The 144,179-nt window shown below is 43.2% G+C and overlaps 2 protein-coding genes and 1 long non-coding RNA gene across 3 annotated transcripts; 2 read left to right on the forward strand and 1 right to left on the reverse strand.

The window, feature by feature from the left end:
• Positions 1–24,855: 24,855 nt before the first annotated feature.
• LOC132829632 (cortexin-3) lies at positions 24,856–26,392 on the forward strand. Its single transcript, XM_060846953.1, has 2 exons — positions 24,856–25,080; positions 25,499–26,392. The coding sequence occupies exon 2, from the start codon at positions 25,539–25,541 to the stop codon at positions 25,824–25,826; it is 288 nt and encodes a 95-aa protein (XP_060702936.1). The 5' UTR covers positions 24,856–25,080; positions 25,499–25,538; the 3' UTR covers positions 25,827–26,392.
• Positions 26,393–29,364: 2,972 nt separating this feature from the next.
• Positions 29,365–80,216, reverse strand: LOC132829641 (uncharacterized). Its single transcript, XR_009646248.1, has 3 exons — positions 80,126–80,216; positions 36,408–36,522; positions 29,365–30,245 (listed from the first exon to the last, which is right to left on the reverse strand). It is a non-coding gene; the product is annotated as an uncharacterized LOC132829641 (long non-coding RNA).
• Positions 80,217–100,562: 20,346 nt separating this feature from the next.
• On the forward strand, positions 100,563–134,487 carry LOC132829644 (coiled-coil domain-containing protein 192-like). The gene is made up of 4 exons (XM_060846981.1): positions 100,563–100,671; positions 115,855–115,911; positions 119,508–119,640; positions 133,681–134,487. The coding sequence occupies exons 1-4, from the start codon at positions 100,585–100,587 to the stop codon at positions 134,061–134,063; spliced, it is 660 nt and encodes a 219-aa protein (XP_060702964.1). The 5' UTR covers positions 100,563–100,584; the 3' UTR covers positions 134,064–134,487.
• The last annotated feature ends 9,692 nt before the right edge of the window (positions 134,488–144,179 follow it).

The following is a 144,179-nucleotide window of genomic DNA, read 5'->3' on the forward strand; positions in this document are numbered from 1 at the left end:
TGGCAAATGGATTAACTTTAAAGAAAACTGCAAAGGAATAGGAGGAGGCCATTCAACCCCTTGAGCCTGTCCCACCATTCAATGGGACCATGGCTGATCTGTGACCTAAGTCTATTCACTTGCCTTTGGCCATATCCCTAATACCTTTTGCTTAACAAAGATTTACCTTTCTCAGATTTACAATTAACTACTTATCCAGCAGCCACTGCCACTTGTGGAAGAGAGTAAGGTACCACCATAGGGAATACCAGATAATTTCCCATGATGGTATTCCACCATTTGGAGAGAGTTGCAAACCTCTATCTTTGTGTAGAAGTGCTTTTTAACAGCTCTGAGAATTAAAGTCTGGCCCTAATTCTCCAGTTAAAGAATCCCCTACCATTGAGCATAGTTTACCTTTCTCTGCCCTGTCTATTCCTGCCTTGCTCCGTTATGCCACAGTGGGTGGCCTGAACAAGCTGTAAGTGGGATGTCCACCCTTTAGGGAAGGAAAGTGCACCTTCAGGAGTCGTACTCTCAGCAGCTCCAAAGCTGAGTTGTGGAAACCACTGGCAGTTTTTTGTTCTTTGAGGAGGACAACCAAGATTCCACTGTGAGGTGATTCTGAGTGTTGTTTTGATTGGAGATGTATTGGGTACCCTTGGAGGAGAGCTGTGTGAGGGGACTGTGTTTTTGAGGCTTGGGTTGAGGCAATTGGGGGCGGAGGTGGGTGGGACGTGGGTTGGTGGGGGTGGGGTGGTGGGGGAGAGGGGGGGTGGAAGTACAATACCATCGTGAGGGATCTCCCTGATGTTGACAGAGCACTCCACAAAGTTGTTGTGGTTCTGCTCGCCGAGCTGGAAGTTTTTGCTGCAAACGTTTCGTTCCCTGGCTAGGGAACATCATCAGTGCTGTTGGAGCCTCGTGTGAAGCGCTGCGTTGATGTTTCTTCCGGTATTTATATTGGTTTGTTCTTGCCGCTTCCGGGTGTCAGTTTCAGCTGCAGTGATTTGTATGTGGGGTCCAGGTCGATGTGTCTGTTGATGGATGTTCTTGCCGCTTCCGGGTGTCAGTTTCAGCTGTAGTGGTTTGTATATGGTGTCCAGGTCAATGTGTCTGTTGATGGAGTTTGGAGATGAATGCCATGCTTCTAGGAATTCTCTGGCTGTTCTCTGTCTGGCTTGTCCTATGATAGTGGTGTTTTCCCAGTCAAATTCGTGTTGCTGGTTGTCTGAGTGTATGGCTACTAGAGATAGCTGGTCGTGTCGTTTTGTGGCTAGCTGATGTTCATGGATGCGGATTGTTAGCTGTCTTCCTGTTTGTCCTATATAGTGTTTTGTGCAGTCCTTGCATGGTATTTTGTAAACTACATTAGTTTGGCTCATGCTGGGTATTGGGTCCTTTGTTCTAGTGAGTTGTTGTCTGAGCGTGGATGTTGGCTTGTGTGCTGTTATGAGTCCTAAGGGTCGCAGTAGTCTGGCTGTCAGTTCTGAGACGCTCCTGACGTATGGTAGAATGGCTAGTCCTTTTGGTTGTGGCATGTCCTCGTTCCTCGGTCTATCTCTACCATACGTCAGGAGCGTCTCAGAACTGACAGCCAGACTACTGCGACCCTTAGGACTCATAACAGCACACAAGCCAACATCCACGCTCAGACAACAACTCACTAGAACAAAGGACCCAATACCCAGCATGAGCCAAACTAACATAGTTTACAAAATACCATGCAAGGACTGCACAAAACACTATATAGGACAAACAGGAAGACAGCTAACAATCCGCATCCATGAACATCAGCTAGCCACAAAACGACACGACCAACTATCTCTAGTAGCCATACACTCAGACAACCGGCAACACGAATTTGACTGGGAAAACACCACCATCATAGGACAAGCCAGACAGAGAACAGCCAGAGAATTCCTAGAAGCATGGCATTCATCTCCAAACTCCATCAACAGACACATTGACCTGGACACCATATACAAACCACTACAGCTGAAACTGACACCCGGAAGCGGCAAGAACATCCATCAACAGACACATCGACCTGGACCCCACATACAAATCACTGCAGCTGAAACTGACACCCGGAAGCGGCAAGAACAAACCAATATAAATACCGGAAGAAACATCAAAGCAGCGCTTCACACGAGGCTCCAACAGCACTGATGATGTTCCCTAGCCAGGGAACGAAACGTTTGCAGCAAAAACTTCCAGCTCGGCGAGCAGAACCACAACAACGGATACCCGAGCTACAAATCTTCAATCAGATTTTAAACTCCACAAAGTGGTACCCTACTTAATCCCAGTGTTATCATCACAGAGGGTGATAAGGTGAGATGCCCATTCTCATTCACCCCCCTTGTTCTGTGTTTCATGTCAGTGAAGGCAGAGTGAGTCCCTTAATTGCTTCTTAACTGGGGCAGTTAATTGGTCTTGGCACATCTGGCCTGGGAGTGCCCTCCCCACTCACCATACATTACATCAAAACATAAGAACATAAAAACTAGGAGCAGGAAAAGGCCGTCTGGCCCTTCGAGCCTGCTCCCCCCTCAATAAGATCATGGCTAATCGCTTCATGGCCTCATCGCCACTTACCTGCCCTCTCATGCTGTCCCTTAATTCCTTCATTGTTCGAAGACAATCTACCTGAGCTTTAAAAACATTTACTGAAGTAGCATCAACTTTACTGGGCAGGGAATTCCACACATTCCCAACTTTCTGGATGAAGAAATTCCTTCTCAATTTAGTCCTAAATCTGCTCCTAATCTTGAGTCTATGCCCTCTTGTCCAACTGTCAGTGGAAACATCCTCCCTACTTCTATCTGAACTATTCCCTTCATAATTTTATCTGTTTCTATAAGATCCTCCCTCATTCTTCTGAATTCCAATGAACATAATCCCAGTCTACTCAGTCTCTCCTCATAAGCCAACTCCCTCAACTCCGATATCAACGTACTGAATCTCCTCTGCACTCCCTCTAGTGCCAGTACAACCATATGATGAGCATAGGGCTGAGAGGGGAGGTGGTGAACCAGCCATCTGGTATGTTTCAGTGCCCCCTGCTGAGTACATGCCTGACAGATGCTGTAAAATTCAACCCATTGACTGCCCATCAGTCTCCTGGCTCATTTCCCTCTTCTATGGAACTGTTAAATATATACAAATTATTGCATCTCCTATCTCCTCTTCTTACGACCATCCAGATTAGCTCATTTTTCTTTTAAATTTGCTGATTTGTCAATTATTTCTCAATTTCCCATCCCAAATATACGAATATTCTTTTTAAATTCCGTCTTGAGAGAATTGTCCATTACATTATCTTTACTAAAAGCCAATGTATATTAATTAGTCCATACTTCTACTGTTTCTTTTTTATTTTCTCTAGATTTACCTTGTTTCTACGTTAGTGGCTTCATTCCTACTTTAATTTTCTTGGTGATGATCTTGGCAAACACTGACTCCTCCAGTCTCTCTCGAAGGATATGCACTGTCTCAGGAAATTATGATAGAACCATGCATGCTACCCACTGCTGCTCTAGTTATGTCCTCTTTGTAGATGATTCCTGACCCTCGGTATTTGCATCCAGATGAACAGTGTTCAAACTGTCCTTTACTGGAACTCCCCATTGCTATTTCCAATTCTAAAACTCACTCCTGCTCCCACCTGACACAAACCTCACTGTGTGACAACCTACATATCTCTTTTGGAGTCAGTGCTAAAGCCTGTTTTGCCACAGGTCTTGCAGAACGTTGTCAATGCTTTAGCAGAGCATGCACCCATTTTTGAGAAATCTTTATCCTCTTTTCTCTCCAGATCCTGACCCGCCTTTGAAGAATTTGAGGGAAGCAAAAGAGGCACATTAGGACTAAAATTGTGAAAGGATTCAAAGTCTCCATTGCTCAGTATGGTGGGAAGGCAATGTGAAATTGCCGTTGGGCTAATAGCTCACTGATCATGGCTGATGTTCTAGGAACTAAGATTCAAATCTCATCACAGTAGATGGTTGTATTTAAAGTCAATAAAATCTGGAATTGATGACAATAAAACCGCAATTAATTGTCAATGAGCAAAAAAACATGTGGTTCACGAATGCCCTTTAGAGGAGCAAAGCTGCCTTTCTTAGCTGCTCGGGCCTATGTCTGACTGTCCACTCATGGGAATGTGGTGGACTCTTAACCTGCCCTCTGAAACTGCTGAGGAAGCCACTCAGTAGTAACTGCTGAAAAACTTCAAAGCAGAATTAAACCAGATCGGCCTCCTGGCATCAACCTTGGACTGGAGATGCCAACTCTGCCCTGTTGGCTTTGCAAGGTCCTCCTTACCAACATTGTGGGGTTACAGGTAACAAGAATGAGAAAACATACCACCTGCCACAGGTGCCTCTGTCAATGACTGTATGTGTAAAAGTGACCACCACACAGTCCCTATGGAGACAAAGTCCCACCTTCACAGTGAGAAGACCTTCCGTGATGTAGGCTAATTATAACAGATCTAGCAATTTAAACCAGGCATCCATGAGGTACTGTGGACCATCAGCAGCCAGCAGAATTGTACTCAAACACAATCTGAAACATCATAAACTGACATTTCCCCACTCTACCATTACCATAACTCTGCCTCAGTGAGAGTGCAGGAGAACATGCCAGGAGCGGGAACAGGCATACACAAAAATGAGGTGTCCACCAACCTGGACTACTTGTACACCAAGCAGCACCCTCAGCAAGTGATAGAGAGGGAAAAGTGGATTCAGAACCAATAGGACACAACCAGGTCCTGTAGTCCTGACACACCCAATCGTGAATGGTGGTGGACAATGAAACAACTCGCTGGAGAAGGAGTCACCACAGATCTGCCCATCCTCAATAATGGAGGAGCCCAGTACGTCAGGTCTAAAGATAAGACTGTGCAACAACCTTCAGCCAAATGGATGTTCCAACATGGCCTCCTCTCGTGGTCCCCAGCATCACAGATACCAGTCTTCAGCCAATTCAGTTCACACCACGTGATATCAGGAAACAGCTGGAGACACTGGATACTGCAAAGGCTATGGGCTCTGACAACACTCCAGCAACAGTACTGAATGATCCAGAACTTGCCACTCCCCTCGCCAAGCTCTTCCAGTACAGTTATAAGACTGGTATCTACTCAACAATGTGGAAAATTGCCCAGGTTTGTCCTGTACATAAAATATAGAATAAATTCAATATAGCCAATTACCTCTCCATCAGTCTGCTCTCAAATATCCATAAAGCAGTAGAAGGAGTCATCAACAGAGCTATCAAGCAGAACTTGTAAAACTTGGGCTCTGCCAGGGCCACTCAGCTCCTGACCTCATTACAGCCTTGGCTCAAACATGGACAAAAGAGCTGAATTCCAGAGGAGAGGAGAGAGGGACAGCCCTTGACATCAAGGCTGTATTCGATCGGGTGTGGCACCAAGGAGCCTGAATAAGACTGGAATCGATGGAACTTGGGGATGGAGGTTGGGGGGGGTGGGGTTGATGGGTGCACTTTCTCGTGGTTACCTGGCACAAAGGAAGATGGTCATGGTTGTTGGAGGTCAGTCATTGAGCTTCAGGATATCTTTGTAGGAGTTCCTCATGGTCATGTCCTAGGCTCAACCATCTTCAACTACTTCATTTCTTAATTGCTACAAATAAATTTTAAAATAAATTACTTTAGAGGTTGCATTTGGTTGTCCTTTGTTCTCAGTGGAATGTAACAAACAAAATAAAGTTTTTTTTTGGCAGAATACATATCAGTAACTTGATTTAAAAGGTTCCATAATTCCTTGTCCTTTCACCTCGTGACTATTGAATGTGCCTGACTAATTTAATTACTGCTGCATTTAGGTCATTTTGCACTTCACAGACTCTGTTTCCAACCAAATGTCATATCCAATATTATATTTAATGTAGTTTGTTGCAACTTATAACTGATAGTCTTATAAATAATGATCTAAGCTGTGACTCAGATAATTGCTTTTAATTAGTTTGCACTGAGAAGGGAAATTTACAGTAATAAATAACTCTAAATTCTATCATATTTTATTTGCAAAATATGTAAAACACAATTTATGGAAATACCAAATTAACAAATGATGCTTGCTCAAATTGCAAAGACACCGAGTTAGTTAGGGTCACTTTCAGTACTCCAAAAACAGTGGCTGATTTCAGTTAGGGTCAGTTTCAGTACTCCAAAAACAGGGACTGATTTCAGTTGAATGAATTGTCAGCTGTTTTCTGATGTCTGATGTGTCCCAATTATTTGCAAATAGATATTAATATTTCCAGAAATAGAACAGGTCTTGGGGAGACACTTACTCTGTCTTCTGTGTATTTATATAGAAAGCATCTATTTTGTTTCATGTAACACTCTTCACCCCCATTTTTCCCTTAGTTTCTGTGAACACAACCGATGAACTGACTGTGACTCACTCCCTTGAGTGACCGAACTGGACCGAACCCTAGATCTCTGACTGATGTCTGTACATCTCCCTGATCTATGCTAACCCTACCCCCAAAGTGAGGTGCTATGAAGCCCGAGGACTGACTGCAAGGCACTCCCCAGACTGCAAAGGCACAGACTCCCGGAGTGAGAACACCGTGAGTGAAATCCTGACTATCAATCCCCTGGACTGGAGTTACTTTTGACTCACTGCGCTGTGAACCTCTGACTGATGGATTTCAATGAAGACTGCTCCCCGAGACTTTGAGACATGGTTACCTGCTTGCTGCATATGTGATGTGTTTGATCTGTAAGCTGCTGGCACATTGTACAGGTGTGAGATTGACGTAGCAAAATACCATAAAATAAGATGCAGGTCCCCTTGACTGAGATCAGCTACCAGCCAGGCATGTTGCCCAGTAATGAGATTAATGAGTTTTGAGAAGATTTGCAGCTCAGGTTGAGGTTCCGGATGTAGGTTTACTCGATGAGCTGGAAGGTTCATTTTCAAATGTTTCATCACCATACTAGGTAACATCTTCAGTGAGCTTCCGGATGAAGCACTGTTGATGTTTTCAGCTTTCTATTTATATGTTTGGGTTTCTTTGGGTTGGTGTTGCCATTTCTTGTGGTGATGTCATTTCCTGTTCTTTTTCTCAGGGTGGTGTTAAATGGGGTCCAAGTCAATGTGTTTATTGATAGAGTTCCAGTTGGAATGTCATGCTTCTAGGAATTCTCGTGCGCATTTCTGTTTGGCTTGTCGTAGGATGGATGTGTAGTCCCAGTCGATATGATGTCCTTCCTCATCCGCATGTGAGGATACTAGTGAGAGAGGGTCATGTAGTTTTGTGGCTAGTTGGTGTTCATGTATCCCAGTGGCTAGTTTTCTGCCTGTTTGTCCAATGTAGTGTTTGTTACAGTCTTTGCACAGTATTTTGTAAATGATGTTAGTTTTGCTTGTTGTCTGTATAGGGTCTTTAAAGTTCATTAGCTGCTGTTTTAGTGTTGGTGGGTTTATGGGCTACCATGATGGTAAGGGGTCTGAGTAGTCTGGCAGTCATTTCCGAGATGTCTTTGATGAAAGGAAGAGTGGCTAGGGTTTCTCGATGTGTTTTATCTGCTTGTTTGGGTTTGTTGCTGAGAAATCGGCAGACTATGTTCATTGGGTACCCATTAGTTTTGAATATATGGTGTAGATGATTTTCCTCTGCTCTGCATAGTTCCTCTGTGCTGCAGTGTGTGGTGACTTGTTGAGATAATGTTCTGATGCAGCTCTGTTTGTGGGTGTTGGGATGATTGCTTCTATAGTTCAATATTTGGTCTGAATGCGTTGTTTCCCTGTAGATATGGGTCTGAAGTTCCCCATTGGTTGTTTGCTCTATTGTGACATCTGGGAATGAGATTATACTAACTGGTACAGCAGGACAGTGCAGGATGCTGTGAGCACACAGGTGCACGGGGTGAGTGAGAACAAGGCAAGTAAGCACTCGGGGAGTAAGCATGAGGAGAGTGAGAACAAGGGGAGTGTGCACTGAGGGAGTGAGCATGAGGGGAGTGAGCACTAGGGGAGTGAGCACGAGGGGAGTGAGCACGAGGGGTGAGCACAAGGGAGTGAGCATGAGCGGTGAGCATGAGGGGAGTGAGAACAAGGGGAGTGAGCACTAGGGGAGTGAGCATGAGGAGAGTGAGCATGAAGACAGTGAGCAATAGATAGTGAGCACGAGGGGAGTGAGCACGAGGGGTGAGCACAAGGGAGTGAGCATGAGCGGTGAGCATGAGGGGAGTGAGAACAAGGGGAGTGAGCACTAGGGGAGTGAGCATGAGGAGAGTGAGCATGAAGACAGTGAGCAATAGATAGTGAGCACGAGGGGAGTGAGCACTAGGGGAGTGAGCACTAGGGGAGTGAGCACGAGGGGAGTGAGCACTAGGGGAGTGAGCACGAGGGGAGTGAGCACGAGGGGAGTGAGCACTAGGGGAGTCAGCATGAGGGGAGTGAGCACGAGGGGAGTGAGCACTAGGAGAATAAGTTAACAATTCTGAGCTATAATCGAGTTCAGTCCGTGCACACACAATCCCTGCTGCAGCATCTCGATGCTCATTGAGGATGTGCCCTGCAATGTGATTATATTTCCTGAGCAGCCTGCCAGTGGGTGCAGGGGAGTATCATGATGGTAATGAGAGACTGGCAAATGTCAGATGCCAATGTCCTTGGACAGGGGGTGTGTGTAGCTGGTACTGAGGGTTTGTGCTCTGGGATGCTGGGTTGTGATGAACGTGCAGTGGTCCTTTAGAGTCATTTGCAGACTGAAGCCATTATCTACCCACTCTAAACTCCATGTTGAGTTTCTCAAAGCCAGCTTTTTTGGCGTGTTTGGAAAGATAGGAAACTGAATATTAATGAGCAGATTTGAGCCTTTAAAAAAAAATTTAACAAGCTATAATCCCTTTAAATTGGCAACTCTGCTGTCAGCGAGAAACTCTGCTCGCTGCTTGTCAAAAGAATAAAAGATGGTGCAATATGTTCCCGATGTTGAGCTGGCTTTGCCAATCTTCTCATCTGATTCTGCCACCAATTTCACTCTAGCCCACGGCTCTCAGCCCCCTCACTCAGAAGCAGACACTTCTATCCTACAGCATGCATTGATGTTTTATCATAGTTAGCTCAGAAGCAGAGAATAATGCTTTTTTTAATTCTTTATTTTTCTACAGTCTCTCTGGGAATTTAGAATAGTGGGAATGGAGGCGAGAGCAGTTGAATGTTCCTCCTGCAGGATGTGGGAGGTAAGGGTCACCACTAGTGTCCCTGCTGACTACATCTGCGGGAAGTGCACCCAACTCCAGCTCCTCGAAAACTGCATTAGGGAACTGGAGCTAGAGCTGGATGAACTTTGGACCTTTTAGGAAGTGGAGGGGGTTATACAGAGGATTTACAGGGACGCAGTCACACCTCAGGTACAGGAAAAAAGGTAAATGGGTTACTGTCAGGGGATGGAAAGGGAACCAGCAGACAGTGCAGGGAACCCGTGGCCTTTCCCCTCAATAACAAGTAAACTGTTTTGGATCGTGTTGGAGGGAACGACTTGCCACAGTTAAGGCATGGGATACAGGGCTCCGGCACAGAGTCTTTCCCTGTTGCTCAGAAGGGAAGGGGGGAGAGCAGCAGAGCATTCATCACTGGGAACTCCATGGTTAGGGGGACAGATAGGAGGTTCTGTGGGAACGAGAGAGACTCACGGTTGGTGTGTTGCCTCCCAGGTGCCAGGGTTCATGATATCTTGGATTGTGATTTTTGGATCCTTGAGGGGAAGGGAGGGCAGCCCCAAGTTGTGGTCCACATAGGCACCAATGACAAAGGTAGTAAGAGAGATGGGGATTTAAGGCAGAAATTCAGGGAACTAGGGTGGCAGCTTAGAACTAGAACAAACAGAGTTGTTGTCTCTGGTTTGTTGCCCATGCCACATTCTAGCGAGGTGAGGAATAGGGAGAGAGAGAGGAGCTCAACAAGTGGCTACAGGAATGGTGCAGGAGGGACGGTTTCTTATACCTGGATAATTGGGGCTTGTTCTGGGGAAGGTGAGACCTCTACAAGCGGGATGGTCGTCAGAACCAGAGGGGTACCAGTATCCTGGGGGGGAATTTGCTAAAGTTATTTGGGAGGGGTTAAACTAATTCAGCAGGGGGCTGGGAAACTAAATTGCAGTTCCAATATTCAGGAGATTGAGAGTAGTAAGGTCAGAAATATGGTTTCATGGTCACAAGAGTTCACCGGCAAGCAGGAACGTAGTTTAAAGTGCATTTACTTCAATGCCAGGAGCATCTGGAATAAGGTAGGCGAACTTGCAGCATGGGTTAGCAACTGGGACTTTGATTTAGATGTTTCAGTAAGAACAGAGAAAATGGTAAAAGAGGGGGAAGTGTGGCACTGTTAGTCAGTGTTATGGCTGCAGAAAGGATATTTGAGGACTTGTCTACTTGGGTAGTATAGGCTGAGGTTAGAAACAGGACCAGAGAGGTTATCCTTTTGGGAGTTTTGTATAGGCTTCCGAATAGTTCCAGATATGTAGAGGAAAGGATAGCAAAGATGATCCTCGATAGGAGCGAGAGTGACAGGGTAGTTGTAATGGGGGGCTTTAGCTTTCCAAATATTGACTGGGAATATTATAGTTCGAGTACTTTAGATGGGTCAGTTTTTGTCCAGTGTGTGCAGAAGAGCTTCCTGACACAGTACGTAGACAGGCCAACAAGGGGCAAGGCCACATTGGATTTGGTACTGGGTAATGAACCTGGCCAGGTGTCGTATGTATCCCCGGGTTATATATTTTTTTTTGAAGGGATAGATATGTACCGCAGAACAAGAGTTATTGTGGAGGAAAGGCAATTATGATGCAATCAGGCAAATTTAGGCTGCACTGGATGGGGAAGGAAACTGCAGGGAATGAGCACAATTGAAATGTGGAGTTTATTCAAGGAACAGCTACTGCTTGTCCTTGATAAGTGTGTACCGGTCATGCAGGGAGGAAGTAGTCGAGCAAGGGAGCTGTAGTGTACTAAAGTTGAATCTCTTGTTAAGAGGAAGAAGAAGGTTTATGTTAGGATGAGACGTAAAGGCTCAGTTAGGGGGCTTGAGAATTACAAGTTAGCCAGGAAAGACCTAAAGAGAGAGCTAAGAAGAACCAGGAAGGGACATGAGAAGTCATTGGTGAATAGGCTCAAGGAAAACCCTAAAGCTTTCTATAGATATATCAGGAATAAAAGAATGACTAGAGAAAAATTAAGGCCAATCAAGGACAGTAGTGGGAGGTCCAAGGAAATAGGAGAAACATTAAATGAATATTTTTCGTCATTAATCACACAAGAAAAAGACAATGTTATCAAGGAGAATTCTGAGAAGCAGACTACTAGACTATACGGGATTGATGTTTGCAAGGAGGGGATGTTAGCAATTCTGGAAAGTTTGACAATAGATAAGTCCCCTGAGTCAGATGGGATTTATCCTAGGATTCTCTGTGAAGCCAGGGAGGAGATTGCGCAGCCTTTGTCTTTGATCTTTATGTCATCATTGTCTCCAGGAATTGTGGCAGTAGACTGGAGGATAGCAAATGTTGTCCCCTTGTTCAAGAAGGGGAGTAGAGACAACCCTAGTAATTATAGACCAGTGAGCCTTACTTCAGTTGTAGGTAAAGTGTTGGAAAAAGTTATAAGAGATAGGACTTATAATCATCTAGAGAGGAATAAACTGATTAGGGATAGTCAACATGGTTTTATGAAGGGTAGGTCATGCCTCACAAACCTTATTGCGTTATTTGAGATGGTGACCAAACAGGTGAATGAGGGTAAAGCGGTTGATGTGGTGTATATAGATTTCAGTAAGGTGTTTGATAAGGTTCCCCACAGTAGGCTATTGCACAAAATACAGAGGCATGGGATTGAGGGTGATTTAGTGGTTTGGATCAGAAATTGGCCAACTGAAAGAAGACAGAGGGTGGTGGTTGATGGGAAATATTCATCCTGGAGTCCAGCTACTAATGGTGTACTGCAAGCCCCCATTTTGGGACCACTGCTGTTTGGCATTTTTATAAATGACTTGGATGAGAGCATAGAAGGAGGGGTTAGTAAATTTGTGGATGACACTGAGGTCGTTGGAGTTGTGAATAGTGCTGAAGGATGTTGCAGGTTCCAGAGAGACATAGATAAGCTGCAGAGCTGGGCTGAGAGGTGGCAAATGGAGTTTAATCTGGAAAAGTGTGAGGTAATTCACTTTGAAAGGAGTACCAGGAATGCAGAGTACTGGGCTAACAGTAAGACTCTTGGCAATGTAGATGAGCAGAGAGATCTTAGTGTCCAAGTACATAGATCCCTGAAAGTTGCCACCCAGGTTGATTGGCTTGTTAAGAAGGCATACAGTGTGTTGCTTTTATTGATAGAGGGATTGAGTTTTGGAGCCACGAGGTCATGCTGCAGCTGTACAAAACTGTGGTGCGGCTGCACTTGGAGTATTGCGTACAGCTCTGGTCACCACATTATAGGAAGGATGTGGAAGCTTTGGAAAGGGTGCAGAGGAGATTTACTAGGATGTTGCCTGATACGAAGAGAAGGTATTACAAGGAAAGGCTGAGGGACTTGAAGCTGTTTTCATTAGAGAGAAAAAGGTGGGGAGGTGACTTAATTGAGACATTAAAGATAATCAAAAGGTTAGACAGGGTGGACAGTCTGAACCTTTTTCCTCATATGGTGATGGTTAGCATGAGTGGGCATAGCTTCAAATTGAGGGGGTGATAGTTATAGGACAGATGTCAGAGGTAGTTTCTTTACTTGGAGAGTAGTAGGGAGATGCTATGCACTCCCTTCAATAGTAGTCAACTCATCAAATTTAAGGACATTTAAATGGTCATTGGAAGGCATCAGGTTGGTTCCACAGGTCAGACAACACCAAGGGTTGAAGGGCCTGTACTGCGTTGTAATGGTCTATGTTCAAATGTATTATAAAGAAAAACATGTGTGCAAATTTTGTTTGAAAAGTAAGGTTTATTCTGCCAACAAAAGGTTTCTACTACCTAAAGGAGTGCATTCCTGAGAAATATCTGGGCCTTTGTGCAAACTGACTCAGAAGTACTATTTTGTTGTTAGCTTTTTTATGTGATGTTAGCGAGTAATTTATCAGTGTAAGATCAATACTAAAAGAAAGCTTAGGATTTTCTAAATGATTGCTATAGAGTCGTTCATTGTGTTAGCAGCTTTGGTCACTTTACTGAAAGGAAATGTTGACTTTGGGGGCAAGTTGATCATTCTGTTGGGAGTAAGTTTCATCACAATGCTTTACCATTTGCTTTGATGTCACAAAATAAATAAATGATATAATTTTTATAAGAATGAGAATTAAGAAAAATATTTTGTATCATCATTTTGTTTCATCGTGCATATAAAAGTTTAGCTGAATGATAACCAGAAATGACAACATAATTTTTTCCACAGAATTTTATTGATACTTTGTGGGTGGCACGTGGCTCAGTGGTTAGCACTGCTGCCTCACAGCTCCAGGGTCCCAGGTTTGATTCCAGCCTTGGGCGACTGTCTGTGTGGAGTTTGCACATTCTCCCTGTGTCTGCGTGGATTTCCTCCAGGTGCTCTGGTTTCTTCCCACAGTCCAAAGATGTGCAGGTTAGGTGAATTGGCCATGCTAAATTGCCTGTAGTGTTAGGTGCATTAGTCAGAGGGAAATGGGTCTGGGTGGGTTACTCTTCAGAGGGTCGGTATGGACTGGTTGGGCCGAAGGGCCTGTTTCCACACTGTAGATAATCTACTCCAATAAAATGGACAATTGTATTTTTGCATTACCTGTCTTAAAGCCTTATATTTTCACTTTGTAGTCACAGAATTGCTTGTGTTAAGGAATTCTATTTATAGTTTAAAGAAATACATAAATACTCTATATATGTGCAAGCATTTTGACAGACTTGTTCTTAAAGCTATTAACATATGTCTATGTAATATGGATTTACTGTGTTTAAAAATATTCTGCATGTGTCGTTTTAGTTTTCAGTGTGTGAAACAACATCTATTACATAATTATTTTTCAGCAGCCTAACAAAATATCAAGTAAATTTATTATGAACTGACTGAAACTAGTTTCTAGTATAAATGTGTCCAAATAAATTCAATTTCTAACAGTTAAAACATCAAGTAGCATCTGTGGGGATACAATAAATTGCTTAGAGCATTGATTTCTATCAGAACAGATTTGACTTACTCAAATGCAGTTTAAGCTCACACACGTACCCACTGGTGATTTTTCCAGGTACAATTCTGTGTTTGGCCTGTCCTGAATGCGCTTATTGGAGAAAAATGGGGAGAAATCCACATTAGGCAGGAACAGTGTCACGGGCTAAGATATGTCTCCATTTGTTGACTGCCCTCGCTGCTGCATCCAAAGCCACTTTGACAGCTACTGAGGAAAGTTAGCTCTGTAAGGGTAACTGAGGTGCTAGGGTGAAATATGGGCATGGCTGGATAGGTGGAGAAGAGGGTTGGATGCCAGGTGTGTAAGATGGTAAGGGGTTCAGTGTAAGGGGTGGGAGTTGGTTTGAGATGGGGCTTGGGTCCAGCAGGTAATGGGGGTGTTGGGGTGATGGGGGGAAGGGGGGGGGGTGGAAGGGGTTGGTTGGTTGGTGTCAGAGCCCAGGAAGGATTAGTCAGACTGTGGGAGGTGGTCTTGCATTTGGCATGGTCAGGCTGTGTTGGATTGGTTTCATGGTTTATCAGGGAAGTCCACTGGGCTAGGGTCTGGTGCAAATGGATTGGGATGGAGCTAGTGTCAGATCCATGATGGACAGGCCATGGTGGGACATGGCCAAGCCTGACATAGTGTGGTGCGTTGTAGTCAGAGAGTGTGTATTGGATTGGATGTTCTAGTTGGAGGACTCAATGGTGAGTCATGAGGTTTAGTTTAATCATTTTCCAGTGATTTGAGTCACATTTTAATCCTTTGACATTTCCTGGATAATTGTTAAGTTCAAGAGATTTGGTATCTGATGTTTTTGACTTAAAGAGATTTTCTTGAGGGTGCCAAATTCATGGAAACTGTCCATAGGAACTTTTAATTGCCTATGAAACTTCCTTGGAGTCAGCTGCAATGGGAACCAGAACACAGCTGTAGTCTACACTGTAGAAACAACTCTCTGTCCATTCGAATCTCCAAGCCAATCTTTCAGCTCAATGACGTTTCATCAGAACTTGGAAAAAATTGAGATGTAAAAGGTTTTGATCAAAGGGGTAGTGGGACAAGAACAAAGGAGATAATGTGATAGGGTGGAAGAGCTAGTCTCAGAGAGTCACAGGAAAAGCGATGGGGCAGGAAAACAAAGATATCCTTGGACTGGATTACTGCTGCTGCCGGATACAAACATAAAGAGAAAATCTGGAATATGTGATTGTCTATGTACATTTCTGTTTAATTTTCCACTCCATGACCATCTGCTTCACTTTTGTTTTTTTCTAATTAAGACTGGAAAATCCAAATTTCAAAGAAAAACCGATTTGTGGAGTTTGCATCATAAGTACTTCCTCTGAGCTGTATGGATTACTTACATTTTTCAAAAATATTTGTCTGAAAATGAACCACTGGCTACAATTTCACTGTCAATAACAAAGGAAATATCAAAATCACACAACACCAGGTGATTTTTAACTTTGTCCACCCCAGTCCAACACCGGCTCCTCCAAATCTAAAGGAAACTTTGGCTTATGGGAAAAAGTAAGGAGTGAGAATATCTCAGTTAAGGCAAGCATGTGTTGCTGCTGCTGCTGCAATTTATATTGAGAATATGGTGATAAACCACCTTAGCTGAAAATGTGTTGCTGGTTAAAGCGCAGCAGGTTAGGCAGCATCCAAGGAATAGGAAATTCGACGTTTCGGGCATAAGCCCTTTCAGCTCTGATAAACCACCTTCCCAACAACTAAGAGGCTTTGAATCACTTTACAATGGGCCTGGAGTTACATATTGGTCTGATTGTAAAAAGACTTAGAATGTTCTTTCCTGAAGGTCTTCAATGAACTAAATTTTTTTTTAATCTTTCAATCCTTCATAGCTCAAATAAATGAAGGCTGTGTCAAGTATTACAGAACTAAGTGGTAGCCTAGTGGTTTTTTTGCTAGACTATTAATCCAGAGACTGGATTCTGGATCAGTGGTGCTGGAAGAGCACAACAGTTCAGGCAGCATCCAACGAGTAATCCAGAGACCCAGGTAATATCCTGGATTCAGATTCTGCCATGGCTGATGGTGAATTTGAATTCAGATCAAAACGAAATCTGGAATGAGGAGTCAAATGATGACCATGAATCTATTGTTGATTCATGGGTTCATTTTGACAATCATTGTTGATTGTCAAAAAAAAAATTGTCAGGAATATAGTGGAATAGAGGGATCTTGGCGTTCATATTCACAGTTCTCTGATAATGGAGTCACAGGTAGACAGGACAGTGAAGAAGGCTTTGGGCACATTGGCCTTCATCAGTCAGGGCATTGAGTATAGAAGCTGGGAAGTTATGATGCAGTTATACAGGATGTTGTGAGGCCACACTTGGAGTATTGTCACCTTGGTGTAGGAAGGATGTTATTAAAACGGAAAGAGTGCAGGAACAATTTACAAGGATGTTGCCTGGACTCAATGGTCTGAGTTATAGGAAGAGGTTGGACAAGCTAGGACTTTTTTCTTTAGAGTGTAGGAGACTGAGGGGGAATCTTGCAGAGGTGTATAAGATCATGAGAGGCATGGATAGGGTGAATGCACTTAGTCTTTTTCCCAGGATTGGAGAATTGAGGACTAGGGGGCATCAGGTTAAGGTTAGAGGGGAAAGAATAAAAGAAAACCTGAAGGGCAACTTTTTTATACAGAGAGTGGTAGGCATATGTAACGAGCTGCCAGCGGAAGTGGTTGAGGTGGGTACGTTAAAAAACATTTAGAAGGCATTTGGACAAATACATGGATAGGAAAGGATTAGAAGAATATGGGACATGTGCAGGGACATGGGGTTAGTGTGGATAGACATTTTGGTCGGTGTGGACCAGTTTGGGCTGAAGGGCCTGTCTCCATGCTGTAGCACTCTATGACTCTATAACTCTATTGTGCACTAATGCCCTTTAAGGAAGAAAACTGTCATTCTTACCCTATTTGGCCTACATGTGACTCCAAACACATAGCAACTGCCCTCTGGGCAATTAGGGATGGGCAATAAATGCTGGCCTAGCCAGAGAGGCCAATGAATTTTTTTTTGAAAATGGAAAGCATGGGTGATTTACTGGTGGTGGTTCATATTTGGAAAAAGTATACCTTTGGTGATGAGGAAAAGAAAAGTCAGTAAAAGTACCTCTGGATATAAAACAAAAGCTAAAAATCAGAATTCATTGTGGATCCATGTACATATATAAATTTCCAAGAAAATATTTTATCGAGCCATTGGAATGCTAAAGAAATTTGAATCACATTGGTATATTGCAAGTCTTATACTTTCTTATTACATGAATTCTTAAACTTCAACATTCCTATAAATAAACGGATATGGAATTTAATGTTCCCCAACTAAATCTTACAGAGAGATTAGTTGAAATATAATCCAGGTCAAACCAACATAATGCAAAGCTGTTGAAAGACGTGAACTGCAAGCTGCATTCAAAGGACACCATCGGCATGCAGGTATAGAGTCATAGATTCAAAAAGCATGGAATCAGACCCTTCGGTCCAACTAGTCGATGCCGACCATGTTCTCCAACTAAACTAGTCCCACCTACCTGCAAATCGTTCCTGTTCATGTACTTATTCAAATATCTTTTAAACGTAGTCGCTGTACTTGCATCCTTCACTTTCTCTGGCAGTTCATTCCACACACTGTCTGTGTAAAACATTTGCCCCTCATGCCCTTTTTAAAAATCTTTCTCCCTCACCTTAGAAATATGGCCCCTGGTTTTGAATCCCCCCACCTTAGGGAAAAGACCCTTGTCACTCACCTTATCTACGCCCTTCATGATTTTATAAACCTCAATAAGGTCTCTCCTCAACCTCCTACATTTCAGTGAAAAGAGATCCCAGTCTTTCCAGTCTATTTTTATATTTCAAACCCACCATTCCCAGCAACATCCTGGTAATTTTTTTCTGAACTCTCAACAGTTTAATAATATCCTTCCCTCAACTGGGTGACCAGAGCTGGACACAGTTCTCCAGAAGTGGCCTCACCAATGTTCTGTACAACCTCAACATGATGATCCAACTCCTATACTCAAAGGTCTGAGCAATGAAGGCAAGTGTACTAATTGCCTTCTTGACTACCTTGTCTACCTGTGACACAAATTTCAAAGAAGTATATACCTGAACCCCTAGTTCTCTGTTCTACAAAACTACACACGCCCCTACCATTAACTATCCTTGTTTGTAATTCCGAAATGCAATACTTCACATTTGTCCAAATTAAACTCCATCTGCCACTCCTCAGCCCATTGAGCCAATTTATCAATATCTCTTTGCAATCTTAGATAATCTTCTTCACTGTCCACTATGACATCAACTTTGGTTACATTTGCAAACTTATTAACTATGTCTCCTATATTCTCATCCGAATCATTTATATAAATGACAAACAACAATGCCCCCAAAACTGATATCTGAGAAACACCACTGGTCACGGGCCTCCAGTCCAAAAAACAACCCTCTGTCACCACTTTTGGTGTCCCCCCAAAAGTTAATTTTGTATCCGATTAGCAAGATCTCCCTAAATTCCATGTGATGTCACCTTACCCATTAGTCTACCATGCAGAACCTTGTCAAAGGCTTTACTAAAGTCCACATAAACAATGGTTACCATTCTGCCTTCATCAGGCTTTTGGCTACTTCATGAAGAAAAACTCAATCAGTTTGCAAGACATGATTTTCCACACAAAAGGCCATGCTGACTATCCCTAATTATTCCTTGCCTCTCCAAATACATTAAATTCTATCTTGAAATACCTCTAATAACTTGCCCACCACCAATATCAGATTCACAGGTTGATAGTTCCCAGCCTTCTCCTTACAGCCCTTCTGAAAGAAAGGCACAATATTCGTGGTGGCACAGTGGCTCAGTGGTTAGCACTGTTGCCTTACAACACCAGGTTCTATTCCAGTCTTGGATGACTCTCTGTGTGGGGTTTGCACATTCTCCCTGTGTCTGCGTGGGTTTCCTCTGCATGTTCCAGTTTCCTCCCACAATCCAAGGATGTGCAGGTGAGGTAAATTGTCCATAGTGTTAGGTACATTAGTCAGAGGGGGGTGGGTTACTCTTTGGAGGGTCAGTTTGGGCTGAAGGGTCTGTCTCCACACTGTAGGGAATCTAATCTAATTTGCCACCCTCTGGCACCTCACCTATTGTTATAGATGACACAAATATTTCTGCTAGAGACTCCATAATTTCCTTTTTAACTTCCCACAATGTCCTCAGATATGTTTGTGCAGGTCCTGGTGAGTTAACTGCCTTTATGTTTTCTAAGACATTCAACACTTCTTCTTTTGTAATGTGAACTTTGGCCTGAATAATGTTGTATGTATCCATTGTATTAATAATTAAGATAATTATACTCAATTCTTTTGGTTAGATAAAGGATTCAATCAATATGCTAAATAAAATATCAAAACAACACTTTCTCTTGTATAACTCGATGCCTACAGGCATGAAAATAATGCTTAATTTTTATCTACCTAAGCTATGACTATGTGTACAAAACTTCTTCTCCATTTATATGAAATTAATCAGGCATAGAGTTTGGTTTCATTCGTTCTTGGGATGAGGATGCCCTTGGCTGGTCAGCATTTATTGTCCATCTATAAATGCCCAGAGGACAGTTATGACACAACTACATTGCTATGGGTCTGGAGTCACAGCTGGGCCAAACCGAGTGAAGATGGCAAAGTTAACATTTTGAGTGCAGTTTCTCTCTCCACAGATGCTGCTAGACGTGCTAAATTTCTCCAGCACTTGCTGTATTTGTGTGTCGCTGATTTACTAGTGCAGTGACATTGGGTTATATCACGCCCTCTCACTAAGACATGATTGCCTCACAAATTGTAGGAACATAGGATGGAGTCTTCCTAGCTCTGAACGAAAAGGGCCATGTAGAACAAGGTGGAAGGTTCAGTAAGAAGCTTCTCTGCACCGAGAGCAAGTATGTCCCATTCTCCATTCAATTTCAGAGGATGAGATGACATTCTTGCCAGTGAGTGGCAAGAGGCTTATTTGCATGTATTAGCATCTCATGGTTTGCTAATTTTGTTTCATTTACTCAATGAGTATTTATAGATCATAGATGTTAAAATCATAGATTTATGTACAGTTTCCCATAGAGACCAGATATAAAATACCAACTGAGACAATTCCTGACATGAAAATCAGAGCAGATCTTGCCAACTCTGGATCACCACTAGCCCCTCCTGATCTCTGTTTTGGATACTCTGCATCAAGACCTCAGGGCATACTCCCAGGTATCAACTGCATGCATTCCCTGCCCACAGACTGTGGCATCTGAAATGTACCAGCTTCACCACATCATCATGGTACCATTTATAGTGCAGTTCTGGATGTCAATGCTATAGTTTGGAACACAATGACACCTTTTATTGCAAGGCCAGTGCCAGGACACTTTGTGTACAGGGCCATGGGAGGATTGAATCAGAGTGCATCTCAGGGATCTCCTTAACACTCACTCACTTTACATCCACTTGACTGCTTACAGCATTACCAGGCAGCATCCAAAGAACAGGAAATTCGACATTTCGGGCATAAGCCCTTCATTACGAATGAGGAAAGTGTGTCCAGCAGGCTAAGAAAGTGCTGGACACACTTTCCTCATTCCTGATGAAGGGCTTATGCCCAAAACATCGAATTTCCTGTTTTTTGGATGCTGCCTGACCTGCTGTGCTTTTCCAGCGACACATTTTCAGCTCTGATACTCTAGCATCTGCAGTCCTCACTTTCTCCTCCTTACAGCATTACCGCCTTGCTTTGCCTTATCTTCCTTTTTTGTGTTTTAAACCCTCTGCCAGGATATAAATGTTCACAGTATTTTAATCTTGACTTACCTCTTATGTAGAGACAGAACCAGGCAGCTTGATATGCTGGTTACTTAGCAATGATCTATAAAGATGGTTGGCATGTTTGTGAAATTCACCATGCTACGTCAATCTTAAATCTGCACCATGCACCAGCTACTTTCATGATCACACTGCCTGTGCTTCAACCATGGTCATGTCTCAAAGTTCAAGGGGAGTAGTCCTCAGGCAAGTCAATGATGCTGTTGTCACGCCTGGGGTCCTGTCACAGTAAGTCAGGGTCAGTCTCTGATATCAGTCCTGAGGCTTCAGCATGGTCAGGCTGCCACTTGGGACAGTTAGGATCTGGGAGTCATATCTCTGCAGTCCTTGGGATGAGCCACAGTCAGCTCAGTTTGTCCAATGCACAGACTCTGGAGATTCCCAGGAAGTCAGTAGTGGAGCTAGACAAAGATTGTTCAGGGATCTGGCCAAGTGGGATTAAGGCAGTGGGCTATGGTCATTCCTGAAAGTCAAGGATTGTTTTAACAATGGCTGTTGCTGTGGAGACTGAAGGCAGTATGCTGTGATACGGAAAGAATAACAATAGTGATGGGATCAGTGGTGGGCAATGCAATATTTAAGTGAGGGTAGGTAATGTATCATGGAAGGGAAAGAGTTAATATGGGTATGGTGGTGTCATTACAGTTAGCATCACCTTGTGAACTACTACCTGAGTAGTTTGGTTTAGAAACAAATAGAGAACAAACTAATTCAGAACTAGCATAATGTAGTACTATAGGATGAATGAATAATCTTGGTGTAATCATGTGTCAAAGTGATTTAGTTCAATTTGAAACCAGGGTATAAACAAAACTAATCAGCTTCTTCCAGTAAGAACTTTCCCCGTACTTGACATTCCTTCTATTCCTCTTGATTGATATTCTCCCCAATACTTGTATTCTATATTTTTTTCCACATTATTCTGCTCCTTCATCATGTAACGTCCCTGCAGAGTGCAAGGTCTGGTCTGATCTATAACAAATATGTCCAGTTGCTGACCTGCACTCACAGTTGCTGACTTACAGTCACAATTGCTTACTTACAATCACAGTGTTGATCTACAGACACAGTGCTGAGCTACAGTCACAGTGCTGACCTACACAGTCACAGTGCTGAACTACAGTAACAGTGCTGATGTACAGACACAGTGCTGACCTACAGTCACAGTGCTGACCTACACAGTCACAGTGCTGACTTACACAGTGCTTACCTACAGTCACAGTGCTGACTTACAGTCACAGTGCTGACCTACAGTCACAGTGCTGAACTACAGTAACAGTGCTGACTTACAGACACAGTGCTGACCTACAGTCATAGTGCTGACTTACAGACACAATTGCTGACCTACAGTCACAGTGCTTACCTACAGTCACAGTGCTTACCTACAGTCACAGTGCTGAGCTACAGACACAGTGCTTACCTACAGACACAGTGGTGACCTACAGACACAGTGCTGACCTCCAGTCACAGTGTTTACCTACAGTCACAGTGCTGATCTACAGTCACAGTGCTGAACTACAGTAACAGTGCTGACTTACAGACACAGTGCTGACCTACAGTCACAGTGCTGACCTACACAGTCACAGTGCTGACTTACACAGTGCTGACCTACAGTCACAGTGCTGACTTACAGTCACAGTGCTGACTTACACAGTGCTGACTTACAGACACAGTGCTGACCTACAGTCACAGTACTGACCTACACAGTCACAGTGCTTACCTACAGTCACAGTGCTGACTTACAGACACAGTGCTGACCTACAGTCACAGCGCTGAACTACAGTAACAGTGCTGACTTACAGATACAGTGCTGATCTACAGTCACAGTGCTGAACTACAGACACAGTTGCTGAACTACAGACACAGTGCTGAACTACAGTCACAGTGCTTACCTACATTCACAGTGCTTACGTACAGTCACAGTGCTGAGCTACAGACACAGTGCTTACCTACAGACACAGTGGTGACCTACAGTCACAGTGCTTACCTACAGACACAGTGGTGACCTACAGACACAGTGTTGAACTACAGTCACAGTGCTGAACTACAGTCACAGTGCTGACCTACAGACACAGTGCTTACCTACAGTCACAGTGCTGACCTACAGTCACAGTGCTGAACTACAGTCACAGTGCTTACCTACAGTCACAGTGCTGAACTACAGTCACAGTGCTGACTTCCAGACACAGTGCTGACCTACAGTCATATTGCTGACTTACAGACACAATTGCTGACCTACAGTCACAGTGCTTACCTACAGTCACAGTGCTGAGCTACAGACACAGTGCTTACCTACAGACACAGTGGTGACCTACAGTCACAGTGCTCACCTACAGTCACAGTGCTCACCTACAGACACGGTGCTTACCTACAGACACAGTGCTTACCTACAGACACAGTGGTGACCTACCTTACAATTCAGATCTCACCTAGCACTCTCTGAAAGGGAGGTTCCAATACCTATGGAGTGTCTTTGAAAATGGTTTAAGTGACAGCCCGCAGTCAGATTGTTAGAAATCACCAAAAAAGATCCAATGGTGTTGCACAGAGGTTATAATTTCAGTTTGACATCAGTGGCAGGCGGGAATGTCATTGGATTTGAAAGACTAATTATTTTTGACATTCTGGATTCGACACCTTTAACTGGAAGGGTTATTCCAAGTTGTTCCTTTCCTGCGTTTGGTTACTGGTCAGAAAGCGCCTGAAGAGCACACAGCCGTGCCTCAGCGAGATTCTCACTGCAAACATCGACCAGAAAAGGGGGTTTCCTGTTCGCACCCGTGTTCACTCCACCTTTCAACAGAAACCTACAGTGATTTGTAACCGAGGGCGAGGTGACTGTTGCGTTTTTTAAAAAAAATGATGCAATTTATTGGAGTTGTGCGCTGAGACGGGATAAAGCATCGCGATTCTCTACAATGCATGGAGGTAATATTTATAAATGTACGTGAGGTGTCGTACTGTCCAGGATACCTGCAATCTGTTGAAGAATAGATTTCCCTGTAATAATGGATGAAGTTGGATTGATTTTGTGTGTAAACCGGGGTTAGATATATCCATCCTGACCATCAATCTGTACCGGATAGTAATCGTGACTGGGGCAGGTGGATCTGAACACACATAAGTGTCTCGTTAACGAGAAGGTACCGCATCTGTTCGGTTTTGCATGTTAAAGATGTATTGTTGCACATAGCAGTTTCCACCTCCACCACCTAACCAAATCACCGTGTTTCCCAACTCGCTTATTATCATCTGCTCCTTAATAGCTTATGGATTCAAGACATCGGCAGTCTTCCTGGGAATATTTAGCACACAAACATTTCATGTAGACTTGCAGAAAGTGTTGGCAGTGTGTTTCGGAGGAAATCCAGGATCGCTGCTGAACGCCGATGCTCCAACTCACTTTAATGATTTATGTCATCTCGCAATATCTAAGCTGAGTGAACATATGTTGTTAAATATTCAGTGATCCTTCACAATCAGACGCTAAGCCTGCTCCATGAGACAGACATTTATCAACACGCCTTTCCAGCTTACTAACCCCAGGAAGTCAGGGCAGAATATGGAATTGGAAATGGCGCTCCGCCCTTGGAACTGATTTCACTTTAATGGATATAATTCCTAAATGAACATTTCTGGGACAGAATCTACAACAAGACAGAGACTGGAGAGAGTGCACACCGTAAATCCTAGGTGCGTGGTTTGTGGATCCGCGTATGCTTTTGTTTTCTTGGTGCTGAGACAGACTGAGATGGTTACCAAGGGAGGGAGTGACTGAGCTGACCGAGAGTCGAGCTGTTTTAGCGGCCCTTCCCACCGCGCAGTCTGGCATCTCCTCAAATCTCTTCAGATTAAGAAGGATCAATGAATGAATGACGTCTCCAATCGAAATGACAATAAGACTGGCGGGTATTTAGGTGGAGAGGAGCCTCTCGTCATCCTGAAGCAGACTTGGCGGTGCTGCCAGAGAGAGAGAGAGAGAGCAACAGGAGACTGAGGGGAACTGCACAGTGGGAGACAGCAGCCCGGCGTGTGGGTAAGATGTAGAGCTAGACATGGTTTTGCGAAGTACTGATAGCACTTGATCTCGATGCATCGTACATGCATCCTGATGAAGACCAGGTTCCTGGTATATTTTATGTGCTCATCAGTCATTGGGTTAGATCTCAAACACTGCTGCCAATATGGCCAGAGCTTTTTTTAAAAAATAGATGCAATGTATCACATTTTTGGCCAGCGGAATGGAAAGCAGGATCTCATTCTGACAGGTTGCTGCTTGTCGGCAAACACGACAACGCGGTTATGAAGTGATGATAGAGCCATAGGTTGGCAGGGCAGGGAAAGCGAGCCCCTCTGTCCCGGGAAGGATGGTCCGTGCGCAGACAGCGCCTGCTCTGAGGTAACTGATTCAATTCTGTTTAACTTGCTCAACATTAACGAATTGTTTTCTGTAGTTCAGGGGCTTGGTGCCAGCATGGACTTGAGGAATTGATCATGAGAAGAGAACGTTCTGGGGTTGGTCCCTTCACCTCTCCTGGAGAAATGGACAGTGAATCATTAACTTCCAGTTTCCAACCCACCGGGGGTGCACTCCATGAGGGAATGACTCTGGAACAGAAAACCACTTTCGCCTTTGTTATCTTCCTCTTTATCTTCCTGGGAATCCTCATCGTAAGGTGTTTCAGGATCCTACTGGATCCCTACAGGAGCATGCCCACGTCCACCTGGGCTGATGGGCTGGACGGTTTGGAGAAAGGCCAGTTTGATTATGTGTTAGCCTGAATCTCAATGGGCAGAATGCCTCGGGAAATTCCCCCAAATCCCCATGGCCATGATTATCTGATAAACGCCAGACTATTCAGGTTCGATAGATTTAAACAAAATAGAAGGTTGCATTCCCATTCTCCTATCTTTCAAAATCCGGTTGGTAAAACAGAACGGGTGATTATAGCCGCATAATGAACAGATGTAATATAAGCGCAGGAATTACACTCTGTGACCTCCTTACAATAGACTACTTAGCTGTTATGGATAAACATTTGAAACAAAAAAAATGGTCATTGGACTGGAAAAGTTAACGGTGTCTCTCTCCCGAGATGCTGCCAGACCTGCCAAGTTTCTCCAGTGTTTTCAAACTCGGTTTCAGATCCCCAGCATCTGTCGCTCTTTGATTTTATTATGGATAAGCATTTGCATGGGAGGGTTGCACTAAAACTTTAGCAGCAGAATTTAATGCTATTCAGTGGCCGCTTTCAGAAGGGATGCTGGTCTTGAATTTGACACCGGTATCAGTGGGATCTGCTGTGATTGGAGAGTGGGCGATGCTATGTCAACGCGGCAGCTCTGTATCTTTTTAAGAATCAATAACTACAAAATAAAGGTTAACATCGATCGTGCATACAATTCTGTGTCCTAATTCTGACCTTCAAATCTTGTATTTCAATCCTGAATAGGTCAACTATTTTTGACCCTTGTTAGTAAGACTGCATCTGGCATTGACGAAAACCCAACATCATTTATGGAGTATTTCCAAATCATGTTGAGAATTAGGCACTCATTGCCTTAGCTCAATACGGACGGTTACCTTCAGGCTGACAGAACCATAATCTAGGGACCTTATCAAGTGTTATTGATGGCATTCAGTCCGTCAAAGGAGAGTCTATCAGCATAGCTACACCATTGGGCAAGTCACAAACACCTGGTAAACTCAAATATTCAATTCTCCGTTATCTCGAGCCAAGTGGGAAGAACACTATTCTGGGGGACAGGTTCAATGTGTTTGTAGATGGGCTGGATAAATATCTCCAGGACACCCGCACCAATCAACCCCACCACCCTGTGGCCCAACATTTCAACTCCCCCTCCCACTTGCCGAGGACATGCAGGTCCTGGGCCTCCTCCACCACCACTCCCTCACCGCCTGACGCCTGGAGAAAGAACACCTCATCTTCTGCCTCGGAACACTTCAACCCCAGGGCATCAATGTGGACTTCACCAGTTTCCTCATTTTCCCTTACCCCAGTTCCAACCTGCCAGCTCAGCACCATCCTCATGACCTGTCCTACCTGCCAATCTTCCTTCCCACCTATCCACTCCACCCTCCTCTCCAACCTATCACCTTCATTCGCATCTCCACTCACCTATTGTACTCTTGGCTACCTTCTCCCCAGCCCCGCCCCTCCCATTTTTCTCTCCAACCCAGAGGCTCCCCGCCTCATTCCTGATGAAGGGCTCTGGCCCAAAATGTCGATTTTCCTGCTCCTTGGATGCTGCCTGCACTGCTGTGCTTTTCCAGCACCACTCTGCTCTGATCTTGACTCTAATCTTCAGCATCTGCAGTCCTCACTTCCACCAAGCCCCATACTCAGGACTGAACTAGTTTGGAATTTTCCTCATGACTGTGTTGTCAGGGAGTCACAATGAATCTATATAGAGGCTGCTTCAGCACCTTCACCACCTCGCACCCAGAGAAGGACAATCCCCAGTTGGTTATTAGGTAGCTGACAAAAGCAGGGCACTCAGCTGATCTTGTGAGGTGGGAGATTCTCTCATTCCAGTAGAAACCAGTGGGTGTGGCTTTCTCCCTGCTCCAATCAGGAACATGCATATCCCGCACCAGCAATTCCATCGGATGGAGTTTTTATTGTTGGGGCCAGGAGCTTTCCAGTTTTAGTTTATGGGAAAACTGATCTTCATATGGTAAATGTCACTCATACAAATGGACAAACTCTATTTGGTTTCTGTTAACTGTTGGATGATAAAAGCTTGCTACTGTTTTTCTGTTAATTAGTAAATACACATCAGGACAACCAAAATGATTAAGCTCTCAAATCGTGCACAAATTTGCTTTAGGTTTTGAGAAATTTCAAATGCTATGTAGGTTTCACAGTTCTAGCTATTCAAGTTAAAAATAGTTGATGGAACAAAAGATGATTTTCCTGTCGTTGATTGCTTAAGACCAAGCTATGCATAATGCATAATAAATATTACAAGATAGGAAAACAACCTAGGTGATATAAATGATTACAATGGAGACTTACTTACACAAGCTGAAAATGTGTTGCTGGTCAAAGCACAGCAGGCCAGGCAGCATCTCAGGAATAGAGAATTCGACGTTTCGAGCATAAGCCCTTCATCAGGAACTCGAAACGTCGAATTCTCTATTCCTGAGATGCTGCCTGGCCTGCTGTGCTTTGACCAGCAACACATTTTCAGCTGTGATCTCCAGCATCTGCAGACCTCATTTTTTACTTACTTACACAAGACTGATTCCCCAAGCAGAACACCACAGAGAGGAACAGTGCTGATTGGACAGACCTCTGGCCAGGAAATGGTCTGTCTTTTCATTCAAAAAGAACAGATTGTTTACAATAGAATAAATACTTATCACAATGTTCATGGCAAATCATCTATGGAATGGGTGGGCACATTAAGCAGTTTACTTTTTTTTTGATCCATTCATTCTCAAGTTTTTCAGTTGCTTAATGTATCAAGAATATCTGAAAAGTTAGCACCTAAGATACTCCTCATAACAAATATTAATGTGGAGTCATCAAAGTAAGAGTTGATCATTGATTCAGCTTACTGTGCTGTCGCATATATAATTTGGTGTAATCATTGCAATGGCATTTTGATCTTTTAGATTTTGCTGACATTTCTGGCATAACCACAGAAATTTTATGTGTTTAATACTTCATTTATATATCCAAATGTGTATAAAAAATGGGAGCATGAAGACAGTCTGTAGCCTCTTGAGTTTACTCTCTATTCAATATGGATGATATTCTGCCTCAATTACACTTAACTATCCTCCCCCCACATCCATTGATTCACTGGCAGATCTAAAATCTCTATTACAGCCTAAATATACACAACAATGGAACATCCACAATGTACCAGGGGAAACAGTTCCAAATATTCATAACCTGCCAAAAGAAAAAAAAATCTCCTTGTATCAGTTCTAAATGATGAACCCCTTATTCTCAGAATATGCTTTTAAGTTGTAGATTCTCCAGCCAGGCCAAACAACATCTTAGTGTCCATTAGGTTCTTTAAGAATCTTATATATTTAAGTGAATTTCATTTTTCTAAATTCCAGAGAATAAAAGATCTAATTTCTGGAACCACTTATTAAAGGAAAACCTTTTCATCCCAGAAATTAATCCAGTGAATTATCATTGGGTTGTTTTCAGTCCAAGTGTACCTTTCCTTAGATATGAAGACGGCAATTGTGTGTAGTCCTCCAGGAGTGGTCACATGCTAACTTTTATATCTGGTGATGTGCTTATAACGTACACCTAAAAATATGTAGTGTGGTTTACTTTGATTGTATATTTTCTTAAATGGTTAAAGTATTTTTATATAGTAACATCAGGATTTCAAAGTTGTTTGGAGATTGTGAACCTCAAACATCCGCCCTGTAAGACCAGCAGGATTAGTTTAGGAAAGAACTCTCTTGTGTTTCATCAGAAACATCAATCAGGTTAAATATGCTTGGAGGCTGGAATATGTTTAACATTCAATACAGATTGACGTTGTGATCATTTGTCCAAACCTACACCCTGTCAAAGGGCTCTTGTAGCTGAGTAATAGTGTCTATCTCTGAACCAGGAGACCCAGGTTCAAGTCTCACCTGCTCCACAGGCATATTATGTCCATGAACATGTTGATTAGAAAATATCTACACCGTCGACAAGACACATAGTGCATTCGCTATATTACCACACGACAAATCCGAGGACGTGAGGTTAAATCCCTTTGTGACAGTTGGAAGCTAAAAAATTGTCAAACTCAACTGTTCCATTAATATAGATGGAGGGACAGGTAATGTGGAGGAAAGGGGAAAACTGCAGAAAAAATTGGATAGACTAGGAGCATGCCCATAGATGGAATATAATGTGGGACAGTCTGTCGGTAGGAAGAATAGAGACATAGACTAATTTCTAAACAGGGAAAGGCTTTGAAAATCTGAGGCACAGAGAGACTTTGGAGTTCAAAGTTTGGGAGAAGATTTGTAGCTCGGGTGCTCATTGTTGTGGTTCTGTTCGCCGAGCTGGGAATTTGTGTTGCCGACGTTCCGTCCCCTGTCTAGGTGACATCCTCAGTGCTTGGGAGCCTCCTGTGAAGCGCTTCTGTGATGTTTCCTCTGACATTTATAGTGGTTTGTCTCTGCCGCTTCGGGTTGTCAGTTCCAGCTGTCCGCTGCAGTGAAAAAAAATCAGCGATGATCAAATGTGGACTGTCCTCTATGGGCCAAATGGTCTAATTCTGCTCCTATACCTTATGGTCATTCCCCCCATGGTCCTTAACATTTCTTGGCTTTAAGCACATATTAAATTGCAATTTTAAATTTCCTATTCAATCCACTTTTCTGGGAGTGCATTACAGATCTTATGGATCCTACCCTAACTCCAACCTTCACTCTAACCCTAACTCTAACCTTCACTCTAACCTTCACTGTAACCTTCACTCTAACCCTAACTCTAATCTTCACTCTAACCTTCACTCTAACCCTAACTCTAACCTTCACTCTATCCTGTGTGAAAAGTAACCAAATTTTCTCATTGCTTATTTTACCAATCATTTTAATTCCTTGCATGTCTAATCGCTTGTTAGAAGAATAATGTCTTCCAATTTTCTTAATCTGACTCTTTTATATTATTGAATCACTGTTATTGCTCACCCTTGATCCTTCTCTACTCTCAGGATAACAATCCCAACTTCTCAAATTATTCCAAACAACTGAAGTCTCTTGTCCCTGATGTTGTCAGCAAACCTCCTCTGCAGCTGTACCTTTCCAAAGTCTGATGTATTTACTGAACTGTGGACCAGAATTTACAATATACCAGCTGAGGCCCAGCTAGTAATTTGTAAAAGTTTGCATAATTTCTCACCTTTTGTATTCAATGTACCTGGTGACAAAACCAAATATATCAGACACTTTCTTACATCTTTATCAATGTCTTCCCACCTTCTGAGATTTGAAGTCCCTCTGTTCTTGCACCCCTTCAAAAGAGCATTCCATAAGATTATGTTTAGCCCTTCTTCGTTCTCCCTAAAATGTATCACCTCCCATTTATTTGTACAGCTTTACATTGATCACATGTCTCCCCCTACAAACAGTCTGGCTATGTTGTCCTGAATTCTGCTATTATGTTCCTTATTATTTACTACATTTCCAAGATTTTCATTGTCTGTACATTTAAACATTGCCTTCCTATACCCAAGTCTACATCATTTCTCGACTACAGGTAACATACCTTTTGCATCATCTGAAGAGAAGTCAGATCTGGTGAAATTTTTAGCAAGTATACAGCAAAATAAAGCAGTAAATGTTTTACATCACACTACATCCCAAATACTGTATAAAGACAAATAATGAGGAAGAGAAATTAAGAATAAACAAGGAATTATTTCCAGGATATACATGGAATAAAGTCTGTGCATTACAATGGGATGAGGAAACCTTTGCTTCTACTATCTGCTTCATCTTCTCATCAGCCCTGTACCCTGGTAAGCGTCCTTTGAAGTCTTTGCATTTAGTTCCTGATAACTGACACAGATCCACAGTTTTTCATCTTTCTTTCACAAGAAGATCATGGGTGAAACATTTAGACTTGATGACTCTCAGAGAGCACCTCACTTAAAGCCTTCTGCAGGTAGTCCCAGATCTCCTCCCTGTCCAACGGTAAGGAATCTTTATTTTATGGCCATCTTTAGTCAGAGTCCCGTGGTTTACCAGATCACAATGCCCAGTGTTACATCAGAACATAAGAACTAAGAGCCCCCTCTGCCATTCAATAAGGTCATGGCTGATCTTTTTGTGGACTCAGCTCCAGAATAATGTTGCCAACATTTTTACTGAAAATCATCTTGTACTTGTGATTTGGAGATGACGGTATTGGGCTGGGGTGTTCAAAGTTAAAAATGACACAACACCAGGTTATAGTCCAACAGGTTTAATTGGAAGCACTAGCTTTCAGAGAGCCACTCCTTCATCAGGGAGTTGTGATGCCACCTGATGAAGGAGCAACACTCTGAAAGCTAGTGCTTCCAATTAAACCTGTTGGACTATAACCTGGTGTTGTGTGATTTTTAATCTTGTACTTGGCGGGAGTGTAAGTAAGCCGTCTCCCATGGGTCTCTTCTAACTCACCAATGTTCAACTTTGAAATGAGATATGAGATGTTTCCTCCAGTTGTCCATTTTCAATCATATTAGCAGAGTTAAGGCAACCTATGGGCATTTTTGGTTGGAGGTAGACATTCTTGTTGTCAAAATTGATGATTGAATGGTGCCCTACTTTTTCTCCTACTGTGAGGAGGACATCTCCCAGAGTTACACCAAGTGGGATCTTCACTACATGTGACATGTGACATTGTAGCAAAGTCTGATGTTGAGCAGTAAGAGACATCTGGCATGAGCTTTCAAGAACAGTGATGGTGTGAGCAGGTAAAAGAACAGCCCAGTTTCCTACTACTTGAACAGTTGTAGTGTTCCATACAGAGTAATATATCTTGAGCACACAAAGTAAGGCCAAAGACTCCTGTCCCCTGCCAATGTGCTGCTTACAACAGTCACCATCCAAGCATTTTGAGAACACCCAGATATCTCTTAATATGTCCGACACCAACTCCATGACTGTTCTCAATTTCCTCGCTTCAACTGGAGGATCGATTGGGTCACAAACTATCGGACACCCCAGGCTATAAAAGGTATGACTGAGTACAGATATGATGAGGAGTTGGATGGGGGAGACAAAGTTAAAAATCACACAACACCAGGTTATAGTATAACAGGTTTATTTGGAAGTACAAGCTTTCGGAACACTGCTCCTTCGTCAGGTAGCTAGTGGAGTAGGATCATAGGACACAGAATTTATAGCAAAAGATCATAGTGTCATACACTGATACGATTATATTGAACAAACCTAGAGTGCTGTTAAGTCTTTCATCTTTCAGAATGGGTTGCGGGCTTAGATTCATAAATCGTAGAACTTTTTTCAAGTCACATTCCCAAGATAACTTAAGGTTTTATTAAAAAAGTGACATCTCAGCTCAGACATGCATTAAAGGTGTGAGGTTAGAGTCTCACGCAGCATCCGAGGAGCAGGAGAATCGATGTTTTGGGCATCAGCCCTTTATCAGAAAGAGCACCACACTCTCGACTCTGATCTCCAGCATCTGTAGTCCTCACTTTCTCCTGAGGTTAGAGTCTGTTTGTATCCCAATCTTGAGTCAGACTGGTTCTATTTCCAAAGTAGGAATTTATAAAATGTCATATGGATTATAAAAGATATTGACTGCCTACAGATTGTGTGCTTTTTGAACAAAATAGAATATATCTGCAAATACAATTATGCAAATGCAAATTCACCCCATAGGCTTATATGTCTGTATGCATGCATATGAGGGGGAGAGTGAGTGAGAGAGAGAGAGAGAGAGTATGTGTGTGCGTGCATACATGTGGGGGAGAGAGGGAGAGAGTATATGTGTGTGTGTGTGTGTGTGCGTGTGTGTGTGCATGTGGGGGAGTGTGTATGTAGTGGACACACCTGTCGTGTAACATGAACACAAGGTCTCAGTGAGGTCATCCTCATGGGTACAGAACTTGGCTATCATCCTCTGCTCAGTCACTCTGCGTTGTTGCATATCCCAAAGTCTGCCTTGGAGGACGGTCACCTGAAAATGGCCTCTCAGATAGGGAGAACACAATATAGCTATGATAGAGGATGTTCAACCCCTGAACAATGGAGATGTGGATGAGAGAAGGGACATCAATGAGCTTGCACTCTGTGACAGTTACTTATGGAAAACCTGGTGAGGAACGGTTGATACGTCCACTCTTGTATCAATTAGACTCACTTCTACTTTGTCAAGTTTCATGCACATTGCAGGACAAATCCCTATCACTTTACACAAGACTGAAACTCTTTCTGAAGGAACATAATCCCCACCCCACTGGGCTCTCAGTGGGTGATCTAACTCATTTAACACCTGGGGAGAAGAGGAGGCTACAGCTCTTACCTCTTATTCCATGAGCATGGTCTGGAGTACAAGCTGACTGTTAACAACCTGTCTGCTCCTGGCCTGGGATTTGAACTTGGTATCCTCCTTATCACAGACTGGTACTTCCGGATTGACATCATCACCTATTGCTGGCCCTGCCTCAGTCTATCTGCAGCTAAGGTCACTGCGCAGGCCTTTGTCACATCTCAACTCAGGCATTCCAAATCTCTCCATCGCTATGTTCCAAAAATGTCAGGCTATCTAAAACATGTGCAAAGCCACAAAGCACAGGAAACCAGAGACTGGAGGTGTGTGAGTACTGCACAATATAGTCAAGTGAAGATTCAAGAAATATCTACGGTGGAGCACTGTGGATTGTGATTTTAAGTCTGCTTTCAGGAAGAGAAGAATTTTTGGAGAGAAGTTGATGTATTTACTGTCTGGTGTTTTTCAAGATATGTTACAATAAATGAGATTTCTGTAGGGTTCACTCTCACATCACTAACTTCTCATTTCTAAATGATTGCAGGGCAGCCTGGGGGAGTGGTGAGTGTCCTCTCATCTCAAAAGGGGCTCCCACCCTGCCCCCTGTAAAAACGCCATCCCATATTCCCAATTCCTTCGTCTCCACCGCATCTGTTCCCAGGAGGACCAGTTCCAATACCATACAACCCAGATGGCCTCCTTCTTCAAAGACCGCAATTTACCCCCAGACGTGATCGACGATGCCCTCCACCGCATCTCCTCCACTCCCCACTCCTCTGCCCTTGAGCCCCACCCCTCCAATCGCCACCAGGACAGAACCCCACTGGTCCTCACCTACCACCCCACCAATCTCCATATACATCATATCATCTGTCGTCATTTCCACCACCTCCAAACGGACCCCACCACCAGGAATATATTTCCATCCCCTCCCCTATCAGTGTTCCAAAAAGACCACTCCCTCCGTGACTCCCTCGTCAGGTGCACACCCCCCACCAACCCAACCTCCACTCCCGGCACCTTCCCCTGCAACCGCAGGAAATGTAAATCTTGCGCCCACACATCCTCCCTCACTTCCCTCCAAGGCCACAAGGGATCCTTCCATATCCGCCACAAATTCACCTGCACCTCCACACACATCATTTACTGCATCCACTGCACCCAATGTGGCCTCCTCTATATTGGGGAGACAGGCCACCTACTTGAGGAACGTTTCAGAGAACACCTCTGGGACACCCGGACCAACCAACCCAACCACCCCGTGGCTCAATACTTCAACTCCCTCTCCCACTTCACCAAGGACATGCAGGTCCTTGGACTCCTCCATCGCCAGACCATAGCAACACGACGGCTGGAGGAAGAGCACCTCATCTTCCGCCTAGGAACCCTCCAACCACAAGGGATGAACTCAGATTTCTCCAGTTTCTTCATTTTCCCTCCCCCCACCTTGTCTCAGTCAAATCCCTCGAACTCAGCACCGCCTTCCTAACCTGCAATTTTCTTCCTGACCTCTCCGCCCCCACCCCACTCCGGCCTATCACCCTCACCTTGACCTCCTTCCACCTATCGCATTTCCAACGCCCTTCCCCCAAGTCCCTCCTCCCTATCTTTTATCTTAGCCTGCTGGACACACTTTCCTCATTCCTGAAGAAGGGCTCATGCCCGAAACATCGATTCTCCTGCTCCTTGGATGCTGCCTGACTGCTGCGCTTTTGCAGCAACACATTTTCAGCTCTGATCTCCAGCATCTGCAGTCCTCACTTTCTCCTCGAAGATATTATTCCAGAGACCCAGACAATGTTCTGGGACCCAGGTTCCAGAACCACTATAGCAGATAGTAGAAATTGAATTCAGTAACCTGTTATGCTCACATCCAAACGTTGACAAGCACCGTCAGCAGAATAAAGGTGAATAAGCTCTTAAATTTGCAGACAGTCATGTCCCAGCCATTTCTTTGACAAAAAGGGCACCTAAGAATCACCGGTGAGCTAATAGCTCATTTAAATGTGATCATTTTACATTCAGCCATGCAGCAGGATTCACAGGACCATATGAAAGTTAAAGACAACAAACATGAAACTAATATACAAGATGTTCATTCCAAGATTGTTGGGATGTATGGCATTTGGATGGGTATATGAATAGGAAGGGTTTGGAGGGATATAGGCCGGGTGCTGACAGGTGGGACTAGATTAGATTGGGATATCTGCTTGGCATGGACCAAAGGGTCTGTTTCCATGCTGTACATCTCTGTGACTTTATGACTCTAATAAAAACCTGGAATTAACAATGAACATGAGTGTTGTGAAATGTCAGAAAAACTCATTGCATTCACTAATGTCCTTTAGGGAAGGAAATCGGCCATCCTTACCTGGTCTGGCCGACGTGTGACTCCAGACCCACAGCAAAGGGGTTGACTCTCAACTCTCCTCTGGGCAATTAGGGATGGGCAATAGATGCTGGCCCAGCCAGCGATGCGTAACATGCTGTAAGTAAATGAAAAAGAAACGCCAAACAATTTACAATGTGTATTGGAGTAAAATTTGGAGAGATCAGAAAATAGTGCAAACACACAGTCCAACAATGTCTACCCAACTGCACCAATATCAAATTTGTCCCTAATACTGGAATAGATGGTACATTATAATTTAGGAATATAAGATGGCCCTCATAAACAAACTAATTCTTGGTTATGGTGTATTATTGATAGCATGAATAGAAATAAAATGGCCCTCAGATGGTCTGATTCTACTGGCTGAAGCAGAAAGTGAGCAACAGATGGCAGCAGTGGTGTTCCACTGAGAATATTTATCTTACTGAATAAACTCAATATTCCTGTTGTCTCTTTTGCACTTAAAGTAGAGTATTCTGCCTTCACCTCTCGCAGATTTCACACAATCTCATTCTTTCAATTTCTGGGCTAAATGTATTTTTTGACTCAGTGTGGTTGGTTTCTCTCAGATCTCCTCTCAACCATTTACTCCTCAACTTAAACTGATGTCCTACAGGAAGGAAGTGTGTTGTGATTGTCAGTAAGTCTCAATTAATGTCCAAAGATGTACAGGTTAGATGGAATCACCCAGTGTGTCCAGGGATGTGCAGGCTAGGTAGGTTAGCCATGGGAACATGCAGGGTTACAGGGATAGGGTAGGAAAGTGTATCTGGATGGGATGGTCTTTGGAGGGTCAGTATAGACACAATGGGCTGAATGGCCTGCTTCCACATTGTAAGGGTTCTGTGAAAACTCAGAGGAGACAGGCTGTGTTCAGAGAATGCCAGACAATAAGTTTAGGAAAAGCTTGCAAGATTAACCTAGGGGCTTGGAAATGAACAGTCAATTGGAGACAGAATGGTTTTTCTGGAGGGATTATAGCTGCAAGGCTTGGCAGGATTTCTTGCTGTAACTTATGAAACATGCAGCATTATTGAAGTATCCCACCTAGATAGCATGAGCCACTGCCAATTCTGTCTCGGTCTTACCACATACATACCCAGAACAACTCACCACCCAGTGGATAGCCTGGAATTCATCGACATCTCTTGAATCTGGGCTATCATGCACTCAGCCCATCGCTACCAGCTGGAGTTGTCCAGCAGGTTCCTGGGATTAGCCCTGGACATGGCAGGGTAAGGATATTGGCATCGTGTTTGAGGGCAGGAATCTGGAGGTCCTGCTGGACCAGCTTGTGTACTCATGGGCCTTCCTCATACCTCAGCATCAACAACAAAGGCCATTGCCACCAGATGTTCAGCCTGCTCTGAGGTGGGCTCTGGGTTACAGCAGGTTCAGCCATCTTGAGGAAAGCCCAGTACTGTAGGAGGAAGATCTGTAACTTTCTCCATCCTACCAGTGTAAGTAGCACCACCTTCTCTCTGATATCTCACACTCTCTCTCTGCTATAGCACCCACCTCCCACCACGCTAATGCTCTATCATTCTCAACCTTACTTCACCTGCTTTTCCCCCTTAAACCCTAACGCCAATGATCATTTCGCAGCAGAGAGCGGCGGGAGCTGGGCGGAAGTGAAGTTGGAGCGCAAAGCTGGTCGGGAAGGTAAGTGATTGTTATTTGAGTGGAGAAGGAACCCGAGACACTACACATGTACACATGTAGTGTCTCCCACCCTCCCTCCTCCTCTAACCTGAAAAAAAAGGGAAACTACTTAGTGTTCTTGTTTTGGAGACTAAGTGTAGAGTTATGGCAGCGCAGGCAGTGGAATGTTCCTCCTGCAGGATGTTTGAGGTAGGGGGTGACCACCGATACTCCTGCCGACTTCACCTGCAGGAAGTGCAGCCAGCCCCAGCTCCTCACAGACCGCATTAGGGAACTGGAGCTGGCACTGGATGAACTGAAGATTATTCGAGAGGCTGAGAGGGTGATAGATAGAAGCTACGGGGACATAGTTACACCAGAGAACAGAGGTAGCTGGGTAACAGTTAGAGGTGGGAAGGGGAGGAAGCAGGCAGTGCAGGGATCCCCTGTGGTCGTTCCTCTCAACAATAAGTATACCGCTTTGGATACTGTTGGGGGGGACAGCCTAGCAGGGGTAAGCTGTAGTGACCGGGTCTCTGGCACGAGGTCCGGCTCTGAGGCTCAGAAGGGAAAGGGGGAGAGGAGGAGAGCGCTCGTTATAGGAGACTCTTTATTTAGAGGGACAGACAGGCGGTTCTGTGGACATGGGCAAGACTCTCGGATGGTTTGTTGCCTCCCGGGTGCCAGGGTCCGAGACGTCTCGGACCGTGTCTTTGGAATCCTTATGGGGGAGGGTGTGCAGCCAGAAGTCGTGGTGCACATTGGCATCAACGACATAGGTAGGAAGAGGGGTGGGGAGGTCATTCAGGAGCTCAGGGAGTTAGGCTGGAAGCTAAAAGCTAGGATGGACAGAGTAATCTCTGGGTTGTTGCCGGTGCCACGTGACAGTGAGGCAAGGAATAGGGAGAGAGTGCAGTTGAACACGTGGCTGCAAGGATGTTGTAGGAGGGAGGGCTTCAGGTATTTGGACAATTGGACTGCATTCTGGGAAAGGTGGGACCTGTACAAACAGGACGGGTGGCATCTGAACCAGAAGGGCACCAATATCCTGGGGGGTAGGTTTGCTAGCACTCTTCGGGGAATTTAAACTAATTTGACAGGGGGATGGGATCCAGACTTGTAGTCCAGCAAGTAGGTTAGCTGTTTTTCAGGATGTCCAAGAATGTAGGGAGGCTGCGGAGAAGGTAGCACTGACAGGAAATACTTGCAGACACAGAGATGGGCTCAGGTGTGTATACTTCAACACAAGGAGTATCAGAAATATGGTGGGTGAACTTAAGGCGTGGATCGGTACTTGGGACTACGATGTTGTGGCCATCACGGAAACGTGGATAGAAGAGGGACAGGAATGGTTGTTGGAGGTTTCTGGTTACAGATGTTTCAGTAAGATTAGGGAAGGTGGTAAAAAAGGAGGGGGGGTGGCGTTGCTAATTAGAAATGGTATAATGGCTGCAGAAAGGCAGTTCGAGGGGGATCTGCCTTTGGAGGTAGTATGGGCTGAAGTCAGAAATAGGAAAGGAGCAGTCACCTTGTTGGGTGTTTACTATCAGCCCCCCAATAGCAGCAGAGATGTGGAGAAACAGATTGGGAAACAGATTTTGGAAAGGTGCAGAAGCCACAGGGTAGTAGTCATGGGCGATTTCAACTTCCCAAGTATTGTTTGGAAGCTTTTTAGATGAAGTAGATTGGACAGGGCGGTGTTTGTGCAGTGTGTCCAGGAAGCTTTTCTAACTCAGTATGTAGATTGTCCGACCAGACGGGAGGCCATATTGGATTTGGTACTCGGTAACAAACCGGGACAAGTGATGGGCTTGTTAGTGGGTGAGCATTTTGGTGATGGTGATCACAATTCTGTGACTTTCACCTTGGTTATGGAAAGAGATAGGTGAGTGCAACAGGGTAGGTTTTACAATTGGGGGAAGGGTAAAAACGATGCTGCAAGACAGGATCTGAGGAGCTTAAGTTGGGAGCATAGGCTGTCAGGGAAAGATGTCTTTAAAATGTGGAACTTTTTCGAGGAACAGATACGACACGTCCTTGATATGTATGTACCTGTCAGGCAGGAAAGGGATGGTCATGTGAGGGAACCTTGGTTGACAAGGGAGGTTGAATGTCTAGTAAAGAGGAAGAAGGAGGCTTACATAAGGTTGAGGAAACAATGTTCAAACAGAGCATTGGAGGGATACAGGATAGCCTGGAGGGAGCTGAAGAAAGGGACTAGGAGACCTAAGAGAGGGCATGAAAAATCTTTGGCGGGTACAATCAAGGATAACCCCAAGGCCTTTTATGCATATGTGAGAAACATGAGAATGACGAGAACGAGGGTAGGTCCGATCAAGGACAGTAGTGGGAGACTGTGTATTGAGTCGGAAGAGATAGGAGAGATCTTGAATGAGTACTTTTCTTCAGTATTTACAAATGACAGGGACCGTACTGTTGAAGAGGAGAGTATGAAACAGACTGGTAAGCTAGAAGAGATACTTGTTAGGAAGGAAGATCTGTTGGGCATTTTGAAAAACTTGAGGAAAGACAAGTCCCCTGGGCCTGACGGGATATATCCTAGGATTATGTGGGAAACAAGAGAGGAAATTGCAGAGCCGTTGGCAATGATCTTTTCGTCTTCACTGTCAACGAGGGTGGTACCAGGGGACTGGAGAGTGGCGAATGTTGTGCCCCTGTTCAAAAAAGGGAATAGGGATAACCCTGGGAATTACAGGCCAGTTCGTCTTACTTCAGTGGTAGGCAAAGTAATGGAAAGGGTACTGAGGGATAGGATTTATGAGTATCTAGAAAGACACTGCTTGATTAGGGACAGCCAGCACGGATTTGTGAGGGGTAAGTCTTGCCTTACAAGTCTTACTGAATTCTTTGAGGAGGTGACCAAGCATGTGGATGAGGGTAGAGCAGTGGATGTAGTGTACATGGATTTTAGTAAGGCATTTGATAAGGTTTCCCCATGGTAGGCTTATGCGGAAAGTCAGGAGGCATGGGATAATGGGAAATTTGGCCAGTTGGATAGAGAACTGGCTAACCGGTCATAGAGAGTGGTGGTAGATGGTAAATATTCAGCCTGGAGCCCAGTTACAAGTGGAGTTCCGCAGGGATCAGTTCTGAGTCCTCTGCCGTTTGTAGTTTTTATTAATGACTTGGAAGAGTGAGTCGAAGGGTGGGTCAGTAAATTTGCAGACGAAGCGAAGATTGGTGGAGTTGTGGACAGTGAGGAGGGCTGTTGTCAGCTGCAAAGCTACTTAGATATGATGCAGAGCTGGACTGAGGAGTGGCAGATGGTGTTCAACCCTGTCAAGTGTGAGGTTGTCCATTTTGGAAGGACAAATACGAATGCGGAATACAGGGTTAACAGTAGGGTTCTTAGTAAGGTGGAGGAGCAGAGGGATCTTGGGGTCTATGTTCATAGCTCTTTGAATGTTGCCACTCAGGTGGATAGAGCTTGTAAGAAGGCCTATGGTGTATTAGCGTTCATTAGCAGAGGGATTGAATTGAAGAGTCATGAGGTGATGTTGCAGCTGTACAGGACCTTGGCAAGGCCACATTTGGAGTACTGTGTGCAGTTCTGGTCGCCTCACTTTAGGAAAGATGTGGAAGCTTTGGAGAGGATGCAGAGGAGATTTACCAGGATGTTGCTTGGAATGGAGAATAGGTCGTACAAGGATAGGTTGAGAGTGCTAAGCCTTTTCTCATTGGAACGGCGAAGGATGAGGGGTGACTTGATAGAGGTTTATAAGATGATCAGGGGAATAGACAGAGTAGACAGTCAGGGACTTTTTCCCCGGGTACAACAGAGTGTTACAAGTGGACATAAATTTAAGGTGAAGGGTGGAAGCTATAGGGGGGATGTCAGGGGTAGATTCTTTACCCAGAGAGTGGTGGGGGCATGGGATGCGCTGCCTGTGGAAGTGGCAGAGTCAGGATCATTGGTGACCTTTAAGCGGCAATTGGATAGGTACATGGATAGGTACTTAAGCTAGGACAAATGTTCGGCACAACATCGTGGGCCGAAGGGCCTGGTCGATGCTGTATTGTTCTATGTTCTCTGTGTTATACTAATCCCATATGCTCTCTGCACTGCCTAATCACTCACTTGGGACGCCTCCTTAGCTTCACCACAAGTAACAGCTGTACCTTGTATTTCCATCTCCTGAAATATCAGCCACCCTCTCAGTCCGTACCCACAATAGAGAAGAAGGAGTCAAGATGAGTGATGGTCTGTCTAACATTCAGTTCCTCGCCCTTAAATGGAAGGCATTCTGTCTCCAATTGACTTTTCATTTCCAAGCCCCTAGGTTAATCTTGCAAGCTTTTCCTACAGCTACTGTTCTGGCATTCTCTGAACACAGCCTGTCTCCTCTGAGTTGTCACATAATCCTTACAATGTGGAAGCAGGCCATTCAGCCCATTGTGTCTATACTGACCCTCCAAAGACCATCCCATCCAGATACACTTCCCTACCCTATCCCTGTAACCCTGCATGTTCCCATGGCTAACCTACCTAGCCTGCACATCCCTGGACACTTCGGGTGATTCCATCTAACCTGCACATCTTTGGACATTAATTGAGACTTACTGACAATCACAACACACTTCCTTCCTGTAGGACATAAGTTTAAGTTGAGGAGTAAATGATTGAGAGGAGATCTGAGAAAAAATCTTTTCAGCCAGAAGGTGATAGAATGATTGAAGTACACTCACAATGTTTAACAAGCATCTGGATGAGACTGAGAATGTCCAGGTATGGTGGGCTCTGGATTAAGGGCAGGTAAATGGAATTATGTAGCTTGGTGTTTGTTGGTCAGCATAGACCTGGTGGGCCAAAGGGCCTGTTTCTATGTTGTTTTACTCTGACTCTTTATTGTGAGCAATAAATGGCAAGTCAGTACAGAAATAATACGGTATCTCTGGCTGAAGTGGAAAGTTGCAAAATGTTAAGGCCAGACAACATCCATGGGTTCAGAGTCAGTGAACGTTATGACAATGAGGGGAGAACCCAGCAATACAGCCTGGTCCAGTCCAGGAGCTGGCTGTGTGTCCCTGAATATAAAATGTCCTTGCTGTCGCATCACAATGATGGTTGCTGATGCAGCCTTAGGTGAGGCACTGAAGTGCAGAAGCGTCCTACAAGTAGATTGGAAATGTGCCAAAAAGATTCTTATAAGCTGGCACACACTATATGCCACTGTCTGTGGGCATGTACCCATGGTTCATTCCCCGAGACGTTGGTGCCCCATGTCCCCTATGTCCATGTCCAATAAGCTGAATTTGATAAGCACCTGCTCTAGTTTCTAGGTGTCTAGTTTGTTTGGCCATTTTGGTATGATAGAAAGCTGAATATCAATGGGGCATGATGAGCGGTTAGCAAGGTGTTTAACAAGTAATAATTCCCAACTTTCCGCTGCCTAATGAGAAACTCATCACATCACTTGTCAAAAAGCATAATAGTTGGAGTAAGACCCTCCTGACATCAGAGTCTGTCTTGATGAGGTTCTCACCCAATTCTGCACAAATCTCACTGTAACATATGTCACTTGGACCCCTATATAGTTCCTCCCAATGCTTTCTGCATGATAAGGCTGGTTCCTGACCAAGAGTGCGTCACACTCCAGGGCTTTCATTATTAGGTGCAATATTATCTATTAATGCTGTACTAATTACATAGACAGATGAGATGAGATTCAATTCCCAGTCTAAATTTGTAGATTTTACTTAATTATTGTCTAGGTGTGTACATTCATCAATTGGTGTCTGGTCTAATGAGTACTGTCCCAAATTATTTAATAAAGTTCAGGCAGATGCTGAAAGCCTCCACATGCTTTTAATGATCACAAGAAATAGAGAGACAGCAAGTATTAATAGTAGAACAGTGAAATAGCAATTCCACATACATCTAGCTTGGAGTTTTAATAATTTAATAACTTAAATTCTAACTTAATCTCCCTTCTTTGTAATTAACTGTGGATTTCATAATGCAATATTTGCAGCAACAAAATTTAATTTGGCGTCAATCGTTCTTCTGAGTAGGTTTAAACCACTAACATAGTCAAGCCTAACAAAACATGAATGCTGTACTATCGGAGGTGTCTTTCAGATGAAATGTTTAATTAAGGCTCTGCCTGCTCTTTCAAGTAGATATAAAAGACTCCCGCAGCCATATTCAAAGAATAACAGGATCATTCCTGCCATTGTCTTTGGCAATGTTTATATAATACCTGAAACAGATCAATTGTTTCATTGTTGATGTGGGAGCTTTCGCTGTTTTTATTTAATTTATACGAATGGCTACATGCCATACCTCATGGACGGCAAGTTGTTTAGGGGATTGTGAGGTTGCTCTTTCAATACAATCCTTTGTTGCTGTCTTTAGTTTGTGTTGATGAATTAAAAAAAAAATTTCCTAATATTTGCATTTTAAAAAGCTTTGCTTGTGCAATTTAAAGTAATTATACATAGCAGAATCTTTAATTTTAAAAGAAATAACGATTGACTGAATGACTGGCATCAAATTAATTTTGATAGTTCAGTACGCTGAGTACCTTGATTCAAATTGGCTTTCTTTTCTTAATTCCCTGAAATATGCACATGACTTTATTTATTAAAATTTGTGGGGTATCGTTTTGCTTTTATGTGCGAATATACTTTTCAGTTCTTTGAAATAATTCAGAAGTTAAACACTTAATCTAAATATGACTCTTAACCTAAGTTTATTTTAAATGAAAGAAAGCAAAAAAATGGATTTCAGATTCATACCTCAGTAAAATATTGACTGTTGAAAACTTCTGGCTCATCTGACGTGAAATGCCCTGACTGACTGACAGCACAGATGTAAAATAAGACATAGAACTACAGATGCTGAAGATCTGAAACAAAAACAGAAATTTCTGGAGAAATTCAGCAGGTCTGGCAGCATCTGTAGAGAGAAAGTAGAGAAGATTGGGTGTTCAGTCATCCTTCCTCAGAAGGGTTTCTCCAGCAACTCCTATTATGACAGCACAGATGTGCCATTTCTGTACATGGAACATGTATTGGTAGTGGTCACTGGATGTTATGGTCTGGATTATCCAGCCCCAGAGGAGGCTAGAACAGTGGTGGGTGTGTGAACTTAATTGGGTGTGAAGCAAAATGAGAAAATCTTTTGCAATTAAATTCTCCCCCCACAGGCGGTGAGTCAACCTTCTTCCCAGCTGAGATTGAGGTGTTTACATGGATTAGCATTTCGTTGCTCTGGAAACAAGTTTCTCTTGAAGAGTCACAGAGTGGTAAAGGGGAGGGGTGAGGGTGTGCTGCAATCAGGCTTTGGAAGTGGAGTGGAGGGTGGGGCTCAGGGGTGATGTAGACTTTGTCCAGAGTGTCCTCTGCTGAGGGAAGGCCATGTTTTGTGATCAGCCTGGGGATATTGTGCAGTGAAGGGAATAGTCTCCTTCCAACAGCAGCTGGATGCAGCATTTTGGGATTTGGAAGCTGAGATTGGGGAAAATTCAGCTTTGTACAGGGTTCAAGGAATGTCAAGGTATAGCTAGCCTCAATCAGCAGAGGGTGAGGGGCAATGGTGCTTAGATAGTGAGGAATTCAAGGGCAAAATATGGAAATCAATGGCCAAATGTATAGTATTGGCATTAATAGGGCTGAAGGGGAGACTGTATGTACAAGGATAGTGCGTTGGTGAAGAAGGAATTGAATGAGCAGCTCATTAGTGAGAACCCACATCTTTAACCTGTGAAAGTCCCATCAGGGCCCAAAACTTCTTGCTTGGCTGTCCCATTTGATTTGCCATTTATCATACAACTAGGAAGGGATGGCCCAGTGGTATAATCACTGCACTGTTAATCTAGAGATCCGGGTTAATATTCTGTAGACTTGCATTCAAATCCAGCCACTGCAGGTGGTGCAATTTGAATGCAATAAAAATTTGAAATTAAACACAGTCTAACAATGACCATGATCCCATTGCCAATTGCTGGAAAAATCTATCTGGTCCACTAATGTCCTTTAGGGAAGGAAACTGCCATCCTTACCTCGTCTGGTCCACATGTGGCTCCAGACTCATAGTAATGTGGTTGACTCTTAACTCGCTCTGGGCAATTAGGGATGGGTAATAAATGCTGCCTAGCTAGTCACATCCTCATCCCATGACAGAATATAAAACATTACCTTGCTACAATACACTTAGGTATGAAATGAGTTGAAAGCATTTAATCATGTGAGTGAACATGCCATAGGCTCTGGCAAACTGATGTCCAATGCCACTCTTTAGCTTTGAAGAGATAAATCCAAACATGTTCTATCATTTGGCAGGATCACATTGGCACAGTTAAGACCCTCTCATATTTGCTTGTAGCTGTGTATGCATTCATGGTGAAATGGACACAGGTCCAACAGCCTCCTCTTCCAAATGGATTTATTTAAAGGGCTAACTGCCATTTTCTAAGCAAGCTGCTTTTGGTTTACGTTTTGTTGATGGAGGGTTTGTGGAAGTACTATTGGATATTGAGCAATTACGTGAAGGGGTTTGTGTGTGACTATGATCAAAAATTCTCTAGGTCAATATCTCGGTGACAGCCACAATGATCTTCATTCTGCAGCTACCATATGTACCTTGCATTACTGAACTGTTACACAGAATCAGAAGTTGGTTAGGCAACTGAGGATGCCTTCTACATACTTGGTACATAACTCTTGTCTACCTCCTGATCAGCATACCTATAGTTAGAGCCATGCCAGAACCAGCAAAGTGTCCTGACAATATAATTCTGTTGCCTGGGTCTATAGGGGATTCATGAGTACACACCAGTACATCCATCCATCTTTATCATGGCCTGGTGCCTTTTGCACATACCTGCTATCCTAAGCATGATCTTGCTATCAGGCATTCAAAAGGGGAATGGGATAAAGAAAATTTGAGGTGTGAGGTATTAGGGAGAATCAGTTGTCCGAGTGTTCCTCTAAGATATTATAATAATGCAATAGTTGTCCCATAACTCTCACCTTCCAATTCAATTGGTCTGTTGAATCACAGTAAACACGTGGCAAATGTTTTAAAACAAAAGCTACCAGGTAAATATCATTCCCTGACAACTCTAACTAACAATATTTCCAATAATTGCTAAAATTAAATGCAAGTGGAATGCCATGGGGATCACTGCTAGAACTTTTTTTTCTAAACTCTGGTTTCCAGCATCTGCAGTCCTCACTTTTGCCCAGTTGATTTTAACCTTACTGCGAATCCTCTTGCAAGGATGCCTCTTCTCTTCACCAGAATCTCAGTCAGTCTCTCACTCACTGCCACCCCCAGGTCATCTCCTTTGCCCTGAAGCTCTTCAACCATGAAACAGACTCACTACCACAGCCCCTCATGACCTGTCCTACCTGCCAATCTCCTTTCCCACCTAACTGCTCCACCCTCCCCTCTGACCTATCACCTCCATCCCCACTCCCATTCACCAATTGTAGTCTTCCAGCTCCCCCTTCCCCACCCCCACCCCACATTTATCTCTTCACTCTGCAGGCACTCTGCCTGTATTCCTGTTGAAGGGCTTTTGCCTGAAACGTCGATTTTCCTGCTCCTCGGATGCTGTCTGACCTGCTGTGCTTTTCCAGCACCTCCCTGATCTAAACTCTGGTTTCCAGCATCTGCAGGCCTCACTTTTAGCTAGAACTTTTTTGTTCAGTTGCAAACAAAGAAATATAAATTGTGAAACATTTTGAAAAAGTGAAATCATCATGTTATTCTGCCTGCATTTCCTCTTCCTCGGGAACATAATTAGTATAATTTACAACAACAGCTAGATGTCACAGACTTTCTTTATCTTCAGCTATCAATTTTTGGATTAAAATCAAATGTGGTTTACGACAATGTGGGCGAAAAGGAAGTCATAGAACACTGCCCATTGTCATGAAGATGAAAACAAGCCTGGAACTGTAATACTTTGTGAATTATAAAGAGTTCTCATCAGCTGCTGGTAGTCAGCTGACATTTCAATTGTAATGTAATAAGAATGAAAGTCACAAATGCTACCATCACTACTAGCCTGTTCCAGAGTGCTTCAAATATCGCATATGACACAAGGTAACCACAGGAAATGTAGTGACAATGATTGTTGTTGTCCTGAGAAGAGCATTTATGTGGATACTTAGAGCATCTTAATTGTTGCTAATTGTAGCAGTAGGCGAAGCTTCCTGTTATTTATACTTGTAAACATTAAAGTTTGGAGTTTCCTTCATATTTGCTGCTACATACAGCAACGACTATGGCACAGATCTTCTGATTGAACTTAGCAGTGAACATTCAGATGTTTTATGGTGTTGGTTTAGGGCTATTCTCAAGGCTGCATCCTGATCGGTAAAATGGTGATGGAGTATGGCTTCTGAGACCAGGTCTTAACCGCTCTGTCTGCTTTTGTTTTTGTTTCTTTTTGTTGTTTTCCTGTCTTCTTTATCTCGTCGATTTAATTTTACTTACCTCTTGATGAAGAGTTGAGTTGCAGTGGCAACGTTGGCAGCAAGTAGACCCAGTAGCTAGACTCAAGTAGGCCCAGCAGCATGGGCTCAAGTAGGCCCAGCAGTGTGGACTCAAGTAGGCCCAGCAGCATGGGCTCAAGTAGGCCCAGCAGTGTGGACTCAAGTAGGCCCAGCAGCATGGGCTCAAGTAGGCCCAGTAGTGTGGACTCAAGTAGGCCCAGCAGCATGGGCTCAAGTAGGCCCAGCAGTGTGGACTCAAGTAGGCCCAGCAGCATGGGCTCAAGTAGGCCCAACTGTGCAGACTTGAGTGGGGCCTGCAGCATGGATTCGAGTGGTCCCAGCAGTGTGGCTCAGTGGTTAGCACTGCTGCCTCACAGCACCAGGAACCCGGGTTTGATTCCAGCCTTGGGTGACTGTGTGGAGTTTGTACATTCTACCTATGCCTGTGTGGGTTCCTCTCACAGTCCAAAGATGTGCAGATGAGGTGAATTGGCCATGCTAATTTCGTCGTAGTGTTCAGGGATATGTGGGTTGGGTGCATTAGTCAGTGGTAAATATATGGTTGGGGAAATGGGTCTGTGTGGGTTACTCTTCAGAGGGCCAGCGTGGACTTGTTGGGCCGAAGGGTCTGTTTCCACACTGTGGGGATTCAGTTTCATAGAGCCGGCAGAGTCAAGTTAGGTGGCATCCACATTGGCGAGGGCCAGTGGACTCTGTAGTGAGAGTGTCAATGGAGGTGAGATGGCGCTGAAGAGTGGGCGACTTTCATTCTAGTGATGACGGTGATGGCAGAAGGGTCTCCTGGTCTGGACAGCAGGCCCCTGGCCCACAATAGATCACTTAACAAGAAGGACTGTAAAGATGGACACCTTCTTCCTTCATTCTTCTGCGTTTGTATTCAGTGTTTTGATTTTGTTTCTGTTTTAAGATGTTGCCAGAGAGTAGCAACATGATATAAGATGTTTCACATTATTTTGCAACAAAATACACGTGACAACAAATAAATCAAATCAAAGCAAGTGTTTGGAACACATCTCCTGCATGGAAATGATGACCAACTCCTTACAGTTTGAAGATGGTTAGCAAGAGAAGCTTGACATCACCAAGGCAGGTCATCTACAGCTGTCCCCAGGGAAAGCCAGCAGGATTTATTTGGAGCCAGCAGACAATGCTGAGGAGGATAGGCAAATAAAATCACCCAGAAGTCAAGACATGCACAATGTAAAACAAGTTGGGTAGGGAAATATATATTAAAGACAGTATTAAAAGCTTATTTCATACCTTTAAATATCAAATACTGACAATGTCTTTTTTTGATTTGTGCATTGCTGACTGTGCTAACTCTGGTTACCCCGTGAGAAGGTGGAGGAGAGCTGCTTAGTTGTTTAACTGTAACCGCTGTAGGTAGACCCACAATGCCCTTAAGGAGGCAGATCTAGCAATTTGATGCAGCAGCAGTGAAGGAATGGCAATATTCAGGATGGTGATTGCCTTTGAGGGGAACTTGTAGATGGTGGTGTACCCTTGTATCTGCTTCTTTTTGGAATTTTAACCTTGTATCTGCTGCCCTTGTCCTTCGGGATGGAAGTGGTTGTGGGTTTGGAAGATACTGTTTAAGGATCTTTGGTGAATTTCTGAAGTGCATCTTGCAGATGGTACACACTGCCACTACAGAATATTTGAGGTGGTGGGAGTGAATGTTTCAGGATGTGGTGTCAATCAAGTGAGCTGTTTTAGTCCAGTTGGTGTCAAACTTACTGAGGGTTGTTGCAGTTGCACCCATCCAGGCCAAAGGGGAGTATTCCATCACACCCCTGACCTGAGCCCTGCAGATGGTGGACAGTCTTTGGGGAGTCAGGAGGTGAGTTATTTGCCACAGTGTTCCTGACCTGTTATTGTAGTCACTGTCTTTATACAGCAAGTCCAGTTCTATTTCTGGTTAAAGGTAACCTCCTAAGATGTTGATAGCAGAGGATTCAGATGGTAGTGCCATTGAATGTCAAGGAATGATGGTTTGATTTTCTCTATTTGGTTAGATTCATTTGTCTGACACAAATATTCCTTGTCTACTTTCAGCACAAGCCTGGATATTGTCCAGGTCTTGCTACAGTTGGACATCAGTACCTGAGGAGACAAAAATGGCGCTAAACAATGCGCAATCATCGATGAACATCCCCACTTCTGAGCTAATGATGGAGGGAAGGCAGTTGATGAAGCAGCTGATGATATTTATGTCTGGGACTCTACCCTGAAGAACTCCTGTAGAGATGTTCAAGAGCTGAGATAACTGAACTCCAACCAGAACCACCTTCCTATGTGATTGGCATGACTCCAATGAGCATTTGAGGTTTTCCAAGATTCCCAATGACTCCAGTTTGGCTAGGGCTCCTTAATGCCACACTTAGTCAAATGTGACCGTGATGTCAACACTGTCACTTTCACCTCACCTCTAGAATTCAACTGTTTTGTCCATGTTTGATTCAAAATCAGAATGAGGTCAGGAGCTGAGTTACCATGGAGGACCCCAAACTGGCTTCAGTGAGCATGTTATTGCAAAGCAAATGCTATTTGATATCAAACTACTGATGACACCTTACTCGCAATAGAAAATAGGATGGTAATTGGCCAGGGTTGTATTTGTCCTGTTTTTGTGTACAGGACATACCTGGGCAATTTCAACACTGTCAAGTACATGCTAGGGTTGTGGTTGCACTGGAAGAATTTGCCTGGGCTGTCATATGTTCTTAGTACTACTGCAGGGATATTGTCAGGTCCCATCGTCTTTGCAGTATCCAGTGCCTACAGTCATTTCCTGATATCACATGGAGTGAGTTGAACTGGCTGAAGACCACCATCTGGGATGCTGGTAGTCTTTGGGGAAGTTTGTACTCACTCACTAAACCTGCCTGTATCATTTGCAGATATGTTGTCATCCTCACTATGTGTGGTCCCAACTATAGCAGTTGTACATTCATTTTTCTCATCTAAAAATGTAAATCACATCCAAACAAGGTCAGGTTTTTGTCAGAAAGATTGTCCAACTCACCCGAGATGTTGGCGTCTGATGTTATATCGTTATGTGGCAGGTATCACATTTAGTTTTATAAAGCTCATATGAAGCACCTTCCACATCTGGAGTCACAGAAATGCAAATACAAACCCAGAGGGTTGCTAATCTATGGAATTCCCTGCCCAAGGAAGTCATTGAAGTGAGTTCAGTAATCACCTTGAAAGCTAAGGTATATACTTTTTTGAAAAATAAAGGAACGAAGGGATATGGTGGGAGGGCAGGTCAGTGGAGCTGAGTCCATGAAAAGATTAGCCATGATTATACGGAGTGGTGGAACAGGCTCGAAGGGCCGGACGGCCTCTTCCTGCTCTTGGTGCTTATGTTCATGTTTTGTATCACTATAAGAAATAAAACACTGTGCTCTTATGCACAGTGTCATATTATTGGCAACAAGTAGGTGTTGTTTCCCTAAGAAGGAGGATTTCAAGACTAGAGGTGAGAAAAGACAGATTTAAAAAAGACATGAGGGGCAAATTTTTTTTACAGAGACTAGTTCATGTGTGGAATGAACTTTCTGAGCAAGTGGTGGATATGGGCAAAGTTACAATGTTTAAAAGACACTTAGATAAGTACACTGTAAGTATGGGTGGCACGGTGGCACAGTGGTTAGCACTGTTGCCTCACAGTGTCAGAGACCTTGATTCAATTCCCGCCTCAGGCGACTGTCTGTGTGGAGTTTGCACATTCTCCCCGTGTCTGCGTGGGTTTCCTCCAGGTGCTCCGGTTTCCTCCCAGAGTCCAAAGATGTGCTAAATTGCCTGTAGTGTTGGGTAAGGGGTAAATGTACGGGTATGGATGGGTTGCGCTTCGGCGGGTCGGTGTGGACTTGTTAGGCCAAAGGGCCTGTTTCCACACTGTAATGTAATCTAATCTACATGAATAGAAAAGGTTTGGAGGGATTTGGGCGAAGAGCAGGCAGGTGGGACTAGTTTGGTTTGGGGCTACAGTATGTTTGGCTTGGACTGAAGAGCCTGTTTCCATGCTGTATGACTCTATGTGGGTGTTGCTGGTTTAGCCAGCATTTATTGACCTTGCACAACTGCCTTTGAAAAGGTGACATTGAGCTGCCTTCTTCAATGACTACTGTTCTTGGGATGCAAGGTCACACACACTGTACTAGGAAGGGAGTTACCTGTGAGACTCATTGAGTTGAAAACGTGTTGCTGGAAAAGCGCAGCAGGTTAGGCAGCATCCAAACAGCAGGAGAATCAACGTTTCGGGCATGAGCCCTTCTTCAGGAGTCTTGAGTTCCCATTTGTATTTATTCTATGCCCATGTTGCCTTCTTTAGTCTTCCCCAATGTAGGAATGAGCACAGACAAATATCATTCAGTCAGATTGTATATACCCTTTAAACCTGCAGCAACTCTGCTATTTCAAATCTGAAGAGATCCTGGGAATGATTCAGCCATGACAAAAATATGTCATTCTCCCACAAGATACATGTACAAAGATAAATAACTTCAGCATTGCAGCAGCTCAAAATGTTGTCCGACTGTTTCTTTTAAAGAACATTAGCTCCTATAAATTATGTTTAATTGCGCATTTATGAGGCTCATTGCAATGAAATGCATTGCAAGCAGGTTGGTGGAAGCAGATTTAATAATAACTTCCAAAAGAAGAATTTGACATACATTAAAAACAAAACCCACTGGGCAAGGGGGAAAGATAAGGCAGTGAGACCATATGATGTAGGATTAGAAATAGGCCATTCAGCCCATCAGTCCTGCACCAATATTCAATGAACTCATGGCTGCCCTGATAATCTTCAACTCCACTATCCTGCCTTTTTTTAAAAATTCTTGATTTCCCTACTGATTAAAAATCTATCAGAGCTTTGAATATACTTAATGACGCAGCCTGACCACTCTCTGGGGTATAGAATGCCACAGATTCACTAGCCTCTAAGAGAAGAAGTTTCTCCTCATCTCTGTCTTAAGCGTGTGCCCCTTTATCCTGGGATTGTGACCTCTGGTCCTAGAGTTTCCCACAAGGGGAAACAACCTTTCTACACCAATCCTGTCCAGTCCTCTTCGAATCTTATGTGTTTCAATGATTTGTGAGTAATGGTCATTGCTCATAATTCTAAATTCCAATGAATATAAGGCTAATCTACTCAACTTCTCTTTCATACATGGTAACAGCCTTGTAAACTTTTTCTCAACTGCCTCCATTGTCAATCTATCTCTCCTTGGATAAGGGGCCCAAAAATGTTCACAGCGTTCTGGCTGTGGTGTGACTAATGCCTTTTGTAGTTTTAATGAAACCTCCCCACATTTATACTTCACCCCCTTTAAAGTAAATGTCAACTTTCCCTATTACGTGCTGACATTGGATGCTAGCTTTTATGATCCTGGGACAAGGATTCCCTTGTTCTGCAGCTTCCTCCATTTAAATAATATTCCACTCCTCTCTTCTCCCTGCTGAAGTGCATAATCTCACATTTTCCAACATTATATTCCATCTGCCAACTTTTTGTCCAATCTCCTAATGCATCTCTATCCCCTCTCTGGAGGCTCCTTGTGCTGTCCTCAGCACTTGCCTCTTGATTTAGTTTTGTCAGCTACAAACTTAGCAAAAGTACATTCACCTTCTTCATCCAAATCATTAATATATAATTTTAAATAATTGTGGCATCAGCACTGATCCCTGTTCCAACTATGTCCATCTTCTTTATATCTTCTATGTCTTCCTCTACCCATGCTAATACATTACCTCCAACACCATGGGATTTTTTTCTCCCGTCGCCTAAGTGTATTACATGATTGAACGCATTCTGAAAACCTAACTAAGTTGCATTTCTTCCTTACCTGCTTGTTATCACCTCAAAAACATTCTAGGAACCAAATATTATTTTAGAGACTAAAGCACAGAGAGGCAGTATAAACCTGATTGACTTTAATGAGATTCTCAAAATCCAATCTAAATCCTTGTTCCTGTAGAATCATAGAATCCTTACAAAGTGAAAGCAGGCCATTCAGCCCATTGTGTCCACTCTGTCCCTCCAAAGATCATCCCATTCAGACCATGATCCTGTACCTTGCATTTCCAATGGTCAATCTACCTAACCCACATATCCCTCGACACAATGGGCAATTTAGCACAGCCTAATCTGCACATCTTTGGTCTGTGGGAGGAAACCAGAGCACCTGGAGGAAACCCACAGACGTGGGGAGAATTACAAACTCCACAGAGACAGTTGCTCGAGGCTGGAATCAAGCCTGGGTCCCTGACACTAAAAGGCAGCGATGCTAACCACTGAGCCACCATACTTCACAATGCTGTTATGACTGGAATGAAGTTTCATAATTACCAACAAGTTACAGCCTCTGTGCTATAAGGTTCTGATTTTCTGATAATTCAAGAAGCAAGATGTAATAAATGGTATAAATGTAAAGGGATTGCAGAAACAGGAGAACTGTGTTGTGTATGTGCAGTCTTATGAAGAGATTGAACAGCTTAGACCTATACTGTCTGGTGTTTAAAAGAATGAGAGGAGATCAAACTGAGGTATAAAAGATGTGTAAGAGGATTGACAAAGTGGACGTAAAAAGGATATTTCTTCATTTGAAGAAATCTGGAACCAAAAGTCACAGTTGTAGGATAAAAGAGAGCAGATTTAAACAGATGAGGAGAAATTACTTCTCTCAAAAGGTTGTGAATCTGTGGAACTCAGTACAGACCCTAGAGTGTAGGAGCAAATTACTGCAGATGTTGGAATCTGTACTGAAAACAACAAAAAAATGCTGGCGATCACAGCGGGTCAGGCAGTATTGATGGAGAGAAAGCAAGCGAACGTATCGATTCTAGATAACTCAAAGGATGGTGTGAAACTTGAAAGGGTGCAGGAAAACTAGCAAGGATGTTGCCAGGGTTGGAGGGTTTGTGCTGTAGGGAGAGGCTGAATATGCTGGGGCTGTTTTCCCTGGAGAGTTGGAGGCTGAGGGGTGACTTTATAGAGATTTATAAAATCATGAGGGACATGGATAGGGTAAATAGACAAGGTCATTTTCCCAGGGGTGGGGGAGTCGAGGACTAGAGGGCATAGGTTTAGGGTGAGAGGGAAAAAAATATAAAAGAAACCTAAGGGGCAACTTTTTCATGCAGAGGGTGGTACGTGTATGGAATGAGCTGCCAGAGGATACAATTACAATTACAGCATTTAAGAGGCATCTGGATAGATATAAGAATAGGAAGGATTCAGAGGGATATGGGCCGGGTGCTGGCAAGTGGGACTAGATAAGAATATCTGGTTGGCATGGATAAGTTGGACCAAAGGGCCTGTTTCTGTGCTGTATATTTCTACAACTCTTCATCAGAGCTCTGTTAGCTCGCTTTCTTTTCTCTCTCTCTCTCTCTCTCTCCACTGATGCTGTCTGACCCACTGTGTTTTCCAGCAATTTCACCTCAGAGGGTGATGGGTGTTGAGACATTGAGTAAATTTAAAGAGAAAAGCAGATTTCTAGTCAGTAATGGGTTAAAAGGTAATGGGGAGCGAGCAGGGGGAATGGAGTTGAGGTTAGATGAGATCAGACAGGGTGCTGCTGAGAGAGGCTGGGTGATGTACTGCTCACTTTCTTTAATGTATATTGTTTGAAGTTATGCCAAGGGAATTTGCAACACAAATTCCCAGCTGGGCGAACAGAACCACAACAACAAGGGAACTTCCATCAGGGCTCTGACCGAGCAAGGAAGTGCAGGAGCCACTGGGAAGCTCCTCCTGCCAGAATACTGAGCCAACAGCGGGAAAGGGGGTAATGTTTCTGTGTCCCAGGAGGGCAGCCTCACCGCTCATCGATTGTAGCTTTACAATGTTGTTGCTTAGCAACGCCGCTGTATCAATAAACAAGGGGAGCCCCCCCCCCGGCGCGGGAGAAGCGGCTCTGACCTACAGCAGGGACATCTCTCCCCGGGGTATGGGGCATGCAGCCAGTGCCAATGTTAGAATGATATCAGTGAAACCCGACCTCAACAAACCAGGGCCAGCCACTGCTCAGCTGCGGAAAGCCCCCAGGTACCGCACCCACACCTCACCCTCACCGAGTGGTCTTTTGATGCGTTAACTGGGGGCTGCTCGCCCCCAGTCTCTGTCTACGTTGTGTTTAACGCCGTTCGCAAAGTTGTTCTGCACAATTAAGGCAGAATCGTTGCTAACGCATTTCCTCTCCTATTTGCAGAATAGCGCAAGCCAACAGCTGTACAAAGGCTGCTCCGAATTACATTGACGACTTGGTGAGGATATCAACTTACCGTAAAACTGTCCGGTGGAGAAGCGGAATTAGGCCATTCGGCCCGTCGAGTCCGCTCTCACCCAAAGTAAAACAGAGGTTGCTGGGAAAGCTCAGCAAGTATGCAGAGAAATCAGAGTTAACATTTCGAGTTCGGTGACCCTTCCTCAGAACTGACGGCAGCTTGGAAAATGTTGGTTTATGTGCTGAAGGTAGGGTGGGGGCAGGGGGAGTGTGCTCTGTCACTCCTGTCCCCACCTATCCCGACCTCACCACCCTGCCCCCGCCACCCCCTTACACCCAACCCCCAGTCCTGAAGAAGGGTTACACCAGAAAAGTAGACTTCTCCACCTCCTGCTGCTGCCTGGCTTGCTGTGTTCTTCCAGCCTCCTGCCTGTCTACCATGAATCCCAGCATCTGCAGGGTTTTTTTGTTTCTGTCATTCGAGTGGGACAAAGGTTTCTCAATCCCACTCTCCTGCCTCCTCCTTGTAACCTTTCACCCTCTTACTAATCCTGAACCTGTCTGCCTCGATCTTAATACGCTCAGTGACTTGGCCTCCACAGTCCTCTAAGGCAATGAGTTCCACAGAGTCACCACCCTCCACAACAGTTGGTTCAGGAAGATAGTTTTACCGAACAATTGCACCTATACTGATAGATTCAAGAACAGCTTCTTCCCCGCTGTTATCAGACTATGAACGTAACTCTCATTCACTTGAGTTGTTCTTTCTCTGCACCTTCTCTGTAGCTGTAACACTATATTCTGCACTCTGTTCTAATACCCTGATGTATTTATGTATGGTATGATTTGTCTGGTAGCACATAAGAAAATACTTTTAACTGTATCTTAGCACTTGTGACAGTAATAAATCAAATCAAATATAATAGTTTCAGTCAATTGTGTTATGGTGAGGGAGAATAAACAACATTGTGCATTTATATAGCATCTTAAGGTAGCAAACATCACAAGGTGCTTAAGAATGTCACAATCAAACTTTTGAAAAACAAAGTGACATTGGGTCACAGAAGGAAACTCCAGATCAAAAAGAGATTTTAAGAAATCTGTGGATTTCTGCGAACCACGGTGGCTCAGTGGTTAGCACTGCTGCCTCACAGCACCAGGGTCCCAGGTTCGATTACCAGCCTTGGGCAACTGTCCGTGTGGAGTTTGCACATTCTCCCTGTGTCTGCGCGGGTTTCCTTCGGGTGCTCCGGCTTCCTCCCACAGTCCAAGAATGTGCAGTTTAGGTGAATTGGCCGTGCTAAATTGCCCATAGAGTTAGGTGCATTAGTCAGAGGGAATGGGTCTGGGTGGGTTACTCTTCGGAGGGTCGGTATGGAGTTGTTGGGCTGAAGGGCCTGTTTCCACACTGTAGGGAATCTAATCAAACATCTTAAGGACAGGTAGGAAGGTACACAAGGATATGGAGAGAATTCCAGAGGTTTGCGTCCAGACATCTGAAGGTGCTGTCATCATTGGTGGACCAATTAAGATCAGTGCTGTCCAAATTTTCAAAATTGGAGTGCAATGATCTCAGATGTTTGTAAGGCTGGGGGAAATTACAATGTAAGGGAGGGGTGAAAGCATGGAGGCTCAGTGATTAGCACTGCTGTCTTTCAGTGCCATGGACCCAGGTTCATTTCCAGCCTTGGATAAGTGTGTGGAGTTTGTACATTCTCCCAGTGAGTTTCCTCCGTGTACTATAGTTGCTTCCCACAGCCAAAGCTGTGCAGATTGTGTGGATTGACCATGCTAAATTGCCCATGGTGTCCAAGTTAGGGGGATTAACCATGGGAAATGTGGGGTTATGGAGATAGTGTGGGAGCTGGGTCTGGGTGGGTGTCCGTCGGAGGTTCAGTGCTTAAACTGATGGGCTGAATGGCCTCTTTCTGCACTGTGGGGATCCTATGATTTAAAACGAGAACAGGGATTATGATACTGAGGTGTTGTCAGATTACCAGTCAGTGCAATTTAGCAAGCTCGGGATGACAGTTGTTCGGAGTTAAAGGAAGGATAGGCTTGTGTTGAGCACAAGAGAGGAGAAAGTGAGGTCTGCCGATGCTGGAGATCAGAGCTGAAAATGTGTTGCTGGAAAAGCGCAGCAGGTCAGGCAGCATCCAAGAAACAGGACATTCAACGTTTTGATGAAGGGCTTATGCCCGAAACGTCAAATTTCCTGTTCATTGGATGCTGCCTGACCTGCTGTGCTTTTCCAACAACACATTTTCAGCTTGAGCACAAGAGAACGTGGCATGGACAATGGGAAACTAGCCAGGACAATATTAGAGTGGTCAAACCCAGAAAAGCATGGAAGAGGGCTCCAGCAGCAAATAAATTGAGACTGGGTCAGAGTCAAGTAATGTGATAGAAGGCAGTCTTGACAATGGAACAGATTTGATTTGAACATTATCCCCATGTCAAACACAACACCAAGGTTCCTGATATTCTAGATCACAGGGGGTCAGGCAACATCCATGGAGAGAACGTAAGCTTAACATTTCGAGTCTAGATGACTCTTCATCAGAGCTGATATCATCTACACTGGAAATGTTAGCTTGCTCTCTCTCCATGGATGCTCTTTAACCCACTGTGATCACCAGCATTTGTTGTCTTCAGTACAGACTCCAACATCTGCAGTAATTTGCTGTTACAGATGTTCTGGTTCAGCTTTGGGCAATTGCCAGGAAAAGTGACAGAAATAATGGGAAAGAAAGGAGATTGTGGTGGACAGGAAAGCCAATTCTTCCCAATATTTGTCTGGGTGAAATTGCTGCCTATCAAATATCAGGCGTCAGACAAGTGGTGCATCAAATAGTGAAACAATGGAAATGTCAAGAGGAGCTGTGCAATTAGTCCTGAATGATTCGGTATACAGCATATGTATAGATTCTGTTATTTGATTATGTTGCCACAAGTCAGTGTGTCATTAGAAATAATACAGGGCCAAGGATAGGACTGAACTGGTCCTCACTCTGAACAACTTCTCTTTCCAATCCTCCCACTTCCTCCAAACCAAAGGAGTAGCCATGGGCACCTGCATGGGCCCCAGCTATGCCTGCCTCTTCGTAGGATATGTGGAACAGTCCATCTTCCACAGCTACACTGGCACCACCCCCCACCTTTTCCTCCGCTACATCGATGACTGTATCGGCGCTGCCTCGTACTCCCACGAGGAGGTTGAACAGTTCATCCACTTTACCAACACCTTCCATCCCGACCTCAAATTCACCTGGACTGTCTCAGACTCCTCCCTCCCCTTCCTAGACCTCTCCATTTCTATCTCGGGCGACTGATCAACACAGACATTTACTATAAACCAACCAACTCCCACAGCTACCTGGACTACACCTCCTCCCACCCTGAACCCTGTAAAAGCGCCATCCCATATTCCCAATTCCTTTGTCTCCGCCGCATCTGCTCCCAGGAGGACCAGTTCCAACACCGCACAGCCCAGATGGCCTCCTTCTTCAAAGACCGCAATTTACCCCCAGACGTGGTCGACGATGTTCTCCATCACATCTCCTCCACTTCCCGCTCCTCCGCCCTTGAGCCCTGCCCCTCCAATCGCCACTAGATCAGAACCCCACTGGTCCTCACCTACCACCCCACCAACCTCCATATACATTGTATCATCCGTCGTCATTTCCGCCACCTCCAAACGGACCCCACCACCAAGGATATAATTCCCGAAAGGATCACTCCCTCCGTGACTCTCTCGTCAGGTCCACACCCCCCACCAACCCAACCACCACTCCTGGCACCTTCCCTGCAACCGCAAGAAATGCAAAATGTGCGCCCACACCTCCCCCCTTACTTCCCTCCAAGGCCCCAAGGGATCCTTCCATATCTGCCACAAATTCACCTGCACCTCCACACACATCATTTACTGCATCCGCTGCACCCGATGTGGCCTCCTCTATATTGGGGAGACAGGCCGCCTACTTGCGGAACGTTTCAGAGAACACCTCTGGGACACCCGGACCAACCAACCCAACCACCCCGTGGCTCAACACTTCAACTCCCTCTCCCACTCCACCAAGGACATGCAGGTCCTTGGACTCCTCCATCGTCAGACCATAGCAACACGACAGCTGGAGGAAGAACGACTCATCTTCTGCCTAGGAACCCTCCAACCACAAGGGATGAACTCAGATTTCTCCAGTTTCCTCATTTCCCCCTCCCTCCACCTTGTCCCAGTAAAATCCCTTGAACTCAGCACCACCTTCCTAACCTGCAATCTTCTTCCTGACCTCTCCGCCCCCACCCCACTCCGACCTATCACCCTCACCTTATCACCCTCACCTTAACCTCCTTCCATCTATCGCATTTCCAATGCCCCTCCCCCAAGTCCCTCCTCCCTACCTATTATCTTAGCCAGCTTGGCACACTTTCCTCATTTCTGAAGAAGGGCTAATGCCCGAAACATCGATTTTCCTGCTCCTTGGATGCTGCCTGACCTGCTGCGCTTATCCAGCAACACATTTTCAGCTCTAGTCTCCAGCATCTGCAGACCTCACTTTCTCCTAAGAATAGGAGTAGGCCATTCAGCCCATTGAACCTATACCTCCATTCAGTGCAATCGTGACTGATTACACACTTCAATGCTTTTTACCCACCCCATCTCCATATCAATGTATGCTACTAGTAATCAAAATTCGATTAATCTCCACCTTAAGCATAGTCACAAAGAACAAAGAAAATTTACAGCCCAGGAACAGGCCCTCCGGCCCTCCAAGCCTGAGCCGATCCAAATCTACTGTCTAAACCGTCGCCCAATTCCTAAGCATCTGTATCACTCTGCTTCCCACCTACTCATGTCTCTGTCCAGATGCATCTTAAATGAATCTACCCTGTGCCTCTACCACCTCTGCTGGCAATGTGTTCCAAATGCCCAGCACCCTCTCTGTGAAGTACTTGCCGTGTGTATCCCCCTTAAAATTCCCACCTCTCACCTCGAACAAATAAACGTACTGAGCCTCCACAACCCTTTGTGAGAGAGAATTCCAAAGGTTCACAACTCTCTGAGTGAGAAAACAATTCTCCACATCTCAGACATCCTCCATAGTTTAAAATTATACCCCCTGATTCTGGACTCCCTAACCAGGGGAATGTCTTGACTGCATCTTCCATGTCTATTCCTTCAAGTATTTCATGAATTTCATTGAGATAAACTCACATTCTTTGGCACTCTCAGAGAAGTCCAGCCCCAGTTTGCTCAGTCTCTTTTCATAGAACAGTCCTCCTAGCTCTGGTGAACATTTGTTGCACTCCCTCTGCAGCAATAATATTTTCCTGAAATAAGGAGATCATAAACACTACGTACTATTCCAGAGGTGGTCTCACCAACCTCCTATAAAATTAAAATGGCACTTCATGACTCCTGTACTCAAATTCTCTTGCAATAATGGCTAACCTTCTATTAGCCTGGTTAATCAGTGGCTGCATTTGTATGTTATAGAGTCATAGAGATGTACAGCATGGAAACAGACCCTTCGGTCCAACCCGTCCATGCTGACCAGCTATCCCAACCCAATCTTGTCCACCTGCCAGCACCCGGCCCATATCCCTCCAAACCCTTCCTATTCATATATCCATCCAAATGCCTCTTAAATGTTGCAATTGTACCAGCCTCCACCACTTCCTCTGGCAGCTCATTCCATACAATTACCACCCTCTGTGTGAAAAGGTTGCCCCTTAGGTCTCTTTTATATCTTTCCCCTCTCACCCTAAACCTATGTCCTGTAGTTCTGGACTACCCCACTCCAGGGAAAAGACTTTGTCTATTTACCCTATCCATACCCCTCATAATTTTGTAAACCTCTATAAGGTCACCCCTCAGCCTCCGATGCTCCAGGGAAAACAGCCCAGCCTGTTCAGCCTCTCCCTGTAGCTCAAATCCTCCAACCTTGGCAACATCCTTGTAAATCTTTTCTGAACCCTTTCAAGTTTTACAACATCGTTCCAATAGGAAGGAGACCAGAATTGTGTGCAATATTCCAACAGTGGCCTCACCAATGTCCTGTACAGCTGCAATATGACCTTCTGACTCCTGTACTCAATACTCTGACCAATAAAGAAAATCAGACCAAACGCCTTCTTCACTATCCTATCTACCTGTGACTCCACTTTCAAGGAGCTATGAACCTGCATTCCAAGGTCTCTTTGTTCAGCAACACTCCCTAGGACCTTACCATTAAATGTATAATTCCTGCTAAGATTTGCTTTCCCAAAATACAGCATCTCGTATTTATCTGAATTAAACTCCATCTGCCACTTCTCAGCCCATTAGCCCATCTGGTCCAGATCCTGTTGTAATCTGAGGTAAGCCTCTTTGCTGGCCACTACATCTCCAATTTTGGTGTCATCTGCAAACTTACTAACTGTACTTGTTATGCTTGCATCCAAACCATTTATGTAAATGACAAAAAGTAGAGGGCCCAGCACAGATCCTTGTGGCACTCCACTGGCCTCCAGTCTGAAAAACAACCCTCCACCACCACCCTCTGTCTTCTACCTTTGAGCCATTTCTGTATCCAAATAGCTAGTTTTCCCTGTATTTTGTGAGATCTAACCTTGGCTAACCAGTCTTGACCTTTAATGACTCATTGACAAGGACATCTTAATCCCTTTGTACATCTACACAGTATCCAACCAGCCATTTAAGAAATATTGCTTTAATGTTCCTAACCAGCCTCCTATGGTGGATTTTATTAAAATTTATCTGAAAATCTAAGTATACTGTATCAATTGGTTCTCCTTTAGCAAATTTGTTCATAACATTTTAAAACAAACTCTCAAGTTAATCAAACAGGATTTCCATTCACAAATCCATGCAACTTTGCCCAATCAAGTTATAATACATCTTATTCTTTATAATAGTTTCTAGCCAGTTTCCTATTGCTGATTTAAGGCTAACTGGTCTGTATTTGTCGTTTTCTCTCTCGCTCCCGTCTTAAGTAGTAGGTCACATTTGTTACTTTCTAATCAAGGGGAAACATTCCAGAAACTATAGAGTTTTGGAAGATAAACACCAATATATCTACTATCTCTAGTGGTTTCTTTGATATAGCTCATTAGTTCATGCTGATATATTGTCTTTCAGTATTATTAATTTCTCCAGTTCAGCCATCTTATTGATGCTAATTTCCTTCTGCACCTCATTTGCCCTAGCTATTTGGATCTTTAATTTTGAGAGATTTTTGGTATCCTCCTCAGTGAAAACAGACACAAAGTAATCATTTAACTTCTTTGTCATTTCTTATTTATTACCCATTATGCTGCCACGCAGTGCCAGGGACCCAGGTTCGATTCCACTCTTGGGCGACTGTCTGTTTGGAGTTTGCACATTCTTCCTGTGTCTGCGTGGGTTTCCTCCAGCTGCCCCAGTTTTCTCCCATATTCCAAAGATGCACAGATTAGAATGGTTTCACCATGCTTAATTGTCCATAGTTTCCAGGCATGTACAGGCTAGGTGGGTTAGCCATAGGCAATGCAGGGTTATGGGGGATAAAAAAGGAGCTGGCTTTCCGTGGGATGCTCTTCAGAAGGTCAGTTCAGACTCAGAATGGTCTCTTTCTACACAGTTGGGATTCTATAATTCTATTCCATGATTCTATGATTATAAATTGACCCTGTCAGAGTTTTAGTTAAATGTTAGCATTTTATGCGCCTGTAGAATATTTTACAGTATGTTTTTATAATTTTTTTTAACTAAATTACATTTGTATTCTATTCTATATTCCCTTATCATTTCTTGGTCCATCTTTGCTGTATTCTATTAATCAACAAATCCAAAGGTGCAATCTGCCAGGCTAACTATTGGCATTCCAAGTTCAACGAAGACCAATTTTGAATTGGACTATTAAACCAGTTTTGATACTTAGAAACTGCCACTCATCTGACAGAATCATCAATTGTATTTGTAAACAAAATGAGCTGGAGTGACAGTCCTTGATATTAAGGCAGCATTTAATTGAGTGTGACATCAAGGATCCCTAATAAACTTACCCAGTGGGAATCAGGGGAAAATCTCTCTACTGAGCAAAGTCATTAACTAGCAAAGAGGAAGATACCAACATACAAATTAGGAATAACAGTAGGTTATTCAGCTCCTGAGCCTCCTCCATCATTCAGAAGGTTATGGCTGACCTGATAACTCCACATCATCACTTACCACCCACTCCTGCCAATAACTTCAGTCTTCTTAATATCCAAAAATATCTTAAAAACAATATTTTAATAATCTTAATAACATTATTTCTCAGTATTTTGAGAAAGAGGGTTTCAAAGGCACAGGCCGTTCTGTGATGTAAAACTGTGACCCCAGTTCCAGATTCTCCCACAGGGAGAAGTGTTTATCACACATCCACCCGTAAAGATTCCTGGAGATTGTACATGTTTCAATCAAATTGGTCTTACTCTTTCTAACTCTAGCAGATGCAAGCCTAGCCTATTTAACTTTGCCTCATTACACCTTGTATGTTCTAGGTATGGTCTGGAATGTCTCTATGAACTGCTTCCATCCTTAAATAAGGAGACCAGTTCTGGACACTGTCCTGCAGATGTGGACTCACCAACACCTTGTTTAACTGAAGCAGATAATCTCCATATTTTTGTATTCAATTTCTCTTGTAATAAGCAGTTAATTTCTAGCAGGGATGTTTGTATCACCCTATAGACATGGATGAGGTGCCAGAGGACTGGAGGGTGGCTAATATAATGCCTTTATTTAAGAAAGGCTGTAAGGAGAAGCCTGGGAAGTATAGACCTGTGAGTCTGACATCAGCGTTGGGTAAGTTATTGGAGGGGATTCTGAGAGATAGGATTTACATACATTTGGAGAGGCAAGAACAGATGAAGGATAGTCAGCATGGCTTTCTGCGTGGGAAATTGTGTCTCACAAATTTAATTGAGGTTTTTGAGGAGTAACCAAAAAGATTGAGGGTAAAGCAGTAGATGTTGTCAGGGTGAGCTTGCCTATTTGATACAAAATTGGCTTGAATGTAGGATACAAAGGGCAGTGGTGGAAGTTGATTTTTGGACAGGAGGCCTATGACCAGTGATGTTCTGATTGATTGATTAATTTATTGCTGTCACGTGTACTGAGATGCAATGAAAAGTGTTGTTTTGCGTGTTATACAGGCAGATCATACTATACAAAGTGCATCAGGGTAGCAGAACAGAACAAAGAAGATAGTGCTACAGCTGCAGAGCAGGTGCAGAGAGAGAGATTAGAGCTGGATCCACTATTGTTTGTTATAAACAATTTGGATGAGAATATAGGAAGCACAGTTAGTAAGTTTGTGGATGACATTAAAATTGGAGGTATAGTAGACAGTGAAAAAGATTATCTAAGATACAAAGGGATCTTGATCAATTGGGTTAATTGGCCAATTGGCCAAAGAAAGACAATTGGAGTCCAAATTTAATAAATGCAAGGTGTCGCACTTTGGTATGATGAACAAGGCCAAGGCTTATACAATTAATGGTAGAGCCCTGGACAGTCTTGTAGATCAGAGGCACCTAGAGGTTCTGGTATATAGTTGATTGAAAGTTGTGTCACAGACAGACAAAATGGTGAAGAAGATGTTTGGAATGCTTGCCTTCATTGTTCAGACCACTGAGGTTAGGAGTCAGGATATCAACTCCAAGTCCATTTCACCCAATAAGGTTCTTATTCCTTTACAATTAGACACATTTAGGTTTAGCATTGTTGTTGACCCAAGTTTATCACCAAACTGAATGATAAATGTTACCACATTATGGTTATTGTTTCCAAGGGGACCTTTCTCTTTGAGATAATTTATTAAACCTGCCCCGTTACACAATACCAGCTCCAAAATAACCTGACCCCGATTGGATCCACCATATTTTGTTGGAGGAAACTGCCCTGAATATGCGCGATGAATTCTTCTTCATGGTTACCCCTGCCAATTTGTTTCTTCCAATTGATGCGAAAAATAAATCATCCTTGAATAATATACTGTCTTTTTTACATGCCCTTATTATTTATTCTCTTTCTACAGTATAGCTATTGTCAGGGGCCTATGGACTAATCCCAACAATATTTTCTTCCTCGGTTATTTCTTAGCTCCACCCAAATAGATTTAACATTTTTAAATCCAAAATTATTTCTTGCTGTTGTACTTGTTCCACCTCACACTACCAATGCCACCCCACTACATTTTCCTTCCCGCCTGTTCTCTCAAAATACTACATACCAATCTGTAGTAACCATGTCTATGTAATGGCTACAAGATCATACCCATTGACCTCCTATTTGTGCCCTTCATTCACATGGTTTCTTCTGAATAATTTTACCTTCTTCCCATTTTTACACCTTTGACTCTATTTGCAGCTTAGCTTATTCATTCAATGCCTTGACTTTATTTATGTTATGATAGTTTAACCGTAGCTTAATTAGCAAACTCAAAATTAGTTTCTTGGAGGTTTTGCTTTCTAATTTAATTCTTAACTGTTAAAATTCTTTCAGCAGAATACCTTTTCTAGCCCTATCACTGGTGCCAACGTGGATGACAACAACTGGATCCCTTCCCACTCCCAGATTCCTCTCCAATCCTGAGGGGATTCCCTGACTGGCACAAAACAGGCAACTCAGCCTTTGGGACTCATGCTGATGGCTGCAGCAAACAGAATTGATTCCCATAACTAGATTTGTCCCCTAGTCACTAGCCCCAGCACTGCTCTTCGGAGGGTCAGTGCAGATTTGATGGGCTGAATGGCTTCTTTCTACACTGTAAGGATTCTATGATACTGCCAATACCATTCCTATTTCTCCTCCCACTCAAATACCCCCATACCCCAATTCCATGGACCCTGCAGACCACACAGCTTTCAAGAACCTTGTGACTGTTGGGTGTTTGGATGTTAGCTCCGTTGGCTGGACAGTTTGTTTACAATGCAGAGTTGACCCCAACAGTGTAGGTCCCATTCCTGTACTGGCTAAGGTCACCATGAAGTGTTCTCCTTCTCAATCTTGCCACTCACCTGAGGCATGGTAACCCTCAGGTTAAAGTCATCACCAGTCACCTCTCTGTCTGTTGAGAAAGTGGGACTATGATGACTTTACCTTATATGCTTTCAGTGTAAAATGTCTCTCTGAGCCTAGAGCCTTAGCTGTTTTTTATTCCCTGGAATCTTTGTTGGGGCTGGGTGGAAGCCCAGCTAAAGATTGGCAACTACTAACTTTAAACTGTAGGTTTCAGTTTAACGTCAACTACAAACTAAATTAGACTAAATGCAGTTATGCAAAATAAAGATTTAGATTTTCTTACACAACCGAGACACATTAATAGAGAAATCTTTGTGGTGATAGCATCATCTTGATGAGTGCTGTCGGTTGTGATGTAGAAATGATCATGTGTTTTTTTTTAGATACAAGATGTAAACTTCACACAGATTGGTTCAATTTCAGATTCATCTGAAGTAGAAAGTGAGCTTCAAGAAGCAAAGGAAAAAGTAAGAACACTAGAGAAAGAGGTAAATCACTTCAGATAATGTTAAAGTGAATGATTAATTCTCAATAATTTTCATTATATAAAACATATAACAAAATTTATATCTCTATCAAAGTTAGTAAATGAGTGTGGAAGCATATTTTCAAAAACACTTTGTGTTTGATCTTGCATGCTTATTTCTTGCTTACTTTAAATTCTACTGTACTTAGCATTGAATTGTGAAATAAGCTAAAACTGTGATAAATTTACATTAATGCCTTACCAATACTATAGCTACAAGAGCAAGTCAGAGGCTAGGATCTTTCTGTGGCAGATAACTCAACTCCTGATTCCTCAATGCTGATCCACCAACTACAAGGTACAGTTGAGGATTGTGATGGAATACTTTCCCTTCACTTGGATGAGTGCGGCTCCAACAATACACAAGAATTTGACACCATTGAGAACATTAATTGGCTTACCATCCATCTGGTACGTGTATGGAATGAGCTGCCAGAGGATGTGGTGGAGGCTGGTACAATTGCAACATTTAAGAGGCACTTGGATGGGTATATGAATAGGAAGGGTTTGGAGGGATATGGGCCGGGTGCTGGCAGGTGGGACTAGATTGGGTTGGAATATCTGGTCGGCATGGACTGGTTGGACTGAAGGGTTTGTTTCCATGCTGTAATCTCTATGACTCTATGACCTTAATCATTTACTACACCCATCATCAATGCACAGTTGAATGTGATAAACAAATATGCTAAGCTTACATATGTGTAGTCATAAAGGAATGAGGACTGTGTTGGGTAGAATAGATTTTTAAAGGAGTTTAGCAGAAAAGATATTCCAGGAATGATGACAGACATTTAAGAAAACATTGTATCGCTTGCAATAGAGATATATCCCAATGAGGAAAGAGGATTCTAGGAAGGGCCTGATTGAAACATAAGATTCCTGAAGTGTAGTTGCTGAGAGGTTGTTTCACTTTGTGGGAAACTAGGATCCGAGTGCATTATTACATCCATAAAACGCACTACATCATCTCTCCAAGGCTTCTTCCACAGCACCTTCCTGGTATGGTGGCTCAGTGGTTAGCATTGCTGCCTCACAGCACCAGGGACCCAGGTTCAACTCCAGTCTCGGGTGACTATCTGTGTGGAGTTTGCATATTCTCCCAACTGTGCACTGGTTTCCTCTGAGTGCTCCAGTTTCCTTTCACAGTCCAAAGATGTGCATGCTAAATTGCCCATGGTATCCAGGGATGTGTTGGTTAGAAGCATTAGTCAGGGGGAATGTAGGAGAATGTGTCTGGGTGGGATACTCTTCAGAAGGGCGGTGTGGATTTGTTGGGCCAAATGGCCTGTTTCCACACTGTAGGGGTTCTATAAAAAGAAAACATGTGGCTCTACCACTTTAAAGGACAAGCACAGAAAATGTATGGGAACATAACAATTTCTAGACTCCCCTTCAAGCCATCCACCATCCTAAGTTGGACCTATGTCACCGTTCCTTCATTGCTGCTGGGTCAATATCCTGGAGCTCCCTTCCTAACCACACTGGGAATACCGACTGCACTTGGACAATTGTGGTCAGAAGGTAGTTAGCCTCTAACTTTTCAAGGACAATAAATTCTGCCCTAGCCACAGATCCCATGAACAAATGCATATTAAAAAATATATAAAAACAGAAGTGCTGGAGAAACTTAGCCGTGTGGCAGCAGCATCTGTGGAGACAGAAAGCAGAGGTAATGTTTCGGGTCCAGAAGCCCTTCCTCAGACCTACTGAGTTCCTCCGGCAATTTCTGTTTGTGTTTCGTATTTCCAACGCTGACTGTTCTTTGTTGTTTTAAAAAATACAATTTCATCACCAAATAATAGAAATCAACACATAAAATGGGACAGAGATTGCATTTCAGTTTATGTAGCGATGATAGCTAAACCTACATTAAGCAGGAATACTAATCCATTTTGAACTGATTTTGATTTTACTTCATGTACTCAGTTTCACATGGGTGGATGAAAGAGATCAAATTTGCTTTTAATACCAAATGTACTGTTTGAACATATGCTCTTGAAGATTACTGTGATTTGCAGCATCTTTTCATTTTGCATACTAGGGCAGTAGGGGTTTGTGCTTATCCCGAGTAATCCGAAAGCCTGGAATAATTCTCTGGCTGTGTGAGTATAGATTCTTCCAAGGCAGCTAAGGAAGTGAAGTTCAGTTATTGAGTGGGATCAATAACTTACAACACTTAAGCCACAGAAACAAAGCTGAGAATATAAAGTAAAATATGATCATGGAAGAGTTCAGAAATAGCATTCCAGAAAACTTAAAAGCTTATTTACATGAGGACTAAATATTCAAGATCAAAGAAGTAGTGGTTCTCGTAGATGTCTAAGATATTGCAGTTACAGGCAGGGAGATGGTGTTCTGGAAATTATAGAATCCCTATCATGTGGAAGCAGGCCACTCAGCCTATTGAGTCCATACCAAACCTCTGAAGAGCAGTCTACCCAGATCCACCCCTCTACTGTACCCTACTCTTGTAGTCCTGCATTTTCCATGGCTAATCCACCTAGCCTGCACATTGTTGGACTGTGGGAGGAAACAGGTGGGTTGTGTAAATGTGTAAATTCCACACAGGCTGTCACCTGTGGATGGAATCAAACCACCATCCCTGGAGCTGTGAGGCAGCAGTGCTAACCACCTGGCCACTTGGAAACTGGAGGAATACAAAATCTGTGGATGGAAGAGCTACTGGTTGTTTAGAACAGACAGAAGGGCACCAGATTTATGAAGGAGAAAGGCTGGAATGAAGAAATGATAGAAAGAACATGTTTCATTATAATAAGACTGGACATTCCAAACCTTAGTTGTTGGAAGTTTAATGGGAAACCAATTGCCGCAGTAGGAATGTCTAAGTAATCTTCAGCAAGGGAGCATCAGGTAGCTGTAATACAAGGGGAACATGTTTCCATAGAACGTACAAAGAGAGAGATAGCTCATGAAGATTCCTTTCTGAACATGGACAAGGAAAATCAGACGGTTGGAGGTCATTGCATATATTCAAGGCATAGTAAAATAGATTTTTGCTGAACAAGAGAGTTAAACGTTATGGGGAAATACAGGGAAGTGGAGTTGAGACCTAAAAACAGATCGGTCATGATCTTATTGAATGACAGAACAGGTTCAAGGACAATATGGTCTGTTCCTGCTCCTAATTCTTTTATTCTCCGAACTGAGATCAATGCCAGGAATTCACTTTCCAATTTTTAGAACTATCTGTTGTCACTTTGCGTTAAAGGTGAATTTTAGAACATAGAACATAGAACATTACAGCACAGTACAGGCCCTTCGGCCATCAATGTTGCACTGACCTGTGAAATCAACCTGAAGCCCATCTAACCTACACTATTCCATTCTCATCCAAATACCTATGCAATAATGTCCGTGAAGTTGGTGAGTCTACTACTGTTGCAGGCGGTGTGTTCCATGCCCCAACTACTCTCTGAGGAAAGAAACTTCCTCTGACATCTTTCCTATATTAATCATCCCTCAAGTTAAAGTTATGTCTCCTTGTGCTAGCTATCACCATCAAAGGAAAAAGGTTCTCACTGACAACCCTATTTAACCCTCTGATTATCTTATATGTTTCCATTAAGTCACCTCTCAACCTTAGAGTCATAGAGTCATAGAGATGTACAGCATGGAAACAGACCCTTCGGTCCAACCCGTCCATGCCGAGCAGATATCCCAACCCAATCTAGTCCCACCTGCTAGCACCCGGCCCATATCCCTCCAAACCCTTCCTATTCATATACCTATCCAAATGCCTCTTAAATGTTGCAATTGTACCAGCCTCCACCACATCCTCTGGCAGCTCATTCCATACATGTACCACCCTCTGCATGAAAATGTTGCCCCTAAGGTCTCTTTTATTTCTTTCCCCTCTCACCCTAAACCGATGCCCTCTCATTTTGGACTCCCTAACCCCAGGGAAAAGACTTTGTCTATTTATCCTATCCATGCCCCTCATAATTTTGTAAACCTCTATAATGTCACCTCTCAGCCTCCGACGCTCCAGGGAAAACAGCCCCAGCCTGTTCAGCCTCTCCCGATAGGTCAGATCCTCCAACCCTGGCAACATCCTTGTAAATCTTTTCTGAACCCTTTCAAGTTTCACAATAGGAAGGAGACCAGAATTGCACGCAATATTCCGATAGTGGCCTAACCAATGTCAGGTACAGCCGCAACATGACCTCCCAACTCCTGTACTCAGTACTCTGACCAATAAAGGAAAGCATACCAAACTCCTTCTTCACTATCCTATCTACCTGAGACTCCACTTTCAAGGAGCTATGAACCTGCACTCCAAGGTCTCTTTGTTCAGCAACACTCCCTTGAGAGTACGGGAGGTGGGAGGTCATGTTGCGGCATGATTGCTGGGCCTCTTGCTAAGATACTTGTATCATTGATAGTCACAGGTGAGGTGCCGGAAGACTGGAGGTTGGCAAGAAGGACGATAAAGACAAGCCAGGGAACTATAGACCGGTGAGCCTGACCTCAATGGTGGGCAAGTTGTTGGAGGGAATTCTGAGGGACAGGAAGTACATGTATTTGGAAAGGTAAGGACCGATTAGGGATAGTCAACATGGCTTTCTGCGTGGGAAATCATGTCTCACAAACTTGATTGAGTTTTTTGAAGAAGTAACAAAGAAGATTGATGAGGGCAGAGCAGTAGATGTGATCTATATGGAATTCAGAAAGGTGTTCGACAAGGTTTCCCATGGGAGACTGATTAGCAAGGTTAGATCTCATGGAATACAGGGAGAACTAGCCATTTGGATACAGAACTGACTCAAAGGTGGAAGACAGAGGGTGGTGGTGGAGAGTTGTTTTTCAGACTGGAGGCCTGTGACCAGTGGAGTGCCACAAGGATCTGTGCTGTGTCCTCTACTTTTTGTCATTTACGTAAATGATTTATGTGAGCATAAGAGGTACAGTTAGTAAGTTTGTAGATGACATCAAAATTGGAGATGTAGTGGACAGCGAAGAGGGTTACCTTAGATAACAACAGGATCTTGACCAGATGGGCCAATAGGTTGAGAAGTGGCAGATGGAGTTTAATGTAGATAAATCTGAGGTACTGCATTTTGGGAAAGCAAATCTTAGCAGGACGTATACACCTTCTCTCTTATCCCTAACGAAATCAGCCTCAAGTCGCTCAACCTTTCCCCATCATACCAGGCAACAATCCAGCAAATTTCCTCTGAACCCTTTCCAAAGCTTCCACATCCTTCCTATACTGCGGTGACCAGAACTGTACACAATACTCCAAGTGCGGCTGCACCAGAGTTTTGTACAGCTGCAGCATGACCTCCTGGTTCCAAAACCCGATCCCATCACTAATAAGCGCTAACACACCATATGCCTTCTTAACAGCCCAATCAACCTGGGTGGCAACTTTGAGGGATCTATGTACATGGACCATGAGATGTTTCTGCTGATCTGTACTACCAAGAATTTTACTGTTCGCCCAGTACTCTGCATTCCTGTTACTCTTTTTAAAGTGAATCACCACACACTTTTCAGCATTAAATTCCATTTGCCACCTCTCAGCCCAGCTCTGCAGCTTATCTATGTCCCTTTGTAACCTGCAACATCCTTCAGCACTATCCACAACTCTGCCTACCTTAGTGTCATCCACAAATTTACTAACATCCTTCTAGACCCTCATTCAGGTTATCTATAAAAGTGACAAACAGCAGTGGCCCCAAAACAAATCCTTGTGGTACACCACTAGTAACTGAACTCCAGGATGAACATTTCCCATCAACAACCATCCTCTGTTTTCTTTCAGCTAGCCGATTTCTGAACCAAACCGCCAAATCGACCTCAATCCCATGCCTCCGTAATTTGTGCAATAGCCTACTGCGGGGAACCTTATCAAACGTCTTATTGATGTCCATATACACATCAGCGGCATTACCCTCCTCTACCTGTTTGATCACCTTCTCAAAGAACTCAATAAGGTTTGTGATGCACAACCTACCCTTCACAAAATCATGCTGACTATCCCTAATCAACTTATTCCTATTGAAATGATGATAAATCCTATGTCTTATAACCTTTTCTAAGCCTTTACACTCAACAAAGTAAGGCTACATTTTAAAGACAGTTTTATCTTGCAAAGTTCACTGTTTGTAACACATTGTAGCAGAGAGTTTTTGCTGAAATCTGTGGGATGGAAACTAAGAAAAAAATCTTCAGAGATAAAAGTAACATTCCCATGGAATTGTTAAAAATGCAAAGAATAAGTGTGATATTTCAGGGTATGACTGTGGTCCATTGTTTTCTCAAACTGGTTCATATGGCCAGTGGAAACATGTGGGTGTACAGACATGGATTGGTGACATCTCTGCTCAAGAGAAAACAAGTTGTAGACTTGGCAATATCATTTTCTCCAAGAAGTCAAATGTAAAGAAAAGCATTTTCTGAGGTAAATTCACATTCGTTATCTCTTTATGAAGATATGGACATTTTGTAGAGTTCTGAGATTTATAAAATATTTTCCGCTACTCCCCAAAGCACTCCGTAGACACTGAAGTACTTTGGAGGCTTTGTTACTCTTACAATGCAGGGGCTTCTTAACTTATTAATCCAAATATTTAAAAAGTTGTACTAATAGGATGCAACTATCAAGCCAGATTTTGCCATATTTGGCTGTTCCTTTTTGCATATCAGGATGAACATGAACATTTTGCTCATACTTAATTGCTCATACCATCTGTTTCATTGACTGCCTGAGGTTAGCTAGCCATAAGCTATTTGATACGTCATGGTATTTGGCTTACTCTTCCGCTCCAGCTTTGTTTTCGTTATTACATTTCCCCTGAGATTTCTGATGTCTTCTACCTGCTTTATGTCTTCCTTTCTGACGCTCCTCTCTTTTATCCAAAAAAATGTTAATTGTCATTTGTCTTTCATTTTCCTCAATTGTTGCCAGTGGCCCAGCCAGTCAGTTTCTTTTCTGTTATTTGTTCACTCGTGGGGTGTGGGACACGGGCATTTATTGCCCGTTCCTAGTTGCCCCTTGAGAAGGTGATCGTGAACTGGCTTCTCTAACCACTGCAGTGCCATAGGTAGACCCACAATGCCTATAGGGAGAAATTGGTTTGGAATAAAATTATTCCTCATAAAAGGAAAGTTGAAACCAACCATTTCACCTCTTAAATAGAGAATTTTCAATTGTTCTGAGAATCGAGTCATTTTTGAGCAGTTATTATCTGGTTATTATCTATAGACCGGTGAGCTTGACCTTGGTGGTGGGCAAGATGTTGGAGGGAATCCTGAGGGACAGGATGTACATGTATTTGGAAAGGCAAGGACTTATTAGGGATAGTCAACATGGCTTTGTGCATGGGAAATCATGTCTCACAAACTTGATTGAGTTTTTTGAAGAAGTAACAAAGAAGATTGATGAGGGCAGAGCAGTAGATGTGATCTATATGGAATTCAGAAAGGTGTTCGACAAGGTTCCCTATGGGAGACTGATTAGCAAGGTTAGATCTCAATGAATACAGGGAGAACTAGCCATTTGGATACAGAACTGGCTCAAAGGTAGAAGACAGAGGGTGGTGATGGAGGGTTGTTTTTCGGACTGGAGGCCTGTGACCAGTGGAGTGCCACAAGGATCAGTGCTGGGCCTTCTACTTTTTGTCATTTATATAAATGATTTGGATGCGAGCATATGAGGTACAGTTAGTAAGTTTGCAGATGACACCAAAATTGGAGGTGTAGTGGACAGCGAAGAGGGTTACCTCAGATTACAACAGGATCTGCACCAGATGGGCCAATGGGCTGAGAAGTGGCAGATGGAGTTTAATTCAGATAAATGCGAGGTGCTGCATTTTTTAAAAATTAGATTAGATTACTTACAGTGTGGAAACAGGCCCTTCAGCCCAACAAGTCCACACCGACCCCCGAAGCGCAACCCACCCATACCCCTACATTTACCCCTTACCTAACACTACAGGCAATTTAGCATGGCCAATTCACCTGACCCGCACATCTTTGGACTGTGGGAAACCGGAGCACCCGGAGGAAGCCCACGCAGACATGGGGAGAATGTGCAAACTCCACACAGTCAGTCGCCTGAGTTGGGAATTGAACCTGGGTCTCAGGCTCTGTGAGGCAGCAGTGCTAACCACTGTGCCACCATGCCGCCCACGTGGCATTTTGGGAAAGCAAATCTTAGCAGGACTTATACACTTAATGGTAAGGTCCTAGGGAGTGTTGCTGAACAAAGAGACCTTGGAGTGCAGGTTCATAGCTCCTTGAAAGTGGAGTTTCAGGTAGATAGGATAGTGAAGAAGGCGTTTGGTCTGTTTTCCTTTATTGGTCAGAGTATTGAGTACAGGAGTTGGGAGTCATGTTGTGACTGTACAGGACATTGGTTAGGCCACTGTTGGAATATTGCATGCAATTCTGGTCTCCTTCCTATCAGAAAGATGTTGTGAAACTTGAAAGGGTTCAGAAAAGATTTACAAGGATGTTGCCAGGGTTGGAGGATCTGAACTATAGGGAGAGGCTGAACAGGCTTGGGCTGTTTTCCCTGGAGCGTCGGAGGTTGAGGGCTGACCTTATAGAGGTTTACAAAATTATTAGGGGTATGGATAGGATAAATAGACAAAGTCTTTTCCTTGGGGTTGGGGAGTCCAGAACTAGAGGGCACAGGTTTAGGGTGAGAGGGGAAAGATATAAAAGAGACCTAAGGGGTAACTTTTTCATGCAGAGGGTGGTCCATGTATGGAATGAGCTGCCAGAGGATGTGGTGGAGGCTGGTACAATTACAATATTTAAGAGGTATTTGGATGGGTATATGAATAGGAAGGGTTTGGAGGGATATGGGCCGGGTGCTGGCAGGTGGGACTAGATTGGGTTGGGATATCTGGTCGGCATGGACGGGTTGGACCGAAGGGTCTGTTTCCATGCTGTATATCTCTATGACTCTATGGTTAATTAGTTCCCTTCTTTCTCACAGTTCTCCACAGAAATCAAAACACTGCATTTTTATAATTATTATTCCAAATACAGTGACCTATGGATTTATTTACTTTCTTTTCATAGAGCAATTTAACAACTTTTATCTCAACACCCAAGTATTATTTATATCATGGCCTCCAAAACAATAAATGTTGGATTCTGCTAAAGTTTTCAGTCCCAGCAGTCCTGAGCAAAGTCTTTTGCACAGACGAAAATAGAAATGTTTTGAATTTGAAAGAACATTGCACTCCCAAATCTGGAAAATATCAAACACCACTCTGTCACTTGTCACCCCTCCTACCAACTACTTTCCTCGCCAAATACCAAGATAGCTTTTTGAATTTGTTGACAAAATCTCAGACTTTGCATTGCACTGTTGAATTGTAGAAATGTTGCAGCACAATAGGAGGTTTTTTGATCTACTGTGTCCAAGCTATCTCCCAGGATGAATAATGACCAATTCTCCATTTTTGTTTCTGAAGCTGTGCAATTTCTTTCTCACTTTCCAATTTTCTTCAGTTGAATCTGTCTGCACCGTACTTTCAGGTGGAACATTCCAAGTCATAAACATGTGATATATGAAGACAATTTCTTCATGCCACTGCTCCTTCTTCATGAATCACCTCAAACCAACAACATTGATCCATGCTTTGAGAGAAACAATATCTCTCTATCAGCTCTGTCCTGACATCTCATTATCTTGAACACTTCTATCAAATTTCATGTTAATTTTCTCTTTCCAAAGGGAATGGCCTCATTCATGGAATTCTTCACTCTCTCGAACTATTCTGTTTTCTGCAATCTCTCTACCAACTCTCCTAAAGTGTAGCATGGCCTCTCTAGTTGAGGCTATATCAATATTTCATCCAGCTTTATCATAACTTCCTTTGCTTTTGTCTTCTGTACTGCTGTTTATAAAGCCCACCATCCTGTATACTTCATTAACAGCTTTATTTTTCAACTTGCCTTGCCCTGTAAATGATTTGTACTCACAAACTTCCAGGTCTCTCTGCTCCTTCACCTCTTTCGGAATTGTAGCCATAAGCTTAAGTTTATTTTGTTACTCCTGGCTCTCTCTACTAAAATGAGTCACTGCACAGTGGGGTTTCTGTCACCCCAAATTTCCATACATCTCTAATGCTATAATCATCTAATTTAGCTCCTGTTACCTAGCAGCCTACAGATTGACTGTGCTTTCCTGCTGTCACACTCACTTATTAGATATCTCACCTTATGTGTTTTCAGCATCATCTAGCAGTTTCATGTTTGATATTATGTAGCTTTTTGCTCCTCACTAGTGAGTTCTCCTTGATAAATTAGAAATCAAATTTCAATTGACTAGCATGCAGGAAACGGATCTAATCGCTATCCCTTCCTTTGCATTAATTTGTAATGAATTGCAAAGGTACAACCAGAAAGGTCCTTTTAGATTCATGTTATATCTCATTTGGGACATGTTATAATTAAACTCTAACCTGTCACATTGTGAACAGAAGGAAGGTGAAGGTTTGGACATGTTCATTTACTTTTGCAAGCACAACTGAAAGGCCCATTATTATTCTTCATTGCCTGCAGTGGAGGAAGGGTCAAAAAGTGTGGTACTGGAAAAGCACAACTGGTCAGGCAGCATCCAAGGAGCAGGAGAATCGATGTTTCGAGCATAAGCTCTTCATCGCTGAAAGAGTGCAGGGTTAATTGGATGGCACGATTGATCAAATGGCCTGTTTCAGAGGTGAATAATTCCATGATACTATAGCTTGCTATGAAAAGGAGAAGCTGTGTTGATGATGACAGAGAAATTAGCTCATTGTTCATGACAGTGTTCCTGAAATATGCCGCTCACTTTGATGTTGTAAATTGGAGTCTCTGCTTCTGCAGTCACATCGTTGTAAAGTAGTCATAGTTACAATTGAGTTAAAAGCGCAACTGCTATCTGCACTGGGGAGATTAGCATCAATAATTCAGGATAGAACTAGTTTTCACATGGAAAAAGGAGAGCTGATTAGGGGAGATCATGTTTAACTAACTTGCTGGAGTTCTTTTGAAGAGGAAACAAAGAGGGTTATAGAATCATAGTGGTTATAACTTCTAGATAATGATTATGGACCACATATTCCTGATGTGACAGGATGTCTTGTCAGGTGGTTTGAAAAATGCAATAGCGTGAGAAACCTTTATTTGTATAAGAACAGCTTGTCTTAATCCAGATGTTGGGTACTGGTCGATATGCAGAAAGTAGTATAAATCCATAATAAACTTCATGATGAAGCATTAAGGATGAAAAAAAGAGCTATGCCCATGTACAGAACCCATAGAATTGAAGAGGATGGTCAAGACACCTTATGGGCCATTACACCTGATTTTCTTATCCTTTCATGAATTCCTGTTCTTCATCACAATGATGTAGCCTGTTCCAAACCCATCTCCTCACCTTTTCTATAATGTCACAACAAAGCCCATGGTTTCACACAATCATGTATTTATTCAACAGCCATTCCAACAAGATCTGATTGTCTCATTCCTATCTGTGGGACTCTGCTGAATGCAAATTGCTAATATTTGTCTATAAAATATCAGGGATTTAAATTCATTGCTTTGAAGTGTGTGAAAGAATTTTTATGACATTAAAAATGTGTTACAAATTCAAGTTCTTCCTTTAAAAATGTAAAGAAAGAAAACAATAAAAATCAGGAAAATGGAGGATGACTCAGTTAAAGTATGAAGCAAAATGCAACAAAATGAACATTAAATGTAAAAAGAACAATTTCTTAATAAAACTTACCTTCTCCTTTTAAATTGTCTATGAGTTTATAGGATCAGAAGTTCGATTATTTCTTAGCGAGTGAAACCCAAGCTGAAAGTGGAACCTCATGCAAACTCTTAACATTTGGAAAGCAAAAGTTTTTTTTGATATTTAATGAAGTTTGTACACATGAGTATGGCCTTATTTGTTTACAAATTACATCCTGTCTTTTTAAACAGCAATGATTTGGGCTTCCTATTTACAGATTCTGACTTTCGAGGCTCTGCCTGTTTAATGGGACCTCACAAAATGCATATTTTAAAATACTTTAAATACAAGAGGCAACATATTGCCCAAGTCAATGTTTTTAACTGTGTCATCTTTCTGTTACAAATAGTGTCTCAGAAAAAAGTTCAGGAGACATCCCCTGTATATGATCACTTCGCAGGAAAGGAGATATACCAGCATAGTGGGAACAGGATCCGTCTTTGACTGAACTGGGAATGAATATAGCACTGTTTAACTTATTGATTAGCATAACATCAGAAGAGAACCATCGGAATAGGACTTCACAAATGTGCAAACATTGTAGCAGTCACTGTCGCAGCATTTCTCCAGTCAACGTGGGGAATTCATACCTGCCTGGAGATCTAATATTTTCTATCATTGCCTCCAAAATGGATTTCATGCAACTTCTTAAAAATTCCTAAGTTTTCTAAAAAATATATTTAAATATTTATACTTACATTAGAAATTCTGTCAGAACTGAAGGAAAATCTTTTGGTTGTTTCTTTGTCTATGTCAGAGTTACTTTTTTCATACATTGGCTGTTTTTATTGACTTTTCAGCAGAATATAATCACCTTATGTACTGATCAAATTCCATCAAACAATTAAAATGATGAAAAATGACTTAAGACCCATTCTGCACTAGGTTATGCAACCTTACCTTTCCCAACTGTTACATGAGCTCATTGCTGGATGATGGAAAATTGCGATGAATATCTCTGGAAATATAAATTACGCACGATTGTTAGACCAGCAGTAAAACCTCGGTTTGGTCCCATGGTAAGGGCCAGTATTTCTCATTAGCTTAGAAGTCACAGTCTTAGCTGTTCATGCTATTTTTAAATTTTGTTTTTCCACTGGTTGTAAGCATTCTTGGTTTTAATGCTCTATCCACCAAAACTCACAAGTATTTTGCTGCTTTGTTTGTTTATTTCAAAGACATTTCTGTTTAATGTAGAATCTACATTATTTTCTTAAACTAATCTCCAAGCTTATCCTTAACAGAAAAAAACAAGTTTTTATAGAAACTCAGCAGGACTTGCAGAATCTGTCAGGAGAAAGAAAATTAATGTTTCAAGTTGATATGAATCTTACAGCCATAGAGTCATAGAGATGTACAACACGGAAACAGACCCTTTGGTCCAACCCGTACATGCCGACCAGATATCCCAACCCAATCTAGTCCCACCTGCCAGCACCCGGCCCATATCCCTCCAAACCCTTCCTATCCATATACCCATCCAAATGCCTCTTAAATGTTGCAATTGTACCAGCCTCCACCACATCCTCTGGCAGCTCATTCCATACACGTACCACCCTCTGCATGAAAAAGTTGCTCCTTAGGTCTCTTTTGTATCTTTCCCCTCTCACCCTAAACCTATGCCCTCTAGTTCTGGACTCCCCGACCCCAGGAAAAAGACTTTGCTTATTTACCCCATCCATGCCCCTCATAATTGTGTAAACCTCTATAAGGTCACTCCTCAGCCTCCGACGTTCCAGGCAAAACAGCCCCAGCATGTTCAGCCTCTCCCTGTAGCTCAGGTGTACCCGAGATTTCTGTGGGAAGCTAGATAAGTGATTGCTCGGCCTCTTGCTGAGATACTTGTATCATCGATAGTCGCAGGTGAGGTGCCGGAAGACTGGAGGTTGGCAAACTTGGTGCCACTGTTTAAGAAGGGTGGTGAAGACAAGCCAGGGAACTATAGACCGGTAGCCTGACCTCAGTGGTGGAGAAGTTGTTGGAGGGAATCCTGAGGGACAGATGTACATGTATTTGGAAAGGCAAAGACTGATTCGGGATAGTCAACATGGCTTTGTGCGTGGGAAATCATGTCCCTCAAACTAGATTGAGTTTTTTGAAGAAAACAAAGAAGATTGATGAGGGCAGAGCAGTAGATGTGATCTATATGGACTTCAGTAAGGCTTTCGATAAGGTTCCCCATGGGAGACTGATTAACAAGGTTAGATCTCATGGAATACAGGGAGAACTAGCCATTTGGATACAGAACTGGCTCAAAAGTAGAAGACAGAGGGTGGTGGTGTTTTTCAGACTGGAAGCCTGTGACCAGTGGAGTGCCACAAGGATCGGTGCTGGATCCTACATTTTGTCATTTACATAAATGATTTGGATGCAAGCACAAGAGGTACAGTTATAAGTTTGCAGATGACACCAAAATTGGAGGTGTAGTGGACAGCGAAGAGGGTTACCTCACATTACAACAAGATCTTGACCAGTTGGGCCAATGGGCTGAGAAGTGGCAGATGGAGTTTAATTCAGATAAATGTGAGGTGCTGTATTTTGGGAAAGCAAATCTTAGCAAGTATACACTTAATGGTAAGGTCCAAGGGAGTGTTGCTGAACAAAGAGACCTTGGAGTGCAGGTTCATAGCACCTTGAAAGTGGAGTTGCAGGTAGATGGGATAGTGAAGAAGGCATTTGGTATGCTTTCTTTTGTTGGTCAGAGTATTGAGTACAGGCATTGGGAGGGCATGTTGTGGCTGTACAGGACATTGGTTAGGCCACTGTTGGAATATTGCGTTCAATTCTGGTCTCCTTCCTATTGGAAAGATGTTGTAAAACTTGAAAGGGTTCAGAAGAGATTTACAAGGATGTTGCCAGGGTTGGAGGATTTGAGCTACAGGGAGAGGCTGAGCAGGCTGGGGCTGTTTTCCCTGGAGCATTGGAGACTGAGGGGTGACCTTATAGTAGTTTACAAAATTATGAGGGGCATGGATAGTATAAGTAGACAAAGTCTTTTCCCTGGGGTCAGGGAGTCCAGAGCGAGAGGGCATAGGTTTAGGGTGAGAAGGGAAAGATATAAAAGAGACCTAAGGGGCAACGTTTTCATGTAGAGGGTGGTACGTGTATGTAATGAGCTGCCAGAGGATGTGGTGGAGGCTGGTACATTTGCAACATTTAAGAGGCATTTGGATGGGTATATGAATAGGAAGGGTTTGGAGGGATATGGGCCGGGTGCTGGCAGGTGGAACTAGATTATGTTGGGATATCTGGTCAGCATGGACAGGTTGGACTGAAGAGTCTGTTTCCATGCTGTACATCTCTATGACTCTCTGTGAGTCCCAGCAAATTTTCTTGTGCTATCTTTCCAGATTCACATGTGGTCACTCTCCATGGAGTTTGCTCTGAGATGTTGGTGACTGACAGAATAGCCAGAGAATAGAAAACAAAAAAATGCTGGCGATCACAAGCTAGTGTTTTGAATCTAGTTGACTCTTCATCTGTACTCTGATGAGTGATCTAGACTTGAAACATTACCTTGCTCTCTCTCCATGAACGCTGCCTGACCCTCTGTGATCTCCAGCATTTTTTTGTTTTCAGTCGAGGTTCCAGCATCTGCAGTCATTTCCTCCTCCAGAGAATCAAGGATTGGCTGACCAATAGAAGTCAGAGAGTTGGGATAAATGCTTACACTTTTAGAATGGCAATCTGTTACTAATGGAGTGTTAGGAAATCAGTGCTAGTGACACAATTATTTACAATATATACTAATGACTTGGATGACCAAAGAGAAGGTACTGTTGCCAAGTTTGCAGAGGATACAAAAATAGGTGGTGAGGATGACACAGAGGTTGGCAGAGGGATATAGACAAGTTAAATGAGCGGGCATAAACTTGGCCAATGTAATAAGTGGGAAAAGTGAGATTATACATTTTCACAGAAAGGATAGAAGGACTAAATATTATTTAAGTGGAGAATGACTGCAGAAGGGGGAGGCATGGGAGGATGTGTTAGTCCTTGTCCATGAATCAGAAAAATCTAACATTTAAGGTCAGTGGGGAATAAGGGGCAAATAGAGTGTTGGCCTTTATTTCAATGGGAAAGAGATAAAAATAGGGAGGTCTTATTCAAACTATATCACAGTGGAATTCTCTGAGCAGTTCTGCTTCCCTTACCTAAGGAAAGATATATTGGGATTGGAGTCGGGCTGTCCAGAACAGACTTACCAGCTGGATCCCAGTTGTGGAGGGATTTTCTTGTGAGGGGAGGTTGAGTAGGTTTGACTTATATTCATTGGGGTTTAGGAGAATGAGAGGTGACCTTATTGAAACATATAAGGTGATTGGGGGCTTGACAATATAGATGCAGAGACACTGTTTCCTCTTGTTGGACAGACCAGGATCAGAGGGCATAATCTTAGAGAAAGGAGTTGCCTATTTAAGAGAAAGTTGAGGTGTAATTACTTTCTCTCAGAGGGTGGTGAAAATGTGGAATCCATGACCACAGAGGGCTGTTATAGAGTGGGTCAGTAAGCACATCAATAAGTACATTCAAAGCTATGATAGTCAGATTTACAATCAGGAAGGTGTTTGGGTTATTGGGAAAAAGCAGGAAAATGAAGGTGTGGATTATCAGATCAGCCATCAATGGGTCAAATAACCTATTTCTGCTTCTCTATCTTGTGATCTTATAGGGGCAAGCAATAAGTTGGGGTCACCAGGTTACTGTTCTGATTTTCATGTTGGGAATTGTCACTGTCTCCTTTACTGTCTGGGAAACTGCATATTAATAGGTGAGATGATGTAATAGACCCCTTGCCTCTCACAAGTGAGAATCCCCTCTCACCATTCAGCACATGGGTGCTGGGAAATGAGATTTTTTGTTCTCGATGGCAGGAATCTCTCCATTACCAATCTCACACAATTAGATTTTGTTTAGATTAGATTCCCTACAGTGTGGAAACCAATCCACACTGACCCCTCCAAAGAGTAACCCACCCAGACCCATTTCCCCTCTGACTAATGCACCTAATTGCACTATGGGCAATTTAACATGGCCAATTCACCCGACCTGTACATCTTTGGACTATGGGAGGAAACCCACGCAGACACAGGGAGAATGTGCAACCTCCACACAGACAGTTGCCCAAGGCTGGAATTGAACCTGGGACCCTGACGCTGTGAGGCAGCAGTGCTAACCACTGAGCCACCGTGCCACCCCATTTCTCTTCCTATTTTCACACATACCCATGCAATTCAGTGCCTGGGAAGATTGTGCCCGAAATGTTCTGATAATCTATCAGTCGTACACAAACCTGATCCACTGACCAAAGGTTTTAGAAATTTAAAGGTACTATGTATCACAAAGGAAGCCTTCTACACAGCCTCCTGTATTAGTGACACACAGTGGCTAGTACCATTATAGCATCTTTTGGGGTAATTCTTTTACACAGAGGGTGTATGCATGTGGAATGAACTTCCTGAGGAAGTGATGGCTGTGGGTACATTTAAAAGACACTTGGTTAAGTACATGGATAGGAAAGAGTTTGGGGGAATATGGGTCAGGTGCAGGCAGGTGGGACCAGTTTAGTTTGGGATTATATTCAGCATAGACTGGTTGGACCAAAGGGTCTGTTTCTATGTTGTATGACTATAACTCGATGAGACTAGAGAAGTAATGAGGTTCATTGTCCATGAAATGGTAAAATCTGGTTTTCCCCAGTTTGCTAATTGTATTGAGGAGGGACTCGCAGAACGGTCTCAGCTAAAAAAATGATTCAATCTCTAAAAGGAAAAAGGAGGAATTGATGTGTTCCAAATCACTGTCAACCCCTTCCCTGTCCCTAGACAACTGAGGGTTAAAAAAAAGCACTAAAGGTTGGAAATGGCTGGTTAGGTATCTGAACAGGCATTCCTCTGTCAACCAACAATGCAGACCAGTCGCAATTCTTTCCACTGCCTGCTTTAAAGGAAGTCTCTGCAGCTCAAGTATAAATGCCAGGGAGTAATCATACCCAAATCCACCCAGTGGGAATCAGATCAATGAACTCACTGAAGGTTATTGTAGATTTTGCATAATGAATGTGCTAGATGTTCCCAGCACCAAACATCATGGTTAGGGCTACACTCTGCATATACATCAACACCAGTTTCCTGCTAAGAAATGCTACAACTTGAATTAGGATTTAGCCTCAATTTTTCATTTTAAAAATACATAGCTTAGAAATTGGTGGTTGGGATCAAGCATGCAAAATGGGCTGCATTGTAAAGAAGAGATTTTAGAATTTCAGATAGGCCAGCATGGTATGGTTATGCAGGGTGAATGACAAACCATTAGGAATGAGTTGGCTTTAAACTAAAAGTCATAAAATGTTTCCCTCAGCAAATGATTATGCCGCAGCAAGATAATTAAATGTGAGTGAAAAACTGGTGAGTAAGTGGAAAAAGAAGGAATCCATTCTGAAGAGAATGCCCCTGAACGAGTCCTGCCTTAAAAGCAGGGGGCAGCCGTTGACCTGATCTTGAGAAGCTTGCTTTGAAATGTGTCCTGGATAATCGTCAAAGTGAATACATTGTCAGCGCAAATGAAACTCATGATATTATACCAAGGGATCCAGTGCTTATATTTCCACATTTGGTTGTGTTCTACAAGGACACATTCAAGGATCATGTTTGCACCAATTAGAACAGGTGGATGGTTAACACAAAAAACTCCTTCACCTAGAGTGAAACTATCGATGTTGTTTTTAAATTCCATTTTCCAAAGCGGTTCACATCTTATACTCTGTGCCGATATTGATCCAGTTGTGTAGAAGGATGTTTCAAATTAAAATAAATGCAGGATGCTGTAAATGTTGCCTTATATCTGAGGTGCTTTCCATTGGTAATGATCCTGTCAGTTTCCTCACTGGTTGGACTAGATTAACATTATACCTGTAATTCTCAACACACAGAATCGCATCTACTATAATACAGGTAAATGACCAACTATAGAGCTCCCTTCTCAGGAAGCCTTAACATCCTAAATATGAAGTACTGAGGAACAGAGCTGTAAGAATATAAGAAGATGAGATCTAGGCGCAGGAGTAGGCCATCCAGTCTTTGAGCCTGCTCCCCTATTCAATAAGATCATGGCTAATCTTTTCGTGGAGTCAACTCCACTTACCCACACTTTCGTTATAACCCTTAATTTCTTTACCTTAAAAATGAGGAAGCCTGAACTGCTTCACTGAGCAGGGAATTCCACAGATTCACAAACCTTTGGGAGAAGAAGTTTCCCCTCAACTCCATCCTAACTCTGTTCCTTCTTATTTTGAGACCATGTGCCCTAGTTCCCATAAATCTGTAGAAACGTGGTAACGGATTAAACTAGCACAATGGAAAAACATCCACAAATCATATCAAGCACACAGTACACCTTCACATTTGCTTTCAGAAAGAAACACAGAAATCTGAATGGTTCTGTGAGTAACACGCATATGAAGAAATTGTTGGGAACTTAAGTCTGCAAAGAAAGGAAAAGTCCAAATAAAGGGAAGACTGCGATAGTGCTGAATTTTGTCACATTTCAAAATGCTGACTAGGGTAACTGATGCAGAATTGTACTTTGGGCAAACTCCATCACTTGGTTTTTACTGTCAAAAAATAAACATCGGAAGACCATGCCTCTGGACAAAAGTGAGGACTACAGATGCTGGAGATTAGAGTCAAGAGAGTGGTGCTGGAAAAGCACAACAGGTCAGGCAGCATCCGAGGAGCAGGAAAAGCTATGTTTCGGTCAAAATCCTGATGAAGGGCTTTTGCCTGAAACGTCGATTCTCCTGCTCCTTGGATGCTGCCTGACCTGCTGCGCTTTTCCAGCACCACACTCTAGACTAACGTGCCTCTGACCTGGTCAGCTGAAATTAGATCTGTACACTGAACATTTTGTCAGAAAGGTGCTCAGTTGTTGTTTCTTCATCAGTCTTTCTTCATGTAGGGGATCTATCATTCCTGCATTACCTTCCTGCTCAGAAGGAAACCTTGGTAAACAAAATGCTGAAGATTGGGATTCTTTTGGGGATAGTTGTTGCACTCCGTGCTTAACATTCAGAAAACACAATCATCTTGAGATACCACATGTACCAAAAACTAATACCTTTCAGACTTACCTCTTCAATACTGCCCACATTTACTGACATTAACTCTCCTTCCCCCACATGCTGCAGGACCAACATTCTTACCTGAACACGTCTACATCTATCACAGCCACAGCTCTTCCCATCGATAACCACATCATCATCGTTGCCAATGAACAATTGCCTTACAAATCAGACCAAGGAGATATTGTTGCAAGGGTCCTGCTGTCTTGGCTTCTCAAATAATAATTATTTGCAGCATCCCTTCTAACCATGTTTTTCAAGTTGGAGTAAATACACAACAGAATCTCTATGAAACAATGGAGAATAGGAAATGAAAGGAAGAGAGATATAGTAATCACTCATTATTAACAGTTCCAGTAATTCCTCGATCTAGCTGTAACACAAGTACTACTGATAAGTAAACCACTACAAGTGTACACAGAACAGTGTGTTGGTTATTAAACTACAAATCTCATTTGTAGTTTACCTGTTTGTTCTTCCTACTCTATAGTGACTGCTTTTTCTGCTGCTGATACTACCCCAATGTTCTAATGCTTCCTCAGACGTGAAGGAATTTTGTTAGGCTATAGGATTCAAAGGACGAAGGTGGTCAGTCCTTAATATGCCTTTAGTGAAACTGTACAGACCTCTGAGAAAGTGCCTGCCCACAAATCAATATTTCTTCAGCTCTGTGAGGAACAGTCTGGGTTGGATGATCATGTGAACTCTCGAAGAGGAATCTGCTGAATCTGTTTCTCCTGCTGCTTTGTCTTATGTCCTGGCATTCCTGGAGGATGTTAAGCACAGCTTCCCATCATGATGCTCTTAAATTGATTTTACATCCTGTCGATCAGCCATCTCTACTTTTAGCTGCCAGATCTCAGGTAAAGTCTGTGAGAGACTGTGTCTGAGCTTCATGTCTCTGATGTCTGGAGTTTTCCTGTATAGAGCCCTGAGGTTGTTGGTTATTCCATGGTTCATAGCAGTTTTTTTGGCTCTATCATCCATTTCACATCAAAAACTTGGAGTTCACCGCAGTTTGAAAACGTCATAAAAATCATTTTCACATTGTTCCACTCCAGTGTGCAGGTGGGCCTTGCAGGATATCATTCAGCATTTGGGGGCTAAACTGTGAAGTTGCATTACTGGCTAGCTACTTACTGTTGCACAGTTCCTATTCCACTTGATCTTTCTCAATGAAATTAAATGTTTCATCTAGTGCTTCCTTCATAAACTGACTTTTGGAATGTCTTGGAGTGTATGAATCTGTGCTGGTGTTAGTGCCAGGTTGAGCGTGGGATGCTATGATGTACTCCGTCTTTCCTGTCACAGGATTATGCTGCCTCTTTGTATGAAGAAAAAGAAGAAAAGAAAATGTGCTACAATAGAATGAAATGCCTTCTAATATATAACATCCCATTACACGTGTGCCCGGTTGTTACATGTAAACTACATGTGTCCATATTACTGAGTGAGGGTGTGAATGAGAACATATTGGGAAGAGGCAATGTTTTACACAGTAGTGACATGCTTCTAAAATGTCTTTTCCTGATTCCTTCCATAAATTATAGTCAAAAACAACGAGTCATCTCCTCAAACCTGTGCAACTCCTTAAATCGAAAAGCCGTGTCAGCAGTCACTCTCTAGATTTCTAAAAAAAATTCTTCCTTTGGAAGTTACACATTGACAGAGCTTGAGACCATGAGTCATGCAACCAGATTATATCCTTTTGTAGCAGTACATACAATTGTGAGTGAATCCTGATGGTTGTCATGATGGCTTGGTGACAGAAGATGCACGCTATTTATTCACCTTCTAGGGCTACTAAGGAATTAACCCGATGAGTGCAATATTTGAGGTGGTTGCAGTTTCAACTAATGCAGAAGTTGAATGTTGAAAAGCAAAATAGTCAACAACTTTGTGTAAAGACAACTTCACACCAATAGGCTTGAAACTGTTTGCTGTGAACCAGACGACATGATACACTGCCACTTCAAAATACCCAGGCATTGATCTGACCCTGAAGGAATTTTAACAGAATCTAACAACAAAGTATTCCTCCACAGCATGAGAATTTCTTTACATCTGACCTTTAGCTTAGCATTGAGGTCAGATCTGCAACTATTGATCAATATCTCTTAGCTGAGGTAAGACTAAACCTCTGATGTAAATTTTGGTTGTGAGGATAATTATTTGATGTTATTGATTGAGATATTCCACACTTTTAAGTAGATTTTGTTTCAGCATCCACTTCTTTATTAGGTTTATTTAGTCAATTTTTTTTCTGGATGAATTTGAATACTCAGTATACACTTCCAACTCTACCTATCTCTTGTTGTGAATTTATATAGTTAACATTTATTTCTAAATGTTTAACTATAATAATTATTCTACACTTTATACTGTTATAACCATTACTAGAATGTGACCCTGGATTGATGATTATAATAAAATCTTATTAAGTGATCATTACAGAAGTTGTAAACTCATATTTTAAACCTTGGGACCCACAAATCATTCTATAATTCTAAAATGGGGAATTCTGTGCACTGAAATTGGTTAGCTCTGGGGAATTTTCTCTGGCATCGTAAGCCTGAGATAACTTCACCAGACTGCATGCTCTACCTGGGAGTGAGGACCTTTTAATATACAGCCAAGTCCAGAGCTGGTAATGCTGAGCAAACTTCAATCATGATTTAAAGTCACTTTCAGTTGAAATTTGAGAGTGACTAAGAATTCAACTGAATAAATGCACTTTGCCAGGAAGGTAAAGACTGTAGAACCATTCCAGGGCCAGGAATATTCCTCTGAGCTCTATAGGATTGGCTCCTGAACTACAGATTCTTACCATCCCCGCCTGCCCTGACTCATGCACTGAATTCCAACAGAAAAACAAATGCTTGGAAATAACTGATCTCAGATTTGAGTTCACTAGACACTCAGAATGCTAATTATTGCACAGTGGAAATAACCAGACAGAGAGATTGCCAAACTATAGCCAGAATGATAATGTTCAGACAAGCTAACACTTCAGCTGTTTAAACGGACTCATACACCTTGACAAGATGCAAGTGAGATGTTTGAGCTCAGAAATGGGTTCAGGGAACAGCCACCACATTGATCCCTAGATTATATTTTTGACAAATCCCAATAGTGAAACTGAGGCAGAGTTAAACATCCAACCTGATTCCAGGGAAAAGGAAACCAAGGTGGGAGGATTCCTGCTGAATTCACAATACAAATATAAGAGTTAGAGCAGACCATTCAGCCCCTCGAGCTTGCTGCTGCATTTAGTAAAAGCATAGCTGATCTGTTTGTGTTTTGAATACCCTCCTACCCGTGATAACCCTATGATTCCCCGCCTAACGACAATCTGCCTCTACCTGGAAAACATTAAATGGTTTCTCCTCCATGCCCTTCTCAGGCAGCTCTGGAGTTGAATAATCAGCACCCCCCCACAACAGAAAAAAAGTCTCATCTTTGTCCCAAAAGGGTGACCATTTCTTTTTAAAACTACAAAATACTTTTTCTTGAGCCCACAAGAGGAAAGATTACTGATGAAAGGCTTATGCCTGAAACGTCGATTCTCCTGCTCCTCGGATGCTGTCTGACCTGCTGTGCTTTTCCAGCACCACACTCTCAACCCACAAAAGGAAGTAATCTTTCCATTTCTGAGGGGTTGAGACTGTTCAGGATCTTACATACTTTAGTCAAGTGGCTCACCACTCGTCCCAACTTCAGTGAAAATGACCCCCTTGTGTGCCCCACCCATTCTCACAAGACACCTGCTTTCTGAGTTCTGAAGAAGGGTCAATGGACTTAAAATGTTAACTCTGCTTCCTCTCCACAGACCTGCTGAGTTTTCTCCTGCCATTTTGTTGCTTATTTCAGGTATTAACCAAGGAAACATCCTCTGAACTGCCTCCAATGCAGTTACAATCTTTCTTAAATGAAAAGACCAAAATAATATTTGAGGTATGGTTTTAGCAATGCCCTGTATAACTGAAGAAGTAATATCCTTATTTTTATGTTCAATTCCTCTCATAAGGAAGAATACCTTCCATTAGCCTTCTTAAGTACTTGCTGTCTCCAAGTACAAATGTCGCATGATTCATGCGCAAGAACACTGAAAATCCCCTTTCTTTACCACTCCCACAGTGATATCAAATATCATATATTAAAAATACCCCACTGTCAGAAAACAGAGAAACCTAAGTATTCAAGTCTTGAAAAGACACTGTTATGGACCAGACCAAACTCCCTTAAAATATTTCAAGGAAATAGCTAGACCCTAACTTTTATCTTATTCAAAGGCAAGACTAAGGGCTTTGTTCCAGATGTGATTCAATTGATCTAACTATTAAACTTTAAGCAACACATTTTATTCTTACACCACAGTCAAAACGTAAACATAGAGAAAAGAATTGACATAACTTTAACTCTATTGAATTACTTAACAAAAGAATACATTATTTAACTACTAATCATCAACTGTTCCAATATAGCAGCATCCCATAAACACACCCTTGGCAAAGGCAAGTTCAGCAATACAGATTTTCTCACACATTATCCCTAGTACGGGAGAAAGGAACACTGAAATAAACAATCTAGCAGCAGAGAGAGAGAACTCAACTTTTTTGCTGCAGCAGCGAGCGAGAGAGAGAGAGAGAGAGAGAGAGATGCATTTATCAGCTTCAACAGCTAGTTCCAACTCCAACTTGAAAGCAAAACTAAAATCTGGGTCAGTGTGAGCCTGACACCATGTTTCTTTTGTCTAATTTTAAGAAAAAATATTCTGGGAGCTGAAAGCTGTTTACCCAATGCTTCTGAAGCAGGCAGTCCAACGCCACTGTGGCAACACCTCTCAGCAAGAGAACCAGCACAGACCAAATCTCTCTTCAAGGCACATATTGAGACAACACTCTCAGGGACAAGTTTAAATATTTAAGTAGGGAAGGCAAATATGGAACATTATTTTAAACATTGTGATGTTAACAAGAGGCAGAGGCTCAAATTAATAAAGATCAAATTTAGTGCTAATGTACCAAGGAACAACTTCACTTGTAATGAACGTTTAGAAAGCATGATGAGGGATGAGTGTCTTGAAGGGCCATTGTATGTAGTTACTGAATAGATGTTTTACAATGGGTTAAAGTCAGCTTCTTCCTTACTGCTTCCTCAAACTTGCTTTTATTCATACGTTACTTTCACTTTGTACATCAGACTTCCTTGTGATCTCCCTGACAGACGCTACCAAAGTTAGTGATAATGTTTGATCAGTTGATGTTACACCAACTAGAAACTATGTTAAAACAGCACAGATTTCTCTAACTTCAATTTCTTTTTGCTAATTATCAGATTGGGCTTTTAATCTATCAGTGCAGTCTGAACTTAAAAGTCAAGTCCTAGAAATAAAAGGACAGTGTGCTCTAATCTGCTTCACCAACTAATTTCATTTGTTAAATTATAATTATACTGATCATTCACCAGAGAATTTATTAACAATATCAATGTTTGCATTTCTGAAGTCTCAAATATTTTGGGTGTAAACATCTTAAAATAAAAAGGCATGTGCGTAGGACACATCATTATTGAAACAGAGATTCAGCCAGCAAGTTGTTTGAATGAATAAATACTCTCTATATTGCAATTCAGTACATTTCAGTACAGTCAAGTTTGTAACAAGGAGGTCCTGCCTTTAACCTCACCACGAATTTCATGAAGTCGCTACACTTGCAGATCATATGCCTAATTTTACCAAATAATATTCAGTTTCATGATTAATACCATGAAGTGCGCATCATAAAATGATATATGTGACTATCAGACTTTCAAGAAATAGGCATTATGTGTAGAGATCCTCTGAGTGCATTTCACTGTCTAACAAATATTATATTTTGAATATTGATGATTGACAATATCACTGGGGTGTGTAATCAGAGCCTGATTCATAGCAACTATGGATGACACTGCTGTTGGGCACCAGGAGGAAGATCGGGAGTCCTGATAGTGATAGGGAATCCTGGAATTAGAGGAACAAGCAGGTGTTTTTGTGGTTGCTGATGGAAATCCAGGATGGCGTGTTGCCTCCTTGCTGTTAAGGTCAAAGATACCACAATGCATCTGTAGAGTTCTTTGAAAAGGGAGGATGAGCAGCCATATTGATACTGACAAGTTAGGTGGAAAGAGGGCTGAGTGAGCTAGAAAAAAGTTCACGTCCAAGTTATACATCATCCTAATGTAAAGTACTATTATTGCTTCTTACTGTCATTGGATAAAAATTATGCACCTCCCTAACAATTCTCTGGGTCTACCTGTATCAATTGCACCTGTAGCAGGTCCTGAGGACAACTCACCGTCACCTTCTCACAGACTGTGAGGAATGGCCAACAAATGCTGCATTTTCGGCAATATCCAAAGTCATGAAATATTTTTGAAATGAATTATCTATGTCACTAATGTCCTCCTGAGAAGCAAACCTGCCATCTTTTCTCACCTGTCCGCTGCAGTGACCGGTATATTGGGTCCAGGTCATGTTGCTTGTCATCTGAGTGTGTGGCTACTAAGGATAGCTGGTCATGTCATTTCGTGGCTAGTTGGTGTTCATGGATGCGGACCGTTAGCTGTCTTCCTGTTTGTCCAATGTAGTGTTTTGTGCAGTCCTTGCATGGGATTTTGTACACTACATTGGTTTTGCTCATGCTGGGTATCGGGTCCTTCGTCCTGGTGAGTTGTTGTCTGAGAGTGGTTGTTGGTTTGTGTGTTGTTATGAGTCCTAGTGGTCGCAGTAGTCTGGCTGTCAGTTCAGAAATGTTTTTGATGTATGGTAGTGTGACTAGTCCTTTGGGTTGTGGCATGTCCTCATTCCGTTAAGGACTAGCCATACACTCAGATGACAAGCAACATGAGTTCGACTGGGACAACACTACTATTATAGGACAAGCCAAACAGAGAACAGCCAGGGAATTCCTAGAGGCATGGCACTCATCCACAGATTCAATCAATAAGCACATCAACTTGGACCCAATATACCGGCCACTGCAGCGGACAGCTGGAACTGACAACCAGAAGCGGCAGATTCAAACCACTATAAATGCCAGAGGAAACATCACAGAAGCGCTTCACAGGAGGCTCCCAAGCACTGAGGACGTCACCTAGACAGGGGACGAAACGTCTGCAACATAAATTCCCAGATCGGCGAACAGAACCACAATAACATTACATTTGCTTTCTTAACTACAGACTCAACCTGCATGTCAACCTTTAGAGAATCCTCGACTAGCTCTCCCAGATCCCTTTGTACTTTGGCTTTATGAATTTTCTCACCGTTTAGAAAATAGTCCATGCCTGTATTCTTTTTTCCAAAATACAAGACATCGCATTTGCTCACGTTGAGTTTCATCAGCCATTTTCTGGACCACTCTCCTAAACTGTTTAAATCTTTCTGCAGCCACCCCACCCCCTCAGAGCTACCTGCCTGTCCACCTAACTTTGCATCCTTGGCAAACTTCACCAGAATGCCCCCTAGTCCCTTCATCCAGATCTTTAATATATAAAATGCTCAGAGGCAGTGGACACCTGAGAACCCTCCCACCTGAATGTTTCCTTCCAAGCCTCACACCATCCTCACTTGGAAATATATCACTGTCCCTTCAGCGCCGCTGTGTCAAAATCTCTGACCTTTTCTTCCCAAAATAATATGGGTATTCTTTCACTGCAATAACTCCAGCTTACCACCATGTTCTTCGGCAGTTAAGGAAGGGCAGTACATGCTGGCCCAGTCAACATCCCATAGACAATTTTTAAAAATCTGACATATGAGGCCTATGGTAAGTGGTGAGGAAACCAACAAGACACAATACCTTGAGCAAGAAGAATTGACTTACCAGTCAATCAGCATCTTCTTGGCACATAAATCAGCCATAATCTCATAGAATGGTGAAATAGGCTTGAGGGTCCGAATGGCCTACTCCTGTTCCTAGTTTCCTATGTTGTCCTACAGTACACATTGTTGTACAAACAACAAATGCTGGAGATCACAGTGGGTCAGACAGCATTATGGAGAGACAACACTGACTCACTGTAATTTCCAGTAAACTAACAGCACTGACTCACTGTAAACTTAGTGAGGGCAGAATTATCTTAATATTAGTATAGAAAGAGATTTTCTCTTGCCTCCAGAGATTTCCATTCTTTGAAATAATAATAATAATTAAAGCTACCAAAATGATCCACAGGAATGCTGAGGTGTACGGGTATCATAATTGACTACTTCCCACAAATACTCATGAACTGCCTTGTGATAACCACTAAGGCTGTTGATGGATTCAGAACTATAAGATTGATGGTGAAGCTTCTTACTTTGCACTGATTAGGACAGATGCAAGAATGCCAAATTTCAAAGGAACCAAAAATTTACACTGTGAACAAATCACTGCAGAGGCTGGAATCTGTATTGAAAACAACAAATGCTGGAAATCACAGTGGGTCAGACAACATCCATGGAGAGACAACACTGACTCACTGTAATCTCCAGCATTTGTTGCGGGGGGGGTGAGTGCAGTGGTGGGAGCAGATCTTGGGCAGGGCTGGGGCAGAACTTGGCAGATGGACCCAACGACCCAGTGGAGGAGAGACCTCCTGGTGCACTCTGCAGACCCATGCAATGGGAGCTGCTGGGCTGCCATTGGCCTGGGTCTCTCCCACTGCTGGCTCAATCCCAGTGGCAGTGAGATGAGGTATGGATCATCCATTGCCTTCCCCACTACTGGTAACATTGTTGAGAGTGAAGGGTGGATATGTGACTGGAGGGTGCGATTGGTGGAGATGGAGCCCAATGAGAGAGAAAGCAGTAGTTAGGGACAGGGATTTGGATAATGGTGAGGCTAGGAAGAAAGAAAAACTGATAATAATGGCCATTAATGAGTGTAAATGAGCTGGTTGTGCTGAAAGCAGTCCATGTTATGACTGGGTGTGGGTAAAGGACATAGAATGTAATGAAAGGTTCTAGAATTATTTAACACAATATTGAGTTCTAAAGGCTGCAGGGTCCCTCAGCATAAAATGAGGTGCTGTTCTTAATTTGTGCTGAGGTTTGCTGGAACACTGCAACAAGACTGAGATAGAGATATTGGCCGGGGAACACGGCATTGTGATGAACTAACAGCAACTGGAATCTCATGGTCATTGTTGTGAACAGTATGTAAGTGTTCTGCAAAGCGGCTGTCCCAGTCTGCATTTTGTTTCTCCAATGTCCAGTGCATACCCACTCGTACTAACCCAGCACAGCCACATGTAGGAGATAGGGAATCAGTTTTTCCTCTCCAAAGTTTTTCCAAGATGGTGGCGGAGTGGATGGGCTGAGCTCAGCTGATCTGGCTCCACCCCAGCCTGGGGTCTCCTGATGAATGAGGAACAGGTCCCAGCCGTCCAATCCGACCCGAACTTGCAGGCTGAGTGGTGGTCTCCAGGTCTTGTCCTAGTGCGGAGCCCTGTCCCAGTGATGAGCCCTGTCCCAGTGCGGAGCCCTGTCCCAGTGAGGAGCCCTGTCCGAGTGAGGAGCCCTATCCCAGTGCGGAGCCCTGCCCCAGTGCAGAGCCCTATCCCAGTGTGGAGCCCTATCCCAGTGCGGAGCCCGGTCCCAGTGAGGAGCCCTGTCCCAGTGCGGAGCCCTGTCTCAGTGCGGAGCCCTGTCCCAGTGCGGAGCCCTGTCCCAGTGAGGAGCCCTGTCCCAGTGCGGAGCCCTGTCCCAATGAGGAGCCCTGTCCCAGTGCGGAGCCCTGTCCCAGTGAGGAGCCCTGTCCCAGTGCGGAGCCCTGTCCCAGTGAGGAGCCCTATCCCAGTGAGGAGCCCTATCCCAGTGCGGAGCCCTGCCCCAGTGCGGAGCCCTGTCTCAGTGCGGAGCCCTGTCCCAGTGCGGAGCCCTGTCCCAGTGAGGAGCCCTGTCCCAGTGCGGAGCCCTGTCCCAATGAGGAGCCCTGTCCCAGTGCGGAGCCCTGTCCCAGTGAGGAGCCCTGTCCCAGTGCGGAGCCCTGTCCCAGTGAGGAGCCCTATCCCAGTGAGGAGCCCTATCCCAGTGCGGAGCCCTGCCCCAGTGCGGAGCCCTATCTCAGTGCGGAGCCCTATCCCAGTGCGGAGCCCTGCCCCAGTGCGGAGCCCTATCCCAGTGAGGAGCCCTATCCCAGTGAGGAGCCCTGTCCCAGTGAGGAGCCCTGTCCCAGTGAGGAGCCCTATCCCAGTGCGGAGCCCTGTCTCAGTGCGGAGCCCTGTCCCAGTGCGGAGCCCTGTCCCAGTGAGGAGCCCTGTCCCAGTGCGGAGCCCTGTCCCAATGAGGAGCCCTGTCCCAGTGCGGAGCCCTGTCCCAGTGAGGAGCCCTGTCCCAGTGCGGAGCCCTGTCCCAGTGAGGAGCCCTATCCCAGTGAGGAGCCCTATCCCAGTGCGGAGCCCTGCCCCAGTGCGGAGCCCTATCTCAGTGCGGAGCCCTATCCCAGTGCGGAGCCCTGCCCCAGTGCGGAGCCCTATCCCAGTGAGGAGCCCTATCCCAGTGAGGAGCCCTGTCCCAGTGAGGAGCCCTGTCCCAGTGAGGAGCCCTATCCCAGTGATGAGCCCTATCCCAGTGCAGAGCCCTGTCCCAGTGAGGAGCCCTGTCCCAGTGAGGAGCCCTATCCCAGTGCGTAGCCCTGTCCCAGTGCGGAGCCCTGTCCCAGTGCGGAGCCCTGTCTCAGTGCGGAGCCCTGTCCCAGTGCGGAGCCCTGTCCCAGTGTGGAGCCCTGTCCCAGTGAGGAGCCCTATCCCAGTGCGGAGCCCTATCCCAGTGCAGAGCCCTGTCCCAGTGAGGAGCCCTATCCCAGTGAGGAGCCCTGTCCCAGTGAGGAGCCCTATCCCAGTGAGGAGCCCTATCCCAGTGAGGAGCCCTATCCCAGTGCAGAGCCCTGTCCCAGTGTGGAGCCCTGTCCCAGTGTGGAGCCCTGTCCTAGTGAGGAGATTTTCTGCAGACAGTCTCATTCAGGCTTGGCTGTCTCCATTCAGCATTCCGATAGTTCTGGCAATAATTATCAAAGAGCAGATTCGGTTATAAAAATGAAGAAGAAATTTTAATTCCTCCTGAACAACCCTCTGGCCAAGAAAACTAACATTTTCTAAGCGTGAAGTTTCATTCAATTAGTTTTTTAATACCTGTCTTATACTATGAAAAAAAAATAAAAGTTTTCTGTCCTGACTTTTTAAATGTATTTTGAAACCATCTTTCTTTCCTACTCATTTAGTCTTGTGTTCTTGATTTGAATTGACTGCTCTAACTCTCCTTGCTGGTTGAGGGTCTGTGTGGTTCAGTCAATTTGACTGTTTAAGAAGATCAGGAAATATTGAAACTAGGAACCAGAGTGGGCCACATGACTCCTTGAGCCTGCTCCACTATTCAGTGTGATAATAGCGCTCAATATCCGAATCCTGTCCTCCCCCCATATCCCCTGGTGCCTTTAGCTACAGGAGCTAATGTCTATCTCCTTTGTGAAACCACCATGTTTTGGCCTCAACCACTTCCTGTGGTAGTGAATTCCACAGGCTCACCATCCTCCTAAATGACCCAACCTCTTCACATACATCTGTCGTCCCATCCCAGGAGTCAATCTGGTAATCCTTCTCTACACTCCCTATAGAGCAAGGACATCCTTCCTCAGATAGGGAGACCCAAGCTGTACATGGTATTCCAAGTGTGACCTCATCATTGCCTTGCACACTTGCAGCAAGACATTCTTATTCTTGTTCTCAAACCTTCATGCTTTGAAGACCCACATCACTTTAACTTTTCTACTGCCTGCTGCACCTGTACACATCCTTACAGTGAGTGGATGTATCTACTGCTGCCTGCCTTGCCTCTGATTACTTGGAAAGTTTGGTTAGAATGGATTTCTGATTACCTTGGGCTCCATAACAAAAAGATAGGTGCTGTCATTTGTGTAAACTACTGCTGGATAATAACTCATTGTTGCAGCAGGTGATTAAATCCACTTTCAGCATTGATTTGGACATCATATTTCATAGTAACTGTTCAGGAATTATTGTCAGTTCGCTAAAGTAACCTCTGCATTTAGCAGAGACTTATGACGTGAGATGGGAATAAAAACCTACATTATGGCAAAGCCTACTACGAAATAACTCATTCCATATAAACGGCCACAGATAGGCTGTGACAATCTTTGACTGGAATCCTTATTAATGCAGATGAAAGCAGACATTTCTAGTACATGGAGTTCTTTGACCAGAAAGAAAATCTAATGCTTGTGTTTGTTTGCTGTTTCCATTGCAGCTGGTTGAAGTGGAAGAATGCAGGCTGCAGCTCAGTGAGCAGGTCATGTGGCTGGAAGAGCGACTGGAGGTCATGAGAAACAAGATAAAGTCTGCAAGCTTTTATGAGGAAGCGATTTGTGTCAAAGAGAAGGTATGCAAAGCATTCCTCATGATGAAATTTACTAATCTTTTAAAGATGCATTTTACAGTAAAGATTTGGCCATCAATTTCAAAAATAAAATTCTGAGCAATCCTGCAAGAAAGGTCAGTGAAATATGGGTTGGATCAATCTGTAATGCAGAGAATTCACACATATACCTGCTCGGAAATCATTCAAATTTAACTCCTTTAGTTTTCTGTAAACTGAGAAAAACTAGAAATCAGGTTCTCCTTCTATCAAAGAAGGCATCTTTGGAATGTACATTTACAAATGGGGTGGCATGGTGGCTCAGTGCTTAGCACTGCTGCCTCACAGCGCCAGGGACCTGGGTTCGATTCCTGCCTCGGGTGACTCTGTGTGGAGTTTGCACATTCTCCCCGTTTCCTCCGGATGCTCTGATTTCCTCCTGCAGGCCAGGTGAACTAGCCATGCTAAATTGCCCATAGCATAAGGTGCATTAGTCAGGAGTAAATGTTGGGAATGGGTTTGGGTGGGTTACTCTTCAGAGGGTCGCTGTGGACTTGTTGGGCTGAATGGCCTCTTTCCATACTGTAGGGAATCTAATCTACAAATGCTGTTGTGTAGCGAGGTGGTAGGAGGAAGTAGATGGGGATGTTTGTGAGATGGCCCAGGACAGATTGGCTCTTGGTGGGTCAAGGTTTCGGATGCTGCCAGCAATGGGTGGGTCTGAAAATTACCAGCTCTGGTCGGCACACTGGTTTCTCAATTTCATTCCCCATCACTGGCTATTTTCATTCAGGTGGGATCCAGATCCCGCAACATCCTCCAGGTTGATGCTCGGAGAGCTCATTAAGAGCCTGACGGAGGGAGATCAGGAGAGGTCATGGGTCACATGAGTTACACACTTAACCCTTTTCAGAATATCTAGAGGGGAGCACCAACAGAGAATCTGGGACTTTTTTCAAAACTCTCTGTACCACCAGAGCCACTGACTGGTCCAGCACACCTTGAGTATGGTTTCAGTATGACTGTGTGACCTGCTATGAGCCTCCCCATAGAAGAGCCCAAGTTGTTGCAGCTGTCAGTCACAGGGCTGATCAAGAGCTGGACGGACTCCCTCAGTCTCACTCATTTACATTGAGGGCTGAGGGGCCTGTACTGTGCTGTGATGTTCTAATGTTCTCATGAGCCTGTACTGCCTTAGAGATTTCGGATATGACGGAACACATTGTCTGCTTCTGTTCCAGGTAGACCCTCATTTGTATTGACTCCATTAGTTCCTGACCCTGTGCAGGGTATGTCTCCTACTTCTGATGAAGGGATTATGCCCGAAACGTCGATTCTCCATGTTCACGTTCCCCATTCATGATCATAAAATTTATCCTCTTAAAAAAATCTGTCCATCATCAAGAGTTACAGGGAAAGGGGATGTAAGGAATGTTGGATCAGCCATGATCCTATTGAATGGTGGAGCAGGTTTGAGGGACTGAATGGCCTTCTCCTGTTCCTGTTTCTTATGGTCTTACCTCAGTTAATAATGGAATCTTGCAATGTTGAAATCCTCAAACCCATATCCTCCCATTCTCTGATCCACTAAATTGGTTCACTGGAACATTGCCTCAAATGATCTTAATTCACATCTCACAGTGACCTTTCCAAATGTGACAAAGCTTGCATTTTAGTCTGCAAGATGATAATATAAACTTTATAACAAATGAAAACTTTTATTGCAATGTATAAACGTAAATGGTTAAATTAAAACAAGTATTGAGTAAGAAATTGGGTGAAGATTACTTTCAGAATCTTGAAAGTAAACCTATTTATGATTTCATTATACATAGTGCACAGAGAAAACCTTTTGGCATTATGGAATTTATTGGCATCTTACATATTAATAACATGAAGTTTGGGCTAGTCTCTGCAAGTGTTTGCAAGATGAAGTCATTGAAGAATTGGCTTTGCTCCCTTTTGAAATGCTGCTCAGTTGGCTTTGTCCCTTTTACATTTTATTTCACTCCACTACAAAATTAATTTTTAACTATGCTACAGTGAACAAAATGTACACAGCTGTATAATTGAGCATTAACAATGCATTGAACACATGAAATTCTGTAAAGCACTCTACCAAGTCAATATGTAATCCAAGCTCATCTACCTGAAAACTAGCACTCATCAGTAGTTGAGTCTAGAATGTTAGCTGCAAAGTCAGTGACCTTGTACTGAAAACAACAAATGCTGGAGATCACAGCGGGTCAAGCAACATCCATGGAGAGAGAGAGACCAAGCTAACGTTTCAGGTCCGATTCAATCAGTGACCTTGTCTGCTCAGTGAGAGCTGGAATTGTGTTGCTCTGTTTAATTGCCAAGTATTGTTTAAAATTCCATTTATTTTCCACTCATCTTGAAAGTACTGGAAACCAACCGTCACCTGAATACATGTGTCGAAGTAAAACATTAATCACTGCTAGCATTAATTTACCCTGTGAGGCATGCCAGTTATAGTTTTAGCTTGTATTGAACAATATTTGTATTGTACCAAATCAGAAACAAATACAGCACATCTGTTCAGTTGTGAGTAAGAACAGCCCAATATTTCACACAAGAGTTGTCGAAATTACTTAAGGTTACATAGTATTTTTTTTTGGAGGGGTGAGTGTAGACCTCAATATCAAGACCCTTTGTCCCTTTTAAACCTCCGATTTAAGAATTGAAGGTTTGAAGAAATTGATTTCTGACCTGAGGCAATGCTCATGCCAAGAAAGGGATGGGGTTAACATCCTGACTTTTACATTCACGTCAGTTTGCAGAAAGGAAATGGTGAAGACACAGGTAAGCCTTCATAACGTGGAAAACTGCTTTCTTAGTATTTTTAAGCTGTATTAAGTCGAGGAATTTGGAAACTATGTTTTCAGAAACATCTAACTGCATTTTTAAAAATAATCAATCAGCAACTTGTGGTGTAATGATTTTTTTATAATATATTTTTATTAAGAAAAAATAGATTTTTAAATATTACAACAAATACAAAACAATGCAATTCAAAATAGTACAAAAATAGTACAAAACTAAACCCAAATAATAAAAAAAATTCCCCAACCCACCCTCCTATACGAATGTATAAACATATAGAGAAGTATAAAATTAAAAACAAACGTAAACTAGCTGTTTAACTAACTAAATAAATACCTAACAACAAACAATTAAATAGTAATAACTCAGCCCAGCCAAACAAAACACTCATGCATTCACAGTTCCTCCTCCTGGATATTGGACTCATGAAACACAATCGTTACGGCTATATAAAAACCCTTGTTCGTGTGCCAGATAAATCTGTGTCCAGGTATTTCAAAAAGGCTTGCCATGTCTTGTAAAAATTCTCAGTTTTGTGGTGTACCATATTTGTGAGAAAATCCAGAGGAATATGCTCCATAACAATCTTCCGCCAACCCGACAGGCCTGGGGGGGTTTCTGATATCCAGCCTAGCAAGATATTCTTCCTTGCACAGAATGTAAGAATATTGAAAAGTTTTGCCTTATGCGAATCTGCAGGAAATACAATGGGTAGGCTCAAAAGGAGCGAAATAGGGTCCTTCTCCATCCCTACACCTAAAATCCCCTCCATTGCACCCACCACAGCGCTCCAATATGTTTGAAGCCTGTCACAAGACCAAAGACAATGGGTAAGAGCACCCGTACAGACCTTGCGCTTGGGGCATGCCGAAGATACCCCGGTTTAAATTTTGACAAATGGTCTGGGGCTAAGTGGATCCTGTGGAGAATCTTCAACTGTAAAGAATGGGTCCTATTGCAAATTGATATTTTCCTTGCATTCTCCCAAATATCCTCCCATGCCTCTGAAGAAACTTCAACACCCAGCTCTCTTTCCCACATCTTGCAAAGTCGATCAGACTCATCTAAGGTGGCACACCCCAACTGGTGATATAGAGTACTGACAGAGAGTGTGCTTTTAGCCCTTAGTACCCCTCTTTCTATGTCAGATTTGTAGGGATCAATCAAAAGTGTGGTCTTTTTATCAATAAAATCCCTAACTTGAAAAAAACGAAAGAGGTCTCTATTAGGTAACTCATACTTCCTAATTAACTGATCGAAGGACATCATTAAGTCTCCCTCAAATAAATCACCCATGCAAGATATCCCCCTAGCTGCCCAACGTTTAAATCCTGAATCTATCATACTTGGTTGAAAACTCGGCATACCCACTAAAGGCATAAATAAAGATGTTTTTCCAATATTACCTTTCCTCTGCTGAATTCCCCTCCATGCTTTAACAGTATTGATGACTATTGGGTTATGGCAATATTCCCTAACTGTCCGCACCTTGTCCAAAAACAGCAAACTGGTAATGGGGCACCTTGCCTGTGAGACTTCGATATCTAGCCATATTGAAAGAGGGTCCCCACAAACCCAATCACTTACGTAGGTCAAGAGTGAGCTTAATTGGTCATTTTTAATGTCCGGAAGGTCTACTCCCCCCAATCTGTGAGACAACTGTAGTTTGGCTAATTTAATGAGGGGCCGATTACGGTGCCAGATAAAGGAGCTGAACCAACCGTTCGGTCTCCTGAGTGTTTGTTTATTGAAAATCAGGGGGAACATCCGTATAGGGTATAGCAAACAAGGGAGAATATTCATCTTAGTAAGTGCTATCCGACCCAACCATGAGACTGGAAGTGCCTCCCATCTTTGGAGATCTTGTTTAATTTTTTCAAATAATTGAGTAAAATTGGCTTTGAACAGCCAATCCAGAACTGGAGTAATGAATATGCCCAAATACACACAACCCCCCTGTGACTACCTAAATGGGAATCTACAGTCACTCTCAAGAGCCAACTCTTTTGTAAGACCACCCATAGGCATAGCCTCTGATTTAGCAAAATTAATCTTATACCCTGAAAAAGCGCCAAACACGTGAATGCATTGTATCAGGCAAGGCACTGAGACTGCTGGATTTGTCAAGAAAATTAGAACATCATCTGCATACAGCGAGATCTTATGTAATTTTGACCCCACTTCTGGAACTGATATATTGAGATCCCCACGAATGGCCTCTGCCAACGGTTCAATCACCAACGTAAAAAGTAATGGTGAAAGGGGACAGCCCTGTCGGCTGCCCCTAGAAATATTCCAATTGCTTGAACGTACCCCGTTGATAATGACCGCAGCGAGAGGTACACTGTAGAGAACCTTTACCCATCTTGTGAAAACTACGCCCAGACCAAACCGGCCTAGAGTATAGAAAAGGTACGGCCTCTCAACTCGGTCAAATGCCTTCTCTGCATCTAAAGAAATCACCAATCCCTGTATTGACTGCTGTCGGCATGCTTGAATTACGTTAAGCAGCCTCCTAACGTTATTGGAGGATCTGCGACCCTTGATGAAGCCTGTCTGATCCTCTTTAATAATAGAGGGTAACAGTCTCCAGCCTTAACTCAAGAGCCTTACAGAGGATCTTTAAGTTCAAATCTAAGAGTGAGAAGGGCCTGTATGAAGCACAGTCTTCTGGATCCTTCCATTTTTTAAGGATGTGAAATATTGGCCTCTCTCAGAGATGGTGGGAGACAAACATGACTGTATGAATCATTAAACATATTCAGCATCGGGCCTGACAGTATACTTATAAATTCCTTGTAGAATTCACTGGGAAGTCCATCAGGACCGGGCGCCTTTCCACTCTGAAGCTGCCTCACAGCTTCCTGCACTTCTTGCTCTAATAATGGGGCATTGAGAAAGGACTGTTGTTCGGGAGTCACACCCGGGAGCTTCAGATCTCTAAAAAAGGATTCCATTTTGGCCTACCCCTCCTCACAATTCTCAGACTGATATAACTTAGAGTAGAATCTCTGGAACGCCACATTAATCATTTTAGAATCATATGTTAGGTTCCCAGACCCTTCCCTAATCACTGTAATGGTTTGTGGGACACGTCTCTTTCTGGCAAGATATGCTAAGTATTTGCTACCATGTTTGTATAACCTTTGCTTTGCAAAAGCCAGCTCCTTCTTTGCCATCTGTGTGAGCACAGAATTTAGTGCAGACCGCAGTGCCGTAATCCTCTGTAGTTTGACCAACGAGGGTCTGTCAAAATGGGCCTTCTCGGCTGCCTTCAACCCTGCTTCAAGGAGACGTTGCTGCTCACCCTTCTGCCGCTTCCTACTTGTGGAATATGAAAGAACTAACCCTTTGGCATAAGCTTTGGCAGTTTCCCAGAGAACAGATGAGCTATCAACCGAGCCTATATTGATGTCTAGGAATGCCCGAAATTCCCTAGAGAAATACTCCACAAACTTGCTGTCCATAAGAATAAAGGGGTCCATTCGCCAGTACCTTGAATCCACAGTAACATCCCTAATTTTAACCATGAGGTACACTGGAGCATGATCAGGGATGGCAATATTACCAATCGTACAGGATGCCACCAGATCCAGGGTTACCGCAGGGGTCAGAAAAAAATCAGTCCTTGTGTGACATCTGTGCGGATTGGAGAAAAATGTGAAACCCCTACCTGTAGGGTGGAGACATCTCCAGACATCCACCAATCCTAATTCCCCACACAAACCCAATAACTGTTTAGTTTGTGCAGAGGGTATTGAGGGACCTTAAGGCAACCTGTCTACTGTGGGATCCATGAGGCAGTTAAAATCTCCCCCTATAATGATGTGCCGAGACTTGAGACTTATCAGTTTAGAAAAAGCATCAACCAAGAATTTAACAGGATGAGCTGGGGGACAATAAACATTTAAAATGCCATATTCTTCCCCATTTATCAAGGCTTTAAGACTTACAAACCTCCCATATGTGTCTTTAACATATTCCAACAATTTAAATGAGAGATTTTTCCTTACCAATATAGCCACTCTCCTACTTCTGGTGTTAAATTATGAAAAATAAACTCGGTCAAAGCCATTCTGCTGTAATTTCAGATGCTCCTTGTCATCCAAATGTGTCTCCTGTAACAAAGCAATATCCACCTTCTCCTTTCTAAGACTCAAGAGTACCTTCTTCCTCTTAATTGGTGAGTGACTTCCCTTGATATTCCAGGTACACCATTTAATCAAATCATTCGCCATAATCTTCTGCAATTACATTTAAATTCCAGAGAGGAGGAACCCGAAGCACAAACTGCTGAGCTTTAGTGTTGCATGGTCCACCAAATGTAAAAATGACATAAACTAAAACCATTACATTTAACAAACATATGAAATTATTAAAAATAAGCAACAAAAACCAGAAAACAAACCAACATATAAAGTGCCAATAGCGCTGAGTAGGGGAACTCTCCCCCTGCCCGGAGGGGGCAACTACCCGTCCCGAACTGCCCATAAATAGGCATCTAACCATCTCAACCACCTTGACTTCTCCCAGCTAGAGCCGCATCGCAAGCACAAGCTAAAAAGAATAAGCATCCCATAGAATATCAATATGAATAAAAAAAAAATTCTTCCATTAAAAAAAAGGGAATGAATACCCCACCCATCCTTTGGTATGTCCTAACTTAGAAATTTAAAATGTACATCTTAACCACCACCAGACATAGTTTGAACCAAATTATTATCAATAGAGGAAAAAAAAGGGGAAAAACAAAGCTTCAACCAGATTTCCTCCATTTCTTTTACAGAATGATAAACATATACCCAAGCAACAATATTTATACATACTACAATTGTTTAAATTAGGTTAGTTTATCCACAAAGTCTCTTGCCTTCTCCGATGTGTCAAAGAGATGCATGGATCCATCTAAGGTGAATATCTCAGGGAGTACTGAATCCCAAGCTCCTTCAATCTTCTCTTGACACCATCATACGATTTTCGTTTCTGGATCACCGCCGCTGAAAAGTCCTGAAAAAACATGATTTTAGACCCCTCGTAAATTAGGGCCTTTGGATCCTTCCCCTGGAGTTTGAAGCCTCCATGACCCTCTCCTTATCCCGGTAATGATGGAACTGCACCAGGAAAGGATGAGGGCATTGACCCAGACCCAACCTCCGTGATGTGACCCATTGAGCCCTCTCTATCTTCAATCCTCTCATGCAAGTCTCCAAGTCAAGGAATTTTGGAAGCCAGTCTTCAACAAATTCCACAGGCCGCTCACCTTCCTTACCCTCGGCCAGACCGATGATCCGAATGTTTTTTCTCTTGACCCTGTTTTCAAGATCATCCACTTGGTCATGCAAATTACGAACCTGCGTCTTCAGGGCTTGGATCTCTTCCTTGAATGAACTGGCATCAGCTTCCACCACTGTGACCCTGTGCTCCACCTCATCCGTCCTCTTCTCCAGGTCTCCCAGCTGCTGCTCATGCTTCTGCAGCATGAGAGAGACTGGAGCCAGCTTCTCTTCAATCTGTTTCCCCAACATCTCGCGAGATTTCGAGAGCTGGTTCACCAGGTCCTGGAGAGTAATCTGCTCCGAGGCTGCTGCAGGCTGAGCTGCAGCCCGGCCTCACATGCTCCTCTTCCCTTTTTAGGTATTTCTGGACAGCTTAAAATACAGGTAAGTCAATTTTTAAATGTTTCTTGGGGCTCCACAATCTTTCCAATGCCCCAAGGAATCCTGATGACCTGGGTTGGATGGGTTAAAGGACCATCCTGCTCCTGCTGCGATGCGAAGCCCTGCAGTGTGATCTTCTCAGATCGCCGCCATCTTAGATCCCCGTGGTGTAATGTGTTTAAAGAGAGAGAAGTGGAATGAACACTCACTGTGCTTCAGTACAGGGCCATTATATTGTAAGCTCCTTTACATATCCCTACATCCTGCAAGAACTTGTATTCGAATCAAATGTACATTAGCTGTCTTCATAAGACAGAAATAGGCCATTCATGCTCTTGAGCCTGCTCCACCATTCAATAGGATCATGGCTGACCGGATGTTCCTCATGCCCACTTTCCCGCCCTATCCCCACAGCCCTCGATTCCCCAACTGATCAAGAATCATTCTATCTCAGCCTTTCATACACATTCAGTGTCCCAGCCCCTACTGTTGTCTGGGTGAGAGAATTCCATGGACAGTCAACTCTCAAAGAGAAAAAAGTATTCTCCTAATCTCAGTCTCAAGCAGGAAATCAATGCTGTTTATATTTTGTCTTCTAGTTTCAGTCTCCCTACAAGTTTAAAAATCCACTTCGCCTCCACTCTGTTCGGCCCCTCAAAATCACATCTGTTTCAATAAGCTCACATCTAATTCTTCAGAATCTAATGAGCATAAGCCAAACATACTCGGTCATTCCTCCTCCTCAGACGTCAGTCCAGTGTTTAGGAATGACTCAGTGGTTAGCACTTTTGCCTGACAGCATCAGGGATCCCGGTTCGATTCAACCCTCGGGTGACTCTCTGTGTGGAGTTTGCACATTCTCCCCGTATGTGTGTGAGTTTTCTCTGGGTGCTCTGGTTTCCTCCCACAGTCCAAAGATGTGCAGGTCAGGTGATTAGCCATGCTAAATTGCTTATAATGTGCAGGCTAGGCGGAAATAGGGTTAGAGGGATGGGGTGGGTATGGGTGGGATGCCCTTTAAAGGGCTGGGGTAGACTCAATGGTCTGATGGCCTGCTCCCATTGTGTAAGGATTGTGTGAACATTCCCTGCTTCAGACTGAACACAGTACTGTTGTCTAACTAAGGTCCTGTATTTCTGTAGCAATACGTCCCTGTATTTATATTTAATTCGCCCTGGTAGGAAATGTTTGCCTTTCTAATTACTTGCTGTACCTGCAACCTTGTGATTCATGTACAAGGATAGACTGAACCTTCTGAGCTGTAACGTTTCACAATCTCTCTCCGTTCAAATGATGTGCTGCTTTTTGATTTCTCCTGTCAAAGTGAACAAATTCACTTTTGGTTCAAGTGTAGAATGAACTGCTAGAAGAAATGGTAAATGCAGGTACACTTACACCAGTAAAAAGGCCTTTAGATAGCTACATGAATCACAGCACAAACTGAAGGAACATCTCATCTTCAGACTGGGCACTTTATCGCCTTCTGGACTTAATATTGAGTTCATCATCTTCAGGTTATGAACCAAGTCCCATTCCTTCCCCCTCTTTCAGCTTTACTTGTTGTATTCTTGTCACCGTGTCCTCTCTCAGTGGGACAGTCTGCCCTTCCCAGTCTGACAGTTAGACACACCATTGTTCTGACATTCTCACATTCCGACCATGTAATCTACACTGTCAGTGGCCTCTCTCCCCCAGCAACTTCCCCCTCACTATAGCATAAATGCTGACTCCCCACACTTCACATCAGCTCTGACGAAGACTCATCTAGGCTCAAAACATTAGCTTGCTCTCGCTCTCCATGGATGCTGTCCGACCCATAGTGATCTCCAGCATTTGTTGTTTTCAGTAGTTCAACGCAATCTCATGGCCTGTCATATCCCCAACTGTACCATTAACATCAAGCCAGAGGATCAACCTGGTTCAATGGAGAGTGCAGAAGGGCGTGCCAGGAGCAGCTCCCGGTATATCTAAAGATATGGGGTCAACCTGGTGAAGCTACCAAACAGGACTATTGTGTACAAACAGCATAGGCATCAAGTGACAGCAGAGCTAACGGATCAGATCTCAGCTCTGAAGTCCTGTTACATTCAGTTGTGCATAGTGGTGGACAATTAAAATAATTAACAGGGATTAGCAGGCTCCACAGTTACCCCCATTCTCAATGGTGGAAGAGTCCAGCACATCAGTTCAAAAGATAAGGTTGAAACCTTTACAACTATCTTCAGGCAGAAGTGCTGAGTGGAAGATCCATCTCGGTGTCCTCCAGTGGTCCCCAGCATTGCAGATACCAGTCTCCAACTAATTCGAGTCACTGCACGAGATAACAAGAAACGATTGGAGGCACTGGATATTCCCAAGGCTATGGGCCCTGACAACATTCCAGCAACAGTACTAAAGACGTGTGCTCCAGAAATTGCCGCTCCCCTAGCCAAGCCCTTCCGGTACAGATACAACACTGTCATTTACCTGACAATGTGGAAGATTGGGCGGCACGGTGGCACAGTGGTTAGCACTGCTGCCTCACAGCACCTGAGACCCGGGTTCAATTCCCGACTCAGGTGACTGACTGTGTGGAGTTTGCACGTTCTCCCCGTGTCTGCGTGGGTTTCCTCCGGGTGCTCCGGTTTCCTCCCACAGTCCAAAGATGTGCGGGTCAGGTGAATTGGCCATGCTAAATTGCCCGTAGTGTTAGGTAAGGGGTAAATGTAGGGGTATGGGTGGGTTTCGCTTCGGCGGGTCGGTGTGGACTTGTTGGGCCGAAGGGCCTGTTTCCACACTGTAAGTCTAATCTAATCTAATCTAATTGCCCAGGTATATCCTATAAACAAAAATAGGACAAATCCAACCTGGCCAATTACTGCCCCATCAATCTACTGTCAATCATCAGTAAAATGATGGAAGGGATCATCTACAGTGCTATCAAGCAGCACCTGCTCAGCAGTAACCTGTTCAGTGACACCCAGCTTGGGTTTTCCTATGGCCACTCAGTTCCTGACCTCATTACAACCTTGGTTCAAACATGGACAAACATGTTGAATTCCAGAGGGGAGGTGAGAGTGATAGCCTTTGATATCAAGGCTGCATTTGACTGAGTGTGGCATCAAAGAGCCCTGGCAAAACTGGAATAGAGGGTATCAGGGCAAACTCTCCACTGGTTAGAGTCATACTTGGCATACAGAAAGATGGCTGTGGTTGTTGAAGGTCAGTCACCTCAGCTCCAGGACATTGCTGCAGGTGTTCCTCAGGGTAGTGTCCTTGGCCCAGACATGTTCAGCTGCTTCATCAATGACCCTCCCTCCATCATAAGGTCAAAAGTGGGGATGTTCGCTGATGATCGCAGAATGTTCAGCATCAATCACAACCCCTCAGGTAGTGAAGCAGTTCAAGTTCAAATGCAGAAAGTTCTGGACAATATTCAGGCTTGGGTCATCAAGTGGCAAGTAACATTCATGCCACACAAATGCCAGGCAATGGGCCTCTCCAAAAAGAGAATCTAACCACTGTCCCTTGACATTCAATGGCTTTGCAATCACTGAGTGTAGATAACAGTATGTTTGATGGTACAGACTCAATGAGATGAAGAATCTGTAATGTTCGATTTCATAATTCTGTAAGCTTACATTGATTAAAAAAACTCAATATTAAAGGATCACCTATTAGAGCACAACAAACCATTTAAATGTTTGCCTTGGTTAGAAACCAGGAATGCTCTTGTAGACCCCACATTCCAGGGAGGCAGGTATTGCCAGATGTCTCATTCACCAGGTGGGGGAGCTAGAAGTATGTTCTTGATGTGTAATCATCCCTTCCACTAGCTTGTCTGGAATTCATTTAGTCAATTGGCCTGTAATTTCCCATTCTTACAGAAATATTATTTCTAAAGATCAGCTGTCTACAGCGTATGGCAGAGCCCAGCAAGCTATTCAAAATAAGAGGAAATGACCCATATACAAGAGACTCCAGTGATAAATTTGATAATCCCTACAGACACTGGGTTTATGATGTTGTTAACTTGTGCATACTCAATGTAATGCAGCTTGCATGCCAACTTTGTGCTGCTTGCTGTTTGAAATGATCCCAGTGATCAACCCGGTTCTAACTGTTGACTGGGTGGATATTCCAACAGGGGTCTAATACCATGACTAGTTAGCACCACCACAGTCTGCACCGGTGGTGAGGAATGGCTGTATTGTACTAGGAGCAGGTGCTGGCAGTCAGGAGCTGTGTCATGCTGACTGAGGGACAGCGCTGTTTTCAGATGCTGCAAATGACCTTTCCTGGAGGAGTTGGAAAGTCAAAGAGATGCCGTGTAGCTACAGTGGACTAGAAGGTCTGCTAGGTTCTTGTTCATAAGTACTGGGAGCAATTAACCATAAGGGTCAATGCCAGGAGTCAAGATTTAAGAACATGGAAGCATTGTTGCCGGAAATTCATTGGCACAACACAAGTGGTTAATGTTGATGACAGTATCTGCAAATGGCAGGTTCCAGAAACTGCATCAGAGCACATCTCAACTCATCACATCCCTACTAGTGACTTACCTACACTCTCTATCAATCCCCAGCCCAGTTATACTTTCTTCCAAGCTCTTCCATCAGGCAGAAGATACAGAAGCTTAAACACATGGACCAACAGGACCAGCTTTTTCCCTGCTGTTATTAAACTGCAGAATGGATCTCTCTAACTTCAAATAGTGTTGGTCTTGCTTTGTGCCCCTCCTGTGTAACTGTAACCTTGTGTGTCTTACTCTATCAAAACACCCTATGATCTGTATGCTCTTGTTTGTTATGATCTGTCTGTACTCCTCACAGAACAGAAATTTTCACTGTACTTAGGTACATGTGATAACAATAAACCAAACCAAACCAAATCATACCGAACAGTCAAATGTTCTGTCACACCCTCAAACACTTCATATTGCTGATATTGTCAAACCCATGTCTAATAATTTGTACATCCTGCCAATTTTTACCTAATTTTTCAACCCAGGCAACCATAACATCCAAACTGATTGTGTGACTGTCACTGATGCATTTCATTCTCTCAGGTACAGCAAGGTATGCTCATTAATGTACACAGTAGGAGCTCAGCAGAGATAACAGTTCATAAACTCTCTGGCTAATGCTGAGGCTATGTCACCAACGAAAGAGTGGAACCTATGAAAGGTGACAGTTTGATCATATTGAATTCTCCTCCTCACATTCTGTCACCCCCTCATCCCAGACCATTTTTGGATTTATTTGCTATCAGAGGTGTCAGTGTCAATCTGTTAGTTACTCCCTATTCACATCAGAACGATACCTTTGTGCTTTCTTCTTTCAGACACTAACTTGCCAGGCTATGGAGAAACAGCATGATAACAGTAACGAAGAAGAAGTACCATAAGGCGACTGCTCAGAAAATGAAACTGCACCTAATTTAGGGATTGGCTTCTGGGTGGAATTTGTACAAAATGTGATGCCAGGCACAGGGGAGAAGGATAGTGCAAGTGCTAGTTCATCAAATGGCAAAAATTGCAGATGAGTTCTGCAGCAAAAACTCAAAGGAGCACTTCATTGAGGATACCAGCAGGAGAAGCTGAATGTTACATCTGAAAGAAACGCCTGGTGCATTGGTGAATCTGCAGAAAACCTGCTGTTGCTGTTAAGGAACATGGCAGAATTCAGCACTGACATGGCACAAGATTCTGTGTAGATCTTGGAAGCATGAACAACCATGGAAGCAATGACCAACTCCATCTGCACAATGGACCAATGTTCCTTCTAATTTGTGATTGTTATGTTTAACAATTAGTTGCATTTTGTGGTCCCTTTAGGATTGATGTGTAGCCATGTACAAACGCATCTTAAACAGAACATTACTTCTGTACATCTGGTATGTTCCTTGCATGATATGCTGCTGGATGGCCACACACCTACACAGCCACAAGAGAAATTGATGGATACCCAAGCATGATACAGTGTCTAGAGTGTGGTGCTGGAGAAACAGAGCAGGTCAGGCAGCATCCGAGGAGCAGGAAAATTGATCTTTCAGGAATGGTACACTATCTGCAGACCAACGTCTTATCATAATCAACACAAGCATAATCCATCATGATCTACCTGCTGCTTTGGAAGTTAACAATGCAGGCACACCATCTCAGTTTGTTATCATGATTGTGAGCTACAGTGTATGGGGGGGACTTGCTGTTTATTGCAGCAGTTCAGTAATCCCTCCTCCAGGGTAAAAAGTGTAGCATACAAAAAGGTGGATTTCGTATTTAAAGTACAGAAATAATCAGAACGTCCACCAGACAAATGAGCATGGAAAATATGTGATGTTACTAACAGATATCATTCACATCAGATTTCTTTGGTTGCTGTTTTAAGAGTGATGTCAAGCTTTCTAAAGTAGACCTGTTACTGCCTCCATGAAGTCAGAAGTCACAGAAATCAGAAGTCACTTCACCTGACGAAGGAACAGTGCTCCAAAAACTTGTGATTTCAAATAAGTCTGATGGACTACAATCTGGTGTCCTGTGTGTTCTAACTTTCACCACCCCAGTCCGACAGCAGCAACTCCACATCATGCCTTGCTAAAAACGTTGGACTGAACGAGTAGACACAAACATGTGGCAGAGATAATATTGCATGCTGCAAGTTTCAGGCTGTATTTCTTGGAGGGGTGCTACCTTGTGTAAAACTGATTTTCTTTTCTCCTTTTATAGTATATCCAGAGGTTAGAGGCAGAGAATAAATGTGTGAAAGAACAATTAATACAATCAGTAAGTATCTTACCATTACAGTCACTTTAAATAATTTAATGTTTAACTCGATTGGGCAAGTTTACAAACCAAATAAATGTATTTCAATACAAAATAATATATTCCATTGTATATAATGATATATTCCATTGTATATAATGATATATTCCATTGTATTAATCCTTGCAGTTAATTATATCCAAATAATGAGGTTAAAATTACAGTCTCCATTAAAAAAATTTGAATCTGTTGTCTGCCACTAATGTTATGTTACTGAAGAAATTATGATGTTTGAAGTGAGTTAAAAAACAGCAATCTGTCTTGAAGATATTAAGTTGTGAATGAAGTCACACTCTTCCCTGTGCGTTATTCCTCCCTTTTTGTCTCTTGATTTAATTCTTTTTTAGGAGCTGCCCCCTGGCTCTCTGCCTTTATTCCTGATGAAGGGCTTTTGCCCTAAATGTCGATTTTACTGCTCCTCGGATGCTGCCTGAACTGCTGTGCTCTTCCAGCACCACTGATCCAGAATCTGGTTTCCAGCATCTGCAGTCATTGTTTTTACCTCGTTGATCTTAACCCTACTGCAAATTCTCTTGCAAGGGTACCTGCCTTGAAGATGTTTTCCTCCTTTCTCTACAAGAATCTTAGGGACTCCCTCTCCCACTGCAACTCCCAGGTCATTTCCTCTGCCCTGAAGCTCTTACTCTGTGCTACTTTCTCCCCACCCCCACCCTCCTCTAGCTTATCTCTCCACCCTTCAGGCTCTCTGCCTTTATTCCTGATGAAGGGCTTTTGCCCAAAACATCGATTTTCCTGCTCCTTGGATGCTGCCTGAACTGCTGTGCTCTTCCAGCACCACTGATCCAGAATCTGGTTTCCAGCATCTGCAGTCATTGTTTTTACCTCCTGTCCCAACCTGTTTAACCTTTGTTCATGAGACAGACCCTCCATGCCTGTGATCATCCCAGTGAACCTAATGAATCAATTCAGCAAGTCTTGTCTTTGAGGTCAATCAAGAAATACAGGATTGTCAGTCTAAAGGGGAGAATCAGTTTAGCTCAGTTGGCTGGATCATTGGTTTGCAGAGCAGTGTGACGCCAGTAGTGTAGGTTCAATTCCCATCACTAGTTTGAGGTTACCATGAAGGGCTCTCCTTCTCAACCTCTCCCCTTGCCTGAGCCTCTGGCGGCCCTCAGGTTAAATCACCACCAGTCACTTATTTGTAATAAGACAGCAGCCCCTCTGCTCTGGTTGGACTATGATGACACAACAATCTAGAGGGTCTCACTTTATTGCTAAGAAACCTTCCACTACTTTATAGAATCCCTATAGTGTGGAAACAGTCCATTCGGCCCAACAAGTCCACACCGACCCTCAAAAGAGTATCCCGGCCAGACCCATTCCCCTACCCCATTACTCTACATTTACCCATGACTAATCCACCTAACCTGCACATCCCTGAACACTATGGGCAATTTAGCATGGCCAATTCACCTGACCTGCACATCTTTTGATTGTAGGAGGAAACCGAAGCACCTGGAGGAAACCCAGACACAGGGAAAATGTGCAAACTCCACACAGACAGTCGCCTGAGGCTGGAATGGAACCCTGGCCCCTGGCGCTGTGAGACAGCAGTGCTAAATACTGAGCCACTTTTATGTGCCATGCCATGAAACACGAACACACTGCTGAGTTAGATTACAGTTGGTTCTTGCTTGTTTCTGGTTGTTAGATTATAAAAAGGACATTAAACAGTGGAAGAAGATGCAGCAAAGATTTATCGGGGTGATTCCAGAAGTGAGAAGTTATAACTATCAGTAAAGTCTAATTTCTCTCGAAAAGAACAGGCTGATATGATTGCATAATAAATGGATGATAAAGTTGAAGTGAAATAAATGCCTCCACATGATAGAAGAATCCAAAACTAGAAGTCATTAATACAAGCGATTATTAATAAATCCAAAAGGAAGTTTTGGAGAAAGTTTCTCATCCAGAGAATGGGGAGCTGGAATGTCTCCAGGAATAGTTAAGGTGAACAGCATCAATGCATGTAAGGGAAAGTTAGGTCAGTATATGAGAAAGATAAAGGAACAGGAGGAAATGTTATTAGGATGAAATGATGAACGATGAGGGAGGGCTCATGTGGAGCAGAAACAATGGCCAAGATCAGTTGGACCTTATGACTTGATCTGTAAACACAATATGACTTGATGAGGTCCTGACACATGTCTACCAGCTACCATTTAGCAATTAGGATGGCACTGAGTATTGAGCAGAAGTAATTCAGCTTAGATAGCACTGTTTTAGAGCATCATTGCTGCATTCTGCTGGTGTTGTCACTGGTTTAAGGCAATAACAAATTTGGATCCCATATTGGTTTTCCATGTTGGGAAGTTACTTCGCAATGTTTCTCTTTTTCTTTGGCATGACAGTGTTAAGCTTTGAATAATGAATTTCCTTTGTGCTCCTCAGATTTAAATGGCTTAACATTCTTTCCAATATTTGCAAATACATTGAAAACTTTAAGGAGAATAAGAATAAAATGTACTTACCGGCTTTCCAGCTGAGTTGGCCATATCACAGTAGGGTGACTCAGGACACACTACATAGGGCTTGTTTCAATCAGCCACTTGGAAACTGACATGTTCAGGTGTTACCTATTTTAGACACTGCACAATCTTACTGTCCATTGCTTTCAACAGAAAATATAGTTGGGTGCTGACTCAAATTAGCAATGAAGTATCTGACCTTTTTATTCACTTGTGGGACATGGGCATCACTGGCTGGGCCAGCATTTCTCCTGCCCTTCCCTAGTTGTCCCTTGAGAAGGTGGGGGTGAACTGGCCTTCCTGAACTGCTGCAATCCATGTGCTGTAGGTTGATCCACAATACCCTTCAGAGGGAATTCCAGGATTTGGACCCAGTGATCTGGGGCAGCATGGTGGCTCAGTGGTTAGCCATGCTGCCTCATATCACCGGGGACCTGGGTTTGATTCCCATCTCGAGCGACTGTGTGGAGTTTGCACATTCTCCCTGTGTCTGCCCCGGTTGCCTCCCACAGTCCAAAGATGTGCAGGTCAGGTGAATTGGCCATGGGAAATTGCCTATAGTGTTAGGTACATTAGTCAGGTAAATATAGGATAGGGAAATGGGTCGGGGTGGGTTACTCTTCGGAGAGTCGGTGTGGACTTGTTGGGCTGAAGGGCCTGTTTCCATACTGTAGAGAATCTGGTCTGATTGTTCAGATAATGTTAAAATTATCCTCAGGATATTAATGTCAAGTGGTACTGAGAGTGGGCCACATTGCTGAAGATGCCAAATGTTAATCCTGTCTGGAAACTCTGTTGAGCATTAAAACGTTTATGGCACTCTTGAAAGATTTCCAGCGAGTTCTTCTAGCATCTTTGTGAATACTCTCAGCCTGAATCACAAAACCAGATTAATTAATCATTCCATGTGTTGCTTGTGGGACCTATTGTCTACAAAATTGTTGATGTATTTGCTTGCATAACCGCTGTCACTTCAAGTATATAATTGTAGGAAGTATGAATTGTTGAATAAGTTTTATATTGTTTATTTACCTTATTATTTAACTTTGAGTTTTAATTTTAATCAAGAAACAGAAGCACAAAAAAATTGTGAAGAAGCTGCAGATTCAGCTCGCTCAAGTCAAGCAAGACGGTGCAATCAGTGGGATGGAAGCGAAGGAGAGAATTCAAGCCTTGGAGAAGGAAAATCGGTCTGTCAGGGGTCAGTGTGACTATTATTATAAAGCAGCACTGTTGCACGTAGGCACATGTGCAATGAAACACGTTTCCTCAGAGTTCCCTGTTCAGTGTGTAATCATGGAATTCAGCTTGATAGCAATTGTATTATTTAACATTCCACACTACTGACTGGACTTCTAGCAGGAGTGTGCCAGAAGAACTGGAGACATTTGGCCTGATCTGGCAACTTTACAGTATTTTAGTAAATCTTTATAAAGCCAGTAGATGGTAGCAAAGTACCAAGTACATCTGCATCTTTGATTGTGTTGCCAGTTATGAAATATTGAGATTTGTTTTCCTGGCTGTGTAGTGGTCACAGAAAAAGCAGTGGGTTTCCATTTGTACTTGCACTGACTTTTTCACTAACATCGGAAAACATAAGGATATTATCCCTTTATAGTTGTGTTTTGTTTCCATCACCGGAAGTACTGGCTTGGTATAGGAGTGGAACCTTGACTGAAATAGGTTAATCAGTTCACTGCTGAGTTTGCTTTTCAATATCTCAGTTCTAAAATAAATTTAGCTTCAAACTAATGTTCAAATGGTAGTGATATCATTTTATGGTGCAACTAATTTACCAAGATCACCTTGAAGAACTTTCATACCCTAAAGTGTTGGGCATTTAAAGGGTTAGGTGGTTCTGAGCTGTATATTGAAATAAGTTTGGAGGTTTAATAAGAGGATTCTGTGGATAAGCTCAAAACCATTCCTGATTGTGCTGTCCTTTTAGCTGTGTGCTGCTCTAATATTATCAGGAACATTAGTGACTATTACCTTGCGGAATCTTTGTTTCCCAACATCACTATTTGAGCCATTAGTAGGTTTCCCAATGCAAACGTCTGTATCCAAAATTTAGGAAGGGAGAGAGTGGCCTGAGAGAGAAAGATGTTGAACAATTTACAGAATCACCGAAGTGTTACACTGTCAAAGGAGATTGTTCAGTCCATCGTATCTGCACTAACCCATTCAGCAGTTTAACGTAGTGCCAAATTCCTTATTTTTCTAGAACACCTCGTTCACTTGTTGGTTCTCTGATAAGATGTTCATTTCCTGTCTTTGAAGAAGTCTGAAGCATGTAAAGTATGCATCAATTTCTGAGATAAATGAAGATAAACATCACAGCATAGATAGGCAAATGCCTGACTAACCATAATACGACTTGAAAGCATATGGATCGCATTATGCTGCATTTTCAGCAACAATGTATGAAAGAAAGTATGATTCAGGAACAATTCTTAGTTTTTGTGGTAGACCTCCCAAGGTAATATCAACTTCATCTCCAGACATTAATAGAATTACCGATGGAACTGTCTTCATAGGCTCCAAGTTAGTGAGGAGACAGATGCAGAGCTTCTGCAAGGATATCAGTAGTTAACTTGCAGCAAGGTGGGGAAACAAGCAGTGGCTGGGGTCGCCTGGGACTTGCTATCCGTCCTGATCTATCGGACACCCTTTTTCCAAATATTAGGATCTTCAGCAACTTAGAAAACTGGATGCAGAATTTTTTTCAGAAATGCTTTTGAACATTTTGTGGACTGAAATATCAAGATGTATTATCAGTGACTTAATTGTGAAATTGTGGAATCACAAATTTACGTCAACTATTTCTGTTATACTTTGGACAAAGATGTTTATGACTGGGATTCTCCTCTTCACAACATTGTTCAATTCTTCAACACCAGTTTCTTGGATCTGGGTTATTTTAGGCACAGGCAAACTCCCATCTGGATTCCTACTGTGAGGACAGAGCCTGTGGATGTCAGGGGACAATACTGTATTTATGTGGCTGGTTCAGTTCAGTCCCTGATCAATGTAACCTTAGGATGTTGATAGTGGGGGATTCAGTGATGGTAATGCTATGAATAGTAAGGAGTATTAATTAAATTATCTGTCGTTGGAGATGGTAATTGCCTGGCATCTGTGTGACACAAATATTACTTGCCACTTGTCAGCCCAAACCTGGAAATTGTTCAGATCTTGTTGCATTTGAACATGGATTGCCTCAGCATCTGACAATCACAGGCAGCAAGTGAACTTGTTCAGTCTAATCATCATGTTGTAGTAAAGAGTTTTCACACTTCATATATGTCAGCACATTCAGAGTAAAGAAAGCAATGAGCTGATAGCACTCTATGGGAAGCAGATCACCATTCACAGGCTCATGACCTAGTCAAAAAGTAATTGCCTGGTTTGAACATTGGAACTGTCTACCATGATATGAATTTGTTAGCTTTAAATTCTCACAGATGATGTTATTGGAGAACTCCCTGAGGTGACAGGAAAGAAATTTGAGAGATTAAAGGTTCCCCAGATAAAATAATGGACCAATGGTTTCATAGGAAATTCATCAACTACAGAAGGACATCGGACAGACAAAAGATCCTTGAGGTGAAATGGTTCTTTGACCAATCAAGATGAACCTCACAATCAGGACATACATACCTCAAGTCAAAGACATTTCAATCTTTGAAACCCAAGGGGAATATATTCCTGAAGATTTGTGCAACGTCCAAACCACCAGCATTTGTAACAGCTAGAGACTTGCGGGATGGGAGTGTGATGGGAGTAGCAGGGGGAAATGGAGAGGTAGATGTGAAAATAGTTAAATATATGAATGTATAAAGTTTCACTGTGGGCAGAAAGCTTGGACAGGATTTTTGTTGTACAAGGGAAAGAGTTTATGTGAAGTTGCATTAATATCCACGCAACCTGGTATTGTCACTCAGTTCTGGATGAAGAATTAGAGAGTCTACCGTGAGGTTCTGACAAAGACAGACAGTTCCTATATGCTTCGTGATTGTCTTTCTTATTTATATCTACCTGATTAATGTAACTTATATCTCTTTCTATCATTGTAATAAATGGCTTCTTGTTGTATAAGAAGAGTAACTCTTGTTAAGATTTACCTGTGGTCTGTCCTATTCCACAGAAAATTAGAAAGATCCTTAGTAAAATAAACAGGAAGGTTTGGGGCATTGCTGTACCTTAGCCACAAATTGCCAGTGGTTGGTTACCTGGAGCCTAGTATGACCTGGAGATTGACAGTTTGGCCTCCCTCAATAGAGCTCAGTAAGTGCATGTCAGTTGTCCTGAGTCTGACAGTCTGTCAGAGGTGGGGGGAGGGGTGGGGGGGTGGAAACAGTCATTCATGCCAGCACACTTTTTATTTCCTGGCCTCCCTGCAGTGGCTACAGCTCTGTTTATTCCTTCGTCTTTAACTGTTGCTTCTTCTCTTTGATCTGAGTGGATATGTCAGAAGGATTGTTACAGATCATTGAAGTCTTTCAGAGGGTTGTATACTTAAAAGCTCTTTGAACTCATCTTTGTAGTCAAACATTGTCATGCTCATTGCACATTTTCTGCAAAATAATTGTGACTTTGAAGATTATAGCAGGTGAGTGCTGCTTTAAATACCATTATAATGGCTGCTTGCTGAACTATATTACCTTTGAGTTGTCAGCAAGTTAAGGAATTAGTAATGGCAACAGTGATTGGCAGTGGGAATTTGTGGCCAGTTCCTGTTTGGATATTCTGACCCTGTTTTTATTCCTGCTGGCTAAATCAAGGTCTGCTCACACCAAATGCAGCGAATCAACATTTATTTTTCCGATTTTCATCTCACAGTCATTTTATAAACTGATAACAAGACAGAAATTAGCTTCACAAATGTTAAAAGGTGCAGTTAGTTAAATATTTTGATTATTATAAAGTCAATTTCACATTGGTTTCCAGAACAAAACAAATTCTAAAATTAGGATTGTGTCTGATAAAACACGGAAACATCAACATGAGCATTATGGCGGTTCAGGTGCAGCACACACAGCTGCTTTCCCTGTTTGGTATAGAGAACACGTCATGTTTTCTTCATTTTGTTGGATAAGTGAAGTAATATTTGAAGTCCATTTTATGTGTAGATAAAGGAATGAAGTTCCATGGGGTGTAAATATTGGGGATTTGTGCTCTGTATTAATGCTTCCCAGCAGTATACTCTTTAAAGACAGTTACAAATACTTATTAAAGATTCAAATTCACTCCTTCCAACATTGCATTTTTGATTAGAAACATCATTTTTTTTACAACTTGATGAACTTTTGTGCACTAGATTTTCAGAAGGTTTATATTTAGGTGTAAACAATATAAAGAGCAAATTTGGTGATCTTACATTTCCAGTAGAAAGCTGAGCTTGGAGGGAACTTGGCCATGAGAAAAATACAAAATGTTACCTCCTTGATTGTTTGATTGGTGATCTACCAAGGTATATCGATTCCCCTTGGGAGCGTGGGTTTGGTGAATTTGCTCATATAATCAAAAAACTGAAAGCCACTTTAGAAATAATTCTTAACTTACAGTGTGAATTTTAACGAGCAAAACTTGTAGCAGTTACAAACTGTGGAAAAAGCGTGAAATGAATTCTAAAAATAATCACCACATTATCATGCGGCCAGACCTCTGCATAAACACACACAGCAAAAGTACTCATTAACACATTAAAGCAGCTGGTTGTGTTCACATCCTCTTTGAGTATCAAAAGCCATGTTCATTTAATTTATATTTGATTGAACTTTCCAGAAATTACGGTTTCATAGAAAGCTCATTGTGATCATGAATTTCCAAACAGGAGTAACAAGCTGCTATTTGGAGGGATTTGATGCCCGTAGTGCTTGAGTTTGGTCAGTACCTGTTCAGAGGAATGAGGACTAAGTCCAGTCAGCACTGTTTAGAGCAGAGGATGCAATGCCTTGTGTAGTGTCTGAGCCAGTTCCACAGCTTTCTGTATGACTGAGTTGGCAAATGCATCCCGTGATTAACTGTCTCTGTATATGATGTTTTGTGGTCTGTTGACTGTTTCCTTTATTTCTAATTTAAACCTAACACTGGCTTTGGTCATGGAAACGACTACTATAAATGGCTTTCTGCCAGGTCATGAACTCTGATTTGATTACGGGGCATTATTGGTCACAGTGTTTTTCAATAACAGCTGTATGAATGAAGGCAGAGATTGTTTTCTTTTAAATTAAATGTAACTGAGGACAATAACTCATAGATACTGAATCAGTGCTCTTATAAAGTTTAGACAATATATTGAGTAATCCTTGACATTAGGTAGCCTTTTCCCCAACCTCCCAGTATCATTGCTGTGTCTTAAATTATACTTTTCTTTCACTTAAGTTTTTCAAAACAATATCCTTGCATATTGTATAGCTGGTTCATGCTCAAAATGGATTTAGCACAAAGGTGGAATATGTTTTTGACGTACCCATTATGCTTGCTGCTGAGTCAGATGGTAGACAGTTTAAGCCCCACTCTAGATAACGTCCATGCTTCAGACTGGCTCTGAGTTTTGTGTTAACGTGCCTGATGGGTGCAGGCGATATCCCTTATCCTGTGACTCTTACACCTATCATGTTATTCCAGCCATTTGGTTTGTCTGTAGCACCAATTTATTTCAATTTTTTGTATTTATTTCTCTTCCTCAAATAATCAAATTTCGGTCATCCCCTTCACTTACGACTATACAGCTGTTGACACTTTACTCACATCATCTGACACTTTTGATCACCTGCAGAGACTTATTATTCAGTGTATCAACACTCTACTCATACCATTTGTGTGATCTTTTGATCTCTCTGCCGATAAATTCTGTGCCTCTGTGCTTCTCTTCCCCTGATGAAGGGGCAGCGCTCTGAAAGCTTGTGATTTTAAATAAACCTGGTGTCGTGTGACTTCTGACCTTGTCCACCCCCAGTCCAACACTGGCACCTCCACATCATGGCCATATAATAGCAGTCATCCTGTCAGCTGGTATCTCAATGGTCACAATGATGAAAGAAGTTTTCATTTTGCAATCTGTTAACCAGCCTCAGTGTCCTTCTCCTACTTCAGATGATTCTCCAGGGAAAACTGCAAACACTGCAAACCCCTCAAACCAGTTCATAACTCCACCTCCAGCTCTCACTCATACATGCTTAATGCAGGAAAATCCTCTCCTCCATTGAATGGTATGGTGCTGTTCCTATGTCACCACCAGGCATGCTGTCAGTGTGGGAACATGGATCAGGTCCATAACCTTCCCATCCATCCCAAAGTTTAGCCCCATAATACAGAGGGGTTGGACAGGTGTCGCATTCAGCAGACCACCCTGACAGTCACACACACACACACACACACACACACACAAGAAACCATGGCATGGCCAAGTTACTTTGAGATTAGCATTTCATAAGGTCATTCTTTATTTAAATGTGCTACCATATATATCTTATGAGAGTTCATATTTGTGTGCAATGTTTACGTAATCACTGCGCTTTTGTTAGATTTGTTTTTCAAGGAAGAAAATAGGGACCTAAATAGGGGCCGAAAGAAGCAATTCCAGGGTGACCCACCTGATGGTGCGAGGATGCCAGGTATTTACCTGACTTCCCGTTAGTTCAAGAAATATTCAGGTATCTAGGTGGGTGACTAAAGCAGGATGAGATCCTTGAATCTGTGAAGGAGGGTACAAGTGCCAGCTTTGGGCCTTACGCTGAACAAAGCTGGCTCTGAGACAGTTTGGATGATTTCTGTGTATTGTCAGGGGATCAAAGGTTATGTGGAGAAAGCAAGAGAATGGGGGCTGAGAAACATATCAGCCATGAGTGAATGCTGGAGCAGACACCATGTGCATAGAGGGAAATGGGGCAAATGCTGGTAAATGGGACTAGATTAATTTAGCATATCTGGTCGGCATGGGCAAGTTAGATCAAAGGATCTGTTCCACGCTGTGCACCTCTATGACTGTCTATGACCAAATAGCCTAATTCTGCTCCTAAATCTTGTGGTGTTAGTGTATTGTACTATGGCATAAGCATTGATCATTAAGTGGAGCCGTTGGAAACTGCCTTCAAAAGTATATATTTTAAACTTACCTCAAGAAGCTCTCGATTGGGTCCCACTCTGATTTGTCTAATGGCTGTTGAAGAGCGATCCATATTAAATTTGTTCTTACCAACAGGCCACATGGTATTTGAGGCTCTCGGATGCTCAGTTTCTGGTAAGCATGGGACCACCTTTGTAAACTATCATTGACTGTACATCCTGATGACATGGTGTCAAGGTGATTAGAATTTTCCTTTGGTTATTTGGATAATCGAGTGCCTTGACACTGGAAGCCAGATTGTCACTAGCAAGGCAGCTACCTCAGGTTACATCCACTTTGGTATTAATGGTCCCATTCTATGCAAATTTAGGATTTCAGGAAAGTGTGGGGAAGGCATGGGTGTTTGAGTGGAGCCTGCTCTTTCTGAGGTAGTTCTAAGGTTGCCATGGAGATGAATCATGCTGAGGAAGGCTGATTAGAAGGCTTGCCTCAGTTCCCTCACCCAGTTTTAGAAATGGGTGGTCAAGATCTCTAGCCCTCACCCCACCTCCTCCCTCCCACCCTGACACTAAGCCACATAATACCCCCCAAACCAGTTCATAACTCCACTTCCGGCTCTCATTCATACATGCTTAATGCAGGAAAATTCTCTCCTCCGTTGAATGGCATGGTGCTGTTCCTATGTCACCACCAGGCATGCTGTCAGTGTGGGAACATGGATCAGGTCCATAACCTTCCCATCCATCCCAAAGTTTAGCCCCATAATACAGAGGGGTTGGACAGGTGTCGCATTCAGCAGACCACCCAGACACACACACACACACTCCCTATCCAGTGGCCTTGAGTTACCACAGTCCAGGATCTATGACCTCCTTTGTGATGCATTATGGACCTCTGGCAGAGATAGCACATCTCGACGTTTATGTCTGATGCTTGTTATATGTTGGTCTTCACATTATGTCAAATCTATGGAAGAAAATAGAAGCCTTTTAACTGTAGATGCCAACGTATATACTAAACGTTTCCCATCTAGACCATAAGAAAAGTGAAGATGTAATTGAAGTTGCAAAAGTGAAATTAACTCAGTTAGCAGTGCTGCCTCACAGCGCCAGGGACCTGGGTTCATTTCCACCCTCAGGTAACCTGTCCATGCAGAATTTGCACATTCTCCCTGAGTCTGCGTGGGTTTCCTCCAGGTGCTCTGTTTTCCTCCCACAGTTCAAGATATGCAGGTGAGGTGGATTGACCATGTTAAATTATCCGTAGTGTCCAGGGATGCCCAGGCAAGGTGGGTTAGCCATGGGAAATGCAGGGTTACAGGGATGGGGTCGGAGGCATTGGTGGGAGGGTAGTGGTGGGGAGGGAATGTGAGTGGGAAGCTCTTCGGAGAGTCAGTGTGGATTTGATGGACTGTATGGCCTGCTTCCAGGACTCTGTGATTCTATGATAACACACAGAGATTGCTGCACACTTTCCCCACTTACTCAGGAGAGTGTCTCAGGAACGAAATGCAGGAGCAGAGGCATGTCCACAGAACATATGGCCCTTCCAGGAAGAGACTGGCCACCAGCAAAGCTGGATCAGTTGAAGGTGTAAATATTCTCATATCTAATCCTCTTCACTTCCCACTTCTCCCAGTCTCACAATCTGCCTTCGTTTCTGTAACCAAAGATTGCAAGTTTCTCTGGTAGTCATGGAGGAACAAGCTGACTGAAGATGAAGACACGTGTAGGAATAATGGAACATAAGAGGAGTAGCTATTTATCCATCCAAGCTGTTCTTCTGCCAGTCATAGCCACCAGCTCAAATTCTGATAGTCTGCATTATGCTGAGGATAGGATGGAGGTGGAATCAGAAGTTGGGTTTGGCCACAAATACACTACAATCAGAACAGAGGCAAAGGAACAGGCATGGGTCAGGAACAGGAAGATGGTAAACACATTGGTTCTGCTGAAAAGGGATTGGGACGATGGCATTGATGGGATAATACAGACGATTGTCCAGGAGTGCACACACTAAATGTACATTGGGAAGCCTACCGCTCAATGCTAAGAATCGTGAAGGTGCCCAGCACCAGCTTGGCACAGGATTTTGCACAGATCACAGAACAGGTGGCTACTCCAGCTCTTCAGAAGTAGCCCTTGGACAGTGTCTGCAGGTGTATCCTCAGACTCCATGACCAAAGAAGCAGTATCCATCCGATTGACCGAGTGCTGCCTTGGAAGCTTAGATTGCTATCATAGATGATAATCCTGCTACCAGACATGCTCAACGCCATGAAGAAAGTCTCCTCGTCTAGTTTTAAATCAACAAAAAAAAAACCCACATCAGCACCTGTCACTCCATATTTACTATTGAAACTTTAATCATTTATAGAAAGCACCCAGAGTCTGTTTAATTGCAGCAACACCCAGAAACGAGAAGTGACCGATTAACCTGGGAATAACAACAGGAAGTGCTGGAGAATCCTTAGCAGGTCTGGCAGCATCGGTGGAGAGAGCCATTTCTGACCTTTCCAGCAGGGTGTACCACCACCAAACACATCTTGCCCTCTCCACCACTGTCAGTGTTTTAAAGACACCATTCCCTCCATTATATCCTAGTCTACTCCTCCACCACTCCTTTCACCACCTCCTCCCCCCCCCCCCCCCCCCTCACCCAGCACCTTCCCGTGTAATCACAGAAGGTGTCACACCTGTCCATTACCTCCTCTCTCCTCATTGACCAAGGCCCCAAATCCATCATTTAGGGAAAGCAATATTTTACTTGCATACTTCTTTCAATCTACTCTACTACTTTCGCAATGTAGTCTGCTTACATAGGCTGGATGCTTTGTGGAACCCTTCTGCTCTGCTGTAAAAATGACCATAACCTTCCTGTTCCTTGCCATTTCAATAAACTATCTTGCTCCCATGATAACGTTTCTGTACTGGGCCTGCTACTGATTCCAACAAAATCAAGGTGGGCTGGAGGAACAGGCTTTGAGGATAGCCTCTACTCACCATTTCTATTACACCCCATACCTCCCCCAGCCTTGTCTTGTTATGTCTTGCTATCTTGGCTCTCATCAGAGTGGACCCATTTTCTCTTTTTCACTCCTGTAATTTGTACCTATCTTACGTTTCTATCACTCCTTTACCACCATTAATATTCCCTTGTTTTTTATTCCGGGCAGGATCACCATCTGTTCCATTTGCTCCTCCTCTCACTATGTCAACAGCACCTTCTAAACCACTGTTTTCTAGTCATTTTCAGTTCTGAAGGTTAAACTTGAAATGTCGGGCTGACTCTTTCAGCTTTTTGGCTTCCTGACCATGTAAAGCTTGCTGAGCATATGCTTTTATCCTACTGACTCGCTGAGTGTCTCCAGAACTTTATATTTCTGTCCGAACACGTTCAGCTGAACGAGGATAAGAGAGAACACAAGTTAAAGCATTTTGCTGTGAAGTAGCAGAGATGGCTTCAAGATTAATGTTTTACATTGTTTGTTAGCATGATCTGCCTCCAGCCCTTTAGTAATATAGCATTCTGCACATTTTGCATCAGAAATGTGTGCATGTGCTACAACAACAATTTTGAAATCTTAAGAGGCCAACATCGCTCCATTTGGTTTATGAATCTTGCTAAATGCAAATTGGGTTCCAGAATTCCCTATATGACAAGATTGGTAACAGAGTATTTCAGAAACTGAGAAGTATTCCTGTGAAGTTATGAAAGATACTACAGAGGAACCTCGATTATCCGAAGGACATGGGCTGGGAGTATTTCATTCAGTTAATTGAATTCCGGATAATTGAATGCTGGATAACATTGTTTAGCCAAGCATCAGGACCTTGCGATCTTGCCGGATAATCCGATATTCGGATAATTGAATGCTGGATGATGAAGGTTCCACTGTATATGAATACAATGTCATTTCCATTAAAGCTTTTAGAAAACACACATGAATATAAAAATAACAAAAGCTTCTAACACAAATTCAGCATCAATTTAAAATCCATTTACATCAACAAGGGACTGATCTGAACAACTGCATTACTTATGGGAAAAACAATCTGAAATCTAGCTATATTTAGGATATGGTTTGAATAAGAATACCTCTGCATCTTTAAACTTTTACTCATAATTGGTTGGATTATCTATACCACTTCCTAACAATTAGAGTCTTGTATCATTGCCAAGAATTGGTTTTACCTCATTCTCATGAACTGCTTCACTCTGTCACGCCTATTGCCTTCAGTTATTTTGTTTCCCTGCATACACAATCACATATTTAATTTGCAGTTTGCCTTCGAATTGCGGACACTTGACGTAATGTGGTCCCAGGGACAGAGGGAGATGGAAAATTGCATCAGGAAACAGTGAGGCAGTATATGAGGGTAATAATAATACTCATGGAGCATCTCAAACTTACAAAGACTTGCTGGGTAAATACACCACCTGATGTGATAACACCGACAGCTTCTGAGTTAGTGCATCATAAGGTGCCTATTCTATTTGGCCTCAGTGTCTGAAGACACTGTCAATGGGCTGAGTGGTGACTAGTAATACCATTGGTAAGTATACTTTGTTGTGGATGTTCGATCAGCATTAAATGTGTTACTTCCCATAATCAAACAGCTTTTCATTGTTGGGTAGACTCCATCAGTGACCATTTCACACTGCTACTGAACAGTTTGCAGAATTTATGGAACAGTGCCTTGACAGAAATCAATGTTTTCAGCTGTGGAGGGGCAACACTATGTAAATACAGGCCAAACAATCTGGAGCCCTTTTGGTAATTTCTTAAAAAAAGAATTTCATTCAGGGAATATGGGCAATGCTGGCTGGACCAACATTCGTTGTCCATCTCCAGTTAACTGGAGAAGTTAATACGCTGCCATCTTGAACAACTGAAGTCCATATGCTGTCAGTAGAGAAACAATACAATTAGGGGAAGTTCCAGGATTTTGACCCAATGTGTATGAAGGAATGACATTATATTTCCAAGTCAGGGTGGTAAGTGGCTTGGAAGGGAACTTGTAGTTCGTGGTGTTCCATGTATCTGCTGCCCTTGTTCTTCTAGATGGGTCATGGGTTTGGTAGATGCTATGTAAGGATCTTTAGTGAATTTCTGCAGTGCATCTTGTAGATTGTAGACACTGCTGCTCCTGACCACCAGTGGTGCAATGCGTGAATGTTTATGGATGTGGTTCAAATTGAGAGGACTGTTTTGCTTAGGATGGTGTCAAGAGTCTTGACTATGTTGGAGCTGTCCCTATCCGGGCAAGTCGAGAGTATGCCATCACATTCCTGACTTGTGCCTTGTAGATGATGAACCATCTTAAGCGAGTCAGGAGGTGAGATATTCCCAACCTTTGACCTGCACTTGCAACTATTGTATTTATATGTTTGGTCCAATTCAGTTTCTGATCAATAGTAAGTTCCAAGATATTTATAGTGGGATATTCTGTGATAAGATTTGAGAAGATTTGTAGCTCAGGTTGAGGATCTGGATGCAGGTTTGCTCGCTGAGCTGGAAGGTTCGTTTTCAGACGTTTTGTCACCATACTAGGTAACACCTTCAGTAAGCTTCCGGATGAAGCACTGCTGATGATTCCTGTTTTCTATTTATATGTTTGGGTTTCTTTGGGTTGGTGATGTAATTTCCTGTGGTGATGTCATTTCCTGTTCTTTTTCTCAGGGGGTGGTAAATGGGGTCCAAGTCAATGGATCTATACCATCACCATAGAAAATGACATTACCATAACAAAGAAACCCAAACATATAAATAGAAAGCAGGAATCATCAGCAGTGCTTCATCTGGAGGCTCACTGAAGATGTTACCTAGTATGGTGATGAAACATCTGAAAGTGAACCTTCCAGCTCAGTGAGCAAACCTACATTCATATTCTATGATGGCAATGCCTTTGAATGTCAAGGGGCACAGCTGTATTCTCTGTCTGAAATGACAATTACCTGATATTTGTATGGTGTGTCAATTGCAAGTTTTCAGCTCAAGCCTGATTATTGTCCAGTTCTTGCTGCAGTTGAACAGTATCTGAGGAGTTGAGAATGGTGCTGAACACTGTGCACTCACCAGTGAACATCCCCACTTCTGACCTCATCACGGAGAGAAGTTCATTGATGAAGCAGCTGAAGATGGTTGAGCTAACGACACTATCCTGAGGAACTCCTGCAACGATTGGTGCCATATCAGGAGTGGACCAGGCAAGAGGAAAAAGTCTGAAATATATGCAAATATAGACTAAAACTCTGTAGCCATTTCAGTAATACCTGCCACACATCTGATCGAAAGCCTGGGGAATAGCGACACAATCTGAGGATTTTCATGGATCAACTCATAGGGATGGAGTCAAGAGGTTCACTATTCCTGCTCTTCAGTCTAGAGTAGAGATCAGCAGCAGTACCTACTAAATAAAACCTGAAAGAACCATGAATGGTGGAAATCAGAAACAAAACCAGAAATTGCTGGAAATGTTCAGCAGGTTTGGCAGCACTTGTGCAGAGAAATCAGAGTTAAGGTTTCCGGTTAAGTGTGTTCTGAGAAATGGTCACTCGACCTGATGCGTTAACTCTGATTTCTCTCAACAGATGCTGCCAGACCTGCTGAGCTTTTCCAGCAATTTCTGACGTTGTTTCATTATTACACATATGTTTGGTATTGCTAAGCATGTCCTACTGCAAACAAGACAACTTATCAGTTCAACCTGAGGTTGAGATCCAGAGAAGGAATTTTGATTAAACATTTTTAATGCAGTACAGCTAATACAATGTGTAGTGACGAGCTTCTTCCCCTGAGGCCTACCATATCATATCGGTATACCAGTTGTTTCTGGTTGGGGGCTATGCACAATTCCCCTTACACCAACAAAGGCTCCCTACTTTGAGGTCTTTTCCACGACTCTATGAACTTCAGAGGAGTCAGCAATAAGTTTTACAACCTCTACCACCCTGCCATAACTGCACAGATCCTGTCCAGTAGATTTTCAGTCTCCTGCCGCCTAACAGTATAACGGTGACTGAGAAAATGTAAAGGATAGTTCATAAGTCCATGTTGGTGAGGAATGAGGGTCCTTGTTAACAGCATTCAATTATAAAATGGTGCGTCAACAGCTGGAAAATGTAAACAATTAGATAACTATTACATTATCATTCATTTTACAGAACAACAATTCAACAATAAGCATTTGGATGAAGGTGTTAGCAGTGATGGCATTGAGCATCGTGAGCTCAGTTCTGGAGATGAAAATCGAGTGCGTCTTGTCCTTGAACTGTCAAGTCAATTGTCACAACAGCAAGAAAAGATACGCCTACTGGAAACAACTTTGAAAGAGAAAGAAGCACGGCTGAGTGGACTTGAAACACAACTGCTCACTCAAGCAACTGCTGGAGCATCAGCAAATGGCTTACTGCAATTTAATTTGCCAGCACCACATGACAATAAAACCTGTACAACAAAAGGTGATCAAAGGTTAGGAGCACTGCTCTTTTCAGTGGATACCTTGATCTCAGATAGGTCTAATAATGGCAAAATTGACCAAGGCTAATCCTATCTTAAGATTCAAAGAAGTTAAGGACACTAATTCAAAAGCATGTCCAGCAGTGCATTTGAAGATCAATCGGGTAATTGTGTCGCTTTCTCATACTCACTGAGAGCAGGATATCCGGGACAACAGATGAGACTAGGCCTCTGGAAAATGTAAATAATATGAACTAAATTAATGTTTCCTACAGTGACTCGGTTTCATTGGCTATAATACATTTTGGGACATTCTGACGTAGGGGACAGTACTAGCTAAATGCAAACCTTCCTTGCTTTTCCAAACAGATTTCCATCTCAAACTTATGGAGGTATCGGGCATTAATCAGGGACTTGTTTTCCTATGAGCCTTTTAGGCAATGACTGTGATGTAATTAATTTTCACCACAAGAGTCATGCACACTGCATTTTAGAATTACGACAGAGTGAAACACATACATGTAACCTTAACTTTATTCTGTAAAATTGTATAATTTATGTACAATTCATCTTTCTATGTAATTTACTGTCAAAGAAAGGATGCCTATAGTGTTATCTGAATAAATCTAGATTTACAAAACCAATTAGGGAAATAAATTCTGTAGAGGATATTTAAGTGTATTTATTGCATGTTGACTAAAATTATTGCATGTATATAGACGATCAGGAGGCTGGAAGAACCCAGCAAGCCAGGCAGCATCAGGAGCTGGAGAGGTGACCTGAGACGTTAATTTCTCCACCTCCTGTTCTTCCAGCCTCCTGCTTTTCTACTTTGGATTCCAGTGTCTGCAGCTTTTTTTTTGTCTTTAACTGCATATAGATGATAACATGCGATCACAGAGAGATATTGATAGACTAGGTGAATCTGTAGCAGATGGAGTTCAATGTAAGCAAATGTGAGGCTATCCATTTTGGACTGATAAAGGACAGATAAGGATAGGTTCTAGGTGGTATGAAGTTAAACACAATGGATGTCCAAAAATACTTGGGGGTTCAAGGTGCATAGATCTTTAAATTGCTACGAGCAGATGCAGAAAATAATCAAGAAAATTAATGGAATGTTGGAGGATGGGAGTATACAGATGCAGAAATTGTGCTCCAGTTATGTAAAACGTGGGTTATACCCCTCTTAAAATGTTGTAAGCAGATCTGGGCACCACATGTTAGAAGGATATATTGACCTTGGAGGGGGTACAATGTAGGTTTATGTGAATGATACCTGAATTTTAGGGGTTAAGTTACGAGAAGAGATTATACAAATTAAGCCTGTTCTCTGTAAAGGGTAATCTGATCAAAATCTTCAAGATATTAACAGGGAAAAGCAGGAAAATTATTTCTTTGGGGATTGATTGGGGATTCTAAAACTGGGGACATAGTCTGAGAATTAGGGTCAGAGTATTCAGGAGAAATCTTAGGAAGCACCTCTACACACAAAGGGTAGGAGATGTTTAGAGCTGTCTCCCACAAACAGCAGTGGATGCTGGATCAGTTGGTAATTTTAAACCTGAGATAGAAAATTTTTTGTTAAGCGAAGGTGTGAAAGAATAGGTCCCAAAGGCAGGTATATGGAATTAGGCCACACACTAGCTATGGAACAGGCTAAAGGGACTGAATGGCCTACTCCTGTCCCGATGTTGGCTATTGTTGTCCACAAATCCATTAAATATGTTAAAGTTTGTTTCCTTTTTCTGAGCTCTTTTTGCCTTGCAGAATTTAACCTACAGTGCCATTCTTTCTGCTGTGTCTCCTTAATTAGTCTTTATTTGCTTCATTTTATGTCTTACCCCACAAGGATTCAGTGTAGGTTTTCAAACTTGAAAAAAACACAGAACTTGCCTTCATTTCCATCAACGGTTCCTGAACATCTGGGACAAAGAAAAAAAACCCTGTCAGTCTCAGGGATGCTGCCACGGTAACCATCTTCAAGAAAGGAGACAAAGTGGATGCTGGGAACTACTGAAGGATCTCCCTGCTCTCCGTTGCTGGGAGATCATCACCTGAATCCTTGTTAGGTTCCTTCTCCCAGTCTCTGAGGAAATCCTTCCTGAAAGCCAGTATGGTGTCTGATCAAACTGTGGAACAATGTACTTGATTTTTTAATTAAAATCCAGATCCTATATGTTGATCAAATACAAAGAATCATGAAAGGCACAACACAACCTCAGCTCAAACTTGCATGTTGGAGTCAGTTAGCTCAGTTGGCTGGTCAGCAGATTTGCAATTCAGAGTGATGCTAACAGAATGGGCTCCATTTTGGAGCCTCACACTGGCTGAGGTTACTATTAAGGACTTTCCCTCCCAAACTTCCTCTTCGCCTGAGGCATGGTGACCTTCAGGTTAAGCCACCACCATGATACCAGAGTGGGACCAATGTGGTAAAGCGACCACATTGTATATTGGACCAATTAACTCCTTACTGTTCCCAACAGTTCTCTCACATTCCAATAGATTTTTTAAAAATCCCTTTTTTTTTCAGCTTTTGATAAGTTGGTAGACTACAGTTTGAGAAAATGAGATCAGCTAGGCAGCAATTAAATTTAATATCGAGGCTGGCCTGAAAGATTAATTGGGAGAACATTTCAAATGAAAGAGGCAAAAGACAAAAAAAAACACAGTGCTTCCCAAATTTGTTTTATGTCTCATTAAAGCTAATAAATAATGAAAAACATAACTATGAATTATTTTAAAAGCAAGGGAAAATGAGATTATGTTTTTGTTCACAATAATGTGATAAATATTGGATTACTCCCAGTGCTACGAGCTAGTGAGGGCAGGAATAGGAGGATAGAGCAGATGAATGTATGGCTGAGCAGCTGGTGTATGGGAGAAGGATTCACATTTTTGGATCATTGGAATCTCTTTTGGGGTAGAAGTGACCTGTACAAGAAGAACGGATTGCACCTAAATTGGAAGGGGACTAATATACTGGCAGGGAAATTTGCTAGAACTGCTTGGGAGGATTTAAACTAGTAAGGTGGGTTGGGGGGTGGGGTGGGGGGAGGAGTGGGGGGGCCCAGGGAGATAGTGAGGAAAGAGATCAATCTGAGATGGGTACAGCTGAGAACAGAAGTGAGTCAAACAGGGCAGGCAGGGACAAGGTAGGACTAATAAATTAAACTGCATTTATTTCAATGCTAGGGGCCTAACAGGGAAGGCAGATGAACTCAGGGCATGGTTAGGAACATGGGACTGGGATATCATAGCAATAACAGAAACATGGCTCAGGGATGGGCAGGACTGGCAGCTTAATGTTCCAGGATACAAATGCTACAGGATGGAGAGAAAGGGAGGCAAGAGAGGAAGGAGAGTGGCATTTTTGATAAGGGATAGGATTACAGCTGTGCTGAGGGAGGATATTCCCGGAAATATATCCAGGGAAGTTATTTGGGTGGAACTGAGAAATAAGAAAAGGATGATCACCTTATTGGGATTGTATTATACACCCCCCAATATTCAGAGAGAAATTGAGAAACAAACTTGTAAGGAGATCTCAGCTATCTGTAAGGATAATAGGGTAGTTATGGTAAGGGATTTTAACTTTCCAAACATTGACTGGGACTGCAGTAGAGTCAAAGGTTTGGATGGAGAGGAATTTCTTAAATGTGTACAAGACAATTTTCTGATTCAGTATGTGAATGTACCTTCTAGAGAAGGTGCAAAGCTTGACCTACTCTTGGGAAATAAGGCAGGGCAGGTGACTGAGGTGTCAGTGGGGGAGCACTTTGGGGCCAGTGACTATAATTCTATTCATTTTAAAATAGTGATGGAAAAGGATAGACCAGATCTAAAGGAGAAAGGCCAATTTTGACGGTATTAGGCAAGAACTTTCAAAAGCTGATTGGAGGCAGATGTTCGCAGGTAAAGGGACAGTGGGAAAATGGGAAGCCTTTAGAAATGAGATAACAAGAATACAGAGAAAGTATATTCCTGTCAGGGTGAAAGGAAAGGCTGGTAGGTATAGGGAATGCTGGATGACTAAAGAAATTGAGGGTTTGGTTAAGAAAAAGAAGGAAGCATATGTCAGGTATAGATGGGATAGATTGAATGAATCCTTAGAAGAGTATACAGAAAGTAGGAGTATACTTAAGAGGGAAATCAGGAGGGCAAAACGGGGGCGAGATAGCTTTGGCGAATAGAATTAAGGAGAATCCCAAGGGTTTTTACAAATATATTAAGGACAAAAGGGTACCTAGGGAGAGAATGGGGCCTCTCAAAGATCAGCAAGGCGGCCTTTGTGTGGAGCCACAGAAAATGGGGTAGATACTAAATGAATATTTTGCATCAGTATTTACTGTGGAAAAGGATATGGAAGATATAGACTGCAGGGAAATAGATGATGTCATCTTGCAAAATGTCCAGATTACAGAGGAGGAAGTGATGGATGTCTTGAAACTATTAAAAATGGATAAATCCCCAGGACCTGATCAGGTGTAACCGAGAACTCTGTGGGAAACTAGAGAAGTGATTGCTGGGCCTCTTGCTGAGATATTTGTATCATCGATAGTCACAGGTGAGGTGCTGGAAGATGAGGTTGGCAAACATGGTGCCACTGTTTAAGAAGGGTGGTAAAGACAAGCCAGGGAACTATAGACCAGTGAGCCTGACCTCAGTGATGGGCAAGTTGGTGGAGGGAATCCTGAGGGACAGGATGTACATGTATTTGGAAAGGCAAGAACTGATTCTGGAGAGTCAACATGGCTTTGTGCATGGGAAATCATGTCTCACAAACTTGATTGAGTTTTTTGAAGAAGTAACAAAGAAGATTGATGAGGGCAGAGCAGTAGATGCGATCTATATGGTCTTCAGTAAGGCATTCAACAAGGTTCCCCATGGGAGACTGATTAGCAAGGTTAGATCTCATGAAATACAGGGAGAACTAGCCAATTGGATACAGAACTGGCTCAAAGGTAGAAGACAGAGGGTGGTGGTGGAGGGTTGTTTTTCAGAGTGGAGGCCTGTGACCAGTGGAGTGCCACAAGGATCAGTGCTGGGTCCTTTACTTTTTGTCATTTATATAAATGATTTGGATGCGAGCATAAGAGGTACACTTAGTAAGTTTACAGATGACACCAAAATTGGAGGTGTAGTGGACAGCGAAGAGGGTTACCTCAGATTATAACAGGATCTGCACCAGATGGGCCAATGGGCTGAGAAGTGGCAGATGAAGTTGAATGTAGATAAATCTGAGGTTTTGCATTTTGGGAAAGCAAATCTTAGCAGGACTTATACACTTAATGCTAAGGTCCTAGGGAGTGTTGCTGAACAAAGAGTGCAGGTACTTAGCTCATTGAAAGTGGAGTCACAGGTAGATAGGATAGTGAAGAATTCTGGATCAGTGGTGCTGGAAGAGCACAGCAGTTCAGGCAGCATCCAACGAGCAGCGAAATCGACGTTTCGGGCAAAAGCCCTTCATCAGGAATAAAGGCAGTGAGCTGGAAGCATGGAGAGATAGTGAAGATGGTATTTGGTATGCTTTATTGGTCAGAGTATTGAGTACAGGAGTCGGGAGGTCATGTTGCGGCTGTACAGGACATTGGTTAAGTCACTGTTGGAATATTGCGTTCAATTCTGGTCTCCTTCCCATCGGAAAGATGTTGTGAAACCTGAAAGGGTTCAGAAAAGATTTACAAGGATGTTGCCAGGGTTGGAGGATCTGAGCTACAGGAAGAGGCTGAACAGGTTGGGGTTGTTTTCCCTGGAGCTTCGGAGGCTGAGAGGTGACCTTATCGAGGTTTACAAAATTATGAGGGGCATGAATAGGATAAATAGACAAAGTCTTTTCCCTGGGGTCGGAGAGTCCAGAACTAGAGGGCACAGAATATAGAACAGAGAAAAATACAGCGCAGTACAGGCCCTTTGGCCCTCGATGTTGCGCTGACCCAAGCCCACCTAACCTACACTAGCCCACTATCCTCCATATGCCTATCCAATGCCCATTTAAGTGCCCATAAAGAGGGAGAGTCCACCACTGTTACTGGCAGGGCATTCCATGAACTCATGACTCGCTGAGTAAAGAATCTACCCCTAACATCTGACCTATACCTACCTCCCCTTCATTTAAAACTATGCCCCCTTGTAATAGCTGACTCCATACATGGAAAAAGGTTCTCATTGTCCACCCTATCTAAACCCTAATCATCTTGTACACCTCTATCAAGTCACCCCTAAACCTTCTTTTCTCCAATGAAAACAGCCCCAAGTGCCTCAGCCTTTCCTCATACGATCTTCCTACCATACCAGGCAACTTCCTGGTAACCTCCTCTGCACCCGTTCCAGTGCCTCCACATCCTTCCTATAGTATGGCGACCAAAACTCCAGATGCAGCCGCACCAGAGTCTTATACAACTGCAACATGACCTCAGGACTCCGGAACTCAATTCCTCTACCAATAAAAGCCAGTACGCCATATGCCTTCTTCACAGCACTATTTACCTGGGTGGCAACTTTCAGAGATCTGTGTACATGGACACCAAGATCCCTCTGCTCATCCACACTACCAAGTATCTGACCATTTGCCCAGTACTCCATCTTCTTATTACTCTTACCAAAGTGAATCACTTCACACTTACCTACATTGAACTCCATTTGCCACCATTCTGCCCAGCTCTGCAGCTTATCTCTATCCCACTGTAACCTGCCACATCGTTCCTCACTGTCTACAACTCCACCAACTTTCGTATCATCTTCAAACTTGCTCACCCAACCTTCTAGCCCCTCCTCCAGGTCATTTATAAAAATGACAAACAGCAATGGTCCCAAAACAAATCCTTGCGGAACACCGCTGGTAACTGCACTCCAAGATGAACCTTTACCATCAACTACTACCCTCTGTCCTCTTCCAGCCAGACAATTCCTAATCCAAACCTCTAACGCACCCTCAATGCCATACCTCCATAGGTTTAGGGTGAGAGAGGAAAGATATAAAAGAGACCTAAGCGGCAACTTTTTCACGCAGAGGGTGGTACGTGTATGGAATGAGCTGCCGGAGGATGTGGTGGAGGCTGGAAAAATTGCTGGAAACATTTAAGAGGCATTTGGATGGGTATTTGAATAGGAAGGGTTTGGAGGGATACAGGCCGGGTGCTGGCAGGTGGGACTAGATTGGGTTGGGATATCTTGTCGGCATGGATGGGTTGAATCGAAGGGTTTGTTTCCATGCTGTACTTCTCTATGACTCTGTGACTCTATGTATAAAGTTGAGCATAACTTAATGTAATTGCCAATTTCCAGTCAGCTTTACTCACAAGAGTATTACATTGCATTTTTGATGTGGACATTTTTACATGTTTATTTCTCATCCCTTTCTAACATTCCTATGGTCTCATGTAATAGATCACCACCAAAGATCCTCAGACATCACCTTCTAAATCCATGGCCATTTCCATCTAGAAGGACAAGGGCAGCTGATACGTGGTAATACCACCTTCAAATTCCCCTCCAAGCCACTCACCATCCTGGCTTCGAAATATATTGCCATTCCTTCAGTGTCGCTGGCTCAAAAGTATGGAATTCCCTCCCTAAGGGTACTGTGGGTCAACTCACAGCAGGTAGACTGCAGCGGATCAAGAGGGCAGCTCATCCCCACCTTCTCAAGGGCAACTAGGGATGGTTAATAGATTCTAGCTGGCCAATAATGCCCCCACACAAACTCGGTCTGCATCTAGTTAGCTTCATACTGGTCTTGCTAATTTATGAGGGTATCTAAGAAAGAAAATCTATGTCTTCACCCGCCTTACTTTCAGCAGAAAATCTGCAGAGACTCATACTCAAGTTCATTTTTACTGTCCTCATGGCAGTTCATTCCAGGTAAAATTACTGTGCATAACCAAAACCAGAAAGAGAGTTACATCAACAAGACCAGACAGCTGCACCAATTCTCACAACCACATCAAATACAGAGAGTTCCAGATCTTTGTGCTCCTTCCCAGCACAAATACTGCCAATGGTAGTGTAGTGTAGCCATGACCTGCAAAGACATTTCCTGTATCAGGTATTGCTGGTCAATTAAAGAGAATGGAAATGATGCAGCTTTGTCAGGCCTCTGACCCCAGTTAGACAAAGTTCACTGACAAACTCTCATCCAACCTTAAAATCCTACTACTCCCTCTGGAAAAAAATCAAGCCGAAGAGAGCACCTGTCTTCAGTGGGTCAGCTGTCCCTCTTCAGGCCCCAAACCCCAGGCTGTACAACAATGGCTCCAACAGTGTCTCTCCCATTACCTCACCTACATCATCACAGATGAAGTGTTGACTCGGGGTAACAGTATTCTCTGAATCTTCCAACAAACTATCTGACAGGAATTCAACAGTTCGATTTATTTATTTTAGAAATAACATGCTTAGGTGATGTTAATAAAGAAAGCCATAATACCTTCAAATTAAACCATTCACACATGGCAACAAAACATCACTCATTGTGGGAACAAATTACAGAGTCTAGATTAGAGTGGTGCTGGAAAAGCACAGTAGTTCAGGCAGCATCTGAGGAGCAGTAAAATCAACGTTTCGGGCAAAAGCCCTTCATCAGGAATACAGGCAGAGAGCCTGAAGGGTGGAGAGATAAGTGAGAGGAGGGTGGGGGTGGGGAGAAAGTAGCATAGAGTACAATAGGTGGGTGGGGGAGGGGATGAAGGTGATAGGTTGGGGGGGGTGGAGGTGATAGGTGGAAAAGAAGATCGGCAGGTAGGACAAGTCATGGGGACAGTGCTGAGCTGGAAGTTTGGAACTAGGGTGAGGTGGGGGAAGGGGAAATGAGGAAGCTGTTGAAGTCCACATTGATGCCCTGGAGTTGAAGTGTTCCGAGGCAGAAGATGAGGCGTTCTTCCTCCAAGCGCAGGTGGTGAGAGAGCGGCGGTGAAGGAAGCCCAGGACCTCCATGTCCTCGGCAGAGTGGGAGGGGAAGGTGAAATGTTGGGCCACAGGGCAGTGTGGTTGATTGGTGCGGGTGTCCCGGAGATGTTCCCTAAAGCGCTCTGCTAGGAGGTGCCCAGTCTCCCCAATGTCGAGGAGATCACATCGGGAGTAACTGATACAATAAATGATATTGGTGGATGTGCAGATAAAACTTTGATGGATGTGGAAGGCTCCTTTAGGGCTTTGGATGGAGGTGAGGGAGGAGGTGTGGGCGCAGGTTTTGCAGTTCCTGCAGTGGCAGGGGGAAGTGCCAGGATGGGAGGGTGGGTTTTGGGGGGGGGGGGGGGAGGGGGGGTGCGTGGACCTGACCAGGTAGTCACGGAGGCAATGGTTTTTGCGGAAGGCGGAAAGGGGTGAGGAGGGATATATATCTTTGGTGGTGGGATCCTCCCACTTCCTCCAGACCAAAGAGGTAGCCATGGGCACCCATACGGGCCTCTGCTATGCCTGTCTCTTTGTTGGCTACGTAGAACAGTCCATCTTCCGTAATTACACCGGCACCACTCCCCACCTCTTCCTCCGCTACATTGATGACTGCATTGGCGCCACGTCATGCTCCCGCGAGGAGGTTGAGCAATTCATCAACTTCACCAACACATCCCACCCTGACCTTTAATTTACCTGGACCATCTCTGACACATGCCTCCCCTTCCTGGACCTCTCTATCTTCATTAATGATGACCGACTTGACACCGACATTTTTTACAAACCCACCGACTCCCACAGCTACCTGGATTCCACCTCTTCCCACCCTACCTCCTGCAAAAATGCCATCCCGTGTTCCCAATTCCTCCACCTCCTCTGTATCTGCTCCCAGGAGGACCAGTTCCACCACAGATCAAACCAGATGGCCTCCTTCTTTCGAGACCGCAATTTCCCTTGCCACGTGGTTAAAGATGCCCTCCAACGCATCTCGTCCACATCCCGCACCTCCGCCCTCAGACCCCATCCCTCCAACCGTAACAAGGACAGAACGCCCCTAGTACTCACCTTCCACCCTACCAACCTTCGCTTAAACCAAATAATCCCCCGACATTTCTGCCACCTCCAAACGGACCCCACCACCAGGGATATATTTCCCTCCCCACCCCTTTCCACCTTCCGCAAAGACCGTTCCCTCCGTGACTACCTGGTCAGGTCCATGCCCCCCTACAACCCCCCCCTCCCATCCTGGCACCTTCCCCTGCCACCACAGGAATTGCAAAACCTGCGCCCACACCTCCTTGCTCGC

The sequence above is a fragment of the Hemiscyllium ocellatum genome, chromosome 2 (genome assembly GCF_020745735.1).
Source record: "Hemiscyllium ocellatum isolate sHemOce1 chromosome 2, sHemOce1.pat.X.cur, whole genome shotgun sequence".
Taxonomy (NCBI): domain Eukaryota; kingdom Metazoa; phylum Chordata; class Chondrichthyes; order Orectolobiformes; family Hemiscylliidae; genus Hemiscyllium; species Hemiscyllium ocellatum.

Coding starts and splice junctions, on each gene's coding strand:
- LOC132829632 (XM_060846953.1), top strand. CDS start 25,539: ATGAGAAGAGAACGTTCTGGGGTTGGTCCCTTCACCTCTCCTGGAGAA.
- LOC132829644 (XM_060846981.1), top strand. CDS start 100,585: ATGTGGCTGGAAGAGCGACTGGAGGTCATGAGAAACAAGATAAAGTCT. Junction 115,912..119,507: donor AAGAACAATTAATACAATCA/GTAAGTATCTTA, acceptor ATTTTAATCAAG/AAACAGAAGCACAAAAAAAT. Junction 119,641..133,680: donor GGAAAATCGGTCTGTCAGGG/GTCAGTGTGACT, acceptor TTCATTTTACAG/AACAACAATTCAACAATAAG.